The 142,902-nt window shown below is 44.6% G+C and overlaps 7 protein-coding genes and 2 non-coding genes across 13 annotated transcripts in view; 2 read left to right on the top strand and 7 right to left on the bottom strand.

The window, feature by feature from the left end:
• The window catches only part of slc8a2b (solute carrier family 8 member 2b), a 99,046-nt gene extending 83,689 nt beyond the window's left edge, over positions 1-15,357 (bottom strand). The window contains exon 1 of one of the 2 annotated variants that reach the window (XM_062386559.1): positions 15,277-15,357. The gene's annotated coding sequence lies outside the window, so the exon portion shown is untranslated. The remainder of the gene's footprint in view (positions 1-15,276) is intronic. The other variant, XM_062386558.1, reaches the window with a different exon arrangement.
• A 15,779-nt stretch (positions 15,358-31,136) lies between these two features.
• Positions 31,137-44,851, bottom strand: LOC133951625 (SPARC-related modular calcium-binding protein 1-like). Its single transcript, XM_062385671.1, has 12 exons — positions 44,292-44,851; positions 39,171-39,345; positions 38,230-38,490; positions 37,761-37,790; positions 36,778-36,825; positions 36,641-36,700; positions 36,152-36,344; positions 35,831-35,910; positions 35,437-35,530; positions 35,201-35,286; positions 34,700-34,975; positions 31,137-32,644 (listed from the first exon to the last, which is right to left on the bottom strand). The coding sequence occupies exons 1-11, from the start codon at positions 44,367-44,369 to the stop codon at positions 34,701-34,703; spliced, it is 1,380 nt and encodes a 459-aa protein (XP_062241655.1). The 5' UTR covers positions 44,370-44,851; the 3' UTR covers positions 31,137-32,644; position 34,700.
• A 1,991-nt stretch (positions 44,852-46,842) lies between these two features.
• Positions 46,843-92,924, bottom strand: actn4 (actinin, alpha 4). 2 transcript variants are annotated; one of them, XM_062385670.1, is made up of 22 exons: positions 92,650-92,924; positions 61,059-61,173; positions 60,303-60,422; positions 59,791-59,877; positions 58,569-58,656; positions 57,895-57,973; positions 57,705-57,786; positions 55,258-55,343; positions 53,924-54,016; positions 53,698-53,823; positions 53,465-53,569; positions 53,099-53,246; positions 52,727-52,877; positions 52,399-52,507; positions 52,017-52,157; positions 51,752-51,934; positions 51,364-51,498; positions 50,579-50,758; positions 50,338-50,484; positions 49,306-49,383; positions 47,557-47,715; positions 46,843-47,381 (listed from the first exon to the last, which is right to left on the bottom strand). In XM_062385670.1, exons 1-22 carry the CDS (start codon positions 92,773-92,775, stop codon positions 47,223-47,225), a joined length of 2,697 nt encoding a protein of 898 aa, XP_062241654.1. In that variant the 5' UTR covers positions 92,776-92,924; the 3' UTR covers positions 46,843-47,222. The 2 variants fall into 2 exon arrangements, with proteins under 2 accessions (XP_062241654.1, XP_062241653.1); XM_062385669.1 differs by lacking the exon at positions 55,258-55,343 and adding an exon at positions 56,599-56,684 and having other exon boundaries at positions 92,650-92,922.
• A 3,187-nt stretch (positions 92,925-96,111) lies between these two features.
• zgc:85932 (uncharacterized protein LOC405875 homolog) lies at positions 96,112-110,543 on the bottom strand. Its single transcript, XM_062385117.1, has 20 exons — positions 110,135-110,543; positions 107,388-107,457; positions 107,134-107,252; positions 106,884-107,017; positions 106,183-106,354; positions 105,975-106,046; positions 105,615-105,706; positions 105,106-105,180; positions 104,733-104,884; positions 104,226-104,377; positions 103,584-103,792; positions 103,392-103,434; positions 102,122-102,196; positions 101,931-101,991; positions 101,216-101,280; positions 100,594-100,662; positions 99,820-99,898; positions 97,904-98,020; positions 97,542-97,600; positions 96,112-97,439 (listed from the first exon to the last, which is right to left on the bottom strand). Exons 1-20 carry the CDS (start codon positions 110,429-110,431, stop codon positions 97,413-97,415), a joined length of 2,139 nt encoding a protein of 712 aa, XP_062241101.1. The 5' UTR covers positions 110,432-110,543; the 3' UTR covers positions 96,112-97,412.
• trnak-uuu (transfer RNA lysine (anticodon UUU)) lies at positions 98,127-98,199 on the bottom strand. Its single transcript has one exon. It is a non-coding gene; the product is annotated as a tRNA-Lys (tRNA).
• trnak-uuu (transfer RNA lysine (anticodon UUU)) lies at positions 102,854-102,926 on the bottom strand. Its single transcript has one exon. It is a non-coding gene; the product is annotated as a tRNA-Lys (tRNA).
• Positions 110,544-114,071: 3,528 nt separating the features above from the next.
• eif3k (eukaryotic translation initiation factor 3, subunit K) lies at positions 114,072-117,246 on the bottom strand. 2 transcript variants are annotated; one of them, XM_062385668.1, is made up of 8 exons: positions 117,058-117,246; positions 116,349-116,447; positions 115,569-115,689; positions 115,003-115,077; positions 114,828-114,894; positions 114,638-114,715; positions 114,365-114,490; positions 114,072-114,234 (listed from the first exon to the last, which is right to left on the bottom strand). In XM_062385668.1, the coding sequence occupies exons 1-8, from the start codon at positions 117,117-117,119 to the stop codon at positions 114,203-114,205; spliced, it is 660 nt and encodes a 219-aa protein (XP_062241652.1). In that variant the 5' UTR covers positions 117,120-117,246; the 3' UTR covers positions 114,072-114,202. The 2 variants fall into 2 exon arrangements, with proteins under 2 accessions (XP_062241652.1, XP_062241651.1); XM_062385667.1 differs by having other exon boundaries at positions 115,003-115,080; positions 117,058-117,245.
• Positions 117,247-119,302: 2,056 nt separating this feature from the next.
• LOC133951618 (mitogen-activated protein kinase kinase kinase kinase 5-like) lies at positions 119,303-135,002 on the top strand. Of its 2 annotated transcripts, none has more exons than XM_062385660.1 (32): positions 119,303-119,600; positions 124,882-124,939; positions 125,541-125,631; positions 125,710-125,774; positions 126,072-126,127; positions 126,229-126,276; positions 126,473-126,515; positions 127,044-127,116; positions 127,282-127,413; positions 127,990-128,052; positions 128,312-128,393; positions 128,579-128,695; positions 128,805-128,886; positions 129,104-129,150; positions 129,265-129,311; positions 129,386-129,430; positions 129,613-129,633; positions 129,715-129,754; positions 130,052-130,202; positions 130,321-130,418; positions 130,608-130,649; positions 130,989-131,067; positions 131,148-131,224; positions 131,414-131,474; positions 131,984-132,086; positions 132,186-132,244; positions 132,411-132,511; positions 133,100-133,277; positions 133,508-133,576; positions 133,719-133,811; positions 133,889-134,015; positions 134,374-135,002. In XM_062385660.1, exons 1-32 carry the CDS (start codon positions 119,490-119,492, stop codon positions 134,468-134,470), a joined length of 2,556 nt encoding a protein of 851 aa, XP_062241644.1. In that variant the 5' UTR covers positions 119,303-119,489; the 3' UTR covers positions 134,471-135,002. The 2 variants fall into 2 exon arrangements, with proteins under 2 accessions (XP_062241644.1, XP_062241643.1); XM_062385659.1 differs by having other exon boundaries at positions 129,104-129,156.
• Positions 135,003-135,620: 618 nt separating this feature from the next.
• Positions 135,621-142,426, top strand: zmp:0000000529 (WD repeat-containing protein 20). Its single transcript, XM_062385661.1, has 4 exons — positions 135,621-136,368; positions 137,645-137,827; positions 138,477-139,886; positions 140,327-142,426. Exons 1-4 carry the CDS (start codon positions 135,976-135,978, stop codon positions 140,372-140,374), a joined length of 2,034 nt encoding a protein of 677 aa, XP_062241645.1. The 5' UTR covers positions 135,621-135,975; the 3' UTR covers positions 140,375-142,426.
• Positions 142,427-142,902: the final 476 nt, after the last annotated feature.

The following is a 142,902-nucleotide window of genomic DNA, read 5'->3' as shown; positions in this document are numbered from 1 at the left end:
GCAAAACTTCTGCAAATGATGACGCTGCGTTTCTGTGAAAACCTTCAACGCGTAGCAGCCGACGAGGATCGAGGTGTGGACGACATCGAGCTGAGTGCTCCAAAGAAGTGTGAATATTTACACAATCGGTTTCCTTTCTCTCGTTTGTGCGTCACGTTACTGATAACGTCACCGTGTGTGTAACCTTGTCAGAGTGGGCAGTTTCCAGTCCATGAGCAGACTCACACACTCAGGAGATGGAGATAACCTTGTGCAGTGTTAGTACACAAGTGGTTGTGGTTGTGTATCAGACTCTGATTTGTTTGCAACAAACTGAGCTCAGCTTATTTATTCATAGAAACCACACAGAGGGTTGTTGTTATCATCGGGGGGGGGGGGGGGGCTGAGGAATCCGTCTGCTGGACGTTAAACATGAAAACAGCAATCGAGTTAAAGAGAACTCAGATTTCATTTCTGATGATTGATGCATCTGAACAGGAGATAAAAAATGATCAATGGAAGCTTTCTGTCTTTATTTGAAAATCCACAATGACAATAAAGCAGAAAACCCAAGTGGATCAACATCTGGATTATGTTTCTGCACCAACACGGCATTAGATTGACTTCTTCAAAGGCAATATGTGTGTGTGTGTCTGTGTGTGTGTGTGTGTGTGTGCTGAGAGAGTGAGAGACTCAGAGTGCCATTCAGTGTCAGGCTGCAGCAGCACTCTGAAACAAAGCCTTTAGAGTTGTGCGTGACCGGCTGAAAGGGAACGAGGGACCACGGAGTGAACGAGTGACAGAGAAAACAAGTGAGAGAGAGAGAGAGAGAGAGAGAGAGAGAGAGGGGCACAAACACACATGAAGAAGCAGCACTTAGTCAGATCCACACACACACATGCATGAATCTCTTCCCTGTGAATCACCAGAGAACCAGAGGAACACTTTGATCCACAGCGACGGTTTGCATCTCAAATATTTGCATATGTGAGACCGGGCTCCGAACCAGTGACCACTCGGACCCGCACATGTGAACTGGTCTCTGGAATAACATCCCAGCTCCTCCACATGTTGCCTCATTGTAAAATACAGAGTTTAACTGAGCAGCTGTTAAGACACTTTCTAGATTCTTCTTGTTGGGTTCATCACTGGGAGCCGAGGCTGATGCTGGTGTGTTTTCTTCAGGAAGGAGGTCATGTGACCGGAGCCTGACCAATCAGCAAAGGTTGTGACTGAAAAGAACCAATCAACAAAAAGCTGAGCATCTGCGTGATCCAACATCCAAGTTTCTGTTCATCCAGACTGAAACGGAACCAGCAGCGTTCACAAACTTCTCCTTCTCTTTAACTTTGAGCTTTAGCAGAGTTGATGAGTTTGGAGTTTTTATTTGTTTCAGTTAAAATGACTTTGACATTCCTCCTTAGCCTTCGTCTTAGTCTCATCTGTCTCTCTGTATCTCCCTCGCCCTCTGACTGACGGCGTCTCAACCCCTGAACAGTCCATTAAAGGTGTGACAAAGTGGGGACCAGACAAAATGTCCTCACTCTGTAGGTGATAGACTCAAACTGGTCCTCACATAGACAGCGGTACAAGAGCAAACACACACACACACACAGAGGCTAAACCCTGAGCCAGACGGCCAGATGTAGAAATGAAGAAGAGCATCAGTTTCAAGAAGCAAAGAGAGAAACAGGGTTAAAGGTGAAGAAACATCTGGATTTTCATTTCCCACAGAACCGTTAATGGCGTCTGGTCGTGACCTTTGAATGGCGGCTGATGGACGCCCTCATTTCCCGCTGCAGGTTCTGTCGCCTGAGCACTGAAAGGTTTCTGTGGTCCACCTGTGAGGCCCAAAATGAAAAGTATGTTTCCAGCTCTATTAAAGTTGCTGGAGAGATAAGGTCAGACGTTCTGTTGAATAAGGGTCGCCTGTTAAAGCCAAGTGAGCATCTCACTGCTCTTATCTTGTGCTGTTATGTGTTTCTGCTGTTAGAGGAATCTGCTGCTGACTGAAGCTCAGATCCTCACTGAGACAAAACCACATCATCAGTTTACATCACTGGTCCTGACTTCTGTGTTGTTACCGCTGGTTCGGAACTTTGATAAAAAATTTCACTTTCATGAAATCACTTTTTAACATCCTGAATTCTGCTGGTTTCATGTGAGACATTAGCAACTTTAAAAAATAAACTGTGTCCTGAAGTAAGTGTCTCTTTCCATAATGTGTTTTGTGTGAATGTAAAAGTTCTGCAAAGTTAAAAACAAAAACTCCTGAAACATCTGATCAGTAGTCCGACAGCTTTAAAGAGTTTTCTGAACAATAGAGCATGAGAACATTTACCATTTATTAACATGATCAACCTGAATCAAGCAGAATTTACTTCCTTTCAATAAAAACGTATCTTTCTGGGACTTTTAATTAGATACAGTTGATTCTTTACTCTAGTAAATAATCCGTCTTGTAGTGTTTCTCATAAGAGTCTTCAGATCACTACATATTATTATATATTTATATATCTATATCTATATCTATATATATATACATTTTTCTGTGGTTTTTTTATAGATATATTTTATTGTACTATCCACTCCAGCAGCACAAGAACACTTTCCTACTGGACACTGACACACTCACATCATTCCATTCAATTCCTGTATCTTTAAATATGTTCTCTGTATGGGATTTATGTGATTTATGTGATTTATGTATGTATGTCAGTGATGTGTTAAGTGTACAAGCTACTGTATGATCTGAATTTCCCACGGGATTAATAAAGTATCCATCTATCTATCTATCTATCTATCTATCTATCTATCTATCTATCTATCTATCTATCTATCTATCTATCTATCTATCTATCTATCTATCTATCTATCAACATGAGTCCAGGTGAGTAGCACTGATTGAACTGCTCTACATCCACTTCTCTCCTCATCACTTTCTTTATTAATAAACAGCAGCAGCTCAATGCAGGAAGCTCAGGAACAATTTCATCAGTTTTAATAACGTTACAGTATAAAATTTTAAACCATTAAATCATAAATTCAGACAGTACTGTGATATCGCATTGCGTTATTATTTTACTTCCTGCTGAACAAATCAATTTGAATATAAGCACATGAAAATAATCCTGCTAGCCAGGTTTAAAACAAACCTGGTAAACAACTCTGCCTCAGCCCCCCCCCCCGTCCCCCCCCGTCCACCCCTCATCCCACCCAGAGCGACTGGAGGAAGACGGTATCACACTGAGGGGGTGAAAAACCCACAGCCTCATAAGAACAGTGGGAACCAAGTGACAAAACAACAGTTACTGCTTTCACCCCGTTTCAGTTTATTTTAGATTTCCCAGCGAAGGGCGAGTAAAGTGTGTGCGACTGAAGAAAAGAGCTAAAGAAGAGTGACACAGCAGGGGGGAGCAGGGGAAACTTTCCGAGTCATCTACACCTGAACGCTCCATCAAGCTCCCCCCCGACACCAGCACGGCTCAGGGTGTGAAATGAAATGAGCGTCTCAACCGCCATTTAAAATAACCACGATGGTTCTGTGGACGTCAGCACGTGTCAAAGAAAGTTTGGGAAAGAGGAATTGTCCCTCTGTGAAGATGCTGAACATGAGTTTCTGCAGTTTCACCAAATCCCACAGAGTGAGACATCGCAGTGTTTTCACTTCCAGAAACTAAACTTTGATCCTTATTATACAAGGTAAGGAGGGAAAGGACTTTTACAAGCTTCAACCTGACCTGCTCTCAGCCCTGAGCTCATTCAGACGTTGATCTCTCGTGTCACACGGCTCAGGGCTGCACATCTATATCTGGTGAAACTGCTGTAATCATTAGGTGCTATAGTCAAGTGGAAATCTCTGAAAATTAACGATTATATTACAAAGTAAATATTGTTTTGTTTTAATATTCCGCTTAAATGAACTAAAACTAAATCAGCTGAAGCTTTGGTCCTTTGAAGCGACACAGCAGGGGGCCGTGTGTTAAGGGCAGTGAGACCCAGTCTGTCTCCAGCTCCTCGTCGTGTCTCCAGGGCTGCAGCTCATCTCAGAGCCTCCTGATGTGATTACACTGACCAGCCTCGTCCTCTCGTCCCTGTACGAGCTGCTCTCTTCTCTTCTCTTCTTTTCTCTTCTCTTCTCTTCTCTTCTCTTCTCTTCTCTTCTCTTCTCTTCTCTTCTCTCTTCTCCCGATGCTCAATTAAAGACAGATTCGGATCCTAATCCGCCAAACGCTGACTTTGTGAAATTGAGCTTTCGGCCACAGGGAGCAGATCCAGCCTGAGCTCAATGTTTAGAATCCATCAGAGCAGCTGCTGGTCCATTCAATCACCAAACATCAAATCATTTACTCCTAAATCAGAAAATACAAACCTTATTTCCCCCAAACTCCTCATACTCGACAGAATCAAACCAGCTCATGTTTAACATTTCCTCCTGATTCATGAATCACTTGATGAAATGTTGTTCTGACAGCGAGTTCATTGAAAACGGCGTCTGCAGCCGATATGGATGTGCTGCTAACAGAGGTCACTCCAACACGCTGTGGCTGCAGAACAAAGTGTTATCAGGAAGAGCAGACAGACACTGGTGCAGGCAGGCGACAAGATAAGAGCATCGAACCCCCGACACAACACAAGGCACAGAACAAAACACCCGCTCACGCTGCCACACGGAGGGGGGGCCCCGGTTTTACTTTTAAATCATTAATAAGAATCAGATTCACCATCTGCAGGTTGGAAAGAACGCCATCAACAAATCCTAATGTCTCATCATGTTCTTGTCTGTGTGTGTGTGTGTGTGTGTGTGTGTGTGTCTGTGTGTGTGTGTGTGTGTGTGTATATCTGTGTGTGTTTGTGTATGTGTGTGTGTGTGTGTGTGTGTGTGTGTGTGTGTGTGTGTGTGTGTGTGTGTGTGTGTGTGTGTGTGTGTGTGTGTGTGTGTGTGCGACCACGGAGCTGAGCAGCCATACTGAATATTAACAGCAGTAACCAGAGCCTGTGTTATCCTGGTTTAACAGTGACCAGCGGCCCCGAGGGTCACGACCTCTGCTCTGACCCGAGCAGGAAAACAGACGAAGAGAAGAACGGCCTACAGGCAAAATATGATACGCTACAAATCTCATTCAGGACTCAGAGTAAATACTCTATGAATTATTCACTGCACAGTATGACTTAGGATAAAGAATGACTGCAGTATAAAAGTCCTACCCCCCCTCAGGTCACACTTCTTTTCACTTTCTGGAGCGAACGTTGAGCTGAACTTAAACGTGCCCTGTGGAGATCTGCAGCATAAACAACAGCTTGGTTTGCATTTTAATTTTCTCACTGAAACACATTGAGCTGTTATTACGGCCTCTCAGACACGATAATGAGGTCAGCTGAAAGACAGGTTGTTTGAATAGTTTCAGGTTTTAAAATACATTTTGGCATTTCCACCTTTTACAGCATAAAATCTGTGGCGGAGGAAAAACTCAAACATTCTACTTCGGTAGAAGTACAAATAAATGAGTAAAATGAACTCGAGTAACAGTAGAAGTACTGGATTCATATTTCTACTTTACCCGCAGGAAAATGTCGTCGCACCGCAGATCAGTTGTGCGTCGGATGTTTGTTTTTCACACGTGCTGTTTGTCTGCTACTGTTTGTGAAATACCTGCAGGCTCGGAAGATGCACGGCTTCATACTGGGTAGTACTGGTTTTTATTTGAGTACAAGGGACTTCTTTCATACTAGGAAGTAAAATCATATTTGTGGCCATATTCAAATCAAAGAAGATATGTAACGTTCCTCTGCAGAACATGTTGTGGAACCGAGAAGCTACATATTTTGAATTGGAAATATGATTTGATATTAATTAGAATATTGTGCATTTAATAGAAAAAGTTGCACAACTGCTCTTTGTGTATATTTATTTCTTGTAAATTCAGCTTTTGACAGACATTGCAAAAAATAATGAATATGACCCTCCTTAGTGGGTTAGAAGATATCAGAAGATATTTGGAATTAAAAAGTGATCTTGGGCTCGAAAAGGTTGGTGACCACTGACTTAAAGGGAAAATTGCAGAGGTCTGAGGTCACATGAGATTATACTGAATCTTATCTAACACACAAAGAGCTGCACTGACGACCATATGGCCACACACACACACACACACGCACATTTCAGCGTATCCACACAACAGGATACAGCAGCGTAAATTTCCCATTTAAACTCGTACACACACCAAAGTCTTCCGGGCTGTTTAATGGAGGCTATTCCCAGTGAGCCGAGCGTTTTCATGATGGTTTATAAGCCTCTTAGAAAGGCATGATGGAAACTCCACTCCCTGTCCAGCAGCAGAATCAGAGCCTGCAACCCTCGTGGAGCAGCATGATAATGAGCTTTCAGTGAAGCGTTACAGTGAGTAGAGGATAATTAATAGAATACTTATTGGGCTCCTAGAGTATATATATGTAGTATATATAGATGAACATCTGTGTATTTAATTACTGAAAATGTATTAAATACTGTTGGTTACTGTGGTGTAATTACCAGGTGACGAGACAGAAATAATCAGATATATTACAATTTATTTTGAAGGAGTTTATACTATTAATAATTTACACTCACAGTGAACTCAGAGGCTCCGATGAACCGGACCCCAATCTGCTCGGGTTAAGGAGGCAACACGGGAGAACAGAACTCCACAGAGAGAGAGGCCTTGGCAGAGCTGGGATTCAAACTGGCAACCGAAATCACTAAGTTAGTTTTAACACATTTTTCATCCTTACATTGTGGATGTTGCTCGGGAACATAAGCTTGATCCTGTGAGGAGGGTCGGATCAGCTCGGTCCTGCTGTGAGGCTGCAGGGGGACAGTGAGACACACCAGCCACAGTCTCATATTATCTATCAGGGGCTGTATTTATTTTCAAATTTAATAGATTTTCTCTAGGCTCCAGTTTGTTTAGGAGCAATGACTGTTCCCAGCATCAGGCCAGCTTGTTAAAGAGTCTGAAACATCAATTTGCAGCATCCTGCAGGAGCCAGGGTGTGAATTTCAATTAATTAAAGTTAAATGATGAAGCTGCTGCTGCTGCTGAGGGCGAAGAAAATATCAGACTGTGGAATAACCAAGATCCTGCTGTTACCAGGTAAACAAACACACACACACACACACACACACACACACACACACACACAAACACATGCACAACCACACACACACTTTGAAATGGATCCATTTCAAATTATGTCACCGCCCACATACGTCCACACATTCTTTAACATTATAAAGATCCCACACAAATGTCAAGTCCTATGGTCGTCTAACTTCATTGTATATATAATATTATATATATATATATATATATATATAATATTATATGAATCTATAACTTTGCCTTCAAAGCGAAACATTCACCAAACAAATCATCACAAAGATCCTGAGAGATTTAAAATACTCTCACTGCGTTCGGTCTTTTACACAGTATCGTTGTGTCTTTTCTCTTGTTGTGGGTCTGAATGTGTTTTGTGTAGCAGCGATGACGCACCGGGTTTAATCTGCTGCCGCCTTCATTCAGTCGAGTCTGAGCTCCGGCCTCAGGATGAAGGGGAGTGGGCGAGACTGAGAGAGAGAGTGACTGAAAGTAAGAGAGAAACACACACAAACACACACACACACACACACAGGGACATACACACACGGACACACACCTCCTACATCAGGACAACAGCCAATGGGAGGACAGCTGGCGACACAGTTCCTGGACTCAGACCAATGACAGTACGTGGGTGTATCATGTCCGCTGGTGCATGTGAGAATAAACTGTTTGTACATTGAGATTTTTGAGTCTTATCAACCACTGAGAGGATTTCACACCACAAGTCACATTCACTTATTCATACGATATAAATATACAGCAGTTTTTTCTATTTGAGGTTCGGTGTCTTGCTGCAGACGAGTCAGACTCAAAATGGAACATGTTTGTACGATAGAGGACATTTCTCTGTGCCACAGTTAAATCCTGAAACTCACTCACTCTGTATAAAGCCATAGGACACGATCTGAGACATTTAAAAACTGAAGAGACGCTCCCTCACTCTGAAGACTGAAAGTTTCTCTCTAACAACAGCTTGAATCCATGATGACACGCGGCTGCTGCATCCTGCATCTGTATTCTGAGGCTGCACGTCTCAGGCTCCTCCACAGCTTCGGCCTCGTCCTCACGGGACCTCGTCAGGCTCGTGGACTCGTCCTCCACTGATTGGTTCGGCTCAGAGGACCTGCTGCTACTCCTCACACTTTAATATAAATAACTATGAATAAATGTATTTGAAATGCAAATCCAAAAAGAGCACACAGTCAACACATCCCTAAAAACAGTCACAAAGATATATGGTGAAATATATAACACAACGCTGAGCTGGAGCGTAAATTAAATCTTATATCCTTGGTCATGATTACAGGCCTGATTCCAGATGTGCAAACAGAAGCCACAGTCTCACCTGATGATCACAGCTGCAGAATGAACATCAGTCTCTTCTGTAATGTTACACTGATGCTGCATGGAGCCATATGACATCACTAACCACTAATAACTCTCTTTCTCCTGCTCTCCGTCCCCGGGGAGAGAGAGGACAGGCATGAGAGGACACATTTACTGTCAATCACACGCCGCTGTAGAGTGGGGGGGGGGGGGGGGGGGCTGACAGGTGGAGGCAGGGAGTGGAAGAGCAAAGGACAGAGACGAAGAAAATGCTAACTGCATTATCTCCTCAGCATCAAATGGTTTCTTTAAACTGATTTTAAGCTGTGGCCAACCTGCAGCTTGGATCTCTGCAGCGTGTATTTTGTGTTGATGGTTCGAAGCCTCTTTGCTCGTGGGTTCTTCAAATTCAGAAATTTGTGCCTGAGCCCAGAAAGACCTTAGTATGTTCTATCTGACTTGGACCCTTCTTGAATTATAAAGTGTTAATTCCCTTTAGAACATTGGCTGTTCCGTTGAGTTGAAGCATGACACTCGAGCATTTGAAAAACAGTTTGTCACCACAGCGCAATGAATCCTGGGATACGTTGGGCCGAGAAGGATCCTCCTGTGTGTCGGCTGAATGAGCAGGAGCCTTCGAACTGAAAGTCTAGTTCCACTGCTGTGACCCAGTCTGTCTGTAAACGCAGCCTCTGAACTGAAACGCAGATTCTGACTGGTCACCACCCGCTGCAGATCTCCATCTGTCAGTGGGAACACACTTATTCAATCCAGAAATATAAAGTGGGAGGAAAGAAGCAATTTGACGCAGAGCAGCGACATCTGTTCATCGGCAGCAGCGAGCCGACCTCAGCATCAAGCTCCAAGAGCAACTGTGTCCGTGTCGGATGGAGCCGATAACACGCCTCAAATCCTCCTGCTCAACATTTCTCACTTCAGATTTTAAATATCCACAGTCATTTTCCCAGATGGGATAAGATTCAGTGCAAAGGAAATTCAAACTTCAAACTTCTGTCTCAGAAGTGAAGATGAAGAACACGAGGAGTCAAACAGGCTGCGGTCAGTGAGTGGGCACCTTCATCTCCCAGTGCCGTTAAACTAACACCAGAACGTCTCCGAGAGGCAAAACGCACAGCTCTCCAAAACCTCCGGGTCAATCAGAGAGGATCCAGCTCACACAAGAGCTCGCCAGCTGACACCTCGGACTCACACCGACAGGCCGAGGAGTCAAGTGACAGAGTTTCAGAGGCCGGAGTGGAGAACATGATGGGAGGAAAAAAGAACAGTTAGAAGAGCAGAGGGCAGAGGAGGAGAAAGTAGTGACAGTAAGAAAATAAAGGATGATAGAGGACGAGCAAGACAAAAGGTAAAACTGAAATAGAGACCCTAAAGGAAAGAAAAGAGCAGTAAGAAGAAGAGGGAACAAAGGATGGAGGAGGAAGAGAATGCAAAGAAGAACACGGAGGAAGACGAGAATAGGGATGATGGAGGATGAAGAAAGGAGGGAAAACTGTGGAAAATGGCCGACAGTGAGCCGATGAAGGAATGAGATGATGAAGGATGGAAAAGGAGGAGTGAAGAAGAGAAAATGAAAGGAGGAGGTGATGGACGCAGGAAGGATAAAAGAGGAGAAGTGGGAGAGGAAGATGATGACAAACGAGTTGTTAATGGTGAAAGAGGAGAAACGAGTCATTCTGTGGATTGCAGAGTGGTCGGAGGAGAGAGAACAGGAAACAGATGAAATAATGATGAATGAGAGGAGGTGGTTTACTGAGACTGAAGAAAGTCAGAGAAGCAGAAGTGATGCTGTGATGGAGGGATGGTAGAAAAGAAGAGTCGTAAAGATTTTATATCTGGAACAAAACATCTGGAAAAACAACTCATCACACGTCAAGATCCATGAAGAACTTCTTCGTGTCACATTGAATCTCACGATGTTAAGGAAGTGATTCCTCCTCGTCCAGATCTGAACCTGGTTTCATAACAAACTTCTCATGATCAAATAATAAATCTCTATCTTGTTTTGTGTCTGCAGCGTGCTATCATGCGTAAAGTTGTTACCATCCATGCAGACAGTCAGATCCTGCACATACCTGCAGGTGGCGTCACTGCTGCAAATCCTGGATCTGCATCTTTATTCAGATCTTATTAAATGGCTTCCATCTTGACTCATGCTCTACTCTACACAAAATCACACAGAAATAGATTTGGGTCGTTTTTGTGTAACCTCATGTCGGAGTTAATGATATGATTCATTATTACAATCCATGTTCAGACTAATGAGGCTGCAGGGGCGGGCGAGAGAGGCAGTGAGTGTGTATGTGAGTTTACTCATGTATAAGTGAAAAGTGGCGGAAAGGGCGAGCGAGAGGGCAACAAATGAATTCAATGTAAATGAGCAGAAACAGACAGGAGCAGCCGCAGGGAGAGAGAGGACGAGCGAGGTTAAGTGTAAAGGTGAGCGCAGAGAGAGAGATAGACGCTTTAAAGGGGGGTGGGGGGGCGTTCGTTCAGTGGAAGCAGCAGTGAGAGGAATCGAACAACGACACAAACAGGCCACAGCTCCTCCAATTATGTAAGAGGGCAGATGTGAGGTTAAGTTCATCCAGAGACCTGACACACTTCAACCCATAATGCATCACTGCTGCAAGTTATCAAGACAGCAACTCATAAAATCCATTGTTCCTTTGGCTAGCTGAGTGTGTGTGTGTGTGTGTGTGTGTGTGTGTGTGTGTGTGTGTGTGTGTGTGTGTGTGTGTGTGTTTGTGTGTGTGTGTTTTTGTCGCTGCTTCTGCAACACAAAGTTTCAAACACATCTGATAATAAGAGTTAGAGTTGCCTCTCAGCAGGAGGCCACTGCAGCAGTTGAGTTCTTCTTACACACACACACACACACACACACAGTCTCTCTAACTGTCTCTGACTTTGTGATTTCGTGTTAAAATTCAGCTCCAGAACAAAAGACCTGCAGCAGGGCCGGCCCCAGCATTTATAGGGTCTCCCAAGCAGAATTTGATACGGGGGCCCCTCACTAAATCTGACCCATTGTTTATTAGTTGTATCTGTGTTGCTGGCCTTTATGTTCGAGTAGTAAAAAACGAGTAGATAAAATGACTCTTTCTAATAAAGATCTAATGGTTTAGCTTGAAGATCTTTGGTGGAGCAGCGATAACGACAGAATGACATGAACCCTGTGTTCAGTGAAAGCAGGGAACTGGGGAGACTTTAAAATGGCAGATGCATCATATCAGAATGAATTTCTGTATCGTGACGACAAACACGTGCTGCAGCTTTATTTCACTTTGCTTATTTACACTTGACACGTTCTGGTTCGTCTTGTATGTTGTTCGACTATCGGCATCAACAGCTGCATATGAGGAGCTGGATTTCCTCTCGTGTGTATTTTAATCCCTCTGGCAATGTGCTGCTTCCTGTAATGTCAGGTCTGATCTCAGGTATTTTCTCTCTGGGGCTCTTTGTGTTGACCCGTCTGTCCTGAACTTAATCTGTATTTCTAGTCCGTGGAGGAGCCGGGGGTGTGGGGATTGGAGGGAATCAGCCCGTTTGCTCATTTATTTGCTCGTGTGTTTGCTTCCTCGCCGCTCGACAAACTCACATAACACCGATACAATCTCAGCAGAACTTGACGGAGCGACGGGTCTCACTACAGCACTCCCACGTTTTCAAATTAACAGTTAAATCAACAAGGTGACAAAGCTCCAGACGTCTTCTCTGCAACATTAACGTGTGCCGGGCCCCCCCGCCGGAGAAAAATCAATGCCTCTGTCTCAAAGTGTACGAGGCTTCGTACCAGCCTCCACACAGACACATGCCGTGTCACCCTGCACCAATCACCCAGGTCATTTGTGTAATTACAAACTGTGAAAAGAGGCTGTGGATGAGAGGCTGGAGGTAAGGGAACAGCCCTGGATGGTTCCCTGGAGAGCAATCAGACAGAGGAAGCAGGAGGGAACGAGGAGGAGCTCAGAGTCCCGGGGAAAATGGATAATGAGGAGTTGAGACCACGGCAGACAGAGAGACTGAGGGGGAATGAGTTAAGGAGGTAAATGTTTTATCACTCTGGTTTCTGCTTGTTGTGTTTTTTTTGTGTCGTCTGGATTCTTGCACACTCACAAATCTTTCTGAAAAGTGCTGAGTTTTGTTTATTTTCACAGAGAAGTTTTCTGACGCTGCTCCAGGTTTTATTAAATGAAGGTGAACTGACCACGACCAAGATGTCAAAGATGAAATCACTAGTGTTGCTGGTCATGTTGTCTTTGCTAACACCTCAAGTATATTAATCTGTAACAATCCTCAGAGCTTTTCCCCAGGTGTGATTTGTAAATGTCTGAGTGTGGGTCTTTAGGGGTGGAGATGGAAGAGCAGTCATTGAGTAAATAAAGGACCTGTGTGTGTGTGAGTGTGTAAGGGAATCAGCTAAATGCCTGACAGTTGTGAAATGTGATGAAGCATGGGGAAAGTAAGATAAATATAGAGGACAGGAGGATGGGAGGAGATGCTGAGGGAGCAGGGAGGAGGAGAGGAGGGGAGGAAGCACAAGACAGTCAAAGAGAGCTGGAAGATAATGGAGCAGAGGAAGAGCAGAGGAAGAGGAGAGGCAGAGAGAGGAAGGAGGGGCGTTAATGAATAATCCATCAGCCAGCATAGAAAGAAACAGGGAAGCAGCATTTGGATCCCGAGAAGAAGAAGCTGGAAGTGTTGGTGGAATCAAAAGTCTTGTTGTTCAAACAAGAACACACTGTTCACCCCGAGCCGAGCTGGAGGAGATAATGAAACACGACTCTAATTGTTCCTCAAACATTTCCTCAGGGAGAACTCTGGTGTCTCCTTATCGCACTTTGGGACATTTACAACCCTGTGGTGTTTCTGAACGTGGAGGATCTCTGCTGTTTCTGCAGCTGAATCTGAGTCCTTTAGCCCTTTTCCCTCAGAGATGGATGGAGGTTTGGAGGAGGAGGAGGAGAAGGAGGAGGAGGAGGAGGAGGGGTGCATAGCGTATTAGACATAGAGATGGATGGAGAAAGGGCTGGGCTGACGGCTGGTGCAGGGAACACAAGGGTAGTCCCAGAAAAACTGCAGCGATGGCGAGGGGGAGGGAGAGAGAGAGAGAGAGAGACAGAGAGAGAGAGAAAGAAAGAGAGAGAGAGAGAGAGAGAGAGAGAGAGAGGGAGAGAGAGAGAGAGAGAGGGAGGAAAAGCCCAGGGAAGCCCCACTGCAGCTCCAGTGCATATAAGATGAGGACGAGGAGGAGGATCCCCATCTCTCCTCTTCCTCTCCAGCCTGTTTCCTGCAGCCTGAATTACAATCAGCTCCTGATTAAAACTATACACAACATTTATAAACAGGAGCTGAGCCTGTTTCTCTGAAAACAACATATCTGAGATGATCATATGGACATAGATCTTACATCTGTAAATTAAAACAGCATCTCTGTCTATATGTTGCAAAACTGACCTTATTCCAGAAATCACAAAAACACATTAAAGTGTTTATTATTCTGCATTTCTGGAAACTGCATCTGTCGTTTAAACAGCTGCATTGTTACACAACATCGATGACAGACAACTCTGCGTCCTCAAGTCCCCTAATAAGCAGGAGTCTGGTGAGGATGAGGAGGAGGTGATGAAGCTAAATGACCTGAGACACACAAATACACACAGATCCACACACACACATTAAATCAGACCAGACCAGAAGCCTCTGCTCTGCTGGGACACTCTGCTGCATCAAGCTGGACACAAAGAGAGCCTACTGGAAAACGAAAGGCAGGCCTTTCACAATAAAAGCCTTGGAGGGTAGCCTATGATATGGAAATATTTCAAAACTGAGAACATTTTCCTCAAATATCCTGCTATATAGACTACTTCAAATAGTGTCTGACAGATCAGACTCCAGCCTTTTGGCTACGAGCAAACACTGCAACTGACTTCAGCCTCCAAATAAATCAACACAAATTTGCTGTTTTAGAAAAAATATGGAAAAACCTGCCATAAAAAGATTGAATCGATTCTGCCTGGGTTTTTTGTCCCCAGTCCATTATTTTTAAATTTCACCTTGTTCCTTATGCTGCTGTGCCAGCTGTGAATTCCTTCTAGAGAGAATCAATGAAGGTGCATCTTGTTTTATATCATATTTTCATTGTTCCACATTTTAATTCGAAAGTTGAACAGGAAACCAGGAGCATCTTCCAGGAGCTGTGACTTGATGCTGGTGTCATCAGAGAATCGCTCCAACAACCTGACGTTGTTTTCTCCAGTGAAACAACACCAGCAACAATATCAACAACCAGCATGTGCGTGTGCGTGTGCGTGTGACGAGCAGTTGACGGCCTCAGAGAAGGAACGCCCGCTAGACTGGAGCCACTTTGGATGAAAGCTCCGGGCAGGAGGAGGTTCAATGCAGCGAGTTTGCGCGTGCGTGTGCGTGTGCATCGTCTCACTAAACCCCGGGAACCTCCTCTGCATTTCACTCACGCGCCAAACCCCAAAACAGAACTTGCGGGGGAACAGGACACGGAGGCGCGTGCGGGATGAAGCAGGAACCATGAGGCGGATTCTACCGAGCGCAGCTGGAGGAAGATTCAGAGATCTCTCACTAACACACGCACACACACACACTCACACTCACACATACACACACGGTCAGTTGTCTAGTTTCTGGCAGCACAAAGCGGCTCCACATGGTCGTGCACGGACGGGATCAGCAGCAAGTACGCACAGCAAACGCGCACCCAGCACACGCACACTGTGCACAGACAGACACACGCACACTGTGCACAGACAGAGCAGAAGTATGAGACGTGTCCTACCTTCAGTTTCAGAGTGAGTCCGCACGCACAGCGGAGAGCATCGTCTCTGATGAGCGCGTGAAAGACGAGAGAGGGAAACTGTCCTCGGTACTGAGCTCAGAGCTTCTCTCTCTCTCTCTCACTCTCTCTCTTTCTCTCTGATGTCTCTCTCTCTCTCTGCCACTCTCTCTCTCTCTACACACACACTCCCCCTCCCCGCCCTCCCTCCACACACGCACACAGTGCGCAGCCGGGCGGGGTGCAGAGGAGCGCGGTTTGTCTTCAGGGGAGAGAGAAGAGGAAAGGAGATGAAGAGAGGAGAGGAAGAAAGGAAACGAGCAGAGGAGATGAAGAGAGGAAAGGGACACGAGTCCAGAGGAGGCAAATCAGAAATTGAAAAAGATCAGAAGAGGACAAATGAAATGAGGGAGAAGATGGAGAGGAGAGAAACAAAGGACAATATATATAAAGGAAAGATGATGAAGAGGAGAGCAAAGAGCAAAGGAGGAGATATGAGGGAGAGGAATTAAGAGTTAAAAATAATAAAAGTGAGGGAAATGATGGATGAAGAAGGTGATGAGGGATGAAAAAGGTGAAGAAGGGGGTGAGGAAGTTGATCAGAGGATCAGGGAGGTAACGAGGGGATGAATAAGGGGATGAGGAAGGCGATGATGAGGGATGAAGAAGGTGATGAGGGATGAAAAAGGTGAAGAAGGGGGTGAGGAAGGTGATCAGAGGATCAGGGAGGTAATGAGAGGATGAAGAAGGGGATTAAGAAGGTGATGAGAGGATGCAGGAGGTGATGAGAGGATGAAGAAGGGAATGAGAGGATGAATAAGGTGATGATAGGATGAAGATGGCGATGAGAGGATGAAGAAGGGGATGAGGAAGGCGATGATGAGGGATGAAAAAGGTGAAGAAGGGGGTGAGGAAGGTGATCAGAGGATCAGGGAGGTAATGAGAGGATGAAGAAGGGGATTAAGAAGGTGATGAGAGGATGAAGGAGGTGATGAGGGATGAAAAAGGTGAAGAAGGGGGTGAGGAAGGTGATCAGAGGATCAGGGAGGTAATGAGAGGATGAAGAAGGGGATTAAGAAGGTGATGAGAGGATGCAGGAGGTGATGAGAGGATGAAGAAGGGAATGAGAGGATGAATAAGGTGATGATAGGATGAAGATGGCGATGAGAGGATGAAGAAGGGGATGAGGAAGGCGATGATGAGGGATGAAAAAGGTGAAGAAGGGGGTGAGGAAGGTGATCAGAGGATCAGGGAGGTAACGAGGGGATGAATAAGGGGATGAGGAAGGCGATGATGAGGGATGAAGAAGGTGATGAGGGATGAAAAAGGTGAAGAAGGGGGTGAGGAAGGTGATCAGAGGATCAGGGAGGTAATGAGAGGATGAAGAAGGGGATTAAGAAGGTGATGAGAGGATGAAGGAGGTGATGAGATGATGAAGAAGGGAATGAGAGGATGAATAAGGTGATGATAGGATGAAGATGGCGATGAGAGGATGAAGAAGGGGATGAGGAAGGCGATGATGAGGGATGAAGAAGGTGATGAGGAAGGCGATGATGAGGGATGAAGAAGGTGATGAGGGATGAAAAGGTGAAGAAGGGGATGAAGAAGGTGATGAGAGGATGAAGTAGGGGATGAGGAAGGCGATGATGAAGGTGATGAGGGGATGAAGAAGGTGATGAGGGGATGAAGAAGGCGATGAGAGGATGAAGAAGGCGATGAGAAAGGCCTTGATGAAGGTGATGAGGGGATGAAGAAGGCGATGAGAGGATGAAGAAGGGGATGAAATCGGTGATGAGGGGATGAAGAAGGGAGTGAGGAAGGTGATGAGAGGATCAGGGAGGTAATTAGAGGATGAAGAAGCGGTGAGGGAGGTGATGATAGGATGAAGAAGGCGATGAGAGGATGAAGAAGGGGATGAGGAAGGCGATGATGAAGGTAATGAGAGGATGAAGAAGGTGATGAGAGGATGATGAAGGGGATGAAGACAGTGATGAGGGGATGAAGAAGGCGATGAGAGGATGAAGAAGGGGGTGAGGAAGGTGATGAGAGGATGAAGAAGGGGATGAAGAAGGGGATGAAGAAGGTGATGAGAGGATCAGGGAGGTAATTAGAGGATGAAGAAGGGGGTGAGGAAGGTGATGAGAGGATGAAGAAGGGAGTATGGAAGGTGATGAGAGGATCAGGGAGGTAATTAGAGGATGAAGAAGGGGGTGAGGAAGGTGATGAGGGGATGAAGAAGGTGATGAGGAAGGCGATGATGAAGGTGATGAGAGGATGAAGAAGGTGATGAGAGGATGAAGTAGGGGATGAGGAAGACGATGACAGGATGAAGTAGGGGATGAGGAAGGCGATGATGAAGGTGATGAGGGGATGTAGAAGGTGATCAGGGGATGAAGAAGGCGATGAGAGGATGATGAAAGTGATGAGATGGGTTATATTTGAAAAGTTAGGGAGAAGAAGAAATGAAAGAAACAAGAAGAGTTTTAATGAAGGAGCAAATTGAAACCCGGGACAGTCACAGGATGTTCTGTCTCTCAACACTCGTCCCCACTGTCTCCTTTTGGACATCACACCCCGATACCACCTGACACCTTCAGAATCTAAGTCTGGATATCAGCAGCCTCCACAGTTTGACATTTTCTCAGTTAACCTGATAAGTGCGTTGGGAGAACACAGGGGCGTTAGAGAGCCACGGGCCGGAGGAGGAGGGGGGGGGGGGGGGGGCATTAATCTGGGAATCGAGCGCAGCCAATTACTTAGTCCGCTGTGCCACGTTGTCAGGCTGCGACTCTGAGACCTGCTGACCGAGCAGCCGGGAAATACAGTCAGTCCATCAGTCTGGAGCCGAGACGCTGGATCCTGGTCCCACGGTTCATCGAGTGGAATCTGAAACATCACCTCACACTGTGCACCTCCTCTTCTCCTCTTCCTCCTCCTCTCCTCTTCTCCTCTTCTCCTCTTCCTCTCTCTCTCACGTTTAATATTTAAGGAGCTTAGTCATTCTGCTTCACTATTTCGATTCCACTATTGCTCTTAATCAGTTCTACGTCTCGTCGGTCATAAAAATCTGAGATAACAGACCTGAGATGTTTCTACTGAAATAATTTAAACACGTGTCCATCATGTTCTCACTCAGTCTAATAAAGCTAAAGGGAAATATTTTCTATATTTGATTTATTTTGGAAATTTGCACTGGTTTTATATATTAGATCATTTAATTTTGTATCTAGTTTTTAATACATCACATTTTTTGGTAGTATTTTATAATTTAACATTTGTTATTTATTCTGTCTTGTTTTACAATGTGTGTGCATTGGTTTCTGAACATTTATATCATTTTATCAATCGTGTTTAAAACACATTGAACTGCAATGGATTTGGTTGAATGGAGCAAAATACATCAGGTTGTATGTGTCAATATTATCCAGAGATGAGAGTCTGACGGACAGATATTTCAGTTATGCATCAGATTCTGTAGAAAAAGACTCATGTTCATAAAACACTGTCGGTATTTAACTGAGGAAGCTTCATCCCATCATATCTAAACATATCTCTGTCAGGTCACAGCGTTTTTTAAGCAGCTGAGAGTTTCATCTGCATTTGAGCCCAAAGTGGATTTCATTGGAAAGTGGAAAATCCCTGAGTGAAGCACAAACCTCCTTTAAATTCAATCAAGCTGCAAAACTAATTACACTCAGAAATATCAGGCTCCTAAATGTGCCAGTCTTTTTATCAATCAAGATCCAGAAGTAAATCTGTGAAAATGTACCCCCCCCCCCCCCCCTCGAAAGATCGCTTGGTGTAACATTGTGTTACACCAAGCGATTCCTTGAAGTAATTATGATATATTATGCATATTTCCAAACAGGAAGTAGCAGACCCACACAGAAGCAGCTTGCACTGACACAAACACGCACATATTTAAATTAAACATACATATAAGAGTCAGAGCAGGTTTGCCTCCAGCAGATAAATGTTGTGATATATGATCGTAGCGTGTTAGTGCTTTGGGTGAACATGTCATTGTGGTGATTATGTAAATGAGAGCAGGGAGCGGGGGGGAGGGGGGGGGGGGATTTCTCCATAAATAGCATGTTTATCATTAAGTCACATCAAAGCTGCAGGAAGAGACGAGTCACATATAGAACCCGTTTCAGAATCAGATGTCTCAGATGAAGGAAGGAGACTTTAATGGTTTTGATGCAGGGACAGAAGACGCTGGTCTCTGGGACGGAGACGAGAAACATCTGCTCAAATCAAAACCATCAACTTGAGCACGAGCAGATCATGTCCCCTGAAGAAGTGGAGATCAGTGTTTGACCTCATGCACGTTTACTAATGTGCACAAATCAACACATCTTATTATAGCAGCAGGTCCGAACAACAAAACAAAAGGAATCTGACCGAGCCACACTCCTGTAAAATATAAAAACAATACAGCAGATCCACAACGCCCACTGCTCCCATTGACAAATACGTACACACACTGACAGCAGTGACACACACAAAGACAAAGAGACAGGTGCACATACACACAATAAAATATCCAAAAATAAAACGTGACACACATACAGACACTGTTTCATAGAGCAGGAAATAAAGCAGCCTGGTATCTGCTGGAACCAGCGGACAGGGGCTCGCCTCGTCCGACAGGTAGTTATGAACTAATAAATAAAGCCACACATCCCTGTAGCAACATGTGATTAAATCCATCGAGAGAATTCTCCTCCTCTAAAAGCTGCTTTCAGAGGAGCTGGGATAATCTCCAGAGGTTCTCCTTCCAGATTCAGACTACACCACCCCCACCCGTTTTATTTATTTCCAGTATAAACAGGCTTCAGGAGTACTATATGTTATATGTATTATATGTTCACCGGCAGGTTATTATAAGCTGCCAGTGAACATTTAATTTCTTTGGTAGATCTTCCAAACGTGACCTGACAGCGACACACATTCAGTGCCGATGCAGAAACCTGTAGTTTCTCACTGAGGAGCGAATCCTAGATAACCACAGACGACATTAATATGAAAACCAGGCAGTGGAACAGAATCTAAAATGCAACATGGTTAACTGCAAATATGAAAATGAAATGAAACAGGGTTATTAAAAGCTGCTCCTCAACCATCATCATCATCTTCATCATCACACGATGATGAGTAGATTATTCTGAGACGATAAATCACAGTGTAACTTGTTTACATATCAGTGTTGAAGTAAAAACACACACAAGCAATAATACTGACGATATCACAGCTGATGACAGAAGCTGATTGGAGGGAAATTTGATGGGGGAGGAGCCCTGCCTCCTCCATGTTAGCAGATCTTTATTTACAGTCCAGGATCCTAACAGTCAACATCAGATCCTTCCAGGGACAGAACGACATATCGCTTCCACTTGTGTGTTTTTGAAAATTGTCAGTTTTCAGTGTTAACTGGTCATAGATTCCTTTACTTGTCCTGATATTAAACTATCAGCCGGTAATATTCCTGCCTCAGTGTAACTACAGCGTCTGAAATCAGAGACCAGCCTCCTCTTCAGCCTCGCTCCAAACCAGTAACCTCTGGATTAAATCTGAGTTTAATCATCTGTGACACCATGAGGCCATCTTCTACTTCATCTCAAACAAGCGCACGGCACTCTGGGAAAACAAATTAAAGTTTAATCAGTGGTGTTGCCGGCGTGCGACTTGTAAGTAGGCATGACTCAGCTGATTGGAGATCTGTTGAGAACATGTACAACTGAGGAGGAGGAGGAGGAGAGAAAAGCTGGACGGACACTGAGACTGAGACAAACACAAAGTCAGAAGCAGAAAGACATCTAAAAGAAAAGAAATGAAAGGGAGAACTACGCAGCTATGAATCAAAACAGGATTAGAACAGACAGAGAAACATCCAGCAGCAACACACTGACATGTCGACAGAGAGGAGGAGAGCGGGTGAAGTGGAGGACGAGAGAAATCATTAAGAACGTCCATCAGAGATCATTAGAGAGATGCTCCTGCCTCGTGAGGAACTGACAGTCAGAGTTTGTGCTTCATCGATTCATCAGCAGGAAACCTCAGCTTCATGTAGATCGTCTTCAGAGCCAGAAACACAGGAAAGATTCTCCCTGAGATTCACTGGACTGAAGAATCACAGCTCGAATGACAGGTTCACAAAACACCAGTAAGATGCTACGTTACTCCAGTTGCTACAGTTTTTAAAATCAAAACCTTTCCCCTAAAATCTAGTAAGAATAAATCCAAACATCATAGTTCTCTCCATTGTACCCCCCCCCCCATTCAAATTCATAATAGCTGGCAGTCTCAAAACAATTATTGCCATGGGTCATATTGTCATGGGCAATAATTCTTGCCTTTAGTAAACAAAAATGTCCTTTTCCTTTTTGCAAATTATGTACAAGTGTAATTGACGTGCTTTTATTTCTCTGCTGCACATGTTAGATTATCATAAATAATAGATTGTTGATTCAACCTGTTTTAATCCTGATGATGGAAAGTGAAGCCACCACTGTGGGAGGAGTCTGTGGGAGGAGTCTATCTTTAATAGACGCCCTTCAGATTCTGTAAAAGATGAATCACCACCTGGACACCACCTGGTCTTCAAACCCCCCCACACTCAGAATCTCCTTCTGCAGCAGCCACAGCCTCAAATAACTGAATCATCAATTCATTATCAAATCTGCTCCTCTTGTGCCAGGACAGTGAGTCGCTGCAGCCTTGTCCATCGCACGTCAGGGGAAAGCAGGGCACCACTTTACCACTGGTCCCATTCAAGCAGAAAACAGCCGGTGGATTCGAACCTACACAAATCATTTCCTCTCGAGAAGAAGAAGAGGAAGAGGAGGCAGCTAAATTCTTCACGCCCATGTCAGTCGCACGTCGTCTCCGACCAATCGATGTCCACCATAGGCCGACGCAGCCCACGTACATTTATTTAAAATGAGAGCTAACGATGTAAAATACAGAAAATTAACTGATCACAAAATCAGCCTTTATATGATTTAATGTACAAACTGCTTCATATTGGTTTCCACTGAATGTTCCTCACAGATGTTCTACCTCTTTTCACGCCTGAAATCAGACTGTTTTCAGATTCTTCAGGCTCCTCCGCTCCACGTGAGAAATGAGTTTGAAAATGTGAAGAGTGTGTTGTTCATGGCGATTGATCACAGCTAAATGGTTTATTGATTTTTAACTTTCCTCGTGTTCAGGTTTCTAAAAGAGCCGCGGGGACTCTGCTCGGTTCAGAAAGTAAATGTTGGGCTCATGCATCGAGATTTAAATGGAAGGAGGAGACGGAAGAGGAGGAACGAGGAGATAAATCAAGTGAGGAGGAGGAGAGAGGAAAGGAAAAGGAGGAGCCGGACTGTAGACGAGGACAGAAGGTGATGAGAGAGGGCTTATTGAAGAGGCAGAAGTTAGTGGGATGTCAAGAAAGGTGAACATTGGAAAAGTCCTTAGAAGTGAATGGATCCAAAGAAAGTGCAGCGTGTGAGAGAATAATAACGAGGCTGAGACAGAAGAGAGGGAGGATGGAGGTGTGCAGGGAATGGAAATGAGAGGAGGAAGAGACAATGAGGAGGAACAGGAGAGATGTGTGTGAATGTTCAAGTGTTTTTCTCCTCTGTGTTGGATAAGTTTAAGGTTTTCAGGTGTTTTCAACACTAAAGCAAGGACAAGACACATTAAAGCAGAGCTATATATAAAATGTCAGAATGAGCTGCAGCAGGTTGAACTGCAGATCAGTTAAAAAGACTCAGACGTTAATAAAAACCAGAGTTTATCTCCAATATTCAGCAGGAATCTTTTAAAATATGAAGAATTCCTAAAGAAAGTTTGGTGGATTTGTTGCAGCAGCAGCTCTTCTGGTTCAGGAAGCAGAGGATCATGGGTAATATCCAGCACTGTGTGCATGTGAGTGTGTATGAGTGTGTATGTGTGTGTTTGAATGTGTATCTGTGTGTATGTGAGTTTTCACCTTCAGCTCTGAGGGACATGATGAGCAGAGAAAAGTAACAGACAAAACTTTTTAACAGTAACAAGCAGTGGAGGACAGCAGTGTGTGCGTGTGTCTGTGTGTGTGTGTGTGTGTGCGTGTGTCTGTGTGTGTGTGTGTGTGTGTGTGTGTGTGTGTGTGTATTTGTGTGTGTATGTGTGTGTGTGAGAGAGACAGACACGTGGAGACAAGAGGCCGTCAGCCTGAAGGATTCCTCAGGACGTCTGAAAGGTCCTGGTCGTCCTTCTGCAGTCGGACGGTGAGAGATGATTTTAACCGGAGTCAAACTGTGTCATAGTTCAAACTGCTCCTAGTGAGGGTGGATCCGCTGAAGGCGACAGTTACAGACATGAAGTGAGGTCCAGGCAGGTCAGCACAACAGACACAAGCTGAAATGGAACAATCTGCAGGAGCCACACATCAGCTGATGTCAGTCCTGTGCAGCACAGACGACTCAGCATCACACGCTCCTCAGAAGGTCCCAGTTCCAGAGCTGGGAAGTCGAAAAAGCAAATGTTCCAACAAACTTTACTGTGTTTATGTGTTTAAAAAACAGCTTGACTTCTCTTTACAACATATAAGAAATAAGAAAAGTGAAGTAAGATCATCTACTATCTACTTATTGTACAAATTCCTGCTTGAGACTCAAATATCTCAAGAACCCAGTTCAGGGTTCTGTGTCGACGCTGCAGCTGAATCCCTGCAGGTGGCAGTGGAGTAGAGCATACTAACATGTGATGGCAGTGGAGTAGAACATACTAACATGTGGTGGCAGTGGAGTAGAACATACTAACATGTGATGGCAGTGGAGTAGAACATACTAACATGTGGTGGCAGTGGAGTAGAACATACTAACATGTGGTGGCAGTGGAGTAGAACATACTAACATGTGATGGCAGTGGAGTAGAACATACTAACATGTGATGGCAGTGGAGTAGAACATACTAACATGTGATGGCAGTGGAGTAGAACATACTAACATGTGATGGCAGTGGAGTAGAACATACTAACATGTGATGGTAGTGGAGTAGAACATACTAATGTGTGATGGTAGTGGAGTAGAACATACTAACATGTGATGGCAGTGGAGTAGAACATACTAATGTGTGATGGTAGTGGAGTAGAACATACTAACATGTGGTGGCAGTGGAGTAGAGCATACTAACATGTGATGGCAGTGGAGTAGAACATACTAACATGTGATGGCAGTGGAGTAGAACATACTAACATGTGATGGCAGTGGAGTAGAACATACTAACATGTGATGGCAGTGGAGTAGAACATACTAACATGTGGTGGCAGTGGAGTAGAGCATACTAACATGTGATGGCAGTGGAGTAGAACATACTAACATGTGGTGGCAGTGGAGTAGAGCATACTAACATGTGATGGCAGTGGAGTAGAACATACTAACATGTGATGGCAGTGGAGTAGAACATACTAACATGTGATGGCAGTGGAGTAGAACATACTAACATGTGGTGGCAGTGGAGTAGAACATACTAACATGTGATGGCAGTGGAGTAGAACATACTAACATGTGGTGGCAGTGGAGTAGAGCATACTAACATGTGATGGCAGTGGAGTAGAACATACTAACATGTGATGGCAGTGGAGTAGAACATACTAACATGTGGTGGCAGTGGAGTAGAACATACTAACATGTGATGGCAGTGGAGTAGAACATACAAACATGTGATGGCAGTGGAGTAGAACATACTAACATGTGATGGCAGTGGAGTAGAACATACTAACATGTGATGGCAGTGGAGTAGAACATACTAACATGTGATGGCAGTGGAGTAGAACATACTAACATGTGATGGTAGTGGAGTAGAACATACTAATGTGTGATGGTAGTGGAGTAGAACATACTAACATGTGATGGCAGTGGAGTAGAACATACTAATGTGTGATGGTAGTGGAGTAGAACATACTAACATGTGGTGGCAGTGGAGTAGAGCATACTAACATGTGATGGCAGTGGAGTAGAACATACTAACATGTGATGGCAGTGGAGTAGAACATACTAACATGTGATGGCAGTGGAGTAGAACATACTAACATATGATGGCAGTGGAGTAGAACATACTAACATGTGGTGGCAGTGGAGTAGAGCATACTAACATGTGATGGCAGTGGAGTAGAACATACTAACATGTGATGGCAGTGGAGTAGAACATACTAACATGTGGTGGCAGTGGAGTAGAACATACTAACATGTGATGGCAGTGGAGTAGAACATACAAACATGTGATGGCAGTGGAGTAGAACATACTAACATGTGATGGCAGTGGAGTAGAACATACTAACATGTGATGGCAGTGGAGTAGAACATACTAACATGTGATGGCAGTGGAGTAGAACATACTAACATGTGATGGTAGTGGAGTAGAACATACTAATGTGTGATGGTAGTGGAGTAGAACATACTAACATGTGGTGGCAGTGGAGTAGAGCATACTAACATGTGATGGCAGTGGAGTAGAACATACTAATGGGTGATGGTAGTGGAGTAGAACATACTAACATGTGATGGCAGTGGAGTAGAGCATACTAACATGTGGTGGCAGTGGAGTAGAACATACTAACATGTGATGGCAGTGGAGTAGAACATACTAACATGTGATGGCAGTGGAGTAGAACATACTAACATGTGGTGGCAGTGGAGTAGAACATACTAACATGTGATGGCAGTGGAGTAGAACATACTAACATGTGATGGTAGTGGAGTAGAACATACTAACATGTGATGGCAGTGGAGTAGAACATGCTAACATGTGATGGTAGTGGAGTAGAACATACTAACATGTGATGGCAGTGGAGTAGAACATACTAACATGTGATGGCGGTGGAGTAGAACATACTAACATGTGATGGCAGTGGAGTAGAACATGCTAACATGTGATGGTAGTGGAGTAGAACATACTAACATGTGATGGTAGTGGAGTAGAACATACTAATGGGTGATGGTAGTGGAGTAGAACATACTAACATGTGATGGCAGTGGAGTAGAACATGCTAACATGTGATGGAAGCAGAAAAGTATCTAAACTATATCCACCTTCATGTTTGCCATGACCTTTTAATAAACCATACCAATTATTACTAATTTCTTAGACTGCACTGTTGTTTTCACTCTTTATTTCTTTGTTATTAGTTTGTTTGTCATGAGGCCTTTTTTATTATATGTAAAGCACATTGAATTTACTTGTTATTGAATTGTGAAATTCAGATAAACGTGTCTTGCCTACTTAAGTAAACTAAGGAGGAAAGGTACTTTGTTCCATCCCCCCACTGCCCTTTGGTTTTACATGTGGTCGTCAGCTCATCCGGTTTAGATGAGTCAACACCTCCACAGCTCGTGAACCACACGTTCAGAGGAACATCTACAGGAAGTGGCTTCTCAGGGCGCTGGGCTCTTCTGAGAGACACTAATCTTCACTCTCACATGATAAGCATCAGCAGGGATCATATTAAAACCCCAGAACAACACAGGGATCCACAGGTTTAATCCAGGAAACAAGAATGTTGCAATTTCCCTTCAGTACCAGCAAATCCCTTCTTATCTGAGAAGTGACTCTGTAATATTGATTTCAGTCAGATAGACACAGCAAAGCAATAACAGCACCTTGATAAATATAGATACTGACATGTAGAAACCTGCTTCAGACATCCAGGCTTCCATCCTCTGAACCCAGAACGTGTGATCTTCAAATTGCTTTCAGTTATTTCCTATTGTTTGCTTTTTCAACTGTTTCCACTGTTTGCCTTTATTTGTTTCATTTGAACCTTTAAAGCCTCTTGAAAGCACGACATTAATAACCAGAAGTGTTCAAAAGTCAGATGCTGTCTAAGTGTCTAGTTATCAACTAACTAGAAAGTTTGAGCTTCTAGAAAACAAACAGGATCATGTTTTCAGTGCGTGAGCCAAATTTAGTTCAAGACACAAAACACAGCGAGAAATAAACTCTACGTCAGAACTTTGATTCTGCTGCAAATTAAAATCCTACAGAGAATCACAGCTTCACCTCTTACCTACTTATTCTTATATTGATGATGTGACACAGGTGTGAAAGAGCCAATCAGAGCAGAGCACACAAACAGCTGATTCCTCTCCAGAGCTCAGCTTCAATTAACTGTGAACTTTAGTTTCATTAAGTTTTATTGTTTTTCTCTTACACTGATTCCAGGAGTCAGTTTGTGATATTAGAGCTTATATAACTTATTAGTCATTAATTAATGCTGCGCTGCTTGAAGAGCAGGTCTCAAGTCTCTGTGAGGATCTGATGAGACCGAGTTCCTCACCTCTGTCAACGTGACTGAGTGTCGCTCGCAATTAGCATTTCATCATCTGAACCAGAGAGAATTTAATTAGGCTCATTACTCCTTGAGTGTCCGTCCCCCGGAGCTGGGTCGGGTCCAGGATGTGTTCACCTGTAATTCAGCAGCTCTTCACTTCCACTGGCTGATGAAGACGAGCTGCTGCACTCAGCTGGATTCTGTCCTCACACGTTGTGATGAAGACGAGCTGCTGCACTCAGCTGGATTCTGTCCTCACACGTTGTGATGATGTGTGTGAGCAGCTGAGAGAAAGGGTGACAACTGACACAGCTTCATTTATATGTTGAGTCTGTGATTAAAGGAAACTAATTATTTTTTTCAGTTTTTTTCCACTAGTGAGTTATGATTCATTTGATTTGTAGTTGTAGTCATAGTTTGCAGTTATGTGTATGATATATATAGGTTTTTTTTAAGCTTTGCAAAGTTGATGAAGAGAAGAACTTTAAACTCTCACATGAACACGTCTCTGCTGTCGTCCTCTCTCATCCGCTGATTGAATCTAGATCATCATGGACACAGAGGGCCTGGTTCTACGTCACCTTGCTCATGGACACTCAGGCACTGCTGCTGCTGAGGGCTGAATCTCTGCCTGTATCACTCAAGTCTCTTTCATTTGCTCAGAGTTTATTCTGGTAAGCGGTGATTTCCTCACTGATGGGTGTAAAGTAAATGAAGTTATTGATCTTTAATGTGAGTTAGTTCTCATTTGGGACGTGACAGTTTCCTGTCTGTTTTTAGATATTGAGCAGGACTGTTTCCTCTGACCTGCTCTCAGCTCCCTCTGGATGAATTGGTCTGTGAGAAATGAGAAAAACACTCAGAAAATTCAATTAGATTTAGTCTGCGAGACGCATTAATGGCCTCAGAGTTAGTTACATCATTACGGTGCTGGATTAATTAAGCAAAGCTCCTCGATGACAGATGAAGGTACAAATCCTGCCTCTGGCTCCAACATCTGCTGAGGTCCTGGGGAGTTTACATCAGTTTGCACTGAGCCAAGAATCCTTCAACCTCCAGCACCACACACACAGAAACAGGAGGATAAGAAGCAGGAGGATAAGAAGAGGATCTCAGATAAACCACTGAGAGCAGGTGATTCAGGACTGTTACCTGAACACTGAAGGAAACTGAATCATCCTCCAGCTTCTTCACTTCTTCTCCTCTGTTCAATCTGAGGCAGAACCACACCAGCGGATTTCTGATTCCTGGAAAGATGAGTAATATGTCAAAGTGAAAAGAAAATCTAATGTTCTCATCTCTATACATTTAGTTCACTTTGATATTCTGTAAAAGCAATAAATTGGAATAATTTTTGTGTGAATCTAAATGAGCAGATAATTGACGGCACCAGTTCATTCCATGATACAATTAATTCATTTGGTTGGATGAAGCAGGGTTGTTAGGGTGAAGAAGGGGGGGCCCTTTACCCATGGCCCCTGAAGTCCCTGGAAACGCTCCTGAGAGGAGGTGAAGAAATAAGTTTCTATTAAAGAGAACGAAGGTTCCACAGGAGACAAACTCTTTACCAGTTACAACATTACTCTGCAGTCCCATTACAAGGCTCCGCTCCACACCACCATGCCTCCCAGGGGAACCACTCCCAAGGTCATGTTGAAGTAATGAAGGGGGGGGGGGGTCACCAATTATCCCTGCACATCTTTTTGTCCTCCGTCCTCTCGGCCCTGCAGCCTCACTCTCCACATTGATTTTCTGATATCTGCTGAGAACCGGTTCCTGTGAGTGTAAATCACCAGTGAGACTTTGCCAATAAGCGACTGCAGAGGCTGACGGAGCCAAACCCTTTACTTACAGTAGCGTGTGGGGAGGGGGGGGAGGGAGCACAATGAAACTGTCTGTTTAAAATACCTCTGTTATTAAACCTTCACTTGATCCCAGGGAACACAATGATGCTGTGGAACCATCTGAAAGTGAAGCTTGATAAAACAAGCAGCAGCTCCTGTTCACTCACCACAGCTGCAGATCATCATCACAGCCACTGGTTCTCTCCCAGTGAGGAGATGCTACACAACAGAAACACCCACTGGCTGTCACACATCTGTTGATGCTTCATGTTCATTCTAACCCTAACCCTTCTCCTTAAAGTAGCTTTTTGAAATCCTCCGTCTGTCTGAATCTGCTTTAATGTGGATTTCTATGGAGGGTTTTCTGGGCCAAAACGATATATATACATAAATTCATCTATTTATCCTTTTAGCCAGAGTCGTGTGACATGCAAACATTTTATTCTCAACACATATGATCAAAAACAACCCTCAACAATGTGTGAAATAAAACAAGACAACACAAACTGCACGCAGCTCAACCTTCCCTTTCTCTCCTCAGTAATATTCTCCTCACCAATCCAATTTATTTTCAGCCTTATAATTAAAATGTTCAAATAATCACACGTAGTTCTTCCAGTAGTCGTGAAGGAGGGTCTGTGGATTTCCCCTTGTGTCATCGTGATGAAGTCGTGTTTATGCCCCGTCAGGTGTGTTTGTGTGTATGTGAATGGTGTGTATGTGTGTGTGTGGTGTGTGTGTATGTGTATTTGTGCAGTCAGCATGTTTCATGTTATAAAGGTCATGCTGTTCACATGTTGTCAGCTCGGCTCCAAGGCCTCGTGAACACAAGATTCATTAAAGAGGTGAAATGACAGGCATGGATTTCCCTGGATGAGTTATAGATTAATCCCAATATGCAAAGGACCTGGGTCACTGCTGTGTGAGCACATGTATGTGTGTTAGTGTGTATGTGTGTGTCGAAAATCTGTGACAGATTGATGCCTGTGTATCACCTGCAGACCATTTCCTCATTGATAGTCATTGGCTCAGTTGAGCTAATTTATAATTTATATCAACTTCATGTCATTTACACACATCCATGTCACCAGCCCCCCCCCCCCCCACATCATACAGCTGTTTGTATGATGTGAGATCTGCTGGCTTGTGTTGTGTTGAGTTGTGAATCAGGGGAGCAGAGTGTGTGTCTGTCCTTCAGCTGCTGATGGTGCCGCTCACTCTGCTGCCAACTCAGGACGAGAGCGCCATCTGCTGGACACAGACCCATCGTGTCTCCAACATGCCAGTCCCGCTGGAGCTGTGAGGCTGGAGAAGCCACAGTCAGGACTTGATGATAGTTCATGATTTTTTTCCATGAATTGAGTGAAAATGTCACAAATCAGCCGACTTCACATTGTTTAAGAAATTAAACTAATTCCTGAATCCACCCGGATCCCGACCTACGTCAGACTTTCTGTTCTTTGATTCATTTCACATACTTCCATAAGTTTTATGGAAATCTGCCCAGTAGTTTTTATGTAATCTGCTTATTAACAAACAAACAAACAAATGGAATGAAAACGTCTCCATTTATCTAATCTATGAATTATTTGTCCTAAAACCTAAAAGGTCAAAATATACATTTCAGTTCAGATTTCAAAATAAGATTTTATATAATTTTATAATAAAAAAAGGCTTTTACACACACACACACAAACAGGCAACAGACATGTCAGTAACATGTTGGAAAATAACAACCTATTGAACGACGTTCAAGTTTATTAGCATCTGAAGCAGGAAGTGGAGATCTGGTCACTGGTGAGGCACATGAACCAGTAGCTGTCTTCCTGTGGGAGCTGAGGAACAACGAGCTGACTCCATCACATGAACATATTGTTACTGACACCGACAAACAGTTTTCAATAAATCACTGTTCAGACGAATGAAGAGTCGACAACAACATTTCAATAAAAACACATTTACAAAAAATCAGGACTTGCATCAAAAACAGGAAACTACAGACGAGTCATCACGTCAGTAAACAAACACAAAGAGTCTCAGAAAAGTGCTGCAGACGGAAACTGCCTCAAATGTAACGTTTAAAACAAATGATCAGAACGGTTTGTTCCCGCTCAACTGGAAATATGTGTTCAGAATATGGGAAACAAATATTTACAACAGAGAAGAAGAAGGGATGAAGAGGAGGAGGAGGAGGAGGAGGAAGAGGGTTAAGGGAAGAAATGAGACTGGAGGAAGATGAGTAACAGGAAGTTGAGCCACGGTAGAACATGATGTCACCAAAGTACGTGACTGACAAAAATCATTCATTTGACCAATCACAGCACTTTATTGTTCATACTGAGATGAAACAATGGATGTCATTTAGTTTGTTACTCACGACGCTATGAATTGTGGGTAATTCCCTGTGACAAACAGCTGAAGGTGAGTGATGCTTCTTCCTCTGTGGTGTCTACACTGTACCTGAGGCGTCGCCATGACCCTGTGACCCTACAGGCAGCAGGGGGCGCTGTGTTTACTATCAGGCTGATGACACCCTGGGGTGGGCCCATTAGTGATTTGTCACAGAAATGATCTGAGGTCAAAGGTCAAACTGAAACAGAATTAAAGGATTTTTGACCGTTGATCCTTTAATAAACGTCTGTTTCATTAACACTAAGTTTCTGTCTGAAGTTTAACTAAAGAGATGAAAACCTGATTTACTGATGTTTGGGTTTCTCCTCATGATGAAATGCTTACGTGTGCATGAAGGTCCTGAGACCTCAAAGTCTTATCTGCTGAAGACAGGAAGTGATGTAACAAAGGAAGCAACTAAGAGGAGAAGGTAGGAGACAAGAAAAAGAAGAAAGGGTGCAAGGACAAGTGGATTTATGGAAGGGTTGTTGTGCAGAAGGAGGCAGGAAAGACAGGAAGGGAGGGTGAAGGAAAGGAAAGAAGGGAAGGATCCAGATAAGGAAGGAGGGAAACATCAGTGACACAAATGAACCAAGGTGTGAAATAAATACTTGAAGGTTGATTTAGATTTGTTGTGACCACACAGATACAGCTGGTGACATGAGACAGGAAGTCGATGGTCCTGTTGAACCTTGTGATGAGTGAAAAACATCCTGTGATGAAGATGATGGATGAAGATCAGCTGTTAATCCGAGCTGGAAGTGAAGGATGATGTTTTGGTGACTTGATGAAGAGGAGGGAGAGGAAGGAGGTGATTTGCCTCTGTGGCTTTGACCTTGAGGAAAAAGGAAAAGAAAGTAAATTTAAAAAAGATCCAAACCCCAGCACCAGTGGGACCAGTCAGATCCACTGGGTGGCGTCCCATGGGAGGACCTCGCTTCTCCGTCACCATGGGAGGTCACTGCTATCTCTCCCAGACACATGTTAGTTCAACGCCGCTCCTCCGTCCTCACTCTCAGCTCGACCTTCTTCCTCTCCTCTGGATTATCAGCAGCTCCTCTGTGTCCTTCCTGTCCACCCCCCCGCCCTTCCTCTGTATCTGCTGCCATCAAATTCCCGCTCATCTGGAAAACTCCCTCTCTGCGTCTCACCGCGGCGCTCGCTCGTCCTCCCACCGACGCTCGCCGCCTGGTTACATTTCCAACAGAGACTCTGATCTCTCGTCTCTGAGCTGAACTTCTCTGAACCTTTTTTCACTGGAACACTGAGCATGTGTGTGGTTTATGAGTAAACTGGAGCTGTAGCAGGTTGACTACAGGTTGCCTCTGGACTGAAGTGCATTTAAATACATTCAATAATTACAGAATTAATTAAATGAAACTACTTATTGAACTGGAAGAGAGGGAATAATAAAGTTTTGCTGCCTAATTAACTCCTGTAATCTGCCAGTGGCAGGTCAGTCATCTTTACTTTGGAAGAAAATCTCAAATTTAATTTCTGAATCAGCACAAAAATCCTTGAATTCTGAACTCAAGGTCAATTTACTAACTCCGTCTTTTATCTGAGCTACATTAACACTTCACATCTCGACCTCAGACCTTCAGACTCCTGGTTCCTCGGACCAACAGACAACGTTGAGTCCGACCAGGAGATCAGGTCTGGGTCTGGATCACCTACGTACATCAGACCAAACTCTTTAGTCCCTAAATAAAAATGTGAAAACCAGATCAAATGAAACTATGGAACAAACATATGAAGCTGGTTCAGAGTCTCAGTGAGAAAACACCAGAACCAGAGAGAAGCAATCCAAAAACAGCAGTTGTTGTTGAGTTCACTTTCTTTACAGATGATAAATCCAAAACGACCTCTGTGATGCAAACACCAGCCTGTCCTCTGTCCTCTGTCCTCTGTCCTGTGTCTTCAGGTCCGCGGGCGTCTCACTGACCTGTACAGTGTGAATACTGTATGTTCCCTGTAAGATGTTTACTTTTGTTCAGGTTCAACAGAAAGAGTTTCTCTCGCCGTCACGGCCGAGCTGTGACTGACAAGCAGCTGGTTTCACTGCAGCCACGTTTGTTTGGATTTCACGGAGCTACACGTGGAATTTGTTTGAGTCTCCTGGGATCAACCGGAGCAGCGAACCAGAGGAGAACAAGAGGCTTTTACACCAGGCAGTCCACCAATGAGGAGCCACAGTAACATTGTGTGTGTGTGTGTGTGTGTGTTTACTTTGGTCATTACACAAACTTGTATTAATTTCCTGGAGACTAATTCCAACCAGAGAACCAATGACCCGCAGATCTGCTCCTTCCCAAACAAGGAGCCGGTTTTTCTCCTCAGATGAAATGTTCTTCAGTCTCACTTCTGTCTCCAGCAACTTAAAGGTGGAACATCGACGGCTCTTATAAACTAATCAACTTGAAACATCTGATCAAACTTGAAGCTTGAGGCAGAAGAATCAAACCTGGGACTTCATAAAAAGGGAGAAGTGGTTCATCCAGCTGCTGAGATAATAAGAACTTCTCAGAGTGTTGAAGAGTTTCTCTGCAACAGAACCAACATCATCATATTCAGCCTACAGATACTATAACCATGTTCCTGATGATGATATTTATAAGAAGATATTTATCAAATACTTTAGAGCAGTGGGGGGGTCACGAGAAACTGGGGGACGGACATTTTCTTTGTCTCCATTTGACCCTGAGCTGATGAGGTCAGATTAGCAGCAGCTTCAATCACAACATCACAGGAAACATGTTGGTGGTTAGTATTTGGGAACTTGCTAGAATCAGTTTCCTTTGGGTCACATGTTTCTGGCACTGTCATGTTTGGGGTAGTTGGTTGAAATGCGTAATTTAACACACAGACACACACACACTGACACACACACCTCAGAGCACCAGGCAGACCCTCAGCTCCTCCAGCGTCAGGCCTCGGTCTCCGTCTCTGTCGCAGTACTGAACGAACTTCTTGGCGCAGCGTCGCGGCTTCAACCGGCGTCTCAGGAACTGACGGAGAGGTCGAGCCTCGCGCTCGCTGAGCACGCCGCTGGAGTCCACGTCCAGCCGGGTGAAGTGCCACTGCAGCACCTCCTCTGGGCCCGGGGAGTCCACAGCCTCCAGGGCAGCAGCGTGGGCCACGTTTAGGGGTGAGGAGGAGGAGGATGGGGGGGGGGAGGATGAAGAGGAAGAAGAGGAGGAGGAGGAGGAGGAGGAGGAGGAGGAGGAGGAGGAGGAGGAGGAGGAGGAGGATGGAGGGGGGGAGGATGAAGAGGAAGAGGAGGAGGAGGAGGAGGAGGAGGAGGATGGAGGGGGGGAGGATGAAGAGGAAGAGGAGGAGGAGGAGGAGGAGGAGGAGGAGGAGGAGGATGGAGGGGGGGAGGATGAAGAGGAAGAGGAGGAGGAGGAGGAGGAGGAGGAGGAGGATGGAGGGTTTGATAAAAGAGACGGAGCATGAGAAGGAGGTGTGTTTGCAGCCCTGGTGGAAACAGAAGGAACAACACCCCAGAGTGAGCAACCTGGATTATGAACAATAATCACATGTCCTTGTTGAGGTCAAAGGTCACTCGAGGAAATATAAGGTCACTCTGTTAATGCAGCTGCTGTGAGGCGCTGTCGACAGACTTACTGGTAAGGACTCAGACTCCCAGCATGCTTTGCTTCCAGCTGCAGAGCTGCGATCAGACTCTGCAGGAACTGCTCCTTACGAGCTCCAGGACATCCTGAGAGAACAGAGCGAGAGGCCGGAGGTTAGAGTCTGTTGAGTCCAGTCCATCCTGCCCCAGTGCCTTTGAGCCAGATACTGACTTCCGCCTCTGGCTAATGTTTGCAGCTCAGTTTTCAAAGATGTACGTGTTGAATTTCTCATATAGAAGTAAACAGGTGAGGTTTCAAACTGTCAGACTTCTCAGATTCATATTTCTCAGGTTTTCCCGATTTTAGTTGAAAATCTAAAAACTTAATTTAGAGTTTAACATCAAATCAGTTTATTCTTCTGATGTAACAGAAAGTCTTGTTTTCACCAGGCAGAGGTTTGTCCCTGAACCTCCGGTCGGGTGTGTCTGGTGCCTCCTCTGCCCCGGTGCAGTCTGGGATACGATTCCTACAAAGAGACACACACAGGAAGTGAACGCTCTCCGAAAAACAAACCCTGAAAGTACAGATTAAAAAAACTATATCACAGCATTACTAATATCTGACATAGTGAAGAATTGCAAAATACATTTGTATAGTGAAAGAGAGAGAGAGAGAGAGAGAGAGAGAGAGAGAGAGAGAGACATATTGTGACTGACTGACTGATTGATTGATTGATTGATTGATTGATTGATTGATTGATTGATTACCTTGCAGAGGTGCCTGACAGTGGCCGCCCGCTCTCCACCCGCACACACCAGCAGTAACCTGTAGCAGTGTGACACTGCACGGGGCTGTAGCGGCCTGCTGCAGTGCATTCTGGGATAAAACGCTCCTTCTGCCAGGCTGAGAGCATCTGAGAGAGGAGCGCCGCTCTCTCACGCTCACAAGTCTGAGGACTGTCTACACACACACACACACACAAACACGCACAAAACCACAAACACACACAAAAACACACGCACACAAACACAAACACAAACACACGCACACACAGTCTATAGTTACTTGCAGGTGGTAGAGAGAACTACAATATATTCAGAAATGCTTTCTTAAGTTTTATTCTTCACATTTACAAACATGAGGGGCTGAGGTGGGGGGATGACTTGTATATAAACTGTATATATATTCAGCGTTGGTGTCTTTCTCAGAACAATAATATCTTGTATATTCATGTAAACGTTTCCTCCAGCTCTCACCTGTGGGTCGTCTGACGGAGTTCATCAGGATGGTCACCCAGATGGGCGGAGCTGTGAGCTCTGGACAGGAGAACATTTTAACAGAGACACTAAATAACACGTGGATCTCGGTCACTGTGAGAAGACATGTTCCTCACCTGCAGGTTTCCTGGGGTCCAGCGTCGGCCCCGGCTCCTCAGCCTCATCTGCAACAGGAGAAGGGAGAGTGCACGTTGAAGACAGAGGCCGAGCTGTGTGTTCCTCTGTGTGTTCCTCTGTGTGTTGCTCTGGGTGTTCCTCTGGGTGTTCCTCTGGGTGTTCCTCTGTGTGTTGCTCTGGGTGTTCCTCTGTGTGTTCCTCTGTGTGTTGCTCTGTGTGTTGCTCTGTGTGTTCCTCTGTGTGTTCCTCTGTGTGTTCCTCTGGGTGTTCCTCTGTGTGTCCCTCTGTGTGTCCCTCTGTGTGTTCCTCTGTGTGTCCCTCTGTGTGTTCCTCTGTGTGTTGCTCTGTGTGTTCCTCTGTGTGTTCCTCTGTGTGTTGCTCTGGGTGTTCCTCTGGGTGTTCCTCTGGGTGTTCCTCTGTGTGTTGCTCTGGGTGTTCCTCTGTGTGTTCCTCTGTGTGTTGCTCTGTGTGTTGCTCTGTGTGTTCCTCTGTGTGTTCCTCTGTGTGTTCCTCTGGGTGTTCCTCTGTGTGTCCCTCTGTGTGTCCCTCTGTGTGTTCCTCTGTGTGTCCCTCTGTGTGTTCCTCTGTGTGTTGCTCTGGGTGTTCCTCTGTGTGTTCCTCTGTGTGTTGCTCTGGGTGTTCCTCTGTGTGTTCCTCTGTGTGTTCCTCTGTGTGTTCCTCTGTGTGTTCCTCTGTGTGTTCCTCTGTGTGTTCCTCTGTGTGTTGCTCTGGGTGTTCCTCTGTGTGTTTCTCTGTGTGTTCCTCTGTGTGTTTCTCTGTGTGTTCCTCTGTGTGTTTCTCTGGGTGTTCCTCTGTGTGTTGCTCTTTGTGTGTGTTGGCACATGAAGTCGTCTGTGAATGTTCATGTTCCTTCAGGTGCAGAGAGAGAAACGGCCTCAGGCCAGAACCAGGCAGTGAACGCACAGAACACATATGATGTCATGAATCATGTGAAACAGGGAAAAACAAAACTCCTTCCCACCTTTCAGTGGATCCATCTTGAGGAAATGATCTGTTCGGGACATTTAAACAGAAACAGAACGTTCATGCAGATTAAACCTCATTAAAGTTTTATTTAATCTCTTTAATCTCTCTATTTTTTAATGTATTTTTTTTTGGGGGGGGGGCTTTTATTGCCTTTAATGGATTGTACAGAGTAGGCTTTGTGAAAGGGGGATAGAGAGAGAACATGCAGAACATGTATTTTTTGTTTTCCGTACATGTCCGCTAACATGGAGGAGGCAAGGTTTAGGACCTATACTGCATCCAGCCACCGGGGGGTGACAGAAACACTTCACTTAGGAGCTGTCATGTCTTTATTTACAGTCTGAGATTCAAACTAAACACTTACAGACAGTCACGTGTTCGACACCATCATCGAAACAAAGCTGTTTATTTTCCAGAGACATGTTTAATATAAAACTCTGAATAAAGAATAAAACATGTCTGACCGGAGCAGCTGGGGGTCAGGTGGAGGACGGACGTCCCGCTGAGAGGTTTCCCGTCCGGTGTGGAGCACCAACAGTATCCGGTCTGGTTGTGACACTGCACTGGCAGGAAGTGACCATCGGGATGACACTCGGGAACAAACATGGCAGCGGCAGGACTGACATGACTGACATGACTGACACGACCGCTGCTGCTGCTGCTGCCGCGGGTCTTGGCCTCCAGCGCCTGAGCCCGAGCCAGCTGACATTTAGACTGAGTCCGATCTGAAAGCACAGAGACATCCTGACATCCAGCGTCCTGATGTGTAAAGTGTAAAAGCTGCTTCCCTGACTCAGGATGTTGCTGATTTCTCTCTGCACAGTTTCCTCTGGTCTGAGTCGGACTCACATCACAGGTGACGTCTCTCGTGATGTTCAGCCCCGAGAAGATGATTCACTGGTTCATGATCATTAGATAAACGCCAGGAGGCTCTTTGTGCAGAGGACACTTCCCTTGATGTGTTCTGTGTTCATCTACCTACTGATCCACAGACACATCTGGATGTGGACACGTGTTTCCTGAGCTCAGCATGTGTTTAGAGCCATTTGATTCATTATGTCCCTCCGCTTGACAATTTGTCTTCAAATTAAAAGCATAATGTTTTGTTGCTGTAATATTGTGCGGAATTCCAAAGCTTTATTTTGAAAGGTTGTGACCTTGGTTGTGAAGATTGTTTCAAGTGTCTGGTTGTTATTTGGATAGAAATAAGTTCCAGAAACTCAAATGTAATTATACTGTTACATGATTCAAGTTGAGCTCAAGCTACAAAGATCCTAGAAATAAAACGTGAGAAACTTCATCCGCAGATTCAGAAAACTTTCTTCATCCCAGACTCTGTTACGCGTCGAACACATTCACGTAAATAAATAAGAACAACAGGTTAGCAGCCCGGGAGGTGTGTTACCTGAGCAGTGTGCACGTGGAGCCAGACGTAGATGTGTGTTGATGCACCGCGCCCTCTGGAAGGCGCACATGGATTTATACAACCTGCCGTTACTGCCGCACACGGCTCTGTGGCGCCCCCTCTGGCAGTCCAGGACACAGCCGCGGGGCCACATGTTCTCTGCGATCAGGAGGGGCTGCAAACACACACACTTTTATCACATTTTCCCTCAGTAGAGCTCAAACCAACATTTAAATTCATGAGATCAAGGTTTTTATTTGGATCATGAATATCAAGAGCACATTCTCATGGAGCACAGACGCCCCAGATGTCGACTTCCTCCCTGAGCTCCATCACATACTTTCACCAGGTTTGGCTGAAACACGCTCAGTAGTTTCTGTGTAATTCTGCTAAATAACACAAACATAAAAAAACTCCTGGTGGAGATAATTCCACACCAGACAGACGAGTGTTGTTCACTCAGCGCCTGTCTGAGAAGGATAAATTGATTTTCAATGTCACGCCTGGAAAAGCTGGACTGATGGAGGGAGAGAAAAGAGGCAGAAAAAAAGAGGGGGAGAACGAGGGTTTCAGGATGACTGAGCCGAGTGGAGGAAAATGTCTCCGTCTTTTTACACCTGACACTCAAACTGTATGTGAAGAAAGGAGATGTGAGGACGACAGCGTCTTCATTGCAGAGACATGGTGTGTCTCCTTCTGTCTGAGAGGAGGAGGAGGAGGAGGAGGAGGAGGAGGAGGAGCAGGAGGAAGCCCGGCTTCATACACGCTTTCTCACACATGGAACAGCAACATATCGATCTATATTTATCTTATTAAAATACCAGAGCTACCACACACATGCACATGAGGCTCAGGAATCACAAACTGAACATTTGTGATTCTTTATGACCAGAACGTGTCAACAACAATAAGATCTCAAGATTAAACCTTTAAAACTAGTTCAAACCTCTCAGGTTTAAATGCGGTCTCCGCATGAAACCACATTTAAATCAAAAACCAAATTACACAAACCCATAAATATCAAAATGTAGAAAAATATTGAGAGTTCAATCTCACATTGTTAAAAATAAGGAGAGAAGTGGAGAAGAAGAGAAGGAGAGAAGGAGAGAAGGTGAGAATGAAAGAAGAAAAGAGAAGTACAGAAGGAGAGAAGGAGTGAAGTAGAGAAGAAGAGAAGGAGAGGAGGGGAACGGAGGAAAGGAGGAGAGAACGAGAGGTTGATGATCCAAATTATTCCAACATGTTCGTCTAACAACACGTCTCCAAAATATACATGAGATTCGTCACAGAGACTCAATGAAAACACATGAAACACACACACACAGACACACGCACACAGACACACACACAGACACACGCACACAGACACACACACAGACACGCACACAGACACACACGCACACAGACACACACAGATGTATGAAGTCGGCTACTGACTCCACCTTTTCACTTCTTCACTAGAGCCTCTTTGTCCATCACCCACCACATCGCAAGCCCTCCCCCCCACACACACACACCCACACACACACACACACACACCTACACTAACTCACACACACACACACTTTGAGACACATGAGAACATTTTCAATGTTGTAAAACAGTGTTGACATAATTTAGTGATGAATGAGACGTCTGTGTCTCCATGTCTGGGGAGGGAGGGGGGAGGGAGGGAGGGAGGAGAGAGAGAGAGAGAGAGGGAGAGAGAGAGAGAGAGAGTGAGAGGGAGAGAGAGAGAGAGGGAGAGAGAGAGAGGCTCTACAAGTTGACTGTTCTCTGATTTGTTTAAATACATACTGGACTAATCTTACTACATTTATCAATTAGTTCAAAACTTTTTTAATAAACTGATGATGTCATTTGATGAGGTAAACTTGAATTTTTAAGAGCTTTGACAGATTTAATGTTTTTCTCTGTTATAAATCATTGTAAATACTAAAGTTGTGTGTTTTTGTGTCAGTCGATTTCTGTTCTTTCCTAATATTTTAGTGACTAAAAACTTAGAAATAATCAAAGAATAACTAATGATTAAATAAACACACTATTTATAGAACACTGAAGGAGCTGACAGCATTCAGACTCACTATAGGAGATACCTGGTAAATGAAATGTTGGTAACAGAGCTTGGTTCAGACGTCAGGAGCAAGCAGAGGAGCCAGGTATCGAACTACCAACCCTCTGGTTAGTAGACGACCCGCTCTTGCTCCTGACTCCATCACCAACGTTATGTCAGACCTGCTCTGAACTCCAGATGTTTCTGTAGTTCTGAAGACGAAGACGTCAACTTGGAAAGACGAGGAGAGATTCCAGATCTTTTTTCCTGCTGCTTCCTCACGTGTGAAACACAAACCCAATTTTTTCAGACATTTTCTAAAGTTCATGTATGAAAACAGATTTGTTACAGTTTGAGTTAGATTCAGTTTCCGTTTAGAAGACAAAATGTGGAGCTGGGGGAAGGAGGAGGAGGAGGAGGAGGAAGAGGAGAAAGAGCCACGAAGGGAAAGAGTCCAAGCAAAGCAGAGAATCCCTCTGAACCACACGGCTGCAGCTCCGGCTCACAAACAGCTGACTCGCTGAAAAATGCTCCGACTGCTCAAGAGGAAGATCTCCCACAGGCGATTTAAAGGTGCAATAACAAGGGGAATTAAACCAAATCACCTGCCGATGCCCACTGGAGCCAAACATCAATATTATACTGTGGAGGAAAAGACAGATGTGGATACGAAGGAGAAGAGAAGGGAGGAATGAGGGAGGGAGTAAGAGCAGGGATGGAAGAAGAGTTGAAGATGAGAGAGAGAGAAATGAATAGTACGTTTGGAAATGAAGGGGGAAAAGAAGGAGAGAGGGAGGGATAGAATAACACAGGGTGGAGGAAAGGAATAAAGGAGGCGACGGAGGATTAAGGAGAGGAAAAAGAAGAAATGATGACGAAGAAATGGAGAGAGGAATGTGTTTGATGGATAAATCATAGAGTATAGATGACAGGAAATTGAATGAAGGGAGGATTGGGGGATGAGTGGATGAGTTTGTAAATGAAGATGGAAAAGAAGGAGAGAGGGAGGGATGAAAAATCACAGGAAACAAATAAAGAAAGAGAATTGAGAGGAAAGAAAGAAGAAAGGACGAGTTCAGGGAGAAATTAAGAAATGAAAGACGGAATATGTTCAATGGATAAAATCCAAGAGAAGAGGAAGCAAAATGTTAATGAGTGAAGAAAAATGGAAAACAGGAGAGGGAAGATGAATTGAGAGAGAAAGGGAGCGAAGAATAAAGGAAGAAAGGAGGGATGAAGGAGCGGAGGTGGAGAAATAAGAGCGAAGTTAGAAGTAAAAAGGAAGAAAAGAAAAGAAAGAAATCTAGAAAGGTGAGCGGAGAAAGCAATTAGAGTGTGGACGGAGAGAGGGAGAGGGGAAACAAGAGGGAGGACAGAGGGAGGAGAGGAATGAAGGGAGGAGGAGAGGAGGAGAGGAGAGGAGGAGTGGAGGAGGAGAGCAGGAGTCCAGGTGCAGAGCGCGGTGCAGACTGGACTTCCTGTCTGTCAGGTAGAAAACCAGCGACGACAATAACCTCAGTGTTGAAACAATCTCCTCCAGTGTGTTTGAGCATATAAAACCAGTGTGTGTGTGTCTGTGTGTGTGTGAGGGAGTGTGTGTGTGTGTCTGTGTGTGAGGGAGTGAGGGCTGAGACAGGAAGTGAGCGTGTGGCACAGAAAGCGAGAACAAGCCGCCACTGTCTCCTGAAGCCTCACACCTCCCAGATACCACCGGCCGCCGAAGGACGACACGCACACGCACACGGACACACACACAGCTGAACATAAACACCACGATCATTAACACACACGTTTGACATCTTGTGGGTGTCTGTGTCTTTGTGTGTGTGTGTGGGTGTGTGTGTGTGTGTGTACCTCCTCTCTCCTCTGCTGTTCTTTTCCAACACATTTCTGCCCGGGGACTAATGAGGAGGATCTGTTGTCTTTTCTGTTTCTGATTAACAACCACTGAGTTGGTTCATGTTAACTGACCCAGAGTCAGATTCAGTCAAACTCTTTCTAACTTTTCTTCATATCCTATTCTAACCGAATTATCATCATGTTATTACTGTATTATTAATGTTTTATTACTGCAGGATTCATATCAACATCTGGCAAAGGGACAGTGTCTTTTCATATTTCATCACATGCTCAGATAAATATCACAGGTCAGTTGAGATGTTACTCCAACAAACACTACATTGTCTCACACACACACACACACACACACACACACACACACACACACACACACACACACACACACACACACACACACACACACACACACACACACACACACACACACACACACACACTCACACACTATTTGAATCAAACACAAGTTTTCTCTTGAAGTCAGAAAACAGTGATCGGTTGTATTTTCACATTTGATGAGTTTCACGGGAACAATCCCAGCTGATCTGAGTTCAGTTCCAGACATTAGAGGCTTCGTCTCAAACACTCTTCTCATTTCTACACAGACTCAAAGCTGTTTGGCTTCAAATGAATTATCATGACAGGTTTGTGCATAACAAAAACATATTTCTATTCTCTATCTTTCTTGTTTTTAGTGCATATTGTTAAAAGTATAAAAGGTTTGAGGTGAACTCACAGTTTCTTTAGTTTGTGACGAATATTAATTTCACCAGATGTGAAATAAACTGTTAAAGTCTGATGCAAGTTACTGAGGGATTTTAAGAGGATATATATATATATGTGTGTGAAAAATAAATGTGTTTCTTGATTTACAGTCCAAAGTTCTTAGGCACTAACCCACACATGTAAATTAAGTAAATGTATTTACAGTTAGTATTGTTAGCTTTTATTAAACTGTGCAGGAGGATGTAATTACAGGTTTTAGTTTATAATACTAATATATTTTACTTTCAGCTTTACTCATCGTTTATTTCCTTCTAAGTCTGAGGTCGAAGATGTTTGCTATATAACATGAGTCATACCCTAACCCTAATAAATAAATAAACACGCACGCGCACACACACACTTCAGTGAACAGGTTACTTGCTAATGGGTTAGGTCAAGTCAAGTTAAGTTTAGTTAAGTTTAGTTTAGTTAAGTTCGGCTCTTACCGCTGTTCTGTCGGAATTAATCGATCCACAGGGCACGAGCACGAGCAGCGCTGTGCACGTGAAGGCGAGCGCGAGCATCGTGTGGGTCGCCACAGGAGGAGCGCGCGGAGCGGCAGCAGGCGCGTGAACGTTACTGATGACCACAAACAAACAAACAATAACCGTCACGTGTCACTTCGGCCTCTCGTCTCCGGAAGTCACCGAACTGATCATCCGCTTCTCGAGCTGCTCCGACACACGAGCGCGCGAGAAGTAGGTCCGAGCTGCACGCGCAGACAGTCACAGTGAACGTACTGCCCACTTCCGGTGCACGTGCTTGAACCAACTTGTACAAGTGATCCTTTAATTCAAAGTTTCTGTTTTAATAAAGAAAATCCGTCTTGGGTTGTTATTAATCATCATATTCAAATTGTGTTTTTCTAATAATAACTATTTCAAAGAAAATGTTATTATTAACCCTCTATTTGTTCACTTCATCTACTCATTACTCTGAAACATCCAAATATCATTTAATGTCTCAACTGGTTTAAATCTTAAACTAAAGTCAAAAAAGTGGAATGAACCGACCATGTGAGTAAATATCTGAAGTCGTTTATATACACACACACACACGTGTTTATGTTTATATTATATTTTATAACTGGGTTTTTCCACAGTTGTTTTTGAAGGCACCAAAGAGCAGCAGCACAAACACAGAAAATATATGTTATAGGAGACGTTGTCATTTCTAAAATACATTTCAAAATATGAAATCCAACATTATAACTTCTTGGTTGAAACTGTTTAAGAATTTTCATTTAGAATTTCCAAGATTCTGAACCCCAGATTAATAAGAAGTTAATTTGTATGAACAGTTAAATGGATTGTGGCCACAGGTGAACAAATGTGTGCTCATGAAAACATTGATGTGATAATCATGAGGACGTTTGAGATAAAATCAAAATGAGTTTTACTGTTTTTACTTATAAATAGAACATGAGAATCCAAACTATCCCGTCATTCGTAGACACACAGACACACACTCACTGACAGACGCAAGAAAAAAGACAACAGGACGAGCCGAGGTATTTTGTAAGGAAACTTTTATGTGTGCTTTGTGAAACTCACTTATCATTAGACAGAAGGCGGTTGCAGTTTCCAGTACAGCAGATAAGGTTTGATATTAAAGAGTACAAAAAAAAGGAAAATCACAAATCCAGAGTTCACATCTCTCCAACCTTGCGTGAAAAATAAAAAGAAAGAAAAGAAACAAGCTTTTGGTCCAAGTCTGTCCTCCTCCGTTCCGTCCCTGTCCGTCCCTCTGTCCTCCTGTCCCCCCCCCCCCCCTGATGGCAGCGGAGAAGCCTTCTGGTGGATGTCACAGGGGGGCGTCACAGGATCGTCCCCAGGACTCAGATATTAAACATGTTATGATTGCATAGTTTTTTTTTTTATATAATTTCCTTTTTTTGAATTATTTGTATTTTTGTATTTTATTTGCACAGAATGGAATGTTTACATAAAGACCCCTCCCTGATCTTTACTCCCCCCCCCCTCTTCCTCTCCTTTCTTGCAATAATTTTTCTTTCCCTCCAGAGATAAATGAGGGGATGGAGGGAGAGGGAGAATGAGAGCGAGCGAGCGAGCGGGCGAGAGAGGAACAGGGCTGCAGCCTCCGATCGGCGCGTTTTAATTGGTTTGTTTTTCCTTAATTGACCCTAACGAACCAGGACGACTACATGACGGTATATATTCATTTCTGTCTGTGTAGGATTTTCGATATATATATAAAAGTGACGACTCGTCTAACTCGTTGTATAAATGTGTCGACTTGGATTTGAAGAAGCACCTGATGCCCACAACAGCAGAACAGTTTCACAGAAGCAAATTTGTGTGGATTATTATGGATGTCGCCCGTCATGGCGTCTATACAGGAACAGGAAGGCCTCGTCTCCATTGATAAAAGAAAGAGAAAAACCTTAAGAAACTTCCAGAGGCTCAAACCTTTCCACCGGAGGAGCTGCTCCGTGTCATCGGCTTCGACATGTGAGTTGTTTATTCTTTTTCTTTTTTTTATAGTTAACGGCAGTTGGAACGCCCATGATCACTTGTTCTCACCAGTTGGGACTGCGTGTGTGGATGTTCGCACTGGAAAAATAAGTATGTACAGCGCTGACGACCCCCCCCCACCCACCCCCCCCACCCAATGCCACCACCCACCACCCACCTGCTCCAGGAAGAAAACAAAAAAAAAGAGAAATAAACAAGGACGAGTGGAGGAAAAGAGCCGAGGTTAACAGGTCACCTTATCCAGCAACACGGGAATTATGGGTAAATATGTCATTTCATCTCTGGTTGGTCACCCCGCCCTCCCTCCCTCCCGCCCCCTGACCCCTGACCCCCACAGCATATGTCTCTCTAGGATCTAATACACAAACCTCGCCAGTCACCACGACAAACTCCGCCCTGCCCTTGCCGAACCACGTGACCCCGCCCCCCTGGCAAGAAGAAAAAAATTATAATAAAATAAACAAAAATTAGCATAAGTATCAGATTAGCTTGTGCCCCCCCCCCCCCCCGCCCCCCCCACGTCCTAACCTCTCCTTGACCCAACCAAAAGACAGAGAGGCCAAGGACCCGCACTACAGAACCTGCCCATCCCACACCTGCCCCTGGATATGCCCGTTCATAAAACTCCACCTTGATTCATCAGGAGCTGGAAAACATTCAGCGGAGGTCAAACCAACTGAGGTTCAATCAACAAGCTCACAGCCTCCAGCGTTTCTAGACCGGCACACGCAGGGGCACCTCACAACCGCCACTCACACTTCCTTCTTACTGGCACCTCCTCCACGTGCAGAAAACCTCTCTACCATCCTTCCTTCCTTCTTCATCCCCCCCTCTTCACTCCCACAACCCCATTTTCTATCCAGCCTCTTCCTCTTTCCTGCTCTACAGGTCGCTCTCTCCATACAGGGCGGTGGAGAAGGACATGTAGTCGAGAGCTCCGGGTGCGGCGTCAGGCCCAGTGTAGGGCGCCATGCGGGCGATGCAGTACTCCGCCTGGTCGGGGGGGAGCTCCCTCCTCAGCTCCTCGGCCGTGATGAAGGTCTGATGAGACAGATGACAGTTCAGTGAGTGAGCGGCAACATTTGGTTTTTGGCTCAAATACAAAACTGAACCAGTTACTTAAAAACAAGACAATTTTGCATCATAAACAAACACAGAACATCGCTGCACACCCACACACACAGACACACACACAGACAAACAGACACACACTCACCTTATCAGCGGCCAGGATCTTGAAGGAGGCGATGACCTGGTCTGCGGTGTCCGTGTCGGTGGTTTCCGTGGACATGAAGTCGATGAAGGCCTGGAAGGTGACGGCGCCGCTGCCGTTGGGATCCACGATGCTCATGATGCGAGCAAACTCGCTGTCGCCCTGGAACCAACAACAAACAGGTCAACCCAGAAGAGAGCGCACTTTGTACACACACACACACACACACACACGTAGAAGGGATGCAATGAGCGTAAAACAACAGGACCATGAAATAGACTGATAGTAGTCCCAATATTTCACATTTACATAAATGATGTCACTGGTTAATAACAGAGACACAGACGCTTGCGGCCTCATGCACTTTCCTTCAGTCGCCCTCGAGGGCAGAAAAGCAGCAAAAGGACAAAAGCACCAGACGAGACAAGATGAGACGAGCAGCCGAGGACCAGACAGGACGTCTGCAGGCGTCCAATCAGAATCAACAGATTACACTGACTGATATCATTACATCATCATGAACAGAACTGGATATGAGTGAATATTTTCACAAACCTGAACCTACTGAGGTTTGGTAAAAAATAAACCTTAATTGTATAAATATACTTCCATCCACTTACAGGGAGGCCAGTTTTATTTAAAGCGGGGATTGAGATGCTTAGGTTTCACTTTGGGAGCCGACATGTCGTCCATCTTTGTTTATATATTTATTGATATAAATCAGCTATACCTCAACTGTTCCAAAATAACTATATATAAAAGTTTACAACTATTATGATTTGATAAATGACATTGTAGAATTAAACAAGAAGAAGATGGAAGTATTACACTCATGTATCCAGCCCTGATCATGAACGAGTCAATTTAGAATGTATGAACTCCAAACCCCCCCCCCGAGGCAAAGCTTCAGGTTGTTCAGGTCATTTAGAATCTGTTCAACTCGTGGACCTGCAGACTTCCTGTCAGAGCGTCATGCAGCAGCAGTACCAGGCTGTATCCTGTCGAAATGAGTAGAGCCCGGAAATCCTCTGAGACCATCTGTCCCGATCGCTTCTGTGATCCGCCACAGCCACAGCACAGGCCGGAGGAGCGAGGGAGCGAGGGAGGAGGCGAGAGGCAGAGAGGAGAGGACGGGTGAGAGGGTGAAAAGACAGGAGCGGAGAGACAGGAGAGAGAAAGAGGAACAGAAATACAGAGTGTGATTTATGTTTGGGGAGGTGAGAGGAAAGAAAGAGATAAAAAGCACAAACAGTTAACAGAGAAAGTCCCGGAGCAAAGTAAAACCTGACGGACAGACGTGAGAGGGAGCAGCACAAAGCAACAGTGACCCCTGGTGGACAAACAGAGACGCAACATGTCTCTGCCCTCCATGCTGACGGACTGAACCCGGACTGACCCCGAGGACTTTATCATGAGCCTCCGAGCAGGAGCAGCGACTGAGCACTGACGAGTCTTTGGAACAAACGTCTCCACGACATATTTATTATATTTATACTTTTACTGATGATCTCATTATATGTATAATCCAGCTGTTTTGTCTTTTTGTATTTAGACATTATGATCTTGTTCATTTAAAAGACAAACTTCACTTAGGTTGTGACTTTAGAGACTTTTTACAGATCAAACTGGTAAAAATAAAAAGTTTAATAAACAAGAAAACAGATGCATGCTCCGGTCAATGACCTCTGCTCTCCTGCTCAGAAGCTGGACAAACCCAGAGTGTCTCCCTGCGTCTCACGGTGCAGCTCCTACCTTGTCGTTCTCCACATCGTAGCCCAGACTGATCAAACAGGCCTTGAACTCCTCGGCCTTCAGGGCCCCACTGTGGTCCTGTGATCGGCCAAACACCCAATGACAGAGCGCCACAGCGTCATGAGGGCGAACGGATCAAACACGGGGGGTGGCGGTGGTGGGTGGTGACCATGCAGGGATGAGGACATGGAGGACGGACAGACAGACAGACATTGATGGATGTTTAGAAACACTGTCAACACACACACACAACAGCAGGAAGCCATGATGGACTTTTCAATTGTTTTCAATAAGTACAAATGCTGTGATTCTGTGATATTTAAAGGTTTGAGAACAAGATGTGTTGCGTCCCCACACACACTGATGTGACTCCTGGAGCATTTATGAACCACTATAACAGAGAGGAGCAGGAATCAGTGACACACAGACACACACACACAGTGGTGTGAGATGGTGTAAATGGAGGGTGTTTCCTTTTCATCCTTATGAGGTACAAGCTCAAAAAATGTTCAGGTTTGACAATGACAACAAAACCAATACACTGAATTTAACACCCGGCCTGTAAACAGCTGTAGTCGTCTCTGAGTTATCCAATAACTTTTTTCTGATTCTGTGATTTTATGTCCACATTCGTCATCTGGCCTCTCGGCTAAAATCAAAGCAAACAGTGAGTTCCTCTATAAACTGATTTACTTGATTCCTGAATTCCTCCACGTCTCTATAACAGATGCAGAACGTTTTCTCACCACATGTTCGCCTGTGTAACAACATCAGTGTGAACACTCATTCAGTCGCATTATGAATCAACTAGAAAAGTCTAAATCTAAAACAGTTTATATTAATTGCATAAATTATCACAATCTTACTGTTGTATAATGTGTTTTTGTTGTTTAAAGCAATGATCTGGGGGCTCCCCGGTATAACCTCCTTAAAACGATGTATTTTATATATTTTATTTAGCTCACACTCCAAGTTCTGATTCTCCCGAGAGGAAGTGAGAAAGAATCAAAGCACAGAGCTTCGGGCCCTGACCTTGTCAAAGTGGTTGAAGGAGGCACGGTACTCGAAGAGCTGCTCCTGGCTGATGCCCTTTGCGTCACGAGTCAGGATCTGGTTCTCCACCTCGTTGATGGTTCTGGCGATAGTGGTCAGCAGCTGCTCCCAGCCCACACGGAGGTGCTGCAGGACAGGAACAGAGAAGGAGACGAGGGGCGTTTACAAAAAGATATGTTTCAGGAGCTAACTTAAAAAAGATTTTGTGTGTGTTTGTTACCTCCATTGTGTAGGAAGTGTACTGGTTGTCGAAGATGAGGGCCTCCTGGATGAGCTGGTGGGATCCCTCCAGCTTGTTGATCTCGGGCATGTAGGACATGATGTTCTTCTGGTAATCCCTCAGGTGGGTGAGCTGATCCTCCAGAGTGCCGTTCATCTCAATGGATATCCGGCCGATTTCCTGCCGACAGAAACACACACATCAAATCACTGTGAAGCCGACAACGTTTTAAATATCCTGCTATTTACAAATCAGACAAATTGCTCAAGTCAAACTAAGTCTCCCCCAAAACATAGAACTCCACTCCCTCATTTCCTCCCAACTAGACCACAGCAACTTATCTCTAATCTCTTAAATGAAGTGGTAGTTGCCTGTCCACAGCTGCTTCACTTCACTGGCTCCACGAAGGCTTCAGAGTCTAAGATTCTGCTGATCACTTTAAAATCACGACTTGATCTGTGTCCAATTTATATTTAAGAACTTTTAACCCCTACTTCTGCTCAGAGACGTCTGAGATCAGAGAATCAAATGCTGTTAAAAGTTTTTTACGGTTTTGTCAAATTAACTCCCTGCTATATAGTCTGGCATTTTAATTTGTATGATCCGGCTTTTCTATTATTTGCTTCTTTTGCATTTGGATTATATTTTGTGAAGCGCCCTTAAACTATGGGTTTGAAAGGCACTATAGAAATAAGAGAAGGCTGGCCCCACACTAGAGGAAGATCTGGTTTAAGATTTAAGATTCAGGTTCAACAAGATGCTGATATCATGCTCTGATCATTTACCTCCATCTTCTCCTGGATGTAGGCCCCGACTATGTTGGCCTGGGTGGCAAACTTGGCTCTCAGGGTGTCGTTGGAGTTCTGTTTGTTCAGCTCACCCTGCAGGGCGGTGTCACGCAGCGGCACCATGGCCATTGCCTAACAAACACACAAAGACACATTCCAAACACTCATTACTATTATATAAAAAACCTGCACTTACACACACAAGCAGTCAGAGGAGTCACTGATCATCAGAGTTGTTGGCAAATACTAATCAGCCACTGTCTTCAGTGTTTGTGTCTCTAGTGCCGGTGGAATGAGGCAGAAAACAACAGATTGTGGGATTTCGCAGCAGAACCTCTTCCAGGAAAGATCTGAGCAGCACCTGGTCCATATTCAAGCAGCCTACCTTCTCCCACTTGCTGTCGATGCTCTTCGGTGTGATGGTGGTGTAGGGGTTGGCTCCACTCAGCTTGATGCCGTTGCTCTGGGCGATCTTCTGCACCTCGGCCTGGATGGACTGGATGGCCTCTCGCTCCTTGTTGGCCTCCGACAGAGTGGATTTGAACTGCTCGTGGGCTGTGATCAAACCCTGGCGTAGGAAACATGTTTGGTTTTACCTGCGTCAGCCACTATTACACATGTAGAAAACATATATTCAGGTACGTAGTTACCTGAATCTCCTCGATGTTGTGGACGATGAACATGTCCTGCAGGTCCTCCATCGCTCCCTCCATCCAGTTGTTGAAGGGCGCCGCTCTCTTGGCGTACTCCAGGTAAAGCTCGTCTATCGACTCCAGCTGCTTCTCGGTCCTCTGTCGGAAAGATAAGGTACAAGGACGGTGTGTAAAAGATCAATTGGGAAATAGTGATGAGAAAACACATGATTTTTAAACCCTCCACTCAGAAATATTAGGATGTTTTTCTACTGATTCTGCCGAGCCGACTTGAAGTGTCACTTTTTATATTTGATGTTGAGCTATTTTAACACAAGCTTCTGCAAAAGAACCACAAAAGAGGGACACGTTCATTCAACACCAACTCAGTGGCTCGTACCTCCAGGGACTCCTTGCGGTTCAGGGTCAGGGTTCCCAGGCTGTCCCACTGGTCACAGATCTTCTGACAGCGAGCGTTCACCTTAGCAGAATCGTAATAGTCCAGTTCGCTGGAAAACACAACGAATAGAAGAGAGACGTTTATAATCACCGTTTCTTTTCTCCTTTTTCCTTACGATCTCATGCTGTGGCTCTGTCAGAACGAGTCTATGTCAAGTCATCCTTTCAGCTTTGTGACGTCTGTGATGAGCAGGACTCAGAAATCCACTTGTGTTGACCTCGGCTTCATTAACTTTATCACGTGAACACCTTTTTTCCTCCGTCCTTACTTGAGCTCCTGTGCGATGGCGGCGATCTGCTCCACTCGGTCCTGATGGGCGGCCAGGTCGCTCTCAAAGGCCTCGTGTTTCCGTAGCAGCGCCTTGACCTCTGACAGGGTGGAGGTCTCATAGTCTTTCTGGGTCAGCATGGCCTCCTTACCTGCATTCACACAGACCTCATTTATTCACTGGATCTAACCTGGATGTGTCACTACGACTCAACAAGTCTCTCAAATACAGTACAGAAGTTATTAAGAGTTAAAATATCACTTGCTCTCTTACAGAAACTTACTGAATCAAGATCATATTTTGATTTAATAACTCCAGAACAGTGCAGCAAGATGAAGAGACATCTCGAAATGGAGGCTTGCGACTACATACCATCGGTCCAGGACTCGTGGATGGCAGCCTTCTGGTGGAACTTCTCGGCCAGATGTTCGAGTCTCTCCAGACGTCTGATCTCACTGAGAATCCATTCCTCGTAGCCTTTTTCTGCTCCTTCCAGAGTGTGCCACGCTCCATTGATATCCTGAGACCAGACAGCAGGTTAGTACCAGTGTTGAACCTTCACTGTGGGGAACAGGACTGGAACCAGTCTGTCTGCCTAGAGTATAACACCCCACTTCTCCTTCCACTGGGTTTCAATTATGCAGACCGATAGAATTAAATGGTGAAAATCTGGAATAGACTTCTGAATTATGCTCCAAGATCTTTTAAAAACAAGTTTTATAAATTCTGAATACATACAGACACCATGCGTCCTTCTGATGGCATGAAGGCAGGTCTGTTGCTGAGCCTCAGCTTCGTCTGCAGAGTGTTGAAGCTGATCTCCAGTTGACATTTCTCTTGGACCTGAAGACACAAACAGAACAAGTGGACTCAGCATTCGTGAGCAGATTCAGCAGAAAAAAACACACAAATATCCAACTTCAGAAAGTGACAAAAGCAAGTTCGTATGGAATCCAGTAGTTTGTTTAAACCTTTGGTGGTTTGTGGACGCAGCGGTAGTCTCTGAAGTCCTCCTGTTTCGCCTGCATGTCCTGGACAGTTTTCTCCTGGGTTCGGTTCTCCAGCCAGGGGACGGTCCGACGGATCCACTCCAGCAGCTGGAGGCAAACGGGAGGACGAGGAGAAACATCCAGCTGGTCAGTGATGGACAACTTCAAGTCTGGATCGGTGTGAACGTTCTGCAGGTGCTCTACTCACATCACTGGCCAGCTTCTCGTAGTCCTCCATCATTTGCTCGTTTTCCTGGTTGACAGCCAGAACTTTGCAGATACGATTGGCAGCTGTCTCAGCCTATCAGGAAACAGAGTGATGAGCGGCGCTCCCGGTGGTTAAACAAAACACCGACATCATCGCTGTGCCCAAAGCTGAGTGAGAGCATTCACTGTGGCTACCTATCAAAACACGATGCTGCACTTCAAAGTCACCAAAACTTAACTTAAATTAAGAGTCTATTAGTTTTTTATTACCACAATTATGGTAGAAGCAAATCTAAGTTTGTGCGTACACACTCCACACACACAGGCAGTGAATTGGAATAAACCCAAACACATTATTATAAAAGTGCAAAAACACAGAAGCTAATCGGGCTGATATCCACATGCTCCAGCTGCCAATGGTTAGTTCAAAGTGCCAGAATCAATGTGTGTGTTTTAAAGCTTCATGCTCAGGAGTCAGTCCACACGTCTAGTTACAGGTTCATGTAGAGCTGCCATCCGCACCAGTACGTCTGCCTAGGACATTACACTACTGTACCACTGGAAATAAAACACAGTACACACACTCTCTAATTACACTCCATATATTCTGTACAACAAACACAGTTTTTGTTTGATCTTAACTTTTTGGGAGCGTTTTTCATCGTTTAAATTAACTTAAACACACCACAGACATATATACATCACTTCATATAACAAAAACATTTTGAATTTGAAAGTGTTAATAGCTGAAAAGAAACTGGTGACATCAACAAGTGTTTCCACCAAACAGGTCTGGTTTCCCAAAATCATCTTAATGTTGTTTTTAAACATTTCTCTGATTCTGATTTATGATCTTTATGCAAAGTGGATCCTAATCCACGATGAGAAGTATTATCCAGGAGAGACATAATCCCACTGGAAACTCCCACTCTAGACCATTCAAGACTAAATTTACATCCAGACCATAAAATTAATCTCTTCGTCGGGGGAAACACAGTTGATGTCGAAAAGTCTGAAACCGAAGCACCAGGAAGCACTTCCCAGAATGCCTTTCATCCTCCTAATCTGACTAATCATCCTTTCCCTGAGCTTATAAATTACACTGAAGAGCATCTTAACAATCTGAACTATTCTCTGCTTGGTTCAAATGATGTATGGATCAAAAGTATTTAAACTCTTTCTATAAGGATTTTCTGAAGTGGCCCCTCAATGTTACGCTGTATTTATAAACATAGAACTAATGGAACCTTGATGTTTCTTTACAGGAGGGTTTGTGGTTTTGCAGGTTTTGCTGCAGAGAAGTGTTAGTGTGAGTCTGAAGCGTGAGGCGCTCACCTTCTGGGCACCAGAGAAGGCATGATAGAAGCAGGATACATAGGTCATAATGGCCTTCTCATCTGGCCTCAGCGTGCCCACGATGTCTACACATCACCCAGCAGGAGAGAGGGGTCGACAGAGAGAGAGAGAGAGAGAGAGAGAAAGACAGAGTGAAGCCAAAGCTACCCAGAGCTACAGGGTCCTCAAACCCCCACAGGAGGTGAGGGCGAAAGGGGAGAGAGCGGCTCCCTCTCTAAGTCCAAGTTCTCCCTGTCACACGCCCCAACAACCTCCGGCACACTAGTGCTGAAGGGGGGGGCGTGATGAGGGGCAGCAGGGGGGAGAGTGGAGGGACACTGGGGCCAAGGGGTCGAGGTTGGGACACAAACACATCAGCTCGTGGATCAGGCTCATTAAATCTGTGTCAGGGTGAATTCACTCAAACAGTTTATTCAAACTCTGCATTTTCATTTGGTTCATTGAGCAGCGACAATGAGGGAAATACAAATCCCCACTGGAACTCAAGATTCTCAAGTGAACGAGATGAAAAACCAGCAGACGATGAATAAATGGTAATAATAAAATGTTTGAGTGTTTGTGTGATGAAGGTCAATAAAGAATACAGCTGGCAAAAGCAGTAAGTCTGCAGATTTAAGAGTTTCTTTCTATTCTTTCAAAGTATTTTTAAACAAACTTTCTCTACGGGTGCAGGATTTCAAGTAAAAATGATGAGTGAGTACAAGTTGTAGATGGAACAAGTGCACAAAAAACACACACACACAAACACACACACACACACGCTCTCTCATGGGAGCGCAGAGAAACACAAACACTTTCTAAAAGAGCCAGATAATTAATTAGAGGAAGAGAAAAACAAGAGGCGCATCTACTGGCTTCCTGTCGGAGGCCTACGGGGGGGGGGGGGGGGGGGGGGGGGGGGGGAGATGAGAGGTGAAAGATGAGAGGCAGGGGGGGGCCTCATGTTATTTTTCAAACAAAAATGATTTAACTTTATGTTCCAGATCCTTTTATTTCACTCGATTACTCTAAGATTAGGAAATTCCAACCTACTGAAGATTTACTGCTTTAACCAGCCAACTTACAAACACACTGTTTGTGTTTGTGTGTGTGTGTGTGTGTGTGTGTGTGTGTGTGTGTGTGTGTGTGTGTGTGTGTGTGTGTTTGTGTGTGTATACATGTGTGTTTGTGTCCCAACACGTCCAGTGTCGTTGTTGAGGCCCAGGTCGGAGCAGCGCTGTGGAGGGAGAGAGAGAGAGAGAGAGAGAGCGAGGCCATGCTGGACAGGAACGAAGCCTTGTTAGTATCAGAGGGTTAAAGGTGGGGGGGTGGGGGGGGTACCTTCTGCGCTCCAGAGAAGGCATGGTAGAAACTGGACACATAAGTCATTATGGCTTTCTCATCTGGACGAGCAGTGTTCACAATGTCTACAAGGGCAGGGGGGGGCAAACAGTTATAAACACACACATACACAGGCCAGATAGAGGACACAGGATTATACACAACGGACGCACATGTAGAAACATACAGTCGTATTATACACACTATCAAACAGACACATGACACAAGCTCCTGTCGTCGCTAACATCCGATCAGGACGACGCACGATTCATTCACAAAGACTGACAACAAGTAGAAGAGGAAACACAAACAATCAAAAACACTGGACACACAAGGGTCAGACCCACACATCACCTACAGTTTAGATGGAACAAAATATCTTAGCTTTGGGGTTCAATACTGGAAATACTGGGAAATTCAATTCAGTTCAGTAAATATCAGTGTCTATCATCTGAACTAAATATCAGCTGCAGTGCTTGTATGGGTCAGACCCACACACAGAACACACAGAACACACAGAACACACAGATCACACAGAGGCGTAACAATCCAGAGCTTTAGAGGAGACACAGGAGTTAAAGTGAAATGAAGGGAGGGAGGCTCCATCTTCTCTCCTGCTGCACCAGCTCATGAGGTAACAGGGTCAGCAGCTACACGTACGTGCACATCAACTCTGTGACTGAGGGAAGTGAGTCCGGAATGAAATCAACATCAGGAGAATTACACTGAATCTGTGGCAGATATAACATATTTGCTACAAAGAGGATTTATGCAGTTTCAGTTATTCATACCACAACATATGGATTTTAATAGATTTTCGTTTTTTAGTAAACTACATGTGAATCACAGCTGTTTGAGTGTTGACGATAGTTAAATGAGAATAAAACAGGAGTTGTACTTCAAATGAAACTGTCTCCTTCTTGTGTGCATGTAAATACAGCCAGTAGCTGATAGGTAACAGTTGTCATACAGTTAAGTGTAAAAGAATAGGGCTGCACAATAAAATCTAAACATTATCATAATCACATTAGTATGATAAATTAAAGTTCACAATATTCACAATATGATTTTCATTCAACCGGTTTCACAGTCGAGCTCAAACGTACCTTCTGCGTCCAACATCTTAGGAATGTCCAGGTGCTTCTCAGCCACTTCGAAGGCGTTGTTCAGATTGGTGACTGGGTCGTCCTGAACAACCAATCACAGTGTCAGAGGACTGTCATGTGCTGATTAACTAACGATTAGCACGAGTGTAAGTCATGAATCGTGTGTGTGTGCTTGTGCGTGCGTGTGTACCTTCCTGAGGCTGTCGTAGTCGATGAGGTCGGGTCTGTGTCTGTGGATCAGAGCGTTGAAGGCGAGACCGTCCTTCCAGCTGTGAGACAAAGAACAGTAACAGGAAGTGTTAGCGACACTTTGCACTCACTGATAACAACCAATCAGAGGAGGACGTGTGCGTCTGCAGAAAATATGTGTTTACTCAATCCTGAGTCGTTCTAGAGCAACGTCTGACAAAATGTTGATAATTAAAAAGTATTTGCGTGTTACTTGACCATTGTGTGTGTTGTATAAAATACAACTGGACCATATCACACAATAATCTGTCACAGTATTAGACATATTTGAACAGATTCTGAATTCTTCCTTTCACACATCTTATTGTTTTTCATTTTGAAACACACGGTACATATGGTGTCTGACAGGGGCCCTCGTACTACCTGACATGTTCCGGTTAGTCCAACAGGGGGCGACCTTTCTATAGAATTACAGTAGTTTACCTCAGGTGTATTCAACATGTCTGAGATTTACCATATTCTATAGAAGCCAGATGATATAACGTTGCTCTAGATCCCAAATAATAAACTTAATCAGATTTTCTCTAGAGTTTTACTCTCCCATGAGAAACTCGCAGTAGACAATCGCCACCTTTGAATAACCCTCGTGACCCTTAAAAGAAGAGTGTGTGTTACCTGATGTGGAAGTTCTGCACGTTGACATTCTTGTAGGGAGCGGTCTTCCTCTGGCACCACAGGAGAAGACCCTCCTTGGCAGAGGTCTCTGTGAGGAGGACGGAGAGGAAGCATGGGAGAAGGTCAGGAGGAGGAAAGGTCATCGCTGCGTTAGTCTGGAGAAACGTCTGCTCGGGCGTATGAATTGTTTGATTCCATCAACAGCATCAGAGAAATACTGCAGTTACAACTGTGCTAAATATAAACTGCTGTTGATGTTGTTGTCGTTTACTACAGAAAAATATCAGTCACTGAGGAAAATATTTAAATATGAGTCAGTGCAGTAGCCCACACCCACCAGAGTTAATGCAATACAGACGGATTTAATTAGACTCGTCGCTGATTAAACTGTGTAATGATTCATCCACACAAAATAAACAGACTAGAAACAATCTGGAAACTGCAGAAGAGCAAACACCAGTTCCTGTTTGGGGATTTCTGACGATCAGAGGACGACTTGATCGAGAATTAGAATCCTCTGCGTTTCAAAATCAATACTTTGAAATAAACACCTGGGACCTTATTTGATGTTGAGTTTAATTATACTGAATTTTTTCATTGCATAATAGGATGATGATGATGATAATGAATCAAACTTAAATAGATGCACTTACATCAGTCATAATAGCAATAGGATCATGACATATCGAATCATCACTGTGTTTTTACAAAATAGAAGTAGATGTTTCATGCTGATTTGGTCTCATGAGAAACATGGAACTGAAATGTCATGTTGACCTGTTTGGATGGACTCTCATTTCTCCTTTAATAAAGGTCACAAGGAAATTGTTCTCACAACGTTTTAAGTTTCTTTTCCAGCCCAAGATGTAAAAAAATTAAAAAAGACATAACAGCGTTACGAGTTAAGCGTGATTTCAAAAACTAAAATATCTTTAAAAACTGGTCAACTGTAATGTTATTTTAAATGTCATTAAGAAGTGTGTGTGTGTGTGTGTGTGTCTCTCTCTCTCTCTAGCCTCGTTACTTCTACTCTATTTCCCACAATGCATCCACAATGTGTGAGTAAACACCAACGACTCTGGGAGCCCTCTGTCAGCTAATTAATCCTGAAAACCTGGTTTCCAGTCAAGCTGTAGCTGTGCCCTTCAGCAAGGCACTGCTCTGCCGAACTGCTGCCGGTTCTGACTGTGTTAATGCAAAATGAAACATCTGGACGCTTTACCTTCCACAGAGATGTCCTGGATGGCGAAGCGGAGGATGATGGTCCAGATCATTCCCAGGGTCATCTTCGCATTTCCATCCACAATTTCTACACACAAAAAAAACCCAAAAGGAATTCTCTTCAGTTTCATCTAGAGACGCTGAGGAACACGCATCTTTTGTGTCACTGCTGTTTTACAGTCGTACATCTGCTCTTTCATTTAATAACACCAACACACCCACTCAGGAGCAGTTCATGTCCCACGGCAGCTGAATCTCACACTGACTTAATAAATACATACAAATCCTGAGCTTTACTTTATTATAACTACATGAGAAACATATTTAACTTCAATAATTTCCATTCAATATTTGTCTGTGTTGTATGAATCAACTTTTTTGCTCTGTGATGTATTTCAACATATCTGCAGCTCATCACATTGTATCACGTCTATGTGTGGTGCAGTGTGCATCTATTTCAGGGTCCTTGATATCCAAGTGTGTTTATGCATGAATGCACAACTGCATATATACCCTCTGCTCCGATTGACACCAATTTCACTCCCTTCCTGGAGATGAAGTCCAGGGCTTTGTTCACATTGTTGATCTTGTGGACCCTCATCTTTCCTCGCTCAGGCTTGGGTAACCGTTCGCCTGTGGACAAACACACACACACACACACGCATAGACACACACACATGCAAAGACACACACACAAGGGAACAGACAAAAAGTGAGTGAGTTAGCTCTTGCAGTGTTTCCACAGGCTCAGCAGAACGTCCGTCAGTCAGCAGCGACATTAGCCTGAAGAAAAACTGAAGTGACTGTGAGAACGGAAGCCGGTTGCACATCCAGATTTATTATGGGATGACAGCAGCTCAAACTATTATCTACTGAGCCGACGGGAGCAGCTTTCTCTACTGGAAACACAAGAAACCTGGAGAGGGACACGGTCCTACAGACTGACAGATCCAGAGCAGGGTGTGTTTTCAGATTCAGGCTGGAGAAAGAGTGACCACACCCTGGAAGAGGCAGTGATGTTGTTCATCTTTAACATATGACGACATTTCTCAGTCTGACTAATGAATGAGTGAGTGAGCATGTGTGTGCGTGTGTGTGCGTGTGTGTGCGTGTGCATGTGTGTGTGGTGGGCTGGACTGTTTTCCATTTGCGGCCTCTGTTCTGAAACAACCATTAATCAAACATCATCACAGTCGTTTGAGTTCAATTGAAAACGTTTGGGACCGAGCCTGACTTCCTGCTGACTTTGAGGTTGTACAGATGTGTTACCTGCGATGACCTCCAGCAGCAGCATGAGTTTGAGTCCATCCCTGAAGTCTTCCTCGATGTTCTCGATCTGCGTGCCGGACTTCCGTAGGTGGGAGTTGCACCACGCCGTGAATGTCTGCACAGGAGAAACAAACAAGACACAAACTGTGAGTATTCAGAGCCAGAGTCTGATTGTTTTCCCATTTTTTAAATAAACCACTTTGAGTTTGAGAATCAAAGAAAATGAAATTCAATGGGCAGGAAGGGAGGCCAGGGCGCTGCTTTGATAAGACAGGAAGTAGCAGGAGAAAAGGAAGTAGCAGGAGAAAAGGGGAGGAGACAGAAGTTATAACACAATAGCAACACGTAAGAACTATTATAGCAAAGTACAAGTTAGCCATTAAATAAAAAAGACAATTTAAATAAAAACAGGGTAGATAAATCCAGCCTGTGTTGAATCTCGGGACTCGTTCCCACACAGAAAAAAGAGAAAATAGTCCCTCTATCACATCAGAAACTACCCGAGCGTTACCCACACTGACATAAAGAGTCACGGGTTGAGAAACACTGCCATTAATCCTGAGAACCCAAAAGAAAGATCTCGGTCATGATTTGAAAACCAGAGGGGAATCAAACCGACAAACATCTGTGACACATGTAATTAAATATCAGAATGGTGCACCAGATCGCAAACACAAGACATCTGGGAAAAGACACACACCAGCACAAAATCACACACATCTGGTTTGCCAACATTCTTCACAAATGTGTTCTGAATCATCTTATTTTGAAGGAGCTGGTGGCACTGAGGTAGGCACGAGACTGCAGGGAGGCGGGCGCTCGGTCACGCCACTCTGCGGAGAGGAGCTCCGTTTACGGCACATCATCCGTCAGAGTGTCAGAAACACTTACTGCCATTTTTTATGTCTTGTTAGATCCCTTAAGGGAAATGTGTAAAAAAGCAGAGTGACCTAAAAGACATGTTCAAGTCTCCAGCGCGTCACTGAAGCCACCATCGCTGATTAAAATGATGTTTGTCGTCTCATAAGCTTTTGAAATATTAACATAAACTAAAAGGGATTAAGCTTGTGGTTTTCAATTCACAAACATTAGCTACAGCTGAAGAGTAAGACGAGCTCTGAGAGGCAGCGTCCATCACGTGAAGGAGGGAAGAGGAAACAGGAAGGAGGGAAGAGGAAACAGGAAGGAGAGGGAGCGGAAACTAGGTCATTTCCCACCAAGAAGACAAAACTGACTAATTTTATCTTGTTTGAACAGATTCCCAACAACGAGCAGGAAATAACCTATTGTTTTGTTTTTCAAACATTATTTAAATGTATTTAAAAGTTCTGATAATAATTAATGGATTGTAATGAAGAAAAACATCACTGACTGTAAAAATTACAGATTAATAATGAAACCATTGGTTCAAATTAAGTGTTTTTGAGCGATGTAAACATAAATGAGCAAAAATGTTAATTTAATTGCAATTTGGTGCAGATTGAACGTGAGGGACAGCTGGGCCCGGGTGGAGATACAAGCTCTACTGAGGGACACTCTAGTTTATTCTACGATAATTATCTCACTGGAACATTTTTCTTCTGATGTCTGTCATAAACTCAAATATGTTTGTAGCCGTCAGCTTGTGCTCATGGAAAAATTTGAAATGGGCTCTTGTCACAATTGTCTGAAAGTTTATAGGCTGAATAACTTCTAGAAGAAATAATAGAGAAGCTGATAAAGACAGTGAGGATGCAGTGAACTGGTACAGGATGAACCGTATGGAACAGTGAGTGTAAACAGACTCACACCAGCCACACAAGTTACAACTGCTTCTGTGTTGGGCCCAGACTGGATACAACACTTTTGAGTGAGATATCACTAATGAGAGTTAAAGATGTGTAGCAGGATCAATCCACCTCACTCCTGACTCCTCCTCGGTGCGTTCAAAAACATTAGGACAGGGAGCAACTCGCGGCCCGGCCCCTCTCCCCTCCGTCCCACCAGGGCTGCCGGCACAAAGCGCCCATTGATCCCCGTGGATAATAGCACCCTTCACTCTCCCTCGGCCCGTTTTCCCTCACTCTGTGACCCCCCCCCTCGACCGATACCAACCCCCAACTCCCCCCCGACACACACAACCACAGAGCTCCCTCCCTGAACGGAGACTGGACTGGGACAGGGGGGGGGGGGGGGGGGGGGGGAGATAAATTTCACATAAACAAACAGACATTCAAAGTTATGGGGGCAGAAGGGGGGTGAGTGGAAAGACAATGCCCCCTCTTCCACCTCCCTCACAGTCCTATGGACAATGCAGCAGGAAGTGGCAGAGCAAAGACAGGAAGTTGCAGCTTAGTTTAGCTCCGAGCAGAGTGAGGACACATTCATCAATGTCACTGATTCAGACGCTGACCAGTGGAGCCAGGACCTCCAGTCTGTGATCATCAGCAACACGTTTATATATTTAAATGTCATTTAATTCAGGCAAAAACACTTTGACACTTGAATCAAGCTTTATAATCAACAAGACAGTTTCATAATATAAAAAATGATGATAAATTAACTATAGGTTGTGATATATTTATAAAGATTAAAAGTGCAAATCTTCCTTTTTACTTATAATGTGAATTTTCAATCCAGGATGTTACCAGCGATTCTGCAGGTTTCAAAAAGTTAAATTAAAGACTTTTTAAGAGCAAAACAATGAAATTTAAAACCCTCAAGGACGACAGATATGAAGGAATACTTCCTGATAACTGAAGATAAGTGAATGAGACGACTAGAGAATAAGCCCGGAAACACCAATATCTCTCAGGAAGAGCTGATTTAAAGTGAGCATGAAGTAGTGTTAATGCAGTTAAGACCCTAGAGTTCAAAGCATTAAACTCAAGACACCTTTATAATATCCAATGGAAACAATCCTTTAAACTTCTTGCAACTTTTTAAAATATTTCGGGGGTTTTAATTTACTTCACACAGATTCTCAATCACCGCCTAAGAGGATATACCATGTTATTATCCTCTAAACTGTGAGCAAAGCCTGGGGAGTAGTGGGGACCAGTCAAGGTTTCTGCCTGGTGGGAAGCTGAAAGTGTAGGAATGTGAAACAGTGACACTGGGAGTGGTGAGTGTGGTGACAGCAGCAGGTTGAGACCTGCAGGGACACGGAGATCTCAGAGTTCTGTGTAACACAACATGCTTAAAGGCGCAGTGAGAGCCGCTGAGAGTCTGTCTGTACCAACACGGAAGAAGAAAGAAAAAACCTTTGCTCTTTTGGATTCGAGTGTAGGAAGCACCAGGCCACCTCGTGTCATTCAGGGACAAGGTGTGGTGCTGCTGGTGAGAGCACGAGTTCTCAGGTAGAGAGGGAACCATGAACCATCACGCTGTGTTTCTTTACCTTCATACAAACACAACTGATCTTCCACCATGTTGATTGAAGAGTTGATATAGTGTCTGTTGACTTCAGGTGCAACATGTGACATCAACTCTTCACAGGCAGCACAGGCTGAGCTTCTTAATTCTCTTCAGGGGATATGTGTCTCGATTGAAGTCTATTGAACTTGTTAGCTCAAGCAGCATTTTAAATACAAAGATCCTCCAACTCATTACCTCTTATGTAACTTGGTTTAAAATATAAATAATAACACACACATATATATATACACACATGTATATGTGTGTACGCATACAGACATCCCTATTCATTCTAATAAAAGTGTGAACTGACATACTTAGAGCTGTTACTGATTGGATCACCAAAGATACTTGTTGATGCCAGCTCTGAACAGGGCCATAGTTTTCAGTCTGTATTTAATTATCCTTTAGTTTAAGCATTCATGATTATAGCTGAGTTGCACCTTTAATTCTGAAGGTATTCCTCTCGGTGAATTGGCCATAATTAAAAGTGGTCCCTCTAATCAGGACTTAGAGTGAGCTCGGCTGGTTAAATCCTGTTAAACTGGTGCATGCTGCTGCTCTGTGGTGACCACACAGATCAGAGGAGGAGATTTCTGATCTGAGCCGAGGACAGAGATAACAAGCTAAACGTGTGAGGCACAGAGGAGAGAGAAGCTGAGTCTGAGTGTTAAGAAGGTTTAAGTTTTAGGCCCGAAGCCTGTGCTCTCATCCTCTGGTGTGTATAAAATAACACGTGTAGCCACAGTGAAGAACATCCTCTGTTAGTACTGCTACATGCTTCAACAAGGACGGCACTTTGACCTCAGGCCCGACACACTTTAACCTATAAATACGTATAAAAGCCTTTTTTTATCATTCTACACTTGAATACTTGATGAAAAGGAATAACAATACACTGATCGCTGGTGACGGTTCAGGTCAGGTCATCAGAGTGTAGAAATCTTTGTTGCGAGTGTCTTGGGAGAACGTCTGGAAGTGGTTAGGGCCTCAGTTATATTTCATAACCGACGCAAACACTGACAGCTGTGAACACCACAGACACACAGTGTTTTGTACTATACTCTGATGGAGGACATGTTCCATACAGATGCCTATATATTCATGCAAGAGGAAGAAGAAGAGCGGCTTTGTCTGCTGTTGTCTTTGTATTCTTTTAATTATAGAAGTGTAGAGATGAGGGCAGCTGGCTGAGCTCCAAACATTCTCTATTCAGATTCACAGAATTTTTGTCTTTCAGCTCAAGCACAGTTGGTACCAGTGTCCACACAGGCACAACAAATTGGTGTGTACACATGCGTCCGCACAAAGCCTTGGGTCACGTGGACCTTCTCAGATCCTCGCGGGCTCAGGGTTGTGAAAACTCTGGGTTGTTAAATGTTTCTCCTTCTGTGGCAGATTCTCAACAGCGTCTTCACTGCGTTACTGCTCAAGTGTGTGGAAACGAGAGGAAGCCTAATGGGGTCCATGGGGTCAGATGTTTGATCTGCTTCTACACACACTGACACATTCTCAGTGTAACCTCAACAGCCTTTCATCTCTGAACCCTAACTGGGCCTACAGGGTCAAAGGTCATGGGTCAGATAGATAAATACAGAAAGTAGTAGTAAAACAGACAGCAAAATACACAATTATATAAGCATGCATGCAAGATAAACACACAAAGACACAAACAGAGAGGACACAAAGTTACATAAACGTTTCTCATCAGGGAACCTCGTCTCTCTCTGTCGCACACGAGCGCTCCCTGGACAGGAATGTGCTCGAGCGTCATGCATCAACGTGCACAATACGCACCTTGATTGTATTTGTATGTAACATTAAATGAACACAAACACACACACACACATACACACACTCATAGACAACGATGTCTGTCTGCACCTGAAAGAATGAGCCAGGTTGAACACAATGTAACTGCTCAGCTGCCTTGCATTCTCGGCATGACATCGGCAGGGTTTGTGCGTGTGTGTGCGATTTGTCGATCCCACACACACACACCCTCTTTTCCAGCTAACGCCGATGAGCTCACTCTTGAAGCAACTCTACACACTGACAGTCTGTTGATTCTGTGGCAGTCACTTCTTTCTACATCGCACACACACACACACACAAACCCCTCACAACTATTCACACAATACAGAACAAGAACATTTAACATTTGTTTTGTGCCAAATTACAAACAACACTTCATGCTAAACCAAGAGCTGCCTGTACTATATAAACAAGTCTTCTTATAAAAAGTTTAAAAGTGGAGACCAACAAATGTGGATTGTTTAGTGCCAACACAGATTACTAATACTAGTGAGTAAAAATTGACATGTATATATTTACAGTGGTTCCTATATGTCGCTATCCAACCCTAATTATAAAGAAATCCCACCGTCTAGATGTTACTCTCTCAAACCTGCCTCTCCAGATGCTGTCAGCAGGAAGAGCAGGCGTGACCACCGGCAGGTAGAGACTTGCCACCAGGTGAACTGACACAGGTGGAACAGGCGGCGCTGGGCTCTGGACCAACACAATTCACTGCTACGTGCAGAGCCTGTGACGTGACGAAGCATGCTGCTGAAACATTATGGTGTCTGTGCTCCTGCTGAGAGTCCACATGGTTTAAATAGGCATCAATAACCTGGGAAATTTTTAAATATTACAAAAAAAGACGAAACGAAAGAGACAAAGATAGTTGGGGAGTTTAGGAAGTGAGTCTATAGAGCCTGACTGATATGGAGGATAAATGCTGCCAGCAGTATTCTGTGAACCGCTCTATCGGCAAGTTCTTATCTTTTTTCCCAAGGAAGACTGAGAAATGCATGTTAATCCCTTTTCCTTCACTGGCTCAGCAGAACATCCAGCAGCGATATAAAAATTGCAATTAGTGTGAATGTGAAGAAGACGAGTGACACACTATACTGCAGAGAATGAAAAGTCAAATGCCAAACGCCAGCAGATGGAACGGAGCAGAATTACATTTCTAGTAAAAGCAGTTATATGTGGACGGTGCTGGCAGGAGATGCAACCTCAAGGGACTTGGACAAAGTCTAGATACTAAACTGGACCAGCTCTACCAAAACTAGCTGAGCCAAAACCGAGCTGGTCTGGCCACATGAAGAAAGCACAGTAACTAGTCTGGTCTGGTATAACACAAGGCCTCCTATTCTTAGAGCCAATTAACAATCAGCGGTGTTGTGCGACACAGTAGCACCGCTGGTCATCGTCACACACGTCCTCATCAAATGCTCCACGCCACAGGATTGTTTTTCTGTCTTCACACACAAGCTGCTTTCAGACTTGCACTGAACTCCGGATAATCTCCTGACATTCTCCGGAGAAGCTGCATGTGAAAACGTAAACGTCTGAGTGAAGGGTTCTGAACATTTTCCAGAGTTTTTCCAACCGGTCCCCTGGTAAAAGGTCTAGATAAGAGAAAAAGCCCAGACCCCATTGTATGGACGTTCTCTGGAGTTCATGTGTGAAAGAGGATATGAAGATACACAGTTGCTGCATGTACATATTGGATGTATAACCTTGAGCGTTATCCATTTACCTCAGGCATGTAACTAGGTCACTAACATTTTAAAAATCAAAATGGAGTCACAACTCAACTTTATTAACTCTAGTCAAGAGTCAAAAAACCGACAAACTAACATTATGACAACTCCTTTAAAAAACAACATGAATTTAGCGCCACAATGAAAATACACACAATCACACAAACTGCAGCGATGTAACTGAATATGAAGCCTGCTACTGTGGAGCAGGAATATAACACCGTCCCTCAGGGGCCACAGGGAACTGAGAGGGTTCATGGCACAGGAGTGCATGTGTGTGTGTGTGTTCGACAACTGAGAGACGGGGGGAAGACCCAGTGTCCGGGTTAAGTAAGTGAACAGCTGTTCTCCCAAACAAAAAATTATCTGACACACGGAACCGGCAGCATCTCTAAAATGATTCATGATAAAGACTAGCTGGTCTGCCGAGTCCAGGCCGGGTGTCGTGGTTCTGAAGAGAGAGGAGAAGCTGGTAAAGACGTTAATGTCCACAGCAATGGTGGTCGCCAGAGGACGGCTGATCATGAGTAAAGACGATGGTGAGGAGGAGGAGATGGAGGAGAGGAAAGAAGGAGCAGAGGCCGTTCTGGTCTCATTATCCTCTCAAGTCTGGACATGTGATCATTAACACATGTGCCCGCACACGCACACACACAGGGAGCCTCCCTCTTGCTTCTTGTGCTGACAGGTAGTCAGTACTGCAGAGCTATAATATGGGGACAATCTCTCACCGCCGTGCACACGCAGCTCCCAGAGGGAGCTCACACAACATGTAATTGCTGTGTACTTGCTGGCTGGCCTAATGCCCCTCAGATATGCCATTATGTGAGTCAACAGCTTAACACAGACAGTTTTCAACGAGGTCCAAAGACCACGTCCAGCTGGACACACGACTCCCAGGAGCCTTAATGTACTGGAGCAAGTAGAGACTGAACAATTTATCCGTTGGCTCATAAAATGACAAACCTATCAGTATCGGCGAAGCCTTGTAAATAAAGCAATGATGGGAAAATGCAAAAGAGCTCTGAAGCCGACTGAAGAAAAACATTTAACCAAGCAACTAACTTCCTCACTTCTCCATCCAACTCTCAAGAGACGTGGAGGAGAGCAAATGAACGTGGGATAAGAGGTTTATAAAATGTGTTTGGGAAGATGAAAGATGGAAGCTCGTGAAGAGGAGGAGTGTTTATAACTGAGTGCAGCAGGAAATGATTAATATGAAATTGAAACGGGACAAACGCTTCATAGAAGAGTGAAAAACAGGTTTTGAAGTTTGTTCTTCTACAAGAAAATACTGAGGATGGAACCAGAAGATGGCCGAGTTCGAACCAGGAGAGGAAATGAGAAGGCTGTGTGTGTGTGTCTGTGTGTGTGTGTGTGTGTGTCTGTGTGTGTGGGGGAGCAGACAAGGTAAGCAGAGAGGACTGACGTTTCCTTCACTTTCACACATTTCACTGACTTCTGCAGATTTGAAAAAAAGATCAACCAATCAGCAGCAGTCACTTAATGAGGAGATGTAGAGGTGGAGAGAGAAGAGAGGAAATAAGAGAGGGAGGGAGGAGGGGGAGGAGAAAGGGAGGGAGGGAGTAAAGTGTCAAGCGATGTGGTTATTTGTTCATTTATTTATGCCTCTTCCTGTCTTTGTTCCTCAAAGAGTTCAACCCAGAGTCGGGTATCAGCACCACTGACCGAGACCTCTCTCAGTGTGTGTGTCTGTGTGTGTGTGTGTGTGCAGAGTATTTTAGGAGTAGCATGGTCCTCTTATAAAAAGGAGAATGCAGTAATACACACTGACTGAATATTACAGAAACACATATTTCCATGTGCCTCTAGAATGCTTAAAAAATGATAACTTCTCAGATTTGTAGTTTTGAAGATCTCACTCAAAAGACAAAGTCAAACTCTTCAGAACAAACTGAAAGCGAACGTTCAGAAAAATCCGATCTAAATGTCGCATCTCTCTTTTGCTGCTGGTTTATTATTGTGATGATATAATTAAGCTCCACCTCGTTGATAGAAGAAAAAACACTGTGGGAATTCAAACCATCCAGTTTTTTTTTTTACTTTGGGCAGCGAGTCAAACTTCAGCCGTGAAGTCATTTGGCAGATAAATCATTTGAAGAACATCACTCCCACATCTACACTGGTCCATCCAACATGAGAACAGAACTCCCAACCTGGTTTATGGCCTTTAACCCACTGTGTTTGCATATTTCTACATTATATGAGGCCATGTCTTCCTGTGTGTCAATAAAAACTGGTGCAGACTTTGGGTCACGTTGCTTCATTCCACATCGCAGCACCAGTGTTGTGTAACTGGGCCTTGACACTTTGCAACACACAAGCCCTGTGTTACTGTTCTTATCCTCTGCTTTTACATGTCAGGTTTTTACTCCACACATTACACCATGACCGAGCAGGACTGATATCTCACTATATTATTCTGAAGTTTCCTGAAATTACTGATATTGGAGTTGCTTCTGGGTTGGGTTTGTTTTACTGGCCTCTTGAGATAAACAACAATAAAAAAAGAGTTTCACCACAAGTAACTAAAGCCAGATCGGTGCATTTATGTTATTAATATGTTGTATTTGTGTTTTGTATTTGTACATTTGTTTTCATTCATTAGCTGAATGAAAACAGAGTTTCATTCTCTGAGGGTGTGATTTTCTGTCTGCTCTGATACAGAGTTGTAATGAGACCCCAAGACTCTTAATGGGATTATGAAGAACATATATCATACACACAAATGTACCATTGTTTACTGACAATGGATTAAACAGAGGCAAAACAGATTTATTTGTATGTAAATGTCATGGATTACTTCTCTCCAGATGAGCGACTGCTGCCAAAGACAAATCAAATCGTTGCCTCAACTTGTTGGCACTCACATCATTCAGTCTTATGTGAGAGACTCCTACATCAGTTGGAAAAATAAGAAATTGTCCACATAAATGTTTCTTTTCTTTTTTTTAGATCCATGGAGCAGGAAGGAAGACAAGATGAGGTAAGAATGAGGAGGGAAAGCTGGAATGAAAGAGGAGGAGGAAACGAGCGCCAACCCTGTCCAACACGACAGAGATGTCAGGAATGTCTGCTATGTTCTTCCTCCTTCGGACTCCCTCTCTCGTGCATCGTCATCCTCTCCTCTCGTCTTCCTCATCTCGGGCAGTTCGACTCTATCAGTGTTAGTGCTCAAGAAGTCCAGAAAAAGAACGATGGTCTAAGTGCAGACGCGTAGCGCATCCTTCCTCAAATGTCTGTTCTGAGAAGAAGTTGTTTGGCAGCTCAGTGTTTTTCAGACATTTGGCTGAAGGACGGTGAAGTGGATCCTCCTCTACTTAAAACAACTATGTCTCCTCGAAGTCAAGAGACTGAGACAGCTGGTGAAAGTCAAGATTATTTCACCTCGGAGGAAGTCGACCTCCCGGACGTCCTGAAGAGCGCTCAAGTTTTTTAAAGTGTTATTATCTACTATAAAAAAGTACAAGAATATTTTGATGGGTATTTCAACGTCAAACCATAAAGAGAGACGATGCACAAACATCCTATCAGCTATAGAATAAATGCAGGCACTGAACTGGTACTCAAATATGTGCTGCCTGTTTGAACCTGGGCTGCATCCGTCCACACACAAAATCACTTGACCTTGAAACCAGAAGAAAACTTTGCTTTTTGAGATTGAGCGTGCCCCAGGTTAGCTCTAAGATCTAATCTCCACCCTCTTCCTCACTTTCAGCAATAAAGAAGCGATTTGAATGGTTAAAGTTGAAAAGCAGTTAAAGGGAAATGGTGAAGATCAAGTCAAACACCCAGTGAAGAGGGAAATCAGATCAGATTCACAGAAGAGGCTTAGTCGGCATTAGTGTCTCCCTCAGTTTGTGCGTTTGTTTCTCTCATATAACACAAGCACTTATTTTTCTTGCCAGCCAATCAGCAGCCAACTAATCCACTTCCTGTCTTTAGAGGCACAGCACAGGAAGCAGCGGGGGCGGAGGATGTCCATGTTAATTCTGCAGGAATGCAGTGAATAGGTCCAACCGTACAAGATGTAAAACATTAACCCCTGAGCACAGAGGTGAAAACGTGTAAAAACCATTCATCTGGGGATTTACAGCCTCCTGTCCAGCTGCTCATCACATGAACTAGAGACAGTTTCTAAAGGCCTTAGACGCTGCGATGACTCAAACCACTGATGTGACTCATTTAGAACGCTGAATGGGGTCTGCGGGAAGGATGCCGCTAACTGCTGAACGGCTGCAGAGGTGAGAAGTGACTGGCCTGTGTTCAAGTGTTTTATTTTCTGGTTCAACAAAGAAAACCACCCGTGGTTTGTTTCCTCTAAACAGAGTCACAGAAGCACAGTTGACTTTATTAGAATTGTTTCTATTTGTGTTCACGTTGCACATAAGCACAACTCGGGTCGTTATTAATAGATTTTCACAGAGTTAATAAGAGCTTGAAGGTCAGTTAGTGTGAGGTGGAAACTTTAGGGCTTAAATTAACAATTGTATTTCATCATTGAGCTGTTCTAGGGCCGAGCCTGTGGTAATACTGGTTGCAGCTTTTTGAAAAGGCAAGTGACCTGTAGTAATAGAGCCATGGCAAGTTAAGACCTGCTGCTGGCCTGAGTCCACAGAAACCTGAAGTCACCGCTCAGGACCAACGCCAAAAGTTAGTACAATAAAGCCGAGGAAAAAACACAAGCCCTCCATGAAACAACAATTAGATCCAAATCAAGATCCATGAATTATTCCCTGGGAAATGTGTAAAAAAAAAAACTTCCTGGATCCACCCCTAAGTCCCGATAAGACCAAAAATGGAATGCGTCCTTTCTTGGCCCATGTCCTATCAAGTTTCATGGAAACCAGTTGAGTAGTCTTTGTGTAATCATGCTGACAAACCAGCTGACCAACAAATGGACATGGGCCAAATCATAACCTACTTGGCGGAGGTGTGATACAATTTCCCACTGCTTCTCTTTCCTATTTTAGTTTCCTGCAGTTGTTCCGAATCACCGACGCCACACACAGATACTGATTGACTGCAAACATGTATTCATCACTTCACAAGAAAAACCTCTTGCTCATCAACGTGGAATGCACCTAGTAAAATGTTTAGTAAATGTGTAAAATGACTAAGATGTACTTGATTTAACCCCGTCACCTTCTCTTACTGAAGAAGAGCCACACCTCAAGCACAATGAAGCTGGGTTAAAAAAGGTGTGGTAGAGTCAATAGGTGTTGCAATGATTGACACCATTTTACAATCGAGGGCCTTAAAACGACGAGCTGCAGCTTTATGACTCAAACTGGCCGTTTCACAACCAGCGTGCCGGTTTGGAAAGATTCTCACCGTGTTGAGAAAAAACCGACACACATTGCCAAGCATGACTTCAGCTTCCACAAACAAATCGCCGCTTCAACAGCTTTATTTAAAACATGTCTGATACTTTGTGGTGTCGGTTACAACTTCAGAAACGTGATTCCTCTTTAAAACGGAAGTAAAACTCAGAACTGAGTACAACATTTAATTTTTTTTTTTTATACATTTCTGCAAGGTGTGTTTCAAATCCTGGCTCAGTAACTCATTAAATCTTCTCTTGACAGTTCCCATATACATTAATCATTTATCATCTAGGACTGGGTTCACCACTGATTTCTCTAATCGATTGGATTCCGATTCACAAGGTCACGATTCGATTCAATGTCTGAATACACAAATATCTGTAATGACACTGGTGCTGGTTGACCTTGTGATCTTTACAGACATGTCACACTTTGAATTTTGGCTCCAAACCAAGTAGAGTTATCACAAGTCAATAGAGAGAAGCTGAACTTAAAGTAAAACAAACAGCAGGTAAGACTGTGACTGTGTAACTCCCACGTCTCCTTCAACCTTGCCTGAGTTAAACTTTGCTTTGCTGTGATGCAAATATGGGTCCATCAAGTTGTTCATTATTCATAACTCACCAGTAGCTAGAGAGGTGTTACCCTTCTTTCAACAGCCTGACCTCCCATTACAAAACCAGGGCTCTGCCATCACTGAACGAGCTGAGGTCATTATTATTACACCCCACTGCAGTGTGTGTGTGTGTGTGTGTGTGTGTGTTTTTACAGGCCCAATCAGGAGTTTGGCAGGCCTGATAGCAGTTGGCAGGGCGAGGCGTCAGCTGTTTGTTTTTCAGCCTTTTATTAAAACCGCTGGCTGAATCTTTCCAGAGCTCCAGGACAGGTCTGCGGTTCTGTTGTTGATCAGTCCAGGCAGGAGGAAACAGAACCGCTCCACCAGCTTCGTTAGAAAGCGTCTTGATGCCAAACTGACTCTGACGGCAGCTCCAACGGGAATCTTTAAGTTCAGGATATGACAGTGACCCGGGTCTGTGCTGTGCAACAGCATATTTAAATATTTTCAAGTAGATATAAAGTATGAAATCACATTCGCACGGATGGGATTAACATCTCAATAAATAAAATCTGCTCTTACTCAACCACTTGGACGATTGTGTTTATGGGCCGTGTTTGGGCAGAATTTGTTTTCCGGATGAGGCGTCTGCCATCAAGCTCAACTTGAGCTTTGAGACGCTCTGGGACTAAAAACGACCATTAACCTGCAAACTAACCTCATTATTCCACTTCAGCTTAGTCTGGATGAGACCATCAGAAAAATATCATGAAGTTAAATCATCATGAGAATTCATTTGGGCTAAAAAAAGTCTGGTTGTAACAGCAGCTGGTGAGTTTACGGCGTCAGAAAACTGAAAGGGATTTACTCGGTGTGAGTAACCCTTCATGTCGGGAGGATCTGAGTTCACGTTCCTTTGTGAGCAACAGCTGACCGAACCAGACTGAGTCCTCGGTTGTGATGGTGAAAAAACGATCCACTGGTCATCAACAGTTCACTCACAGCAGTGTCTCAGCTACTCTCAAACTCCCTCTATGCGTCTCTGCTGTATGATCGTCTAATTCTTACCTGGGCAAAGCTTAAAGTTACTGCTGTGCATATCATCGTGTGGAGTTTTTACAGAAGCTGATCCTGATATGTCAATGTCCAGCTCTCATCTATCTGCATCTTTTCTACAACAATAAGCTTAACTTTCTGGCCATACTTTTTAAAAGTGTGTTTTAAAGGCAACTAGTGCTGGTCACGGTGTTGAGTTCACAGAGTCTATTCATAACGATGACTCAAAGAAACATCTGAAACCAACTGGAGCCTGTTAGAGGAAGTTATTGGTCAAAATGGAGAAGTAATTAATGTTAGAGAAGTGAACAACATCCATGGCGAAGATATTTGCAGGGAAATAAACAGATATTTAAATACTCTAGTGCTGTAGCTGATGTTTTCCTTTTTTCCTCATCACTGTCTGAAGCGTCTGCTGCTGTGGGAATAAAAGCCACTATAGATAGAATGACTAACAACTTAACTCAGCGACTAAGACTGAGTTACTCAGCCCTGGGTTATTTGAATCATTAAGGGGGGAAAGCAAACCCAATGAGACTCAAGCCAAACGTGCTGAGCTGGTAGCATCACCTCATCCTCCTCTGTCAGCTACAACCACACACACAGTCGACAATTCAGTTCAGAAGCCGAGGTCGCAGCAGGTTGACCGCCTGTGTGACGCCTCCACAGTTACGTCTTTGGCACAGGGAGGAATTAAAGGATGAGAAGAAAGATAACGTGACAAAAAAACAGGTCTGAAATACTTTAATTCAAAGTATGTGTGGTATGAGAGGCACGGCACCGCAACAGCTTCAAATCTTCATTCGTCGTTCCTACTGAAAAAGTAGGTGTCGCTGCTCGTGTGCTGCTGAGCTCAAAAACCTGAGACTATAACCAACATGTGTGAATGTATGAGACGCCAGGGACAGAAAGATAGAAAGACACAGGGACAGAAAGAGACAGGGACAGAAAGACACAGGGACAGAAAGAGAGAGGGACAGAAAGAGAGAGGGACAGAAAGAGAGAGGGACAGAGGGACAGAAAGAGAGAGGGACAGAAAGACACAGGGACAGAGGGACAGAAAGACAGAGGGACAGAGGGACAGAAAGAGAGAGGGACAGAAAGACACAGGGACAGAGGGACAGAAAGAGAGAGGGACAGAGGGACAGAAAGAGAGAGGGACAGAAAGACACAGGGACAGAGGGACAGAAAGACAGAGGGACACAGGGACAGAAAGACACAGGGACAGAGGGACAGAGGGACACAGGGACAGAGGGACAGAAAGAGAGAGGGACAGAAAGAGAGAGGGACAGAAAGAGAGAGGGACAGAGGGACGGGAGGCACGGAAATATCTCCCGCTTTAGTTTGAGTGAATCCTGTCGTGCTCGAGAGACAAATTAAGATGAAACCGAAAATAAATAGGAGTACAGAGGTGTGTGTGTGTGTGTGTGTGTGTGTGTGTGTGTGTGTGTGAATGTGGCCAAACGGGAGTTTCAGGCCGGCCCTGTTGCCCGGCAGCAGACAGCATTGTCACGGTAACAGGCTCTTCCTGCCCCTCCCCCTTTCCGTGCGCCTTGCACGCTTTTACCTTATAAGGCAACGCAGTTAACTGCCTGTCACAGCGACAATGGTGATGTAAGAGGGCAGAAAGGTGCACCCCCCCGCTGACACACACACACACTTTCAGCTTTACACAGCCGATCCTTTAAAGTTACCCAACTGCAGCCATGGTCAGTGTGTGTGTCTGTGTGTGTCTGTGTGTGTCTGTGTGTGTGTGCTCTGAAGTGCAGGAATGTGAAACATGACACACACAAACACCTTTCTTTTCTTCCCCCTCTGCTTCCTGCAAAGCAGCAGGAACAAACAGGAGAGAGCAGAGCGCACGAGCAGACACAGGGAAGAAGAAGAAGTGACAGGCAGGTTAGATGAAGCAATGAGGGGAATTGAATCAGAAAAACAAAACAAGCTGCTCTGCAACAGCTTCTCTTAACTTCCTGCCAATGAGCAGGAGACTCAGGTCAAACGATGTGCAGCTAAGGGAGTGTATGCACGTCCTCAGATGGCCTTAGCTCCACTTCAACTAACATTTCAACACCTTTAACCGTCACTCAGCTTCAAGAAGTTTGGGGGTTTTCAGGAAGTCAGATATTCTACTTTTTGTGACGCATGCAGTTTAACTCAAAACTCACAGTGAAGAAACAAAGTCGGATAAAGCTGCAGATTTCTGACTAAACACAGTAAATGAACTCGAGATGTTCAGATACCAGCATCAGAAATGCCTCAGATACTGAAGAACCAGGCTGGGTCGGGCATAAGAGCTTTGGAATCCACATTCAAACGACACAATAGACTAGAGGTCCAGGTATCAGAACAGTTAACAATATTTGTCTAAAAAAGCTTATCTATAAATTAATTTCGAACAGAAACAAAATCTAATTAAATCCATGGCACCATGTCCGGATTTTTGAAACTTTGTTAATTGGGTGTAAATGTCAGTTTCATTAAAGCAGACAGGAAGTAGACTGTAACATTGATTCAACCGTGTGTTGAAGATGCAGGTTTAAGATTTTCCTGTTGGACATTCATTACATTCTTTTTTGGACAGAAAAATCCGATAACTTTGTGAGATAAGGTGGTATTTATAAATCCTGCGAACAGATTCCAGACTTCTCAAGGACTTCCTGACTCTGAGTAATTAGGAGGGAGGGAGGAAGGAGACCTCGTAAAGAAGCTGAGAGGGTCCAGACTCAGCACAAGGAGCGCCACATTGTTTGTTCCACTGAATTTCCGCTTGTTGATGACCCGTACAAAACACACACACACACACGCACACAACCACCCCCTTTGCTCTGTCACACATTCCAGAGCTCACCCTGCCCTTTATGGCTTCATGACTCACTGGCTGTACGCCTGTCTGACAAATACACAGCAGAGCGGATGCCAAAGCAAATTGACATGCAAATAAACACGGATCAAACCACTGAGGTTGTCACACCATACACCGGAACGTTAAGAGTGGCGGTCAGGGATTCTTCATTCATAGTAGTAGAGCTCATACCTTGGCCAAGGCCCAACGGTTCCCTTAAATAGAACCAAGTTACACACACTCGTAGATATCAGTTCTCTAAACGTGCGGGATCTGTTTCATCAGGTTTCGTGGAAATCTGTTGTTTTCTGTAATCTTCCTTTCAAACAAACCATCGGGGGTGCGGACATAACCTCCTCCGCAAAGGTAACAGCTCTGTTGCTGCTGGAGCAAAGCATGCGTTTGTATTTTCAGTTTTTGCAGATTAACGTTTTGTGACCGGGGCCGATCAGCGTCTCACATGTTTTGTCAGACAAATTGAGCTTCTAAACAATCTCCTATTCCTTCACTCGCAGAAGAAGGATTTTCTGCTTTATCCTTTCTGAGCCACGCCGACAGACGTACAACTTCCAAAACCTTAGAATGGTTACACGGTGATGATCCTGAATCCACACACCGGCCAACGCTGCCCAAACACACATTTATACATCAACACACTTCCTCCCACACTAACCGAAAACCTTAAGTTGATTTAATGCAGTGATCCCCGTGCCCTACATAGACTCGTGCAGACCTGCTCCGAGCTCTTAAAACACACAACCCCCCTCGTTCCAAGCCCCTAAGGGTGCAGGGCTCAGTCGTGGCAGATACCACCATGTGCAGGTCAGGTCAGTGTGTGTGTGTGTGTGTGTGTGTGTGTGTGTGGGGGGGGGGCATCTTCAGCATTTATCAACACTCTACATAATCCGTATCTACAGAAGACGCCATACTTTGATACGATGCTGAATTATTCACGGATTCTGAGAAAGAGCATTGATGGTGACTGTGGCCGTGCATGGCAGGTGAAGATAAACGAGTGGAGGAAGCTGTCAAAGTGCAAAACTTCCTCTATCACAGGTTCACACCATCTTCTCAAAGCTCAAGAGGCAACAGCGTCTTTGTTCCGCTCTCAGAATTTCTCTTCTCAGAATTTGAAGGTGTCTGTGGGTGAAGGTTTCTCAGCTTTCCACCAAGTTCAGCTGAATATTTCACACCTTAAAGCAACAGATTCTACATCTCTACATTCAAATTACATTTTCAGTTGCTCAACACAAGGTGTTTTTCTTGTATTTAGTTTCATTGAATGAATCTGTGTACACCTCAGTGCCTCTTGTGCTCGTTCATCTCCACACTTCTCAACGCTTCCTTTGTTAAAACACTTTATCCTTCAACCTCTCATCCATTAGTGAACCTCTGATGTAGTCAGTGACTTTGGCTACAACAGCACTAATGCACTTAGTTTTAAAATCAAAACGATATCTCCAGGCGTGTGATCATTCATTGGTTTTCAAACTAAAACAAGGCCAGCATTGATTCCCAGCTTCTCAGTTTTATGTGCTAGAGTGTGGAGGGCACAGATAACCCTAGCAACAGTAATGCTTTTTAAAATTTAAATTGAATCGTGTGGATGTAGGAGACTCTCTCAATCCTCGTCCTCTACAATAGATTTCACACCTTCCTGTAGTAAAAGACACTTTCAATCGAAAACACAGATTTATTAGAACCCAGCACAGCGGTACACGTGCGTCACTGCAGCCGTCAAAACGTGCTGGATGTCACAGTGAAGACAGAAATAACATCAGTCCCAGGTATGTGATAAAAGAGTGTGTGTTAGCGCAGAAGCTCCTCTCGTGCTACAGTGACACACTCGGCAGGAACCACAGCAGCGCGATTTTCACGCCTCAGCATCCAGTCGTGTCTCCACAGCAGAGGTGTCAAAGCCAGAGCACTGAGCTCATTCTCTCAAGCCACAGACGAATCTGTGCTGCTCTGAAGCTGCTCCGGGGGACCGGGGTCTGCCTTCTCTCATGCACGCCACCGTGCACTCCCTGCAGAGCTGCGAGTCAGAGGTGACCAACAGAGGAGTCATTGTTAACCAAGGGTACGTTTGATAAATAATCCTCCTTGGGCTAGCTCTGACGAGATAGCAGGCTCATGGCCGGTGGCTGAGAGGGCAGAGGACTTCCCTGACCCACATTCAGACGAGCAGCGAGACGACTTTATTAAATATAAAGTAGACTATACTTTATATTCTTTTTCTGTCATTTCCAAGATGGTTCTCTATGGAATTACCAACCAAGTGTGTAAAGACACTGTGGCGGGCTGTCAGACATTCACTGAGCTCCCTGCAATTTCCTGACATGATCCAGAGGGGCTGCACATGAGAGTGCACATGTGTGAGTCAGTTGACACGGACATTCTCTGGAGCTCCTGAATAAAACCTCTGAATGAGCCTATGTGAGGATACAGCTCGAGAGCTTTTGGCGCTAAGGGCCGACGCCAGTGTAAATGTGTTGTACAAGAACACGTGATTTTGGCAGCAGAATAAATAAGTTACATCCTGCGCCGCCCCCCCCCCCCCCACCTGAACACTGCAGAGATGATCCTGTTGTTGTGACCACGTCTGGCCTGAGAACCTCCTGCTTCATTCAATCTCACTCAATCTCCAGACCCCAAAGTGCGCACGTTTTCCTGGTTCATGTCTGAAAACAGCTTATGTGTCTGGATCTTTATTCACAATGACACTAATGTGACAGTCAAGACTAAATCAGACACAAAACTATTCCCTGTTCTGATTGTTAATATGATCTACAGTAAGAGACTGTAGGCATTCCCCACTATCTTGACTAGTCATCTGTTCCATTAGAGGCGGGAGTGACCCACACACACATACATTTATCAGTCTGCCTCTCTGGCCTGAGTCACAGGGCACGCCTGCCTGTGTGACTGAGTGGGGACTCTATCTGAAACCACAGAAGCCTCAGCGTTCCTCTCTTTCCCACTGTTCATGGAGGGGGATGAAAACAGGGCTGCAGTCACACTCAACATTTAACTCCTCCTGAGTCCTGAAATCCTCCCAAACAAATCACAATGCATACGAGTCCTGTGCTGAAATAGTTGCTCCTCCTACAGGCTACATGACCTCACAGTATGTGTCTAGTTCACATTACACCTGGTGGTAACATCCTATCTACACAGCTCCAGCAGCACATAGTGCTAGCTCACAGTTAGCTTCTAGCTACTTCAAGTGAAAGGATTTCTATACTGGAACGTGTTTGGAAATTATATTCATTCATTTCATCTGTTCTGGCACCATTTAGGCAATTCAACCGTTTTTTTTAAGTATTGATTTAGCGAAGGTATCAGAAAATTCCCAAAACTAGTCGCCAGGATCCTTTCTCTTTGGGGATAAACCTCTGAGGCAACAGCATATTTGTCCACGGTAAATTCCAATGAAAAAAATCACTCTTCCATATACCTTGTCCACACACAACTGTTTCACAATGAAAATCCATAATACACCCCCGAGGAGATGTTCGATTCTTCATGCTGCCGATGGATAAAACTTAAGTAAAGAAGCAACAACAGCAGAAACAGTCCAGGGGAGAGGAAGAAAACCCTCCTGCTTTCCACTTCGGTTTGAGACCCTGAGGCCGGCAGCAGCAGCAGCAGGAGTGTTTGGATTGTCCGTCTCTTCAGCTGCATAAACTGGCAGTGAACCTGCAGCTAGTGTTTACCAGCCATCTGTCCAGATCTCAATGTGTTTCTCTAAATGCAGTTTTACACTTGCTGCTTAATCCCCTCCAAAAAACATGTTTGTGTCTCCATTCTGCAGAATAATAAAGGATCATATCGTTTTTAAGCTCAAACTTTAGATCTAGAAAGACACAATTTCAAGCCGTAAATTATTTGTGAATTATCAGCTACAAGCTCAAATGATGATTTAAAATATCCAGAGTTTTGAAGACAGTCAACTAGATCCTACTGTCCGTTGGCGTGTCTGTAAAACGCTCTGGGCTCCAAGTCTCACAGGGATCCTCCTGAAGTATGAAAGACTAAAAAAACAAACAGATTGAAGTTATGAGCAGGCCTCAGGCCGCTGCTGGCTGCAACAGCACCCAGATACAGAACCTCACAGTACAGACAGAACCCTGAAGCTGAACCTCTAAGTCACACAGACACTGGAAAAAACGATTGGCATTTGCAGAACCAATGGTCAAAAGAAAACCAGCCGGATCCTTAAAATAGCAACACACACACAAACACACACACTCTATCCTCTTTTGTCTGAGCCTGTTGCCTTAACAACTGTGGCAGAGAGAGATGCAAGGGAACACATGAACGTGGAGAGTCAGAGATGTGTGGGATTATCTGGGGAGCAAAGAGTGCTCGCTATAAATGAGAGCAGCGGAGGAAACCTGAAGGCCAGGCGCAATCAGTGAATATTTAATGCTGCTTTTTTTGTGCACTGAAACCAACACGGGCTCCATTCATTCGTACTCTGAGTAAAGGAAAACGTTCCAGAATAACGATTATAGAGTTTAAGACGACGCATTCACACCAAAATCCTGCAACATTCAGGAAGTGATGGAAAGAAAAAGAAAGCCGCCTGACTAACTGGTGAGTGTGTAACGAGTAGTAGGCAGTTGTAGCTTGTGTGCGTGGGTTTAAATAATCATGTGAACACTATAGATGGTTGTATGTATGCATGGTTGTGTCCCAGGAGACCTCTCCTCTTCCCCCCTTTGCCCAGTGCCCCAGTTTGAAAGCTGTTAAATAATAAAGCAGAAGCTCGTTGAGGAAATCAGAGACAGACGCAGAGGAAAGAAACGCACACAGTTTGAATCCTGCTCCGTACGCCCGATCCTCACCTGGGTCACATCCTTTTAAAAGCTACTGGGGTGGGGGGGGGGGGAGTGTGTCTTGAGACCACCACAGATGCTGATTGATGCCAACAGATCCCAGCAGCCAAATCGGCTGATTTCCAGTCAGAGGTCAGAGCCGATTCAAATCATTTCTACGAGACCAAAGCAAATGGACTGGAATAAATAAGATCAATAAAGCTGCTTTCAGGCTCGGGCTGCAACTACTCGATTTAATCGATTATAAAAGTTGATGGCAACTCATTTAGTACTGGATTCGTTGGGTCTGTTCTAATGCACCCACTGTGGCAGCGTCTCCTGAGGTGGCAGGAAACCAGCCAATCCTGTGCCGGTCTGGACACAACAGACACAAGTCGTCACACGTGTGGGATCACTTTGAATTAAAAGCCTTGAGCGGCTGTTAGATAGCTGCAAACTGTGTCAAGCTTCTTCTTCCTCTTCTCTCTGTTTACTGTGAGTAAACAGCTTTAGCTTCCTACCTCAGTGATGTTGTGTAGCTGTGTCATGTGAAATGTTCACACACTTTTAAAGACGGTCACTTCCAGACAGACGACCAGTAGATTGTCACGATAACAGTTAAAGGATGGTTAATTGTTTCAGAGCTGTGATGTCGGCTCTGAAACCACAGCTGTGTGACAATCAGACCAGTGTGGCATGCAGTGTTAAACCCCTCCAGATGTCTTCTGTGAGTGTGTGTGTGTGTGTGTGTGAACATGTCCCAGTTGTAGAATGAGGCCTTATCATCTCTATGCACACTTTACTACCAGTCTGCTGTGTTTTCTCTCTCTCCCTCTCTTATTCTGTCTCCCTCGCTCGCTCACACCCACCCCAGAGGGAGCAGAACCTGTCTAGGTGCGGCCGTGACTGCAGATATGCATCATTGCTAATTCTACAGAACATTATTATTATGAGAGGAAGAACAAAGTCGGCTTTTGGATTCTGACCTGACTCGGGGGGACCTGAGGAAAACAGCAAGGATGACCAAGTTCTGCATCGTTTTGATCGAAGCTAATCAAATCAAAGTTACTGGTTAAATCCTCTTGAACTCTGTGTGGATAACATGAGACGAGTCTGGTAATATTCTCAGCGCCTCAAACTCAGATTTTAACTGGATCTTGTGGACATCCCATACCTGACTATGGTCTGTGTAGCATGGTACAATAACAACATAATCCTCTGGTCCAACACACACTCCCAGTCTGTGTAGGAAGAATATCCTCGAGGAAACGAGAACAATGAGAGATTACAGCTTCTATTAGTGTTTCTTACACTAATTGTAAATTTCTCCTTCTGAATGATGTCTCTGATCACACTGACATCAAGCAGCAGCCGTATCCATACATATTGTATGTGCCTTTATGCACCACTGCCTTTACCTTTGTGTTAATCTAAGATACATGTTGTATTGGAGTTTAATCTGGGGATCTGAGCTGGGGGATAATCTCTGTGCGAGTCGTGGTGTGGTTGATGTGGGTGGGATGGTCTGTCCCACTGGCAGATGTTGCTGAACTGTCACGCTGGCATCAAGGGGGCGACCAGATTGAGGACAAACCACAGACACGGAACAATACAAACTCAGAGCACACACAGACACACACACAGAACACACACAGGCATTGTGTGTTTGCTCCACGCTGAAATCCAAACCATTTAATAAACTTTACATGTGCTTTTATAAAAATACAAACTGGTTAATTAAAAAAACGTAAGTACTATTATAAATAAGGGAATACGATACGGGTTGATCAATATTAGGTGCACAGAGGATTAACCTGGTATATACGTAATAATTTCTCTGGAAATCCTTGCAGCATTATCTCTCTTCATGTGTGCTACGAAGAAAGAAGCTTTCCCAACAATAAGACCGATCATTTAAATAGAATGGCCCAACAGTTACCTTATGAAACCACATTTAAATTCACAAGATTTTTATCTGGATCTTCACCAAATTACACAGACGATGTTGAGAAAATATAACATGCCAGAGAAAGATAATTTTATGGGTCCTTTCTTGGTGTAAACCACTTCCTTCCACCAATTTCTTGGTAATTCAACCAGAAATTTTTTTGTAATCCTACGAACTAACGACACACAAAAAGAAAAACATACCCTCTTTAGCGGAGGTGCAAATGTATCTTCTCTGCCTTATAAGAGATTTAAAAAGAAGTGTGTTAATAGTTGTAAGGGATGCACATTTATCTAAAGTCTGCGGTGGATGAAACAGGACGGTGCATTAGCCTCCTTTAGAACTTCAAAACCAGACCGAAATAGCAACAGTACGAACAGTGTTCCACGTCTTTCTCTTCTATTTGTCTGATACAATATGTATTGAACCTGAACACGGTGATAGCAGAGCTCTGAAGTGCCGTCTCCAAAAATAGAGAGCGCTGCGGTTCAGAGTAGAGAAGCTGCCGCCGCACAGATACATGTATGAGCACTATCTGCTCCGTGCAGCCATGGAGACGGCCGAGATGAGAGGGCAGGCAGAGATATTCAAAGACACAGCAGGTAACAGTGGAGCACAGCCGAGGGTGCACAACACACGCACAATGCTAAACCGTTATCTTATTAAACCACTGCGGTGACCAAGTGATATAACGGTCCTCTTTTGCGGATTTGCAAACTGCAGCTGTGAGCGAGTTGTAGCAGTGAATATTCTTCATCTTTTATCTTCATAACTGCAGCCTAATGTAACACCTACAAACAGTGGGGGGTGTGATGTTGCTGTAATCCTACACACTACAGTTTGTTTTTGAGGTACAACACTGAGTTTAACTGCTTTTTTCTCTTTTTATATATTTTGTGTGTACTCCATTTGTCTCCCTGTGTGTTTAACAGAACATAGATGATGCTTCACAATCAAATTCACACACTCTCGTGCATGCAAACACACACTGTATGGTGTGGACATGAGACAAGCCTACATTTGTTTAACTGTACTGTGTTTACCAGAAGCCCCTGCAGACGAACCCACAGCTATGTGTCTCTGTTGGAAAACTAGAGCCGGGGGGGGGGGGGGGGGGGGGGGCTCACCCAATGCCCAAAACCCATAATGTAAGGGTAGCCCCCACCCTTCAGACACATAAACACAGGCATTTAGAACACACACACCTAAACACACACGCCTTTCTTCTGCTGCTGTCCTACAAACAACCCTCAACAGACTTCCCACAATCACTGTGTCTGCATTGGAGGATTTGTATTGTCCCACAATCAGTGCTGTCGCAATCTCTCTGCTCAGACACTCACATGTTGTCCTGCGCTGCTTTCAATATGAACTGGAGAGTGGACCCTTTCCTGAAATGTGTTCTTTCTTGTGTCGTGCACCAACCCTACACAAAATGTCACGGAAGTTCATTCATTCATTTTTTACAGAATCCTGCAAACCATCAGCAAATTAAAACAACCTCCTTCGTGGATGTCATGATGTAGATCGATCTATCATATGGTCTCCAGATACAAAGCAAGGCAAGTGGATCAAATGTACAAAGAAAAGTCAACCCTTTGTTGAGGATACACCCGAGGACATGTGAACGGGGGGGGGGGGGGGGGGGGGGGGTCTGAGGTTCAAGCTAAAACCATCAACAAGAATATTGGCAGCAAACCAGAAGGAAATTCTTGGTCCTTGTTGTTGCCAATTTCAATTCATCTGGGGGAAATGCCATTTACTAATCCTCACTACTGCACACAATAGCCTCAGAGTGAGCATGTGAACAGCCACCGTGAGTGAGAGAGTTAAAAGTTATAATCAGACAGGAACTGCGTCCAGGGATCTGCGGCCGCTCTGACATTCGAACGCACCCGAGTCCTCGCTGTCCCAAAATGCAGCGCACACACAAAGAGAGTGGGAGAGAAACAGACCGTGAGGAAATCTCTTTGAAAGAGGAACACATTAGGCTTCACCACCTCGACACACAGGCCTACAACCGACCTATGTCAATAACCGCTCAGGGGCTACACGGTAGCTACGACCCCTCACAACTGATTGGACCATGTGTTCGCCGTCTGCAGCTCCGTATCTGCGCTCGCCTCTTTGAACTCGCCTGCCACGCGGGAAGCGATCCAATCAATCACGGCGTGGCGATGTCTGAAAGATTTTTTTGCACACAAATATTTGGAGCAACGATTGGCGCCGCAACATCCGCCACATTGAAACAGGCTGGAAATGAAAGCACCCCCTCCCCTCGGTGAGTGAACCCCCTCTGCACCAGAGGAGGATTCTCCGTCTCCACTCCACCACGTCGGCCACATCTGCAATCCTGCAAACCCCCAACGCAAAAAAACAGGATACCCCGCCCCCCTTTAGTAAAAAGTCACCTCCCACAAGCCGGGCAGGCTATAATGGGCCACCAAAGGAATGTCTCCCCCCGCATGCTCTTTCACCGCCATCAAACACAGAACAGAGAGAAAGACGGCGAGGAAGGGGGGGCGGCCGAGAGGGGTTGCATTCCTCGCTGCCTTGTCCTCTCACTGCCTGTCTGCTTGACTGACTGGTTCGTTGTTTAGGTCCACAAGCTGATTCTGGATGGCGGTCACAGCTGAGGTGGAGGGCTTTTCCCACAGCTGACCTGGAATCAGCTGGCGGTGAGGGAATGACCCAAGACTTCCATTATCTCACGTCCCAAAATACTCAGAGAAATATGCAGTTAGGAAAAACTGCTTACTGAAGTAATTGTCTCAGCAGATCTACAGGCTGAGTTAAGGTGGATTAGATGTAGGAAGAAATGTGTTAGAGTTTCCCCTTCGTTCTTTATTCTTGCAATTCCTCTGAAAATAAGTCGTGGAAAACCATGATCATCAAAAATATCTGATTTCAGTTGTCTGAACCAACAACCACACACTTTGGTTCAAGTCGACCAAATCTGAAGTTTTTGCTCGTATGCGACTCAGGTATTTTTTCAGGATAGTGTGAACAAAAAAAGTCGCATTGAATCAGATCAAGTTTCAACTCTGATTTGGGCCACTTTACTATTTGTTCCACAGTATCTCTCATTAATTATCAAGCCTGTGGCCTGTGAATGAACTTTGTGGGGGAGGCTAGGTCCAGCACAGCTTGGACCCGTACAACCTTCACGGAACTCTAAAGCAGTAATCGCCATTTTAAGTGTTCAAGCCAAACTTGAGGGCTCGTACCGCAACCAACTTGCGTTTGACAACCACTTGTACATGGAACCGTACGCACTGACTACATCGGCCTCAATGGTGTTAATTTCAGAAAGGCGTGCAACGTGAAGTAGTATGACTTGTTATTCTTTTATTCATGTGGGTCAGTAAAGGGCTGTTAACAGTTCACAATGGAATCTGATACTGGCCCCAGTTAAGAAATAGCAGGAAACCAAAAGATCTGATTGAAAAAATTATGAGCACCAAGGCTTTAAGTGTGAATGTAGGTTTATATCAAGAACAGAAAGATGATAATCCTGTTGAGTGGATCCAAGCTGAATAAACGTAACTTCCATCAAGAGGCTCCAACACAATGCAAAAGTGTGTGTGGAGATTACAACTTTAATTACAACTGCCCTCAATCAAGAGTAATTTCCTCTTGTTCACCACATCCCCTTCAGGTTGGTCCAGCGACACAGCCAATCACACAAACACAAAAAGACAATCAATCAAAGCGTTTGTTTCTGTCGGTTCTTCTCTACAAATGGACCATTGTCCATTGTTGTTCAGCAAACAGCCAATTTACTCAACCTTCCTCAAACGTTTTCAGCTCCCTTCTGGTTTTTAAATGTTTTGGAACAGGAAGTGGGCTGGGATCGGAAAAAAAATGACATGGCAGCTTGTTATGCAGCCAGATCTAAGCCAATGTAGTAATGAGCGCAGGGTGGATTCTTTGGTCCATTTGTCCTGGCAAAATGTCCCTCGCTGCTCGTCCTGAGCCAACCGAGGCCATCTGAGCCGGCTCCGCCTGCCAGCCAGCCACACAGAGCATGTGAAGGTGGGCGCCAAAGAACAAACTTACATTGTGTCCAGCTGCCCACCTTCGGCACTGGCGGAGGAAGTAAGAAGAGGCCGAATGAAAACAAATTCCTGATGCTTACTTTGAGACATCGAAAACATGTTTACTCTGACATCAAGCTACAGAAAAAGTTATACAAGTGTATATAAAGATGGAGGACATAAGGGCTACTGAAACTGAATCCAAAGCCTATCGATCACCCCCTAGTGGCTAGCTGCAGTATAGGTTATAACCAGCTTCACCGATGTTTGCAGATGGGACATGCAAACTAAAAACCTATCTCATAAAGTATGAATGGAACCTGGTGACTACACTCAACACAAGAGAAATATAACCCAAGCTAAGTCAAATCATCTAGTTCACCCTCCCATATTTCCAGCAGTGAGTGGAGCTGTGAGTCAGTGTAACAGTCCAGCTTCAGTCACTGCAGTGCAAACAGAAGGAGACACTGGCTGCATAGGAAAATGAGGACAGATCAAACACCAGTCACTAACCACAACTGATTGTGAGAAATGTTACACGATTAGTGCCACACGCTCCAGATACAAACTAAGAGCAGAGAATGGGGTTATTAACTCCGACATGAATCCACAGTTTAACTTCTCAGTCTCTATTTTGTTTTCAGCAAACACCAGAACTGATCTGCTCGCTTAACCGAGGCCACTCATTCTGCGTTAGCTTCAACCGTTAATCTAGAGTTTGATCTGTTTTGTGAATTAACCCAGCTCCACTGCATCAGAGGGGAGCAGCCGAACAAGTGCTGGTGTGTCACCTTGACAAATGCTGCAGACTGTTCCAGGCCCTTTGGCTCGTGCACGTTACTGCTTTCCTTGTTAGCTCATCCGCCCACCTCGCTCCCTTTCACTCTGAATCATGACATGAGAAATATGTGCAGCCAAACCGTCGCTGAGAAGCAGGAGGTATAATAAAACCTCTGATTGCGGTGCTGCGCACTGTGACATGTTGGAACCTGTGGTGGATCCCTGAGCACAGAGACTTAATAACATGTTTGTCGGGGGGGGGGGGGCTTCGTATGTAAGAGACTGACGTTAACTGGACTCTGCTTGGCTCAGTCCAGCTGCTCTAGGGGGTTGAGAAATGTTGCTCAAAATGGACAAATGGAAACAAACCACAAGGACAAACTTTGCTTCTGCGAGAGAAACACAAACTCACACTGGACACACAAGGAAGGTTACATCCACACAACCACATTTCTGTTTGAAAATGCAGACCCTTGGCTACAGCTACGCCTGGCATCCACACTACTCCGCAGTTTTAGACCAGATACACGGCTAACAGCTAATGCTTCATGTTTCCAAGGGCACACACATGCCCAGTGTACTCGAGTGCTCATGTTATATGTGTTTCCATCCTTGTTCATATGGAGGAGGAGGAGGCCTGTCCATGGAGATCACTATTCTACACAAATAGATCAAGTCCAAATGTTTCATGGTCCTTGTGGCTCCACTAGATAGCATGTGAACTATGTACCTACAGTGTTCTGAGTTCAATGTTAAGTGAGGCCTTTGTCACATGACCTCTCTCTGCCTCCTTCATCAGATCCCCCCCCCCCCCCCCTCGCTCTCTCTGTGGACAACAAAAAGGCAACAATGCAAAAAAAATCCGGAGGACGGCCATCTTTTATCCCCCTCTTGTGTTACTCAACATTTTGAATGTGCAGAAGTCAGCGTGATGGAAAAAGCTGCTGCCGACAAACTGCTCCCGTTTGTGAGTTCACAGACTCGCCCCTCTCTCTCTGCACAGGGACAAACCCATTGCCACACTCATTATATACACTTCTCTCTTGATATTTCTGCGGGAGCCGTTTGCTCCACTTTTGCGCAATAACTGGCACAGTGAGCGTGAATACACCGCAGGAATTTGCCCTTGGTTCCCCCCCGCCTCACTGCGACCGGCGCAGCTTTCCGGAGGGACAAGTCCCCAACTTGTTCTCTACCCAGTCACCTAAACACCTATCAGCAGCCACTGATGAAGGGAGATGTGGGAATGCGGAGGAGTGGACCTCAGCCCAGGTTTGCACAACAATCCTCCCTCGGTTAATGATTGTACGGATATGCGCTCCTACTTTGACCTCTGGGATCCATGGACAAATATGACTAAGAGTGGAGCAACTGGCATCAGGTGCCAACGGAGGACTGGACCCGCAAAGGTTTGACGTTAGGCAGGTGTAAGAATGTGGGATGTTGACAGAGAATATGCTGAGTAGCCTTATAAAAATGCACAATTCAATGCTTGGCATGCTGTCACACCACTCGAAAGTATGCCAGTCATCTAGTGAAAAGGCTAGGGTGCGTAGCCTGGTTAGCACACACACACACATAAAAACACACCCTCTAGATCATTCCACACTGTCAAGTAATGGTTCTTCAAATGGCCCTTCATTATACTGCCTCCACGCCCTTACGAGAATTGAGTACATTCAAAACTGATGTAAGAGTGGTTTACGGTTTTAGGACATATCCATGTAGTCATGAGGGAACATGTGACGTGAATATCACATCATAACTTCCTCTATTTCCTATTTGGAACAAACCAGGGCTTATAAATGGGTCTATATTTTAAGAGACGCTCATTCAGCTGGGCAGTCGCCTAAAGGGAAACACTGGTTAAAAAAAAAAACGAGGTCACCTTTGTCTAGTAAATTATAGTGGATGACTTTTATTGCCATCGTTGTGGGAAAACTGAGCACAGGTAGCAAAGTGGTGCAACACCCATTGGCCACGATCTCAGCCAGACGGCATCTATTACAAAAACATGTCAAGCAGAAAAGTGGTGGATGACGTCGGAGGGAGAGTTGATGAGGATGTGATTATTATAAAAGAAGCAGTGGAGATGTTAGTCGGTAGCTTGAGTGGTTCTGTGTCTGAATTTAAAAACAGGAGCAGGTTAAAATGTGCAGCACAGCAAGTGGGTGTGTCTGGTTTGACTGGTTGGAAAAGCAGGAAGGAGGAAACCATGAAGGAGGCATGTCAGAAACTGTCTGAATACAGTCTCTCCACCGTCGGTTCAAACCCTCCCAGGTAATCAAGTGCAATCCACAATCCAGATCATACATCTAGTTTATTTCTGTTGAGCAGCGATCTCCATTACTGACAAATCTGCTGATTAAAGCGGTTCCACTGAAAACTGGTGGTAACTGGCTGGTTCACTGGGCCACACAGACGATCCTGCAGTCCTGAACAGAACCAGTTGGAGGGTTCTGTCACAGGAGGAGTCATCAGTACAGAGGTTTCGCTCACAGCATTTTTCAAATACTTTTAAAATAGCTGCCATGCTTCAAATACTCTGAGGCTGGAGAAAGTTGCGAACCATGTCAGGAATTCCACAAGCGGACCGTGAGTTTCAATGACTGCGTTTCCCTGGGGATTTTCCATCCTGAGAATCGAGCCTCTGAATAAAAGATGATGAACCACAGTTGCTTCGAGGTTCGAGAGTCGGTATGTCGGCCCCGGTGCACCGTGGTGGCGGTTCGGTTCTCCAGCCTCGCCTCGGTGAGTCGTATCGGCCTTCAGCTCGCAGCCAGGCCGCCAGACACAAGTGGGACCGGGAGCCTGATGACGCCCTAAAGCCTCCTCACACACACACACTGGAGCAAATCTGCACTAACACAATTCTGATGGTTTTTACAACAATGTGGCGCCGTGTTTCCGCTCAGGCAGGAGGAGGAAGAGGAGGAGGAGGATGAAGAGGGAAAGTACCGGGAGAAGAATCACCTTTAACAGAGAAAGGGCAGCAGCGAAAAGGGAGAGAGACACAATCCAGCAGTTTTCATGGAGAGAGAGGAACGAGAGAAGGATCCAGAGAGGAGGGGGGGACCGGCTGCGGCTGAGCGGGGAGAGGGTGATAGAAAGTGGGGCACTGGTGCAGCTGCAGGCCCGTCCTCTGACCTCCACTCCCCGTCCCAGCCATTTTCTTTCATGCCCGCCGCCGCCTCCTCTCAGCCCGGCTCCACTCGGCCCCAGCTGGGCCCCGTCTCCCCGGCGTCTGTGCTTACCTTCCGCTGCTGCTTCTCCCAGGCCGGGTCCAGCAGGAGGTCCCGGTCCCAATCGTTCTCTTGCTCCATGTAGATTTGATCACCGCCGGTCGACGACTGGTTATTAGCAGCGTGGTAATCTACCATGTCAGCCTGGCCAAGCTGAGTGCGCGGCGGACGGTCTGTCAGAGGAGGTGGGAGGAAATCAAAAAAATAGAAACGGGGGGGAAAACCGCAGTGACGTCTCAAAAGAGGGAGGCGGCACGGGGAGGGGTTCGCAGCCCGGGCGAGGAGGCCGTGTTCGGTCGCAGCTTCCAGCCGAAAGAGCGCGTCTCCGAGTGATGCGGAGCCGGTGTGTGAGTGACAGTTCCCCGCTGCTGCTGCCGCCGCTGCCGGGAGGAGAAGAGCGGCTCGGTGCTGCTGCTGGGAGGAACCGGGAGGAACCGGCCCGAACCACAAGCTGACGGCCGCCAGCACACAGGGTTCCGGCCCGGCCCTTCAAAATAACACACGGGTTCAAGTGCACTGACTCCACACACACACACACACACACACACACACACACACACACACACACAGGGTTTCTCTACTGGCATCAAACCATTCATTCATTTCTATTGAAGACACAATATATCCAACATAAAGAAGACTTCCACCCCCCCCCCTTTACAAAATCTCCATGGGTTTAATTATAGTCACAATATCAATATCAATATCAATTAGAATCTATAATTTGACATTGCATTACTATTGTGTATTGTTTAATCAGTGCAATCACAATAATTATTATAATTACCATAAATAATAATAATTATTATTATTATTATTATTATGTGAAGGATTAAAGTAAAATCAAATGTTGAAGTAACATTACCAAGAGGCATTTTCTTTTATAGAGTCAGTGCTCAAAAGTATTTTTCCATAAATATTTTGACGAGAGAAGACAATAGAGTTCATACAAATAAATGACCTGTATTATTATTTAATATTTGTAAAGAAATTGCACTTTTAGCTCGTATTTTCAGTATGTTTATGCCTGTATCATGTTTTCATTTGATTTTTTTTATATATTTCGAAAATTTTTCATGACATCAAATATACATGAAGAATAAAACAAAGAAAGAACAAAACAACAATAAGTACTGAGAAACACTTTCAATGAGAAACATAAATCAACAATTAATTCGTAAATTATGTAGCTGCCATAAACTAAACTGCCTTAAAAATCAATTAAATATGACTAAATAAAAACTAACTCGAATAGTTAGATCTCTTAAGGCAGTTAATAATCCATGGAAATGGATTTATTTTCAGTGAAACCTCACAGCTCTGGTGTTTTATTTTGAAGGTGTCCTCGCCTGTTTCCTGTGATAAACCTGTGTATTTGTATTGTTCGGGCCAGACACCTCATTAATATTCATGACCCATTTGGACGTGAGCTGCCGAGACAATGAAACTTAATCAATCCTAAATATTAAACAGTTTCTTCTCTTATACTTCTCTGACAAAAATAAAATATCAACAGGAACCAATTATTTTATTGTTACACACAAATTAATTATATGTGTTTGTATTAATTGTTAACTTTATTTAATTAGTTAACAAGTGTCTTATTTCTGTGTTTTAATTAACAACTAACCAATTTGTAAACTATGCTGCTGTGTTTTACAACTTTAATTTTCCTCTTTATGCTCAGAACTCATGTCCTGAAGTCAAGGAAGTATAAGTTAATCAAATTTAGCAGAGGAAGAATTCAGTTTGTTAATGACTTTAGAGCAGACGTACAACCTGAGGTTTATGTTTATGTCTTTGGACCAGAACATTCAGAATTTATAGATCTGGGTCAATTTCCCTTTTTAAAACATTTTCCTTGTAAAATATTAAATATTGCCCAGTGTCCCAGCCTCAAGAAGATATGAAGTAACCTGAGAAAGTGAAATCAGTCTTAGTTCGATTATTTATGTGCAGCCTGTGAACATTAGGGGGTCATGAACCAAACGCTTTAGAGCCACTGACCCGGGGGACTGGCCTCATAAAGAGCCCGAGCTGCAGCAGCATCCATTACTCCTGGTTTGGAGGGTTCCCGTCCCGTCTGCAGGAGCCACCTTCTCAAGTAGGTCATGCTCAGGCTGTCTTGGTCGATTAGCGTCAACACAGCCCAGAGCAGCATATACACTCCGGCCCTGATTCTGTCATGTGATGCCATACAGTGCGGCTCGGCTCCTCGCCACGCTGTGATTGGTCACCACAGGCCCGGGTCATAATTGCAGCCTGGTCTGGACTCATTAGCAGGAACAAGGGACTGCTTTTCTATCTATTTAAGGAGGGACACACACAAACAGCAGAGAAACACATTCTCATTGTCCAGATTTTACAAGAACATCGTATCAGGTTCCCACAACATGATTAACACCGAGACCAAACACACACAGCTGATCACCACGTCCTATACCAACTGAGGGCACAGCTTATCCAATTAGATAAGACGTTACCCCGATTGTCACCAAACTTTACCTGAGACAGAAACACACTCTCCCCAATCCCCAAATCCTGACCTGAAACTAATTCTAAACCCTGAACCAGCTCCTTTAAAGTTGAGTCAGAAAGTGAGAACTGAATGGAATGTCTTTACTTTCCCATGACATCCTCACTCCAATGTTTAAACCTCAAACTGGTCCTCACAGGATATACCCCCCCCCCCCCCCCACACACACACACACACGCACACATACACACACAACCTCTGGTATGTGTATCTCAGATTGTTCTCAGTGTAAAGAACGAGGCTGGAAGACGGATATTTACACATACCAGACTTTAGTAAAGAGCAGAGGATAATCTCTGAAAATATCCACTGTGGTCGGGGGAGGGGGGGGGGGACTTCACAGGGACATAAGAGTCAACTTCTTCATCAATCATCTGTATAGATTTAAAATGTTAAACCACAGGAACTCATTTGGTTTTTAACACAGACTTGAACTCTTGATGTAAATGAGTTCAAGTCTCTCAGGGCTCATGACTCCATTGACCTTCACAGATGTACAGGTGGTTCATTTTAATCAAGTGAGTTTTAACATTAAAGAACAAGCACTGACTTTATCTTTTTATTTCTGAATTGTTATCATTGTTTCTGTTATTCTGACAGCCAATCAGCTTTTGGGGATTTAATGCATAGGTCAGTTATACCCAAAGTTATTTTACTTTGTCGAGCTGCTAGTTTGCTCATTTATTACACCGACAATAGACTGTAACACCGGAGTTAAAGATCAATAAAATCCCTGTTTTCTTGTCAGGTTCCACTCTCAGCTCACCTTGTCTGCATTCTGAAGTGTCTTTGAGCAAGGCACTGAGTTTAAATTAACCATAGGGACTGTCACTGGTTGTTTTCCACTTCAGCTTTAAGGCTTTCACAGTAATAAATCAACATGAAACACATGATGGATGTTTTGGTTTGAATTGGATTTTGATGATATAAAAACAGGCTGAGACTGACGATTGGTTTATTGTGAAGCATACATTTGTTTAAATTACATTTAGCTTAAATTCAAAAGAACATTATCATAAAGGAAATCAGATGAAAAACTCACCAGACTTGTAAAATGAAAAAAAGGACCAAAACCTCACATTTCCCACAAATAACCTAGAAAATTAACTTCACCTAGAATCCAAGATTAATGCATCTTTTCGTCCATTCCTTCTAAGAAAGAGATCACATGTCCAAGTCCGTCCAAAACCTCTCTCACTGAGGACATGCGTGATCTTTTCAAAGAGGAGGGAAAGTTCTTTAATCTCTCAGCGTAGGAGAATAATCTTCTTTGCTCAAAGTCGGCCACAGGACAGAAGATGCTGCTGTTCACTCACTAAACATTTCCAGTTCTCAAAGACACCAGGTATCAGTGTGGATCTATTTCTATTCTAGTTTTAAACACCTTCGGGAAAAAAGTATTCTGACCCAGAAGTCCTGTAATGTTGAGACACTGCTTCTCCTTGGTATCACAGCTTGGTGATACATCTGGATAACGTTTATGCAACTTTAATCCATATACAATTTTAAACTGCATTATTTATTAAGATAATTTAAACCTTTCTTCCAAATGTCGAACATCAGTTCTTTCTTTATATCATTGAATTTACCCGTCCCAGATCTTGTTAATTATCATATAATAATGAAACTGTTCCACTATATCATTTTTTTTATTCAAGGTAAAATCGATAGATATGTGTCTTTATTGTGCGGTGGAAGATGTGTTAACTTTCTGCTAGGAAATGATCAGTTAAATACATGATGAACTACTGGTTATGAAACTGGCAGTTTGAAGCCACATAGATTGACACCATGGATAGGAGTCAGTTCTCATGTTGAGCAGCGTTTAATTAATATCATTAATTATTTTGGAAGTTTGTTGTTATTTGGAGTCAAATGTAGTAAATTCAGGCTCTGAAATGATGTGAACATCTTAAAGTTTCGTTCCTGAGATCACTGAGGCTACGTCTGCTCAAAAGTCACCGACACAGTGAATCATACACTTCACTGACATCACAGCAGCACGTCCGTGTTTGACCTTTGACCCCGGATGTTTCCGTGACTATACGATGACTCCGTACACGAGGGGGAACTAAAGGCACAGTATGTCCTTGTCTGCCTCATGTTTCTGTCACTGAACCACACTTGACATCGTTCATATACACAAATACAACAGAAATAACACATTGAGATCGAGCAGTGAAAAGAAAACCAACAAAGAGCTGAGTGAATCCTGGTGAGTGTGACTGCGTGGAGCAGGTCAGTTGTACATGGTCAGGTGGAGCCACTGGAACCAGAGAGAGAACATGTAGTGGTTTATTTTCAGTTCTGTTTTAATAAAAGAGGTGTAGAAGGAGTCTGGGGGGTGGAGATGTATCTGTGTTCATACCCGTCTGTAGCTGATTGCTATCGTTCCCATTCCGGCCACGTCGTACGCTTGGAATTTCTCTGTGAACGAGGAGAAAACAACAGTTCACCTGAAAGCTTCTGTGGAAATGTTCCTGTTTCCATCTTCTTCTTCTGCATCAAGCGTTGTCTCTGCAGTTTTCTCCTCCCTGTTTCCCACGCCTCCTCTGTCACCTCCCCCTCCCCCCCCCCTGAGCCTCTGCCGCTCTTCACTTCCTCTTCTTATTTTGCATTGTTTTTTTAAATTCAAACATGTGATAATTATGGATGATCTGAACATGTTATAGTTTGTACAGCTTCTCCTGATACAACGAGCTGTGTGTGTTCCTGCCTCTCCTCCCTTACGTATCATGCTCTCCAGTTTCATCACCAGGTACAAGAAGCCGGGGTAACTGATGGTCATGTCTGGCTCGGTGTATCTCAGACCAACCAGCTGCATCACCAGGTCGTCCACCGTGATTCCTGCAGCACAAACACACAAGATTTCCTCTTTCATTCAAAGAGAAGCTCCAACATACGACTGTGTGATCACAGCAGAAGTAAGAACTTCCTATTTCAAAACGACTACCGCCTGAACAGGGACTTGAACCCTGGACCCTCAGATTAAAAGTCTGATGCTCTACCGACTGAGCTATCCAGGCTCTGAAAGCTGATATTTCATACGCAAAAAAAAACAATACACAAATTATAATGTGATATGTTGAAGCTTCATCAGTGTGGCTGAGGCAGCAAATCAAATGAAGAAAGTCAGGCTGCACTGTGAAATAAATAATGTAATATTCACTTTGTTAAACATCATCACTTCAAATGAAATAATTCAAACAAGGCGTCTCAGTCGGTTGAAGAGTTGTTGTTATTGTGAAGGTGTCTGTGCCTCCAGAGAAGGTCCTGCTGCACTGGGCCTCAGCCATAGATATATATATATAAAGGCTAGATGTCTCAGCCAAGGGAGTCGACCATCTGCACATGGCGGCCATCTTGCCACAGTCAGCTCGCTCAACATAACATTGTGATGTAATGGTACGTACTTTTTAAATAACCATAACTTGCTCAATTTTCAACCGATTTTTAAACGGTTTGTTTTGTTCTAAACGTCAGAGATGTAGTTATGACACTGCATACCTATGAATAATTATGTTATTTTTCCCCAAAAAATTATAATGCTGTAAAATAGGTACATTTCCCTTCACAATTATACATCAAGAATTATTTTATTTAATTTCATTTAAAAAGTACATGTACCACTACCAACCAAATGATTCTATGGGTGAGCGAGCCGCCTGTGTCAAGAAGACCGGCATATGCGGACGTTAGACTCCATTGGCCGGGAATGCAGAGGAGATATCTAGCCTTTATATTTATATCTATGGCCTCATTTGTCAGACTGGTTCATGTCAGGAAATTCATGCTCACACTAATCCTGACTGATTGAGCCAGACAACTTAAAGATATCATGTATAAGTTGACTTGGCTTTATAGTCGAGTAACAGTACTGACCCACTTCATATAATACGTGTTTTAAAACTTCTATCGCCTGAACAGGGACTTGAACCCTGGACCCTCAGATTAAAAGTCTGATGCGCTATCCAGGCTCTGAGAGGTGAAGTTTCATCCGCAATTCAAAAAGGAAACAACAAAAAAAGACACAACACAAATCATAATGTGACAAGTTGAGGCTTCATCATCAGCGTCACAATGTTTATTCCCTGTCACAGTTTCTGATAATTTTACTTCCTTATTAGAAATGAGTCCAAGGTATTTACTTTACTACATGTCACTGCCTGTGTGCTCTCTCTCTCTCTCTCTCTCTCTCTCTCTCTCTCTCTCTCTCTCTCTCTCTCTCTCTCTCTCTCTCATGTCACTGTACACATTGTTAGCCACTCTCTGGATCCTGTGTTGGATTTAATCTAAACTGTAGCATTGTTTAATAACCTACTTTAATAGAACTTTACTTCATATGAATTAATTCAGTTAATTTTCTCTGACACTTTAAAAAGTTAGTGTAGGATATTAAAATGATTGTAATGTGTGTAAACATGAAGTAAATCAGGTCGGATGCTGATTCTTTATCTGATAGAAAACACCTCAGTATTATTTGCGACTCTCTAGTTGTTGCTAAAGGCAAAGGAACAGAAGAGAGGTGGTTCGACTCCCCCTATTGGTCACACGACAGATGTAGAGCCTGAATCTATCAAACGTGTTTTAACACATGAAACCTGTGAACACAGCAGTTTGAGAGAACCCTTGAGGAATGAAGGTACCTGCAGCCTTCAGAGCCGGAGCAACCTCCTGATACTCCAGACGCTTCGTTTGGTTCTTGTCAAACACCAGGAAGATGTCCTGAGGAGGAAGAAACACCGAGCGTGAACCACTGCACTGACATCATGAAGTTCAATTCAACGAGGGAAACCTGTAAAACACCTCATTAGCACTTTTTCCCACTGAGAACAGATAAATAAAGTTATTAATCAGTGTTCAATACAAACAAGCATAGTGACTGCCCTCTACTGGTTGAACCTGGCTAATGCATTTGAATTATTCTATTGGCTGATGTGAAAACCAACCAACACCTCCTTACCGTGTATGTTGTTAAGCACTTGTTTAGATAAGAGCTAGACAAATAAAGTTATATTATAAAGTAACTTCAACACACGTGGTGAATATGACATTTTATGTAAGAGACACAAATTCATGGTAATTAATAGCTTTACAACTATTTGAACATTAGTCTTTGAACTAAGGTCACATCACCACTTCCTCCTCCCTCTCTTGCACTCGCACCGCCCCGGTTATAAGAGATGGTTATGGTCCTCCACCTTACTGGTCCTCCGCCTTACTGGTGCCCACTTCAGGGGGTTCTTGAGGAGACAAGTCCTCTACTTCTAAACAACCCTCTGTTTCACCCTCCATGTGTCTATGGCCTGAGGACGTGAAACTCGCCCTCACTCCCTTAGGGTTTCAATTAGGTTGAGGTTATTGTTAAGGTTGAGATTGATTTGCTTGATGTCCCAGTTACTGTGTGTTGATGACCTTACCGTCCACCTCTTGATCATGTCCCACAGACCCAGGAACTCACGCCAGTTCAGCCGAGCGGTGCCCTGAGTCTGGATTAAATACTGAGGTCAAGAAAAAGAACCAGACACAAACCAGAACAGTCTTCAACAGAGTCGGCTCTGAGTTCTATCAATAAACAGACTCATTTTAAGATGGCAGCATTAGGACTGTGAACTGAGTCCTCACTGAGAAGAGGAGGTTCCTAAACTAATACATTATGGGGGGGGGGGGGGGGGGGGGTTTGTTCCAGGAATCCAGAGATGCCATAAACAAGATGAGTCTATAACTTACAAGTATCAACAGACACTCACAGCTTGAGAAACACAACAACCTACAACTGTTTAGCATAACGACTCTCAGCACAGGTACACAGGTTAAATACCTGAAAGAGACACAAGTTAGTCCAGTTCCCTGCACATGTACAACCTCTCAACTTCTGAATTTTCAAAAACAGAGAGCTGAGAATCCTCAGAGATAATAACAGATTATATGGTCATGTTTACAATTTAAATTAATTAATTTTTTCTGGTCCACTGAGTCTAGAAAAGTAATTTTTATCTGTGGAAGTGTGTGAGTTTGTTAAGACATAAGAAACAAGGATACATCGGTGAGGACCACCAGACTCTTGCAGTGCTCCAGAGCCAGATTCTTCTCACTGCCGGCCAACACTGAAGACAAATCAGGAGAGAGAATTATTATTAATGCAGGACTTTAAATCATGATGTGTAATGACAACTGAAATGTCCATCCTATGTTATATATTCTTATGGTGATGATAATATTTTAATGTTCATTTCAGTAAAAGTGGGTCTGGATACCGAGGACATAAATCGAACTTTGTCTAGTAGAAAAGAACATACCTCCAGGAGGCTATGGTATAAATATCAGGTCATATTTCAGATTTGAATAAAGGGTTTGAAAAGTTGTTGCTTTGTTTAAAAGATGGAAAACTAATAAAAAAACAAGGTTTTGGATCACTGTTCTCTCAGTGCATCAGTCGGGTTTCCAGGTTACAAACATTCTAAATTCTGATCTGACGACTGTTCCTGACATGATGAAACTTGAGCCAACAACCTACACAACTCACACATTTGCGAGCTTGCGACTGACATTGTTGACAGGAGCGTTGTCCTGCAGCTCTGATCTGAAACTCCACAAATGCCTGGAGGCTCCTAACCTGTTGTTTGCTCTTTGCTGAAGTCGTACATGTCGTAGCCCAGGTGACTTGGGCGGGGACACACTAACTACACAAATTCATCACAAGCAGTGAAAACAAAGACACGCAAACTGATGTTGAATCCACAGAGACGTCACTGACCTCCTCCCTGTATGGCCTCAGTCAGGAGGCTGTGCAGATGCAGCGGTTTGCAAATCCCCTTCTGATGAACACAAGACATGAAACATTCACCAAACAAGACTCACACCATCACTCCTCTTCATATATCTCTCTATATGCATATTACATATATCTAAATATATTAACATCTCTGAGGTGCAAGTAAATCTCACCTTGCTGCAGTGTTTCATAAACAGGCGTTTGATGGATTCTGGCGAAGGGAGCGCAGTCTGGTGAGGATGTGACGGCTGCAGACAGAAAACACAGAATCATTTATTTTTACAAACACATGTCGACTGTCGGGGTTCAACCACTGGAGCTTTGTGGGCTTTTAAATATTCCAATGACATCAGTTAATTAAGTTGTTGGAGCTGATTTATGGCAACAAGCGTTTTTAATTCAGTTTGCAGTTTATCCGCCCACTTATCTCAGTGCACGCTGGCACCTATCCCAGCATGCAATGGGTGGGAAGTGGGCACGCCTTTAATCCACTCAGCAGTGTATCCCAGGGCTGATATGTGCAGACAGGCAACCATTCACCCTCACATTCACACAGACAGTAGACTGATCTGCCTGTTTGAGGCTGAGGCAGCAAATCAAATGAAGACAGGAAACTGTTTGCACAGTACTGTGAAATGTAATATTCACTTTGTTAAACATCATCACTTCAAATGAAATAATTCAAACAAGGCGTCTCAGTCGGTTGAAGAGTTGTTGTTATTGTGAAAGTGTCTAGAGAAGGTCCTGCCTGTCAAACTGGTTCATGTGAGGAAACACATACTCACACTAATCCTGACTGATGGGTTAAGTTGAGCCAGATCACTTAAAGGTATCATGTATAAGTGGACTTGGCTTCATAGTCAGTACTGACCCACATCATTAAATACATGTTTTAAAACTTCTATCGCCTGAACAGGGACTTGAACCCTGGACCCTCAGATTAAAAGTCTGATGCTCTACCGACTGAGCTATCCAGGCTCTGTGAGGTGATGTTTCATACGCAAATAAAAAAAGGAAACCACAAAAAAAGACACAACACAAACCATAATGAGACATGTTGAGGCTTCATCATCAGTGTCACAACGTTTGTTCCCTGTCACGGTTTCTGATAATCCTCCTACTGGTGTTTTACTTCCTTATTATAAGAGAGTCCAAGGTATTTACTTTACTACATGTCACTGCCTGTGTTCTTCTCTCTCTCTCTCTCTCTCTCTCTCTCTCTCTCTCTCTCTCTCTCTCTCTCTCTCTCTCTCTCTCTCTCTCTCTCTCTCTCTCTCTCTCTCTCTCTCTCTCTCAGTTAATGAGGAATGTTACGACCCTGAGGTCATGTGATATGACAGTCAAGACTTCAGGTAACTGTTCATTTGAGAGAAGCTGCAGTTACTCCAGGCTCTGAGTTTATATCCTCTGTGAATGATTTAACCAATCCAACACGTCTCTTACCTCATTTTGTAAATTGACGTCTTGTGGCGGTTTGTTAGCTGGACTGAAAAGAGATAATCAGAGAATCATCATAATTATGATCATAAACCTCCAGACGCTCCGTCATAATGGGATGGACGAGAATCTGAGTTTTAATTTAATGATGTTTTACATTCTCACATGTCTCGAAAACTACAAAAAACAGAGACTCACGCGGCCGTGTTGCTCTGCTCCGTCAGCACCCGGAGGAGGAACGCCCCCTGCTGGTTGGGCTCGAAGGTGGAGGGGATGATGATGTAGGAACCGGGTGGAAGGGAACCACGGAGAACCACCTCCCGACGTGAGGAGTAATGGGTGCTGCAGAAGACGGGGTGGACGGCCTTCAGTTCTTCAGGAGACAAGTATGTTTTCGTGGGATGGACCTGGTGAGATGGAACAGATTCATTACACATGGCTCCGTAGTTCTCCATCGTAAAGTACTACGTACCGTACTTCCTTTTCAACAATCTTGTTTTCAGTTGTGTTGCTTTAATCGTACATTTTGTGAAATCATAAAATTAGAGATTCACACGAGCTTAAGTAGTTTCATACACTTCATACAAAAAATGTCCAATGCTGCATCGTTAAAGAAAGTGAAAAAGAATCCTGTAGTTTTTGTGTAATGCTGAAAACAAACAAAGAAGCTCCAGAGATAATAGAACCTATCCCAGCATGCAATGCGTGGGCACGCCCTTAATCCTCAGGGCTAACATGTGCAGACAGGCAACAACTCACCCTCACGTTCAATGACTATAGGCTCCAACTGGGGCAGCGTTAAAACACACAGATGAGTTAAGAGCAGTCGTGAGCGTGTACCGGGAATACATGTAGGGCGAGGGCCAGGTCAGTGCCTCTGCGTCTGTGGTGCTTCTGCATCAGAGACAAAATGAAGGAGCAGCTGTTCTTAGAGTCGCTGCTGTCCCCCTCCGGCAGGAGGAACTGGAACTGAGGGTTCTGCCAGAACCAACCTGCAGACACACACACACACACACACACACACAGACACACAAACACACACACACACACACACTGAGACATGTGCAATGGTTGTAAAAGAACGAGCATATCAACAAATTACTTTTAGTGGACATTTCATGGATTGTCGTAGTTGCCCCATTAGAGATCACTGGAGCCACAGCTGTCGTGTCTCGGCTGCAGAGACGAGCTACTGGACCGACGTGTTTTTGTGAATGTCAAACATTTACACATGAACAATTATAAACACAGGTTGAAAAATACTGGAATTCCCCTTTAAGTGAAATGTTAGAGTACTTCCTCCACCACAGGCCAAATGACTCGTCAGTGACTATGAGTCATTTCTACCTCCTTGGGGAGATCCTCCTGCTGAGACGCTCGGCACCCAGTTCCCATGAAGCATGATGCAGCGCCAGGGCTGCACGCCGGAGTCCGGGGTGCCGGCCAGGTGACACACCTCCATCGTCTCAAACTGCTTTCCGAAGTCCGCCACCGACATCCTGAGAGAGAGGAGATCATGCACACATGACTAGTTTAATGACTTTGAACCTGTCAGTCAACAGAGTCAGTTTTGGCAGCAGCTGTGTTTACGTAGATTTGTATCACAATACACTTTCTTTAACCTTCCTCTGACACGTGATGAGATCAGAACCCTGAGTGCATGAGTGTGAAGGTCAGAGCAGCTCACAGTGTGTGTCCCAGAGAGACGCCACGGACTCACCAGAACTCTCCGTCCTCCCGTTGGACTCTCTGCAGTCGTTTCTGCTCCTCGGGATCCACTGTGCTCCACTCCGCACTGGAACACAAAACCACCGGTAGTGAACAGTCAGCTGATACCTGTCCCACATCTTCATGATAAGAGGATTAAATATTATCTTTAAACACAGACAAGTGGAGGAACCACATCAGAGAAGAAGCATGAATTAAATTTGAATGCAACTGCTACTTCCTTCAAATCAGACGTAGGAATATTACCACTGTGTAAACAATGTTTTTGCATTTCCTGCAAAGTTCTTGTTCTCAAATTTGATTTTGATTTTGGAAACCACCCACAACAGGGAAAGAGGACAATCCCAAAAAGATATCAGTAAAAGTACTACTAAGGAAACATGCAATGTAGAAAACCATGTAAATATACAAATATAAGATTAATAGAAATAATAAATACAGTGTATGAGACTGAGGCGCAGACACACTATTTCAGGTAGTTTGAGATGGACTAGTACCAACCCTTGCACGTCGCTCCAGGGACCCACCCACTCTGTGTTGCCCCAGGGGTTGAGGATTCGCACCAGGTCCACGATGCCATAGGCCGTCTTCACCTGGCAGAGACAGAGAGAAGCTGACACGTGAGGGCAGTGCGGAGAAGAGGGAGGTGCACAAGTCCTGCAGGGGAACTTTATCTGTTCATCTGTTTATGCATCTGGACGTCTGTGCGTCAGACTCAGAAGGTGGAGATCAGGCTGTCGATCAAAGCTGCCGCCAGGACTCATCTTAAGATCTCAACAGAAATATTTAGTTGTGATTCTGTGAGATCGATTCAATTAGAATCTGAGCCGACAGGAGTTCACCTCGTTCAGGGGCATTTACCTTTTCTACTGCCGTCACAGAGTAGGCATGTCTGTACATGATCCCCAGTTCATTTCTTTTTTCCAGAGGACCCTGGATGAACAAAACAAACATCCACCCACAGTCAGGACAGAAGGAAAACCCAGAGGAGCATGACTCATCATCTTCCACTGACTCTCTGAATCAGGGTTTGTCTCCAGGGACATAAAACGACTCTTTCTCACTGTACCTGACAGTTGGCACAGTTGATGAGCGCTCCTTTAGACAGGAGGTTTTCTAGGATGGCCGGCAGGTTGCTGGGCAGCAAAGAGATGTTCAACACCTCCGACACGCCGCCCGTCATGTCCACCATGGCCTCGTGAGGCAAGCCCATGTCCAGAGCTCTGTAGCCACCTTTCAGCCTGAGGGAGCACAGAGAGGAACAGGGCTCAGATAAAGACTGTAATCTGCAGGAGGGTCTTCAGTGCAAAGTGTTGAGCTGAATGGACAAGGCTCAATTTACATTTCATGTTCTTCACAGTAAAGTCCAAATGATGAAGTGTATTCTGGGTACGTAGCTGGAGAAGCATCAACGGTTTCAGCAATAAATGCTCGAGTCGAATTTAGATTTTTCTTATATAGAATTTTATGCTTTAACTTGACGTTAATGTAAAAGGTTTAAAAAAAAAACAATATTGATCTTCTGCCCAATAAGAAATAAGAAAAAGTGTCTTGATTCGTGGAGCATTATTTCATTCATCTTATTATTTTACACACACTTATTGTTATTATGCCATCCGCCACTTCAACCATTTTCACTCTCTTTAAATTTGAAAGTTTTCAGACATTTTTGTAAATTTCAAAAGAGATAATTCAACAAACGTTTGTATGTTAAGACAACTTGAACATACACATGAATTAATGCACACACACACACACACACACACTCACTTGGCATAGGCCTTCTCCAGCAGGGAGCTCCAGAACTCGTCTCTGTCGGGGGAGCTGAGGTAGATCAGGTTGTTGTCCAGAGTCGGCAGCAAGTCGTCTATTCTCACCTCCTCCCACTGACCGTACTGCCAGAACTACAGAGGGAGACGAGTGTTCATCACAACAAGGACCTGATTCAGAGTTCAGGACGTCCGTGTTGCAGCGGTAGCCCGTGCAGCCTTTTCCCTGGGACTGTGTTTACTGTTTTTACCCTGAAGGTGAAGCTTCCGTTGTATCCGTTCTGGAAACTCTGCTCTAGAGGTACCACCTTGACCAGTAGGGACGGGTTCACAGCCAGGGAGGCGATGGCAGAAAGAAGCCAACAGTCGTCTGAAGAGGTCAAAGCATGAACATTATCTCATAATTTGTCACCTCACAGAGCCACTCAGCTGTTTTCCGTGTTTACCTGACTCATCATGTGATAACACGCTGTTTTGTGTAGCACTGCAGTGGTTGTGTACTTACTGAGTTTCCCCTGGCGGATGTCCAGGCGTGTGGCTCCTTTCACGATGAACTGAGGTGACGGACACTGCTCCTGGAATCAGCAGCGAGGGTGATTGGTTTAGAAAAAAAACTTTAACTTTTCTTCTGATGTTTTAATATGCAAGGTCATTATAAAACCTCAACTCAGATTCATAGACCTTCAAACAGAGGAGCTGCAGGAATCTGACCTGAATTCAGATCCCTCAGGAATACATGACCTCACATGATGTTTTCAGATTGTGAGACTGAAACTCAGGATGAATTATTACGTGCAGATGACAAGTGAGAACAAACACAGCGAGCAGGCAAACGGTCACACCCAACAGAAGGAGAACACATCACAATAAGAGTTGTGATAAGGTTTCATAAGAGCCCAGTAATCCTTATAAGATGTGCTGTGTACATCATTGTGTGTTACAGCGTGGGTGTGTGTGTGTGTGTGTGTTGGCCTGCACCAGTCAAACAGGATTGAAGTGTGTCCTGAGAGGAACAGGCAGGTGAACGAGCGGCTCAGTTTTCACACGTTTCAATAAAAAACACCTGAGGTGGTTTGTTCTCTGCGTTCATCTCCTCAGACTCATTCTCCACTAACTGAAGCTGTCCTGCTGCCGCCTGGTTTCTCCTCTGACCTTCAAGATCCAGGTTTAAGAAAAGAACTTCAAATAACTCACACCGTGCACAGACGTGTGGTTTTCATCCAGTTCAACCTGCATCACTTCTTCTTTAAAGGTTTCTGGGGGACATGTTTTGCATTAACCCGAAAATCTGATTCTTGGCTGCAAAGACCAACTCATAAAGTAAAGGAGGAGTTGATGTTATACATCCTGTTGCATCATCTATAAATTCACACTGAAATGGTTCCTTGATGTTCTTTGATGCATTATATACAGAATACAGGGACTTCGACACTGGACCTTCAGATTAAGAGTCTGCTGCTCTACTTCCTGAGGTTCCCTGACTCTGTGATCGATGTGAGAACAGGTCTGCAGAAAAGCTCTGATCTCAATATGGGGATAAAGTGACCAATCAGCTTTGAGGTGTGTGCTTTGAGTCAACCTGTGCCCTTGTTGTTTTGTACATGAAATTACACCAGAAATAGCAAATACACTCTGCAACACACTTAAAGGTGTGTAATGACCTTCATCGCACAGCAGCTACTTAAGATTCAGGCGGGAGTGAGAAGCTGCTTCTATTATATAGAAGAAGATTTGACACATATTTACTTAACAGACGCTACGAGAAGAGGAGAGGAGAGGAGAGGAGAGGAGAGGAGAGGAGAGGAGAGGAGAGGAGAGGAGAGGAGAGGAGAGGAGAGGAGCGGAGAGGAGAGGAGAGGAGAGGAGAGGAGAGGAGAGGATGAGGAGGAAGAGGAGGATGAGGAGGATGAGTGTAGTTCCTCTCTTTCTTCTCCTCCTGGTGCCCTGAAGGCCTTTGTGTGTTCTCTTTGTATCAACAGGTGATTTAATTGAAACACGCCTGTGTGCAGTTGTTGAGAATAAGACACAAAGGTGGTTCACGTGAGACAAGTGAGGCCTTTACGTCTCGTCTGACTCACTGAGGAGACGAGTGAGTCACTGACAGTAAATCTGATTTACCACCGGGCCATTAGGCTGTAAAACACAAAGAACACTATGATTAAAAGCACCCGCTGGTTCATAAAACTGGAATAAATGCATGTGTGTTGAATCTGTGAGTGAGTGAGCACATGGTTCCTGTTTGTTTCATCAGGACGTAACAGAAAAGTTCTCTGTGTTGGGCCTTTGTTTCTTTATGGAGAAAACAGTGCAGGTGAGAAGTGGGTCGGAATCGAACCTGTGGCTGCTGCAGGAGAGGTCACCTGGTAACTCGGGTGCACCTTCTCTTCACCTCTTTTAGAATTTCATTATTTCATCTTTATCTTTTTTATTCTCTACCGAAGACATCAAATATTAAATAACATATTTTATCACTAATGTGAGAAGAGTGCAGTCGCTGACACGTGTGTTTTGTTTTTAATCTCAGGAGTTAAAATGTGAATGTGGACGTGTTACTCAGTAATGTGTGTATTAGCACTAGTCCCCCCCCCATGTTTGAAATTAACTGTGTTGCAGTAATGCTGTGTTTATACTGTTACTAATTCTCTAATTATTCACAAATAACTTGCAACACTTGCAACACAAGCAGAAATCAGGTTTAATTAAAAACATGATTCATTATTAATTATTTCTGTTGAGACATCATTTTAAGTACCTGACAATAACTGAAGTACTAGTGTCCTGGTTCTGTACATGATGTCTCCTACATGGAGGACAACATGCACAGTGTGTGTCTGTTTCTGTGCACTAACATGTTTGAACAGATAATAAAGTACTGGTTTTACCACGATGTGTATCTGACATGAAAATATGTGGTATCTCCTACAATATGATGTATTAGCATATGATAAACTATCCAACAGGGTGGGAGTACTCAAGTAAAAGTTTAAAAAGACAAAAGTACTTGTTGGAAAGTGTATTGCTGTGTAGTACTATATTAATTAACATTACATAATGTGGGTGTAATGAGGGTTATCATTTTATTTACGGCCTGTTCTGGTGGTGACTCTCATCTCTAGTGACGCTGCATGTTTTCAAAGTGTATTAAATGTTTTATAACCTGCACTTTTAATAGCATCTGTCAAATCAACAGAAGGAAAACAAAGTAACATGGAAATATTCATGTTGAATAAATAATACTTTTGGTTTCTTTACCTTCGGCCTCTTCCACTTCACCCCGGGGTTCATCTCCAGCTCCCCCAGGGGGAAGTGGTAATCCACGAACAGCCCGTCCCGACCCACGTTGCTCGCGTCCCCGCTCTCCGAAGGCATGTGCCCGGTCAGCAGCTCCGTGAGCCAGCGGCGGGACTGGGACCCGAGCAGCTCGTCGGAACACACCGAGTCCACGTCGTCCTCGAAGGAAGGGGGGGAGCCGTCCGAGGACACGCTCTCCGACTTGATCATGGTGGAGGTCTGGAGGGATCCTGCAGGTACTTCAGGTACTTCAGACATTTCAAATACCTCAGGTACTATAGGTAATTCAGGTACTTTGGATACTCCAGGTACTCCAGGTACTTCAGATACTTCAGGTACTCCAGGTACTTTAGGTACTTCAGTCACTTCAGGTGAGTTTCCTCCTTTTTATAAACTCAGGTAATAAACCCTGAAGACACGCCCCCTGAGCACAGAGAACTGCAGCGGCTCATTGGACACGCCCACAAGGTGTAATTAATTGTCAGACATTAACTCGTAAAGTTCTGTTGTTGTTACACGTGAGGAAAGTTAGAATTAACTTATTATGTTAAAGTGATTTTATAAGTTATGAGTCTTTTCACTTTTCATCATTTGATTCTCTGACAGAAAGAAAATAAACATATTTAACTAAATGTCCAACTTCTCCTTTAAGAGCCGGGAAACTGTGACTGTTGTTTATTCACCAGGTTTTTATCTCGTGACTTGTTTGAGAATTCAGGCGAGAGTCGTCAATCAATGGAAATCAATTCATACAGCTAATATTCATAAATCACCATTTGTCCAATCGATCTTAACAAGGTGCGGTGTTCTCTATATAAATATATAATAATAAACTTTTTTTATAGAGCAGTGTTTAAAAAAAAGAACAAATGGAGAGGAATAAAACACTAAGCTTTACGATAGAAACAGTTTTAAGACTTGAGATTTAAAAACATCCTAAAGACGTTTCCTGTCTGATGTCAAGAGGTCAACTCTTCTAGTTTCAGGCTTTAGCAGCAGAGGAGGAGGTCACCAGCTGGGATCTGAGATTCACCTGCTGGGATCTGAGATTCACCTGCTGGGATCTAAGATTCACCAGCTGTGATCTGAGATTCACCTGCTGGGATCTGAGATTCACCAGCTGGGATCTGAGATTCACCAGCTGGGATCTGAGATTTACCAGAGGATCTGAGATTCACCTGCTGGGATCTGAGATTCACCAGCTGGGATCTGAGATTCACCTGCTGGGATCTGAGATTCACCAGCTGGGATCTGAGATTCACCTGCTGGGATCTGAGATTCACCAGCTGGGATCTGAGATTCACCTGCTGGGATCTGAGATTTACCAGCTGGGATCTGAGATTCACCTGCTGGGATCTGAGATTTACCAGCTGGGATCTGAGATTCACCTGCTGGGACCTGAGATTCACCTACTGGGACCTGAGATTCACCTACTGGGATCTGAGATTCACCAGCTGGGATCTGAGATTCACCTGCTGGGATCTGAGATTCACCTACTGGGATCTGAGATTTACCAGCTGGGATCTGAGATTCACCTGCTGGGAACTGAGATTCACCTGCTGGGATCTGAGATTCACCAGCTGGGATCTGAGATTCACCTGCTGGGATCTGAGATTCACCAGCTGGGATCTGAGATTCACCAGCTGGGATCTGAGATTCACCAGCTGGGATCTGAGATTTACCAGAGGATCTGAGATTCACCAGCTGGGATCTAAGATTCACCTGCTGGGATTTGAGATTCACCTGCTGGGATCTGAGATTCACCAGCTGGGATCTGAGATTCACCTGCTGGGATCTGAGATTCACCAGAGGATCTGAGATTCACCTGCTGGGATCTGAGATTCACCTGCTTGGATCTAAGATTCACCTGCTGGGATCTGAGATTTACCAGTTTGGATCTGAGATTCACCTGCTGGGATCTGAGATTCACCTGCTGGGATCTGAGATTCACCTGCTGGGATCTGAGATTCACCAGCTGGGATCTGAGATTCACCTGCTGGGATCTGAGATTCACCAGCTGGGATCTAAGATTCACCAGAGGATCTAAGATTCACCTGCTGGGATCTGAGATTCACCTGCTGGGATCTGAGATTCACCAGCTGGGATCTGAGATTCACCAGCTGGGATCTGAGATTCACCAGCTGGGATCTGAGATTTACCAGAGGATCTGAGATTCACCTGCTGGGATCTGAGATTCACCTGCTGGGATCTGAGATTTACCAGAGGATCTGAGATTCACCAGCTGGGATCTAAGATTCACCTGCTGGGATCTGAGATTCACCTGCTGGGATCTGAGATTCACCAGCTGGGATCTGAGATTCACCTGCTGGGATCTGAGATTTACCAGCTGGGATCTGAGATTCACCTGCTGGGACCTGAGATTCACCTACTGGGACCTGAGATTCACCTACTGGGATCTGAGATTCACCAGCTGGGATCTGAGATTCACCTGCTGGGATCTGAGATTCACCTACTGGGATCTGAGATTTACCAGCTGGGATCTGAGATTCACCTGCTGGGAACTGAGATTCACCAGCTGGGATCTGAGATTCACCTGCTGGGATCTGAGATTCACCAGCTGGGATCTGAGATTCACCTGCTGGGATCTGAGATTCACCAGCTGGGATCTGAGATTCACCAGCTGGGATCTGAGATTCACCAGCTGGGATCTGAGATTTACCAGAGGATCTGAGATTCACCAGCTGGGATCTAAGATTCACCTGCTGGGATTTGAGATTCACCTGCTGGGATCTGAGATTCACCAGCTGGGATCTGAGATTCACCTGCTGGGATCTGAGATTCACCAGAGGATCTGAGATTCACCTGCTGGGATCTGAGATTCACCTGCTTGGATCTAAGATTCACCTGCTGGGATCTGAGATTTACCAGTTTGGATCTGAGATTCACCTGCTGGGATCTGAGATTCACCTGCTGGGATCTGAGATTCACCTGCTGGGATCTGAGATTCACCAGCTGGGATCTGAGATTCACCTGCTGGGATCTGAGATTCACCAGCTGGGATCTAAGATTCACCAGAGGATCTAAGATTCACCTGCTGGGATCTGAGATTCACCAGCTGGGATCTGAGATTCACCAGCTGGGATCTGAGATTCACCTGCTGGGATCTGAGATTCACCTGCTGGGATCTGAGATTTACCAGAGGATCTGAGATTCACCAGCTGGGATCTAAGATTCACCTGCTGGGATCTGAGATTCACCTGCTGGGATCTGAGATTCACCAGCTGGGATCTGAGATTCACCTGCTGGGATCTGAGATTCACCAGAGGATCTGAGATTCACCTGCTGGGATCTGAGATTCACCTGCTGGGATCTAAGATTCACCTGCTGGGATCTGAGATTTACCAGTTTGGATCTGAGATTCACCTGCTGGGATCTGAGATTCACCTGCTGGGATCTGAGATTCACCAGCTGGGATCTGAGATTCACCTGCTGGGATCTGAGATTCACCAGTTTGGATCTAAGATTCACTGGAGGATCTGAGATTTACCAGCAGTCACAAGAGGAGGTGGAACATTCACCTTCACAGAAAGCCTCAGACCTAGAACCGGTTTCTAATCTTTTATAAACTGATGACGGCTCTTATTGTTAAACAGGGAAATTGGATCAATGTTAAATGTCCTTACGTCACTGAGGCTGTTCCCTCACACTGAAACTTAAATCCTCCGGAAATCACACATCACGCGTCTTCAAAGGAAACACAACAACTATCACACCTTAATCTGTTTTAATCCACTGAGTCACTTTAATAAGAGTCACTTATTAAAGTTGTGCAACAGATGTGGATATTTAACAGTCACACCAGGAAGTTTAATCATTTCTTGGAAGAGGAAAAATAATTAAAGAACATCCTGATGACGAAATGAACACAAACACGGAATCAGGCTGGAAATGATAAATTACTTTTATTGAGAAAAGTTTGATAACAAATGATGCGGATGAATCTTGGAATCTGCCTCGACTGAAGAGTGTGAGTGTGTGTGTGTGTGTGTGTGTGTGTGTGTGTTTGCATCACTGAGATGTGGCCATGATGCTGGATACACCTGAGGAAAGAAACAGGATAATTATTGATCTTTGAATTCACAAGTAAAGTCACAGAAACTAATTCTAAACTTCAGGAACATCTTCTCTGTTTCGCTCTCGTCTCCACTGGATTCGATCTGCGACACTCACTCTCGAAGTCGATCTTCTCCACGATGTTCTTGGGCTTGACGCTCTCCTCCTGGTTGAAGATGAAGATCTGACCGTCCTCGTCCTCCGTCCAGCCGTGTTTGTTCATCCACACCTTCACCTGCGTGTCTGGACGCACAGCGACAGGAAGCGTTTCAGTTTCATTATAGAAAATAAAAACTGATCTTCTCTGAACAGGAAGCACAGGGGTTCATGGTCTGGTATAGTTTATGAAGTGGCTGTACAGGTTTGTGTTCTTCTGGTCAAAGTTCTCACCCAGTGGATCTCCCAACATCTCAGCCAGTAACCGGTGCTCGATGGTCTGGTAGGTGATGCCCACTACATGACAGATGACTGGAGAAGAAGAAGAAGATCAGTTAAACACCAGGTGATGCACGGCTCCTTCCTGTTCCTGACGCTTCAGAGGAACGACCGTGAGGATCAAGTGACCGACGGTGAAACTCACATTTACGAACTGAATTCTCAAATCCAGTGATGCCGTCGATGAGCTCGCTGTTCTCCTCCAGACTCGTCTGTCAGAGACAAAGACGACGAGATTCAACAACAACACAAACAAAGAGGAGGAGAGATCCTGTGTGTGTGTGTGTGTGTATGTATGTGTGTGTCTGTGTGCGTCGTACCCAGAAGCTCTGGAAGTGACACGTCTCCAGCAGGTTCCCCAGGTACAGGATCTGTCTGATGGGACGTTCCTCTTGCTGCGTCACAGTAGTCAAGGAAACAGACTCCAAAACGCCCCCCCCCCCCGTCACAAACCCAAATCTATCTACACACACTCCGACACTAAAGTACACACATTCTTTCATCAGAAACTCACCATTTCACCTCTTGTGGTCACAAACAGACCTGACAGATTAGTTTGTAATTGAGGCCGAAACACTGGAATTCAACAAAATGACAGAATCCACCTGAGAATCATTTAACCCCTCCTGTTCTCTGTGATCCACACCACAGAGGGATCTTAAATCTCATGGTGCTGCAGTGCTGAGACAGTAAAGTGTGAGTGAGGAGGTGACAGGAGTTTAAAATCAAGCTGCTCGACATCACACACTCACACAAGAGGCCCTGAAGTACATCTGTTCACTTCCTCTTGTCTCAAACCACATCCTGCAACTTATCACACCAGTTCAGTCGTAACTGGAATCGGACCGGAACCACACACAGTAATGACGCTGCACCGAGTGGATACGTGTGTCTGGTCGATCATGCACTTGCACAGCGTGAAGTCGGTGTGCGGCAGGTTGGTCAGCGCCTTCAGGAGAATCTGGGACGTCACCGTCACCTGGAAGTAGGCGGGGTTAAACTGGTACCTGCACAGGAAGAGACGCATGTTAGAGTGAACCTCATCACTGACTCAGGAATCATGGAAACGCTCATTTCACTTAAATAAAATAAAAAAATTAAGATGCACTTATTATTCCCAAACACTTGCACAGACATGCAGGTAGGGAAATTTAATCTCTGCTTTTGACCCATCTGGTGCAGGACACACAGAGCAGTGAGCGACCATGTACGGCGCCTGGGGAGAAGATGTTGGGGGAGTAAGGTGCCTTGCTCAGGGGCACTAGACAGGGTAGGGAGAATCCTCTTGGATTTTTGGACAGATCAATCCCGGTTCGTCTTTTTGTTGTATCTCCGTGGAGACGAACCAGAGACCTTTTCTGCCCATAGTCCAAGTTTCTACCACTAGACCACCGCCTCATCAAAAGATTTTCTGGGGACTCGAACCCCGGGACGAGGCAGCACAACGTACATGTCTGCGGACGAGCGCAGTACGCCAAAGGTGCGCTACCTACTTCAAGACTTCTGGTGAATAATAACGAGAGAAATAAACTCAGAGGAGAGACTCTAACGACTCCTGCAGCAAACAGGAAGTTGTGATACATCTAGCAGGTCTAACAGGAAGCTGTAAACCCTGCGTCTTCTACCAGTAACTGAAGGAGTGTTGGTCTGCGTCTCGGGGACTCACAGCTTCAGGACGGCCAGGTTGGCCTCCAGGTCGTAGGCGTTCTCCTTCGCCTGCGTCTCCACGTAACGCTCCAGCGTCGCCAGGTTCTCTGGGTTGTACCTGCAGGAGGAGGAGGAGGAGGAGGAGGAGACGTTTCATTACAATAACATCATCTCCTGCTTATTAATGAAACGTGGTCTGTTCTCTCCTGTGAGAGTTTGACTGTTCAGTTCATCGTCTCGTTCTGAGACCGGTGTCGTGCTTCTCATTACACAGGTTTGATTCCTGCCTGAAAACATCAGAGGAGGATTTATAATATCCCGAGTCTCAGTTGACTTCCTGTTTAGTTCGATTCTCTTCTCTGCTGTTTGTTCTGCACCGGAGTTTCCCTCCTGAAGATCCACACAGGATCTCATCAGGTCACATCTGTGCAGATGTTGAACAGCTGTGAGGAGGACCCTGCTCTTCTTCTCTTTAACACGTCATTAAGAACACAGGTGATGATGATGCAGCTGTTTTTAGCTTCAGTCATGAAAACATGAAACTTCAATATTCTTCATCGTCTGACTAGAACACCACGTGGCTCTTAAACACCAGTTTTCATTGGTTGATTCTCGTGGTTTGATCTCAAACTGCGGTGAACTCGAGCTGAACGAGCTAACGTTAGCTTAGGCGCTAGCACACAGGCTAAGCTAGCGCTAGCACGGGTGTCGTGCCGGACCATGCGTACCGGTCGATGCCCCGGAGCAGCTCCCCCACGTTCGTCCGCATCTGCTCGAAAGACGACGCCATCGCGACCCAAGTGTGTTCACGGGGAAAGTGAGAGATGAAAACCGGAATAAAATCCACACGTGCAGCCGCTGACAGAGGAGGCAGCGGAGGGAGAAAAGGGTCGGACCGGAAAGAAGTACAACGGAAAGAGGACACAAATGATCGACGGACCGAGAAGAAGCGCTGTTACTTTGATGACGCTGGAACTGATATATTGTGTATTTATTTTGTATTTAGTGTTTGTATTGTGTATTTAGTGTTTTTATTGTTTATTAAAAACCGAACATTTCCAGACTTTTCATGTTTTTCTTGTGTTTTCCTCCAGTTGCCTCGCTGTATTCTGAAAGTAACAACCGGAAGTTGTACCACACTTCTATTTGCATCGACGTTATTTTACTATTTGGATTAGCCGCGGTTCCAAGTATAACCGCCAGGGGGAGATACATGTGGTGGAAGTTATAAAACGAGTCTGGAGCCCGTGCGGTGAAAGTGAGGTACTGCAGCACGTTTACAGTAACAGTAAAGCTGGTGTCAATGCACACAGAAGGGAAGAGAACTACTTCCTGGAATTACTTTCACAGTAAAAAGACAAGTGAAATGACGAAATTTGAAATATACGCATATTGACGTTTTATTCCTTTTTAATTTACTTTTATTTCGAACAGACGTTCTTTGTTTAAACGTTTAAATCCAGGTTGTGTTATGAGGTCACAGTGGCCTTGACCTTTGACCTCTTTACTCTCAATGAGTCAGGAGGAACATTCCACCACATGAGAAGAAACCCAGTTAGTTTCAGGTCCTGGTCCCAGTTGGTCCACGTGGAAAGGATCAGGCCCGGGGGTGCAGGTTCAGGCAGTTACCTGCGGTTCATCGTCTGTCACGTGTGGGCGTCTGAGAGCCGTGTGGCAGATGTGAGAGCGTCGGCATGGAACCAACTGAGACGTCTGCAGAGACAAGAAGAGGAGGAGGGTTAAAGGTCAACGCCGAAGAGGGCATCTTAACACAGAGAGAGAGAGAGAGAGAGAGAGATGCTGTCTTTCTTTTTATTCAACTCTTAGATGAAAAATAATCTTTATCCTTATGTCCAATAATCACAGACCCTTATACAACCTGGTTTCTTGGTCTCTTTATAGAATAATAAATCGCTTAAACTTTAAAAAGTCCTTAAATGTCAGCAGATGAAACATAAGAAGACAAAATACACCACAAACAATATTTTCTTACAGATAATTTTGTTCATTTTGGGGAATGTGTTTGGTTTGAATTAGTTATTTCATAGAGATGTGATTATTGACAGCTGAGACTGACCCTCGATTGGTCGAGACATCAACATCACGGATTCAGTCCCCGACCGATACAGATCACATGACGTCATCGAGGCAAGATGGCGGCGCTGGAGTCCAGGATCGTTCAGCCGGTGAATTTCTCTCTGGACTCTTGTTAACTGATCAGTAAATTTAACATCAGTTTAAATTCAACCTTCGACTACTTTCTTCACATTTCTGGATCAAACTTTGAAGACAGTCGACACATCTTTACGTCTTCAGGTCTGAATTCTCAGCTGATGCTTGAGTTCACTTTTCATCTTGCTGGTCTCAGATCAGTTCAGGGACGACAGGTAAAAGAAGGGAACATCCTGCAGTGCTGCACAGAGACTCCCAGAGTGTAACCACGGTGCAGCTGCCCCTTATTTATCTCTGTGCAAATTCTACTGAACAGGAAGTTGATGTGGAGCTTCAACACACACACACACACACACACACACACACTCGTTAGTGTGAATCTGAGACTGAAACTTGCGCCAAAAACCTGAAACTCTACAAGAATTTGCTGCACACGAGCTTCAGCTCTGACATCTTCCCAATGTCTGTGCACACACACACACACACACACACACACACACACACACACACACACACACACACACACACACACTGGAATCTTTAAACTGTTGTCGTGTGTTGATCATTGAGAGAATAAAAACAATAGAACATACAACAATCAGTGTCACACATTCACATTGAACCCTGAAAAAGAAAAACGTTCTGAGAGACAGGAGGAAGGTGTTAAAGACAGAGGGTGTGAAGAAGGAGGTGAAGAAGGAGGTGAAGAGGGAGGATCGATAGCAGAGTGAGAAACAGAAACAGGAAGGGGTGTGTATGTGTGTATGTGTGTGTGTGTGTGTGTCTGTGACAGCAGCTCACTCACTCACACGATCAGAGAGACAAAGAGACACTGAGCGTCTTTTATCAGCAGCTCACATCGATGAATCATTCGTTTGGATGCCTGCAGATGAAAATGCCTCAGTGTGAGTGTGTGTGTCTGTGAGTGTGTGTGTCTGTGATTGTGTGTGACATGCCTGAGGAGGAGGATTGGTGACACTGGACTAACATGGACCTTCATCACAGCAGAGCAGCTCTGGAAATCTCCACCAGGAATCCTCAGGACGACTTTGAGATCCTGCTGCGAGTCGGAGGAGGAACCTACGGAGAAGTGTTCAAGGTGAGAGTCACCGACTGATCAGAGATCAGTGATCAGTGATCTGAGATCTGAGGGTCTGTTCAGATCTCACACTGATCTTTATTCACCTGAACATTTAAAGAATATTTAAAAGAGAATTAAGGTTTTTATTTTAATCTTGTGAATCAGAATCAGAAACACTTTTTTTAAACCTCGGGGGAAATCGGGTTTCGCTCGAGTCGCTCGAGCCAAGAATAGAAATAAATGGAGAACAAGACAATTAGAATGAAAAGAAATACAGATAAGAGAATGAAATAAGTTGAGGTTGTAAGAAAGTTTGTGCTTAATAATACAACTTTTAAAAAGACTTTGATTCATCATTGGTTCCTTTTCAAGGACACAGTCAGTGCAGGTCCCAGCTCTGATGGAGGAAGTGGGTTTAGCACAAAGTGAAAGTGTTCAACGCAACGACTGAAAACCTTCTGAGATCGTGTCCCTGAAACCGAGTCTGTCTCCTTCTCACATCGAGTTCCCTTCAGATGGGATCTAACTTGACCCTTGACCCTTGACCTCGTCCCTGTCACTTTAATGTGATCTCTCTGTTTCCTTGTTTCAGATTGAAGAATGAGTGAAATGTTTCTGTGTCTTTAGTCCAGATGTTGACTGAGAACTCATCAGCAGGTCCCTGATCAGTGAGGTTTAATCTGTGACTCTGGGGCCTCGACTTCAATGAACTTCTGACCTCGTAAAGATTCATGACAGTAAATCCCTCATCATGTTTTTACTTTAATGTTGATTTAAACAGAAAAGTTCAGGTCATTCGTCATTTCCACTCATATGTTTGACATGTGTTAGCCTCACAGCAAGAAGGTTCTGGGTTCAGATCCCAGTTCAGCCGGGGTCTTCTGTAAGATGTTTGGTTCTCTCCGGGTGTCCGTCCTCCTCCCGCTGCTTGTTGAGCTTCTATAGGTGTGTATGTGAGACCTAATGATTGTTTGTCTCAACCCGTCCACTGGACAGAGTTAGGGACAGAGTTAGGGACAGGGATAGGTAAGTGGAACTCATGTCTATTTAGATTGAAACAAGCTGCACCAGATTTCACACACTTTCACAGACCAGCTTCCTAAATGTGTCAAACCTCCCAAAGTAAAGAAAATCTAGAAAATGATCCTCAATCTGCCGTTTGTCCACATCAGCACAGGATTTAAAAATGTCCTTTCTTGACCCACGTCCCGTCCTTCAAACAAGGAACTCTGATTTGTGGTTTCTGATGAGCAACAAACAATGGACTGTGTGAAAACATAACCTCCATGGAAAGGGTCATATGTTCTGATCCTAGCTTTGGTCTCGAGTTTGGATCCTTTGCTTCTTTGCGGCCGGCCTCGGAGATTTTCCGGACATTTTGATGACTCAGCAGAAAGTCAGCTCTCTGCTCAGGATCAGTTAATATCTTTTCTGCAGAGTGAACGAGTCTCCTCTCAACAGGTCAGCGGGTTTCACAGGGAAATAATATACGACCTTTCTTCATATTGATCCACGTGTTCAAACCGACACACACACACACACACACACACACCCACACACACACAAACGCACGCAGACACACACATCATGATCGGAAAGACCAAAGTGGTTGAGAGCGTCATCCTGGGAGTTTTCCAGCTGATCCAGGACCAGCAGCGTTTCCTAACGTCTCCGTGTCCTCGTCTCTAAAGCTCCAGACGCCTGCGTCTCAGGAGCAGAGATGAAAAACAAAGAGTCGTGGACGAGGCCGAGGTGTCGTGTGATTCTGAACCAATGTCCAGCTGTGGTGGACGTCTTCCTTTAGAGACCCCTCAGCCAATTAAGGAAATGAAATATGATTTAATATCAAGATAAAGAAATAACCTGACCTACGCCAGGAGACACAGAACCCTCTCATGTTCACGTGGACATGTCTTTCTACTCGACACTGAAGCTGGTATGTGACCAAACAGCATTTCCAGCAGCAGAGACTCTCCTCTCTGTCGGAAGCAGCTCCTGGTTTTACTCGTTGGACGACAACAGGCTGCGACAAAGGCTTCAGGTCAAAGTATTTGCTGTTCCAGGATCAGTTTGAGTTCAGTGGAGTTCACTTGTTCATCGGAGCAGAACAGGTTTAGAGAGCCGGGCGGCAACGAGAGACGAGAGAACACAGAACGAGAAATACTTGGTGGTGTCGTCTCATGAGGAAATATGTCTTTATATGAATAAACCTTCATCTTTAAATGTTAAAACCAACGAGGTGACGTGCACCATCGATTTCTCTTTCAGTCGTTAGTTGATGATGTTTTATAAAAAATTCAGAGAATCACTGAAGTTAATTCAATCTGCAAAAATGAAGCTAAATATGAGGAAATAAAAGATCAAAGAACAAAACCAGACAAAAATAACATTTAAAATAAGAATTTAAAAAACTTAGAAAATATATTTTAAACAATTATTTAAAAAACAGGTGAAGCTGCTCTGGCCTTTCAGATGTTTCACGTTGTGAAGTTTCAGAGCGGTTTTAAAAAAAGGTTTAGTTCAAACAGGACGAGCCTAAAAGTTGGATTTTATGTTTTCATTCCTGTTTGTTTGTTTGTTGTTTTGTTGGTTTGGCAGCAACCCGACTGATTCCCACGAAGCCCGATTGGATGAGGAATGAGTTTTTGTAACATTTCCAGAAATATTCCAGAGAATAATTCCTGGGTCTTGATGAACTGTTTACATCTTGGTTTCCCTCTGGGTCTCTTGAGCCCTGACGCAGGTTCTGAACTCTCTGAGGGACATTTCTAGATTTCTGTTGTTTCCTCTCACCTGCATGTGTTTCCTCACCTTCTCCTGGAATCCACCCCCCCCCCCCCCCCCACAGACGTCATGTGTCACCGTCTCGTTCTCTGTAAGAAGGGAACATCCCCTAAATGTCCAAACGAGTCAGTCTGACGTAGAACTGATGCTGTGCACTCTTGTCTCCATCGCGGTGTTCGTTAGCAGGTCACTTCCTGTGTGTCAGGGTCAAAACAACTTTTTAACAACTTCTTTCTAAAGTTCAAACTAACTCCCTGCGTTTCGCTGACTCCTGGTTTCGCTCCCCTGCCGTCGTGTCAGGATTTGAACTCCCGGCTGCACATTTAAATAAAGACACACATCTGCCTTCATGGATTCTACAGGTGATTGTCGCCTCAGAGCTTGAGGAGATAACACAATCTGCTGTGATCTGTTGAGCTGCAGTTGTGTGTTTCTGCTGAACGTTGTGCGACTCTCGCTTGTGGGCTGCACCTGGCATGTGTGTAACCTCAGGCCCAAAATGAAGAAGTGAGAAAAAGCGAGTGCGGACGACAAACATAGAAAATCTGCCAGTTTGTTAAAAGTGTTTGAATTCTGTGTGGTGAAAAAGGAAGAGAGACTAGTTGTGATTCTGAAAAACGAATTGTCGGCAAACACCTCTGTGTGTGTGTGTGTGTGTGTGTGTGTGTGTGTGTGTGTGTCTGTGTGTGTGTGTGTGTGTGTGTGTGTGTGTGTGTGTGTGTGTGTGTGTGTGCTGTCAGCGGTCCATTAAAGGAATCCTTTATCATTTGAAAATTCATTGAACACAAAGTTGAACTCGAAATTGTTGCCGTGGTAGTGCGCTGCCAATTCTGCTGGGACGTCCATCTTGTTTGTGTGTGTGTGTGTGTGTGTGTGTGTGTGTGTGCGTGTGTGTTGTTGTTCCAGATGTCAGTGAAAGGAAAGACCCCCTATACTACTGTATAGGAAAACACTCAATTCAAGATGGAAAGGTTGTGAAAGGGCAGCAGCTTGAAAATGAACTTTACCTCTCAGTGACCTCATACACACACAGACACACACATAAACACATACACACACACACAGCTGGAGTTTCCATTGTCATCGTACTTGCCTCTCGACCACTAACTGTGTGTCTCGACTGTGCCGGTCGAGTTTCCGACCCTCCTGTTCAAGTTGTGTGCTCAGGTCTCAGCGTAGGACAGGTGCACGGAGGACATGTCCTCTTCTGTCTCACAACTACTGTGACTCAACTTTCCCAGAATCGGCCTCAGCAGACGTCCGCCTGCCGGGACGTCCGGTGCAGTGTCTGTGTCGTCGTGTGTTTCGGACACATGGACGCTCCGAAGCTTTGGAGCCACGTGGTGCACCACGGTGGAGGAACGAGGACAGTTCAACGACTCACAGTGAAATCTCTGATATTAACTTATATGTCATTTAAAGCATTAGAACAATAAACAGACGTGTTCCTTCCAGAGAGGTCAGCGTCTCGCCCTGATAACAGAGTCCCTGTTTCCTGGAAGACACGTCACTGTTTGTGAGCAGACACCGATTCACCTCCGTCCTTCAGGGGACGTGGAGGACAAGCCTCCACAGCTCAGATCAGATCTGTCTGACAGTACAAGGCTCTGGTGAAACCTGTAGATGTAAATGTTATGAGTGTCCTCTGCCGCGACCGCACTGACTTTCCACTGAGACGTCTCATGTTGAGCAGCACAACAATAGCAACATGCACATGTCAACTGTGACCGGTCACATTCCCTCAGGGTTCAGTCATCTGTCTTCACAAAGGGTATTTTCATTGAGGTGAAGTACATTTCTCAGAATCTTCAGAGATTCTTCTTGTTAAATACTTTATTTTAGAAATAATAAATAGAAAAAAACAGATAGATGTAAGGACGTCTCTCAGTTCTATTCTGTTCAGGCTTCCTCCATTATCCTCTTTTGAATAATAATTTACTGTGTGAACTGGATGAATGAGGCGACTCCTCTTCTTCTAACACGTTCAAATACATTTGGACTCTGCAGCTTTTATATAATTAACTTGTCTCTCAGCTCGACACAGTAACATCCTCGTAAAACAGACTTGATCACAGCCGCTCTCGTGTGGAAGAACATCTGGAGAATACAGATGTGGAGCAGCTCCAGAAGATTTCATCAAACTGGAACCAACAACTAGATTCTTATTTATTTGATGTCTTCCTGGTTTCTGTCTTTAAATAATGTGAAAAATCAAAGAGAAGTGACACCACTCTGCTATCACACTTTAAAGGTCAGCGTGTGTGTGCATGTGTGTGTGTGTGTGTGTGTGTGTGTGTGTGTGTGTCTGTTTGAGTACGCCTCAGCTCCTTCACATGTGTATTTATGTCTTTAGTGTCACGTTGCTGCGGAGAACGGTTTCACTCCACTTCACTGCACAGCAAACATGCAAATGACACACAAAGAGAAACACAACTGACAGATACAAGCTACACAATGTGACTCTCTGCAGCTTCAGTGTTAACATGCTCAGCTGTTTGTGTTTGTGTGTCTGCAGGCACGGAACAAGCAGAATGGAGAGCTGGCTGCTATCAAGGTCATCAAGATGGAGCCAGGTGAACGTTTGATCTGAACTTTGTCTTCACTTTATCAGGAAATATCAAAACTTGTGTTGATCTTTGAATTGAAGTCTTTGAACTAAACTACCTTTTTTAATTTGGTCTTTGCTACTTTACTGCAATGTGAGATACTATGAATTTTAAGAAGGGCCTCTGGATAAATGTAATTCACGTGTCCAACCTTTAACAGCATCGTCCCCGTTTCTTCTGGTGAAATCCACAGAGGTTCATTCTCACATTTCCACCTTCATGCAGTTTGTAGACTCCTCAGACACGAGGAGAACATGAAACCTCCACGTGGCCTTAGACCCGAAACATGTCTCTGACAGGAGACAAAGTGAAACCTGGACTTTGAACTTGAAGTTCACTGTTCTCGTCCCTCAGCGACACTTTTATAACCTCACACACGAAAAAGAATGAAGGTGAAGCAAAATGCAACGTGGCATCGATGAAACAATCTGAATAACCTGGAAACTCTCACTAGCATCTTAATGGACACACACATTCATGCAGTTATTGGTTCATAATGTGTAAACCCACTGACTCTACCTGTGTTGATGATGATCCTAACGTTGCTTCTCTCTGTCTTGGTCCCCAGAGGATGACTTCTCCATCATCCAGCAGGAGATCGTCATCGTGAAAAGCTGCAAACATTCCAACATCGTGGCGTATTACGGGAGCTACATACGGTAAACATGCCTGTTACCGGGGGCACCTCGCTGTGGTATGGATCATATTTCCAACACACGCTTCCTCTTGTGTTTCAGAGCCAATACACTGTGGATCTGCATGGAGTTCTGTGGAGGAGGCTCCCTGCAGGACATCTACCACGGTGAGGGAGTGATGAACCACGAGGACACGGCCTGCAGGAGTTTAGAGTTTTCATCTGTTTGGTTCAAGAGACAATTTCAGGCTCAACTCCAACACTTGCCTCTTTTCCTTCTTCAAATATATAAAAAAACTCAGTTATTAACTGTTCTCGTCCCCGGATCTGAAATGCAAATTGATATTGAAACCATCCAGTAACATAACCAATCACATTGTAATGAATCTTATTCACGGCTGTGAATCCTGATTCTCCACTGAATTCTATAAATATATATTATTACAAATTCATCTTTGTCCACAGTGACTGGTCCTCTGTCTGAACCTCAGATCGCCTACATCTGCAGGGAGATGCTCCAAGTAATTAACTTTCAATTATTCATTTAAGTTTTATTATTAATCATTTAAAAAAGCACCTCAGTGAGTACAAGGTGTGTGTGTGTGTGTGTGTTTCTGTCCAGGGCCTGGATTACCTGCACGCACAAAAGAAAATCCACAGAGATATCAAGGTGAGTGTGTCAGACGATGATTTAACTTTTATTTGAACCCAAATGTACGAACAAAAAGATAAAGATAATAAAGACAAACCATCAAATGAATCATTGCTTCTGTCTGATGGAGGTTAAAGGTCAGAAAGTGGGTTGAGTCTCAGAGTGACAACGTGTGTCTGTGGTCTGATGTGTATCTCGTTCTCTTTTCTTCCAGGGTGCCAACATCCTCCTCAACAACCAGGGCGAGGTCAAGCTGGGTGGGTGGATGTTTGCACAGTTTGTCTCTGCTGCTCTGGGTCGCTGTGGTTGAGATGAGTCACGACTCACTTCACTCATCGCTGCTTTTCAAACTCGACACATTCGTACGTGATGAGCGGCTGAAAGCTCCTCGTCCTCTGAGGGTTTCACACCCGTCAGCATCCCCCTGCTTTACGCCTTAATTACTTTAACACTGAAGAAAACTGAAGAACCCGCTTGACATATTTTAATTGACGTTTTTTCACGGTACACAAGTTTCAGTATCAAATCGTCATATCAAATTTTGTTTTTCACCCTGAACAAGGTCACACTACAACAACAACCTCTATTAACAAGAGTAGAAAGACGTGGAAACCTCAGAGAGTCCCGTGTGAGGACTCATGTCCCGGGACGGACACAAGAGCAGCAGACGCTCAGTGTAGTTTCACTTTAGATTTTTAGATTATTATTTGTAGACGCACTGAAGATACACACAAACCACATGGTTATTGGGATATTCAATATAAATACATCTGTTTCCTGTACAGCGGACTTTGGGATATCAGCTCAGATCACAGCTACTCTGGCTCGGAGGATGTCCTTCATCGGGACGCCTTATTGGTAAGAGAGCACTTTGTCTCCTGTGACCACCTGAAGCTTCACCTTCTGCAGACTGCTGGGAGTGCTTTCATATCCTAGTCAGAGCCACTCTGTCTGACTCCAGATCTGCTGCCTGGTTTTCTGATCTGTCCCCCCCCCCCCCCCCCCCCCCCCCCCCGTCCCCAGGATGGCTCCGGAGGTGGCAGCGGTGGAGATAAAGGGCGGCTACAATGAGCTGTGTGACATCTGGTCAGTGGGCATCACGGCTGTGGAGCTGGCCGAGCTGCAGCCGCCGATGTTTGACGTCCACCCGCTGCGGTAAACACCCACTGAGGAACACAAGCATGAGACCCCCCCCCCCCCGCCCCGCCCACCGCTCTGCTGAGACTCGTGCTCACAGAAACATCGTCTTCTTAGAGTCAGAGGACAGTGTCCACTGATCTGAACATGTTGGTTGATTGAAGTAGAAATATTCTGTTCCCATCAAGAGACGTTTGAATCTCCGTCACAATCACACTCAACAAAAACACACGTCAGATCTTCTGGAACCTTCTGGAAACGATGACACGGAAAACGCACGTCCAATGAGTGTGTTTGTAGACACACACACACACACACGCGCACACAGACACACACACACACATGTAAAAGTACGGTATTTAAACAGTACTTAATTCCCACCCATGACCTTGTTATTTCCACCACCCACACCTTGTTCATGCACGTTGTCGCCCGGTTACACATGTTCCTCAAGTTACTGAGTGACACACAAAGCACACAAAGTTCAGGTCAAGCCCACAAACTGAACCATGTGTAGGAACACGTGTGTAGACTGTGCAGGTCCCTGTCGAATCTTAAAATAACCTGTTTGTGCCGACTGTGTTTTTCCTGTAGCGTCCTGTTCCTCATGTCTAAGAACGGCTACCAGCCCCCGAAACTGAAGGACAAGTCCAAATGGTAAATTCAGAAACCTCATTATTAATATGATATTTATGATATTTGATCATTAAATCATGTGAGCAGCTTGGTCCTTTGCTTCGATCAGACATTTCCTAGTGTGTGTTTACACATGAAATATTTAAATCTGAAAAAGAAAGTGAATAAAGAACAACTCAACAAGTTCCTCCAAGAATAATTAATAATGTATGTGTGTACACTGTGTGTTTGTGTTAATAAATATTAAGTCCGGTGTTTTAAAATTATTTCCTGTCTGCAGGTCGTCCATGTTTTATAACTTTGTGAAGGCCATGTTGGTTCGAAACCCGAAGAAACGACCCGGCGCCTCCAAGATGCTCCAAGTCAGTGCTGCTCACAAACACTCGTTTTCAATAATCAATAAATCAAAACTATCAACTGATCAGTTGAGATTTGACAGATTGTGAATGTGTGAGAAAACACAAAGTGATTCTCTCTCTCCTCTCTGTTTTTCTCCTCCTCTCCTCCCTCCTCTTCTCCTCCTCTCCTCCTCTCCTCCTCTCTGCAGAATGCCTTTCTGACCCAGCAGGGTCTGAGGCAGGAACTGACCCTGGATCTGCTGGAGAAGTTCCATCACCCTGAGAAACTGAAGCGCTGCCTGGTGACAGATGACGAGGAGATGGAGGTCTTAACCACATCAGTCCATAAATCAGTACACAAGCCTACAGAGGGAACAGGTCTGTGATGTGGGTCCAGGTTCTAACTGACCATATGTCTGTGGCTGTTGATTCAAGGTGGCTGCTCCCGGGTCTCTGAGGAGGATCCAGTCGATCAACAAACACAACAAGGCAGAGAGAACCAACTCAGACATGAGCTGTAAGAAAACTCACTCTGCCACGTCCTCACACTTTCCTTCAGCTTCTCTCACACATCTGTACCAATCCTTTTCTGTCCTCATTTGCTTCTGCCTTGTTGTTCACCAGTTATTAGATGCTAATAAAAAATAATGCTAATTCTTCTTCTCTGGACAGTGGCTGAAATGTTCATGTGAAAGGTGTGTGAGTGTGTAATTGTTTAACTTGTGGTTTTTCAGTGGAACAGATTTACACTCAGAGGACTCTGAGGAAAGACTCACCAAATGTAACGGTAGCAGCACGAGACAAATTATAAATAAATATTATATGTAAATAGTTGTAATAGGCTTTTTTGACTGTAAAAAATATTGATTTATTGGATTTCTTGTGTTTTTTACAGTTACGACTTTGTGTGGGATCAACTGGCAGTAACAAGAGTGCAGTGAGGTGAGGATCACAGAGCAGCCTCATGAAACTCTAAAATGATCACGTTGAACATTAACCAGCGTTTTCTCCTTCAGGGACGAGGACACAGAGTCAGACGATGACTACGATGACGTGGACGTGTAAGAGAACATCTCACAGTGTCACCACATCCATGTTTCACAGAGCAACAAAGCTTTAGGATGATTTAGACACGAGACACATACAGGACCTGAAGCTAGAACCTTCTCATAGAAGCAATTTCCTCAGTTATTCTCTCTATGTGCTTTGTGTAAACCTTCTTTGTGTCTTTTGTGCTCCTCAGTCCGACAATACAGGCCACCAGGTACGTCTGAATACACACAAACTCACGTCTGTGCTCCTTCTATTCGTCTTATTTGACCGAACCAACTTTCTCTGTCAACAGCAACACATCTGATAACACTCCACCTCCACTTCCTCCGAAGGTAAATGTTGAGTGAACAGGGGAGAGAGAGTAATATATATAAATGTGTGTCCATCACAGTAAACAAAGCCTTGTGTAACTGTTTTACTTTACTTTCATTTTTGGTAAATAACATTTATTACACATTTCACATAATTTGATTTTGTTACTTTATTACATCTTTCAGAGCTTGTACCACATTTAATTGCTTCTATATTAGTTTATTATCATTTTATAATGACTATTAATTATTACCATGAGGCAGTTCCTGATATGTTTGATATGAATTACCACATTCGACATGTTTCCGTGTCCGCAGCCCAAAGCACGGACGAGCTCAGAGGAAAGCATCCCGGGGGAAGATGATCGGCTGAGGAAACCCTGCTCCCTGTACGCCCCCCCGCTCCTCAGGACCTCCAGTGGGACGCAAGTCGGTCCCACACCCCAACCTCGCTCCTCTCGACACTCGGGTGAGACACAGCTTCTGCCATCGCCCTCAAGAAACATGAGACTAAATGAGATTAAATGAAATGTATGACATCACATTTTTCTTATTGCGTGTGTGTGTTTGTGTGTGTGTGTGTCCAGACCCCGAGTCCTTATCTGTCCAGTTTAATGACCCCCCACTAGACCTCCCTCCTGAGCTCCCTCCTAAAGGACTACGGCGACGACAACTGTTATCGAAGGTAGAACAGAGGATAACACCCGGATGGAATAGATTTACTGTATTGTGTCCTTTTTACACCACTTTGTCTGAGAGTGTGTGTTCACAGCCGACTGTTGTGTTATGCAGAAGGAGGTGTAACTTAAATTCAGATGTAGACATTAGAGGAAAGTGAGTCACATCCTTTTGTGTGTGTGTTTGCTGATCTCAGGACCGTGCTGAGTGTGGGAGCCCGGTCATGAAGAAACCTCCTGTGAGTGTCTCCTCAGAGATCCGCGTCAAAAGTTCATTAACCCTCAGCAGCTGATTTTAATCTATGCAAATATTAAACCTCAGATAATGTTATGACTTTTTCAGTATCATTATTACGTTGATTTTTATAATGACATGGTCTTTATCATGGAGAAAATTATATTTTCTGTGTTTATCTGTAGCAGATCAACTAAGTTAAATAAATACATAAAGATAAACACAGTTTTTCTGGTATGACACTTCACTTTGTAGCTTGAGGTTGCATCACAATTAGAAACGACTGTAGATAAGACAGAATAAATAATTTACCCCCCCCCCCCCTCCCCCCCTCTCTTCTCAGGTCTACTTTAAGAAGATCTTCCAGGGCTGCCCTCTTAAAATAAACTGCTCCACCACCTGGGAAAACCCGGCCACCAAAGGTTTGTGTCATTGAACGATTGTCTTCCTCAGAACATGTTGAATGTGTGTGACCGTCCTGTGTCTCTGCTCTGCACCTCAGACCAGCATCTGATCCTGGGGGCGGAGGAAGGGATCTACACCCTGAACCTCAACAGCTCAGAGACCACGATGGAGCTGGTACGATCCTTATCTCCACTACAGAGACATTTTTTAATATTTGGTTTGTAAACCACAGGATCTGGTTTAGATGTTATTTCTGGCTGTGATGGAAATCCTCCAGCAAAATATTGAGTCTGACAAATTAAAAGACACGAGTCACACTTGATCAGAACAGACCAGTAAACGATGTCTGCTCTCCTCTTCCAGTTGTATCCAGGGAAGTGTACCTGGGTCTACACCATTAATCACGTCCTCATGTCCGTATCAGGTAAATAAAAGCTGTAACTCACAAACTGGACTGTCTCTTAGTCGTGTGTCTCTATCACCTGGAGGTTCCCTGAAAGAAGAGAAGCTGTTTGAACAGGTGAACGTATTTCCCACAGACGCTTCCTGCTGTTATTTTTAATAAAGAAAAAAATTAGGAAGAAAACATTCTCTCATTTATTTTGACTTCATTCTGAACGTTCTCACTTGTTTCTAGACGTAAACATCCTAACAAATGAAAAGAGGAAGTTTGCATTTTAAGAATAAAGAAAAAGAATTAGTAAATTACTTTAGATAAGAGATAGATATTGAAATTAATTTCTCGACATTTTGACTTTATTTTAAGATTTAAAGAGAAAAAAAAAAATTCTCCGATTTAGTTTCGTTTATTCATTCTTTATTTAACACTTCCACATTATTCTCAAAATGGAATAATAAAACCTTCCTCTTCTCTCTTGTTTCTTATATCTGTCCCTCAGATGAGTTGCTTAAAAGTTAATTCTGTGTTTACAGGGAAGTCGCTGCAGCTTCACTCCCATTCGCTGAAGGAGTTGTTCGAACAGGCTCGGAAAGACCAGAGGATGGTCGCCCTGCCGACACACAGACTGCTACCTAGGTAAGGCAGGACTCACCCCTGAGTTCCATTGTCTCTCTGTCTTGTTTGATTTGTCAAAAGTTTGCCTTTATGAAACTGAATGATGTGTTTCAACTTCAGGAAATACGCCGTGACGTGTAAAATACCTGATACAAAAGGCTGCAGGACGTGTTCAGTTGGTGAGAGCAAACGATATTTTTTTGTCATCGATCTCTGCATCAGAGTTCAGTTGTACTTAGGATATTTAATGTGGTAAAAGTGTTTCTTGTAAGCTGCATGAAAAAGCTTCCTGCAGATACAGTGCTGGAGAGATAAGCAGTGGAACTTGTGTTGTGTGTGTAACAGGCAGCCTGCAGCGAGGCTGTGTGTTCCTGTGCTGTGCTCTGGAGTCCAGTGTGGTGCTGCTGCAGTGGTACGAGCCCATGCACAAGTTCATGCTCATCAAGGTAAAAATATTCACGTCTGGGTTGTTTCCACAAAGCTCAGGATGAGAGAAATGAATTGAGGTCAATCGGTGACATCCTCTTAGTGACGAGCGGCTGTTTGAGCCCAAAAAAGATTCTTCCTGCACAAAAAAGCATTTTCATAAATGTCTCAAAATCCTAACATTTATAATTTGTAAAGTTAAATGAGCAGAATGACAAACTAGGGAAGGAACAAACACTAAAACCTGTATGGAGAAGATGTGTGTTACGATGCCGAGTGTTTATCTTTGTTATTGTCTGTCTTTCTGCTCTTAGCTTTTTTATGGGACGTTCACACTGACAGCCGCTTATAAAGTGGCTGCTGCCAGTGAAAGCCTTTTGTGGTCACCATTAAATATGTGAATTAGTTTTAGACCTTTGACCAGAGAACAGACTCACTGATGTTCTCAGCTGTGGCTTAAAGGTTTGAGGTTTGCAGTTTAAGTCTCTTTAACCCGCACACTTAACACGGCTGCATTAATAGCTGCTCTCTAAGAAATCAAAAACACACACAGCTGAAGAAGCAATTAAAAGCAGATTGAACTCAACTTTGCTTTTCCATGCTCGCAGCATTTCGACTTCCCCCTTCCCAACCCTCTGCGGGTGTTTGAGATGGTGGTGGCGCCCCAGCAGGAGTACCCACTGATCTGCATCGGGGTGTCCCGGGGACCCAGCCCCAACCTGCCAGTCAATGTAGAATACATGAACCTCAACTCCAACACGTCCTGGTTCACCAGCTCCGGCCTGGGTACGTCCATTCTGAAGTTCTATCTTCATGAAAAGAGTTTAGGTCAAAGTCAACTTTATTCATATAGCACATTTTAAACCACTTGACCAAAGTGCTTTACCAAGCAGCTACGTTTCTGCATTTCATGTCTCACACTGTTGTTTCTGTCGATGTTGACTATGATGTTTCTGTGTGTTTGTTGTGTGTGTGTGTGTGTGTGTGTGTGTGTGTGTGTGTGTGTGTGTTTACAGAGAAACCTTGCCCAGACATTGTGCAGGTAAACCAGCTGGACAGTAACTCACTGCTCGTCCTCCTAGAAAGTAAGTTGTTGATATGTTTATATGTTAGAGACATTCAGTTCTGTCTGTAACTGGATCTATAACAATATTTGTTCATGTTGCGTCCACTTACATATTTCCACACTAACATATTCTGGTGATGTCCCACATCTCTCCTCCACAGAGTCAGTATATATAGTTGATCTGAGGGGGGAGCTGAAGGCCAGCAGGCCCCAGACCCACGAGACCACCTTCTCTCGTGATGTGGAGTCTGCAGGTGAGAACGTCCGCTGACCAACCAGCGATGGTTAATGTTGATTTTAGCTCAGCGCTGACTCTCGTCTGTCTGGTTAGTGTATTTCGAGGACACGCTGTTGGCGGTGTGGCGTCACGGCTGGATGAGGAGAGGACAGGGTTCCACTGAGGCGCTGGAGGAAACCACCGACCAGAAGAAGATCTACAGATTGGTGCAGTCGGACAGGTACTGAACGTCTGTGGCGTTAATGTGAGGCGGCGTAACTTTCTGCAGGTTTTCTTTGTCTGTTCAAACCCTAGACTGAAAATAAACATGGACGACAAGATGGCCCCTAAAGTGAAGCCAACGTGTCTAGATTGCCCTCTTGTGGCTGGCTGTAGTATAGGTCATAAACACTGTCCATAATCAAAAGAGTCCAACAAAAAACAATAACTCTTTATCTCAGAGTTAGAGCCTAGAGTCATGACAAGATGGTTCTTAGTCTTAAATATTCCACAGGTTTAAACCCATGTTTCCATTGAGTTTAGGCAGATTTAGACTCCAGTGGTTCTGTGCTTGACATCCTCTGACCTTCTCCCTGCAGAATGGTCATTTTGGAGACACGTAAGGCGGACGACCAGTCAGGGCTGTCCAACCTGTCCATCCTGGAGAACGCAGAGAGCTACGTTTTACTGGCCTGACTCGCATGACTGGGAAATTTGGAATCTCCCAATTCCACTTGGATACTGGACTCAGTCAGCAGGAGGAGAACGGACAGTGAGGCACCAACGTTATGGTCTGTGATCATCTGACATCGCGGACCGGACAAAGATTTTATTTTCTAGATGACTGGACAGCCTCTGTCCCTCAGTCTACGCTCACTGTAGTGTGTGAGCTGCAGAAAGACTAAAGAAGATGCTGCCACAGTTTGGTTGAGTATGAGGCGGCGTCTGCAGGGACTTAAAGAATAAAGGACTGGAGCTGGAGCTTGTTTTGTGAACTGGGTTTGTTCGTCAGTGCTGGATCAGACACACACACTTCCTACTGCCGTTAAATAGTAATAAAGTTAATTAACACAAGATGAGGTGAGCTGTAATGATCTTGGAGGGGACGTGAGGGGAAATCATAACATCTGAGTTCACTGCAGCAGGAACAAGGTTTTCACTTTGTTCTTCACTGTTTGATAAAGAAACCAGTAGTGAAGATTGATGGTAAATAAATGGTGTGTATATATATGTTTGTATTTATATATATTTATATACATTCACAAAGTGCCCTTTTCTATGAGGGGTAATTCATGGTTCAGCGTCTTACCAAATCACACTGTGACCTTCTGGTTAGAGGACACCCGCTCTCCCCCTCAGCCACGACCACTTTACTGCAGGCACAGGTTGTACCTGGAAGCAGGACATGATACATCCAGTTCAGCCTGAAGACAAATCGAGGGACATGACAACAGGTTTGAATTCATCACGAGAACATATTTGAATCTACTTTCATCTTCAACCCTCAAATCACACATTTGAATATGTTCATAAACCTTCTGCAGTTGAAATGGATCCATCTCTGTCGACTCTGATCCGAGGCATCAGAGAAGACGTTGTGTTGTTTGATGCCTCTTGTTATTGAGATCTTCAACATTGTATAGAACAAACCAACAAACCAACTGTGTGGTCCTTCAGTTCATCCACTCTTATCTGTCTTGTTATCACTAACTGGTGCTGCCATCATTAATAACATCATCAACTACTACTATTCTTTTATTATAAAACCAGTCTGAGAGTTTAAACAGGATGGTTTGAGTCTGGATCTGGTTTGAGGTTTATTCAAGTCAATGGGAGAGTTGCTCCAGGCTCCAGGCTCCAGGTTCCAGGTTCCAGGCTCCAGGTTCCAGGCTCCGACCAGCATCATCAGCATCAGCAGCGTCACACGTTCTTCACGCACAGTGGATGCACGGAGCCAGAGACCCGGTGGAGGATGATGCTCACACCGGCTCAGAAGGGCTTCCTCTCCGGGATCATTAAGCAGGCAGCAGCGGTGCGGTCGCTGGTTCTGGTGTAAGATGCACGGGGTCGAACCGGGAGTGCTGGTCGGCCTAGCTCAGCTCGGCTCGCCTCGCCTCTTTCTATTCTAGTATTTCTTTATTGCATCGATATTATTTCCAGGTCAGAACCTTGGTTTCCTGTGCGGCTTGTCTGCACTAAAGATGGCCGGAGATGGCGGCGCTCTGAAGGATCTGAATGAGATTAAATCCCAGTTCCGGACCCGGGAGGGTTTCTACAAGCTGCTCACCCTCTCGGACTCGCAGCAGCGGGGCGGGCTGCCGCGGGGTCCGGCCGCTGGAGGCACGCTGGGCCCCGGGCCTGGACCCGGTCCGTTACCGGGCGGAGGGGTCGGGCTGCTGCAGGGGCCCGGGGCTGCCGCCGCCGCCTCCTCTTCCTCCAACGCCGCAGCCAACTCCTCTCCGGCGGGCTTCCTGCCGCCGGTCCGGGTCTCCATGGTGAAGCTGCAGCCCGAGGACCCGGGCGAGGAGTCGGAGAGAGTGTGCTTCAACATCGGCCGGGAGCTGTACTTCTACACCTACACCAACATCAAGAAGGTGAGCCCGCTGCCCCACGCCTCTCGGCCGGGATGACAGCTCGGATGCTCGGGCTTTAGCTTAGCATGTTAGCCTGCACCGCTGATGTGATGCTTATGGTTCTGGTTACATTGTAGATGTGTGTTCGGGTGGTGGTTAGTGGAGCTGGGGGGGGGGGGGGGGGGGCTGGTGCAGGCGGATGCTGTGTGCGAGAGGAGGCTGGAGCAGGTTCACTGTCACCGGGCGAGGGGAGCAGGGAGCGGCCTCTGACAGCTGGAGCCTCTGGAAACCAAACCTGTCAAATACAAGCTGCTGTGTGTCCTCATGCAGTCACTGTACACCCATCGGAAGAGAGAGAAGGGGGGGGGGGGGGTGGGGGGTAACTCGTCTACTGCGAGTTATCTGTGCTTACTGGGTTCCATCAAACCAACACAACCAAACCAGACAGTACAAATGATCATGATACCAGTGAAGCACATCTCCTCACCAAACTGTATCTTACTTTCAATCAAGCTGCACCGAATCAGCCTCACTCATAGCTATCAATCCTTTCATCAAGATCCATTCTTTATTTCCTGTGAAGTGTGGAGAAAACCCACTTTAAAGAGAGATGCATGGATGTTCCCCTGACACATGTCACCCCCCCCATCCCTGCTGTAATCCCTCCAGTCGTTTGAGTGTTATTCTGCAAAGACGGATGAAAACAAAGTGCAACACCACAACACTACAATCCTGCTCTGCTGCAATTACTGGAATAGATCGACTGTGATGACCCGTGCACCCTGACCTCCTGAAGGAGGATTTTCACCCTCACAGGAGGTGATTGTCTGACGAAGACCTCCCCTCGGGGACACGGGATATTGACAGAGGGAAGTGGGGGTTGTGCTGAATGTGATTTAGTCACCAGCAGCAGCAGATGGTTTACAAGACACAAGATGCTGTTGAATTTCTAACGGAAAGCCCCTTTAGTATCTCTACAAGGGTGACATCTTGAATCAGAGGTTTTTCTGGACTGTGCCATGTGGAAGGAGGTGCAGTCTGTATTGCTCCTGTAGTTTCTCCTCACTAAGAAACACTGGATGCTCCTTAAAACCTGAGTCCAGCAGCAGGTCTTAACTTCAGTCCTCCTTGTGCCCACTGATGTATTCCATCACTCTAACTGAAAGCACAGAGCCATGATTGTGGATTTTGCTCTGACACCAACATCTGATGTTTATTGGTCTCTATAGATGAGAAATGAGTTTCTTCCCTGATCTTTCACTGATGATGTTTTGCTCTTTATCCACTGTGCCTGCAGGCTGTAGACCTCAGTAAGCCAATAGACAAGAGGATCTACAAGGGGACCCAGCCAACGTGTCACGACTTCAACCAGTACTCGGCCACAGCAGAGAGTGTGGCTCTCATCGTGGGGTTCTCAGCCGGACAAGTCCAGTATCTCGACCCCATTAAGAAGGAAACCAGTAAACTCTTCAATGAGGAGGTATTATCACGTTTGTTTTTCTGCTCATTTCAGTTTCCTCTGTGTTTCAGCTCGGTGTGTTGTTGCCTTTAAAGCCTGATAGAAAACAATCCAACAGTGTCTTCAGTGTTTTCCCTCATGTGCTTTGTCGTCTCCACATTCTTTTACTGCGTCTCCTGAACAGATTATTTTCGTTTAATGGGATTCTCTTTAATGGGATTCCCAATAAAATCGAGGAGATTGGAGACTGTGTGTGTGTGTGTGTGTGTGTGTGCACTACTGCATGCAGACATTGTGTCAGCGTGTGTATGAATCTCTTCACCTCTCTGGAATTTGTTTTTCCAAATCTTTTTCCTCTTCTCTCTCCGCTGGTTTCTGTCTCTTCTGCCGCTCACCCTTGTTTCTCGATCTCTTCGGACTCGTCACTTCCCATGCTTCCCTTTTTCATGTGTTTGTCTCAGTGGTTTATATTTAGTTTGATTTTATCTAGAATCTATGTAAATGCATGCTGCATCCTCAAATCAAGGATTTATTTTTATTTGACTCTCTCTTGTATCCTTTTCGTCCATTCCTCCTCTGATTTAAAAGCTTCTTTTTGTATCACCTCTCCTTTTCTCTTCCCGGTCCTTTACCTCCCTTCCACCCTGTCTGCCTCCTCCCTGTTTTCCAGAGGTTGATAGACAAATCCAAGGTGACGTGTCTAAAATGGCTTCCCAAGTCAGAGAACCTGTTCCTGGCCTCCCATGCCAGTGGCCACCTCTACCTCTACAACGTGGACCACCCATGCGGCACCACAGCCCCACAGTACTCTCTGCTGCGGCAGGGAGAAGGCTTCGCCGTCTACGCCTGCAAAACCAAGACGCCGCGCAACCCGCTGTTGCGATGGGCCGTGGGTGAAGGGGGCCTCAATGAGTTTGCCTTCTCCCCGGATGGCGTCCATGTGGCGTGTGTGGGCCAGGACGGCTGCCTGCGCGTCTTCCACTTTGACTCGATGGAGCTGCAGGGGGTGATGAAGAGTTACTTTGGGGGGCTGCTGTGCGTGTCGTGGAGTCCAGATGGGAAATACCTTGCCACCGGCGGTGAGGACGACCTGGTTACCGTCTGGTCGTTTGCAGAAAGCCGTGTGGTAGCAAGGGGGCACGGCCACAAGTCTTGGGTGAATGTGGTGGCTTTCGACCCCTTCACGACCTCCCTGGAAGATGATGAGCCGATGGAGCTTAGCGGCAGTGAGGAGGACCTCCACCAGGGGGCGCCGAACAACACCATGCACTTCGGCCGGGTCCGAACAAGCAGCACGCTGTCGCGTCTTTCTCGGCACAGCTCTAAAGGCGGAGGTACGCCGTCGGTCACGTACCGGTTTGGCTCAGTGGGGCAGGACACCCAGTTCTGTCTGTGGGACCTGACGGATGACGTGTTGTACCCACGCTTACCGCTGTCCCGCGCCTTCACGAACACTTTCGGACCCTCGCTATCCAACTCTGGCAGCGTGGTGGTCAACAGCACCTCAGGTGGGGGAGGGAGTGGGGGGGTTGAGGGGCACCATCACCCACCTAACACCAACACTGGCACAGCCAACCCGCCAACACTCCCCTTACCGCTCCCCCGCTCCCTCTCACGCTCCAACTCTCTGCCCCACCCCGCCGTGGCAAACACCTCCAAAGGCCAGGGGGCCTCGGAGGGCAGTGGGGCAGGTGGAGGAGGGGGAGGGAGCAGCGGCGGAGGAAACATCACCCCGTTCAGTATCGGCCGCTTTGCCACGCTGTCGCTCCATGAGCGCAAGTCGGACAAGTCAGGGGGCAGCGGGGGGGTGGAGAAGGAGCACAAGCGTTACCACAGCCTGGGCAACATTAGCAAAAGCAACGACAAGATCAACGTGGCGCCGAGAAGCAATCGTCTGGACGCTGCTAAGGTCCTGGGCACCACGCTGTGCCCACGCATGCACGAGGTGCCGCTGCTGGAGCCGCTGGTGTGCAAGAAGATCGCCCACGAGAGGCTGACGGTCCTGGTGTTCATGGACGACTGCATCATCACCGCCTGCCAAGAGGGTCTCATCTGCACCTGGGCCCGGCCGGGGAAGGCGGTACGTCTGCAGTCAAGTCTTTCATTAGAAAGTCATAGTTATTTATTATTAAAAGATTTAAACAAGTTCAAATGGGACGATGCCAAAAAGTCTCATATTTATAAACTTAAAAAGGGGGATGCATTTCACTCTTAAACTGGGTCCTTCCACTTCTCTCCTCTGTGGTTTTACTTCTTCCAGGACATTTAATATCAAATTGTAATTAGCCTACTTATTGTGAGACGTTCTGCTGCCTCCAGTAAAACACTGCAGGTCAGTCATGAAGTTATTTTGAGTCGAGTTTCGCTTCTTCAGACTTCAGAAGGAGAGGATATCTCTTCTCCTTTCCGCTGCAACAATGGCTTCTTATCTTCCTGCACTTAAAAGTGAAGTTTAGATGTTCTTGATTGTCCCTCGTCTCTAACGTTCCCTCGTGTTCTGTCTCTTTGTGTCTCCTTCAGAACCTGACAGCACAGAACGGGAACTCTCCGAGCGGCACCGTGGTATAGCCGGAGGAGAAGCTTTGCACTCATCCCTCCCTCCACCTCCTCCCTCGTTCTCAGCCTTCTTCTTTTCTATCCTACGCTTCTCTCCATTCCTCCTCCAACATGTCAGACCGTGCCCGACACACGCTGATAACAATAATAACTTCATTTATACAGCAGATTTCAAAAGACAAATCATTTAAAATCATAAATCATATGGGAGTAAAACCAATATCGTTATATCAGCCAGTATATATATCAAAAACAAATTGGCAGTGATTCCTAAGAGGTCATAATCAAGTCATGACAAATAAATAAACGTTATTATAAACAACTTTAAATAAAGAATACACAAATCCAACCAATGTAGAACTTCTAGTAAGAAAATAAACATTGCAAAATTCTTTAATTTATTTCCATAAAACACAATTATAAATGCACATCTTTTCTGCTTCGTTAATTCTATAAAATAAAAGATTTCATTGGTCGGGCTCAGTTTCCTGATAACTTCACTCTCACAGTTGCGGTTTGTTGGGAAATTCTTCTGAGAGCAGATAAACAAGAACCAATGACAAATACTAATATAGAGCGTCCGCTAGTGAGCAGTTAGCTTCGCTCAGTGTTTGTTCTGGTGGCCAACAGTGGACATGTACACAACATGGACACAAGTGTGTTGACACCAGTGAAGAACAATGTGAACACATTCACACACGTTTGGCTGTAGAATGTATTTAAGATACAGAGATTGACTGTCACTCATACCAAATCTGTGTTAGCAAATATAACACTATTTAAAAAAGCTAAAATATATTTAGTTAGATCAGTTGCATCCGCCAGATTTGAAGGATTTTAATAAACGTCTAAATACCAGAAACACATATTTTGGCGCGATGGAACTTTTGATTTCATAGTGCAGCATTTATTCCTTAACATTTGTAGTAAGAAATCCTGATGTTTTATGAGCAGGAAACACTGATCTGTCCTCACGGAGAGTTTCCAAACTCACGCCACAGTGGGAAGGAAGTTTTTCCCCTCTTCCATCACCTCCCTCCTCCCTGTTGCTCTGCAGAAAGACTGCATCCAACAAACCGACCCTCCTCTCAGTTTGTAACCCTGAAGGAACGAGGAGCAAAGTCTTCTTCTGGTCTACAGCCTCTGGTGTTCAGCCTCTGGTCTACAGCCTCTGGTCTTCAACCTCTTTTCTTCAGCCCCGGTTCTTCAGCCCCCGTTCTTCAGCCTCTGGTCTTCAGCCTCTGGTCTTCAGCCTCGTCCCATCCCCCCCTTTTCTCCTTAATGCAAAAGCCACTGCAAAAGCCACGGCCATTGTATTTAAGTTATTTATTTTATCACAAGACTGTGTAGTAATTTATACTGTAAATACTGAAAATACTCTATAAATACAAAAAGGACAAACGCGTATGGAAATAAGGACTTGACAACGAGTAAGTGAAGAAAAAGCCGTGAAGATGAAGAATATTGATATATGAAGATCCTTCTATTGTATATAAAAAACACAGTTAAAAGTTGAATGTCTGCTGTTTAAGGGAACTTGAAGATGTCAATGTGTTTTTATTTCGTGTGAGAGAGTTTCTCCAGTTCGTCCCTGAAAGTGAGAAGGTTTAAATCCGTGGATGGAGACGAGGGTACTTTGGGTTCAGGATCCTCAGAGCGGTGGCTCGCTCCACGTCTCCGCTCCCCGTCCAAAAACATTCTGCTGACAAACATCATGTGGACAAACAGCATCAAGGCTCACGATCAAACACACACTGTTGCACATTCCGAACATGAAAAGGCTTACACGTACTATACATGCACCCACACAACAAACTAACACAAACCCACCACTGGTGTAGCATCATATGCAGTTTACTGTGTCTTGGGCACTGTGTCCATTCCTGTTGCACCTGAATTGCCTCTTGCAAGAATTTGCACATACAATAAATCCACAGTACATCCTGAGTTGTCATTGCTGACGTAGGGTTTTTATTTTCTTGATCGATCTAAGCTCAACATGTTTGAACAGAGGATTTAATACGTGTGCATCTGTACCAACATCTAGATTTATTCCCTTTGACGAAATAAACATTTACAGTTGGATTTAGTTCAGACCGATGGGACATGAAGCCTTTGTTAAGATTCCTGGTTTATTGTTCAAGTAAGAAGAGAAACTGAAGAACAGATTTCAGCTGCCATCGAAGTGTGAAAATGTAGTTTGTGGTTATTTTTGTTTAAAGAAACTAATAGAACATGAGTAGAGATCAAACCTCCACCAACGTCCAAACAAGCTGCACCAAATTCCACACACTTATTAAATTCAGTCCCCTAAATATGTCTGATTTGTTTTATCAAGATCCATGAAATATTCCCCGGGAGAAAAGGTCCTATCTCGAAAATGAAAGAAACTCCTGCGTCTGCACCGAAATAGAACAAGCTCCCCCCCGACCCGTCCCACCTCCTTCCACCAAGTTCTGACCAACAAAGAGACAAAAGCTGCCTCCTTGGCCGAGGTCATTAAAATACACAAGTTCAGGTTGATTGCAGTGAAACGTTTT

The sequence above is a fragment of the Platichthys flesus genome, chromosome 4 (assembly GCF_949316205.1).
Source record: "Platichthys flesus chromosome 4, fPlaFle2.1, whole genome shotgun sequence".
Taxonomy (NCBI): Eukaryota; Metazoa; Chordata; class Actinopteri; order Pleuronectiformes; family Pleuronectidae; genus Platichthys; species Platichthys flesus.
Note: the sequence above shows the minus strand (reverse complement) of the source record. Positions and strands in the feature narration are given on the sequence as shown.

Excerpts from the sequence above, each read along its gene's own strand:
- zgc:85932 (XM_062385117.1), bottom strand. The coding sequence starts at position 110,431 with ATGTCTGAAGTACCTGAAGTACCTGCAGGATCCCTCCAGACCTCCACC. Across the intron at positions 99,899-100,593 it reads ACATGATCAAGAGGTGGACG|GACATCTTCCTGGTGTTTGA; the intron begins GTAAGGTCATCA and ends CTTCCTCCTCAG. Across the intron at positions 97,440-97,541 it reads TAGCAATCAGCTACAGACGG|TGGCTCCACCTGACCATGTA; the intron begins GTATGAACACAG and ends CTCTGGTTCCAG.
- eif3k (XM_062385667.1), bottom strand. The coding sequence starts at position 117,119 with ATGGCGTCGTCTTTCGAGCAGATGCGGACGAACGTGGGGGAGCTGCTC. Across the intron at positions 116,448-117,057 it reads CTGCTCCGGGGCATCGACCG|GTACAACCCAGAGAACCTGG; the intron begins GTACGCATGGTC and ends CTCCTCCTGCAG. Across the intron at positions 114,491-114,637 it reads GATGTTGGGAGATCCACTGG|ACACGCAGGTGAAGGTGTGG; the intron begins GTGAGAACTTTG and ends CTGTGCGTCCAG.
- LOC133951625 (XM_062385671.1), bottom strand. The coding sequence starts at position 44,369 with ATGCTCGCGCTCGCCTTCACGTGCACAGCGCTGCTCGTGCTCGTGCCC. Across the intron at positions 36,345-36,640 it reads CTCCGTCAGACGACCCACAG|ACAGTCCTCAGACTTGTGAG; the intron begins GTGAGAGCTGGA and ends GTGTGTGTGTAG. Across the intron at positions 35,287-35,436 it reads GGGAGTCTGAGTCCTTACCA|GGCTGCAAACACACCTCCTT; the intron begins GTAAGTCTGTCG and ends TGTTTCCACCAG.
- zmp:0000000529 (XM_062385661.1), top strand. The coding sequence starts at position 135,976 with ATGGCCGGAGATGGCGGCGCTCTGAAGGATCTGAATGAGATTAAATCC. Across the intron at positions 137,828-138,476 it reads GTAAACTCTTCAATGAGGAG|AGGTTGATAGACAAATCCAA; the intron begins GTATTATCACGT and ends CCTGTTTTCCAG. Across the intron at positions 139,887-140,326 it reads GGGCCCGGCCGGGGAAGGCG|AACCTGACAGCACAGAACGG; the intron begins GTACGTCTGCAG and ends TGTCTCCTTCAG.
- actn4 (XM_062385670.1), bottom strand. The coding sequence starts at position 92,775 with ATGGTAGATTACCACGCTGCTAATAACCAGTCGTCGACCGGCGGTGAT. Across the intron at positions 61,174-92,649 it reads GGGAGAAGCAGCAGCGGAAG|ACATTCACGGCGTGGTGCAA; the intron begins GTAAGCACAGAC and ends TCTCCTGTGCAG. Across the intron at positions 51,499-51,751 it reads TCGACAGCAAGTGGGAGAAG|GCAATGGCCATGGTGCCGCT; the intron begins GTAGGCTGCTTG and ends TGTGTTTGTTAG.
- LOC133951618 (XM_062385659.1), top strand. The coding sequence starts at position 119,490 with ATGGACCTTCATCACAGCAGAGCAGCTCTGGAAATCTCCACCAGGAAT. Across the intron at positions 129,157-129,264 it reads AAGACTCACCAAATGTAACG|TTACGACTTTGTGTGGGATC; the intron begins GTAGCAGCACGA and ends TGTTTTTTACAG. Across the intron at positions 134,016-134,373 it reads AGATTGGTGCAGTCGGACAG|AATGGTCATTTTGGAGACAC; the intron begins GTACTGAACGTC and ends TTCTCCCTGCAG.